The sequence below is a fragment of the Haliotis cracherodii genome, unplaced genomic scaffold (genome assembly GCF_022045235.1).
Source record: "Haliotis cracherodii isolate W230 unplaced genomic scaffold, xgHalCrac1.p SCAF_16, whole genome shotgun sequence".
NCBI lineage: Eukaryota > Metazoa > Mollusca > Gastropoda > Lepetellida > Haliotidae > Haliotis > Haliotis cracherodii.
This window is the reverse complement of record NW_027266271.1, coordinates 12,057,396-12,181,902: the sequence shown is the minus strand read 5'-3', so window position 1 is coordinate 12,181,902 and position 124,507 is coordinate 12,057,396. Positions and strand designations below refer to the sequence as shown.

Genomic DNA, 124,507 nt, shown 5'->3' with positions numbered 1-124,507 from the left:
AAAGCGTTCGCTCGTCACGCCGAAAACCCAGGTTCGATTCCCGACATGGGTACAATGTGTGAAGCCCATTTCTGGTGTTCCCCGACGTGATATTGCTGGAATATTTCTAAAAACGGCGTAAAACCAAACGCACTCACTCACTCACTTATTTTCAACATATTTTATAGTCTTAATGTCGTCTGTCAAAAGTATTCATGTTTTTTTTTGAAATAATCCAAATACAAACAGTTCGTCATGAAGTGATTGGTATGTATTGTAGTGCCCATTGACAGATTTTCTATGTTGATATTTAATGAGAAAATATAATGAAATATAAAAAGTATGATATAGCTTAAGGTGTGTGCACGTGTAAAAACTACATGTTGTAGTCAACCAAAGAAGATCTTCAACACTTCTTATTGCATATTGTTTTGAAATGCTTCGCCTTTTAAACATGTTCATTATTTTAATATCGTATTCAATTCTACATAGTACTTTACACAACATTTATCTATTTCACATGTACACGTCTACATTAGCTAAATAAAACAAAACGTTTGCTTCTTAAACATTTTTGTGTAATAAAACACATGTTATTTTAAAGGAAGAAACAAATATGTAGTTATCTGTTCAGGTAACTAATTTTAACAATTGTTTTATGAACAAAATAATATTTAAACCACATTAGCTACCTCTTGCTGAAATGTGTGACTCGGTCAATATCAAACATATATGTTAAATAAAAGCCAGACTGTACATATATTATGTAACACCAGATGTCATCAATTAATAGTCATGTTGTGAACAATCATTGTCAATGCTAGAGAATAAACAGTCTCGATTTTCCAAATGAAACATATCGGAGATTCCGTAAGCACTTAGAATTCTTGTCTGCCAGCTGGAACCATGTCAATATTCCATATCTAAAACGTAGATTCATGTGGAACGTATTAACTAAGAGTATTGATATCTGGAATGGTTTCTGCACACGAATTTGTTTTCATATTAAAAACTTTGCCTGTGTTTTTTTACCGCTTATTAACATCCCCACAGACACACCCCTGCTGGGAAAGGTACCGTCTATACTCTTTAAAAGGGGAGGGGTTACTTGGAAAAAACTGAAATTGAAAGAGATATTAGTTTCTAATTTCTTCAACTGGCACGATTCCTCGTCGTACCCACAACAGAGGTTCACTTAGCACCACCAGCCGTCGACTGAATGCAGCAGCATTAATTACCTGAAGACCATTAAGACGTCCACTCCTCTCACCCCAACACATTCGGTACCGTTTAGCCTGAACACTGAACTTGAGGTCATGGAGGAGGATTCATTGCTGTTTATATTGCACTACACTGATGGTAGGAGTGTTGGTTTGTTGTTTGATCAAGTTTAATACAGCCAAGACCTTAGTAAAGCTGTCAAATTGGTTTAAGGTAGACAAGTGCGGGATATGTCCAAACTTGATCAATGATGTCTTAGGCAATTCCTTCTTTTGACTTTTTTCAGGTGAACAATTGACTTGCCTTTGCATGTGTTTGTGACGGTGCCACCGGTGACCTCCGGAATATTTGTCTTCCAGAGACGTTCTTGACTTCCAACAATGAAAAAGATACTTGTCCTAAGCTAGATAATCCCGAGACAATATAAGTTTACCCTAGCCGATCAGTTTAGCGGAGTACACATGGAGAAGTCAGAATAAGATCAAAACTTCTCCATAATTACTTTCTGGTGAGCGATTCACCGATCACCGATCACCGATCACCGATCACCGATCACCGATCACACAGCAGCAGAATGACCTGACAAGGTCTTACGATTCTTGGCGATGACTACACTCGGTAGCAATGAGCTACTTTAGCGAGAAGTGCGGACTTCGGAGAAGACAATCACCGCTAGCTAACAGTGAAAGCTGTCTGACCACGTGAGTGAAGTTGGGAAAACACGAATAACAAACTAAACCCATGTTAGAGATCTAGGTATAAAAAGGGGTGGACATGAGCTACACAAAGGTATAAGTAAATATTTACAGCAAGATATGTACAATGAGTAAGGTGGCCAAAATGACGAGAAATACATGAGAAATATCTTTATAGCACTAGACAATGCCGCTACTGTATGGTAATGAGAGATAACATTTATCAAATCAACACGTGATAAGAGCATAAGAGTAATTTACAGACAACAAATTTCCCAGCGATAGCCTAATCAATTGCAAAGACCAAGAACTGAAGCCGAGCGGCTGACCCCGGGGCAGTAGTGAGAAGGGAGACACAAAGATCATTGGATGAAACAGGTTTTACGACACGGTGACAACATGCCTTTGTGAGGTGTGCATCGGTGGATCAGGTTACGCTCACCATTTCGCGAACACCTGGTTTTATCACCATTTGATGATTCATAAACGTCCAATTGACTTGCTTTTGCATGTGTTTGTGAGGTGTGCATCGGTGGATCAGGTTACGCTCAGCATTTCGCGAACACCTGGTTTTATCACCATTTGATGATTCATAAACGTCCAATTGACTTGCCTTTGCATGTGTTTGTGAGGTGTGCATCGGTGGATCAGGTTATGCTCACCATTTCGCGAACACCTGGTTTTATCACCATTTGATGACTCATAAACGTCCAATTGACTTGCTTTTGCATGTGTTTGTGAGGTGTGCATCGGTGGATCAGGTTACGCTCAGCATTTCGCGAACACCTGGTTTTATCACCATTTGATGATTCATTAACGTCCAATTGACTTGCTTTTGCATGTGTTTGTGAGGTGTGCATCGGTGGATCAGGTTACGCTCACTTTTACGCGAACAACTGGTTTCATCACCATTTGATGACTCATAATCGTACAAAGTGAACATTTGACTTGTTATTGCATGTGTTTGTGACGGGTGTCACCAGTGGAGCCGGATACGCTCACCCTTTCCTGAACACCTAGTATCATCACTATTTGCTCATGATATAGGCGGAAACGTACAATTAACCTGCTTTTGCATGTGTTTGTGACGTGTGTCATCGGTGGATCAGGATACGCTCACTTTTACGCGAACAACTGGTTTCATCACCATTTGAAGAATCATAATCGTACAAAGTGAACATTTGACTTGTTATTGCATGTGTTTGTGACGGGTGTCACCAGTGGAGCCGGATACGCTCACCCTTTCCTGAACACCTGGTATCATCACTATTTGCTCATGATATAGGCGGAAACGTACAATTAACCTGCTTTTGCATGTGTTTGTCACGTGTGTCATCGGTGGATCAGGATACGCTCACTTTTACGCGAACAACTGGTTTCATCACCATTTGATGACTCATAAACGTACAATGTGAACAACTGTATTTGCAGAAACGTAAATTGACCCTGCTTTTAGCAGAGACTTATTGTGGTTATGGAAGTTTTTTGTCGCTTTTATTAACAAGCAAGAAGATGTACCTTTTCAATTGAATGAAACCTTATTACGCCGCGTACTTTAGAGCCATACAGTGAAGCTGGTTCTGTTGGATTTTGCAACAAACTCTTACCATGTGACGGCTAGGTTATATTTACTGCAGCTACTTCTGGAGATGCCTTTCTGGCTGGCAAAGATAGTTCTGGTATACGTTTGATCATAGCCAGGCACTAAGATGTGTGTATTGTTAAAGCAGAAGTCCACTCAGACCAAACACAATTTAATCAGGTAATTTAAACGACTATTCATGTTGTCTTCTTACTTCAAATTTCATTGTCTTGTTTGCTTTTGCAATTACCATTTACTCTTATTACTTAGAGACAGTGTTTCAGTTTAACACAAAGTTCTAATCACGATGTCTAGACCAAGATTGGAGACGCTCGTTACATCGTGAATACATCACTGCCCATATATTGTTAGGCCTCTTCTTTTAATCACTTTACGTATGATAGCGTTATACCGAAATAAAAGATATTAAAAACATATGAATTATGTTTTATTTGAAGTGATCTCAAGTGGAATTCTTTTTTAAGTGTTGTATGAAAGGACTTCTTAAGATTCGTGTTTTATTTCTCATTTTTTAAATTTAGATAGGCAGAAAAGACATTACGAATGCATCATATCTGAATACAACGCCACTTTATCAAGATTGTCCGTTAAACTCTTTCAGCGAACATTTCAAGAATTCAATTATCATATATTCTACAAAGTTGGCATCAAGAGGTTGGCGAAAAATGTTTTAACAGAAATTTCTTTTAAGATATTATTTGCAGGCATTGCTGTATATATAGCCGTGTGGATATAGCGTACACTCTTCCCGACAACCTTAGCTTCCGCTTCGTGAACGGGGGCTCTTGTATGTAGTAGAGTAGTAGGTTAGCAGATTCTGTTTGGATGCCAAAGAACGCACAGTCTGCAACTGCACACGCACACAAACTGAAGACACAGGATCAAGTAGTATGAGTGAGTAGGGTATCCATGTTAAACTGCGGCATGGTATCTCAGTGGGCTAGCATCATAAAACCGGTACTAGTCCGAACTAGTGCAAGCAGAAAGCAAGCACACACACACGCACACACACACACGCACGCACGCACGCACACGCACACGCACAAACACACACGTGCATGCGCGTAGCTATTTAAGTGTAATAATCTTGAACGTGACAATCCCCATTTCCAACCGATTCACCTCATCTCACCTCACCTCACCTCACCTCACCTTCTAGAAATCTACAGAGACATGACAGCCCACCATAATTAAAATCGGTCGTAGGCTGTTCTCCTGCTGCATACTGGTTAACCAGCCACTTGTCACTTAAACCGCAAACTATCGGCCTGGATATACCGGCTGGATTTCGCAGTGACCAATGGTCTGTGGTCTGAGGCCTATTACACCTTGCCTATGCTGTTGATTGTGTTTCCAATATGGCCACGGCAGCACATGATATTTTTATTTCAACTAGTAATTCAATATTTCAAAATATTTACTCTAAAAACTATTTTCGTGTAACAATATACAGTGGTTTTTTTCACGTACTCACCCATGCACATATTCACAAACTTAAGTCCTAGCCGACCAGACGTCGATAAACGAAGAAATGACTTCAGTTGACATTTTTTCCCTCAGACAAGTCCTGCTATATTTATATCACTTAACCAACTCTGATCTACATGACATTCTGTCACAGAGGAAAATAAATGTTTTATTAACATCCTCTAGACCCACCACCCAGCAAAACCTGTAAGTGTGTTACAGAACATAGAGGTTTCTCATCAACAACAGACTCCTGAAGCGGCAAACGTTCAATCGACCACGACATGATGTACACACTTGGCAAATGTACATTTCAATCCTGTGAACTTTATTTTTTTTATTGACCACGACTATGGTTCCTATTTCAACAGTTTTGATGGAACCACTCTTGTGACCATCCTAGAGTGAAATTGTCTGTGGCCGTCCCATTAAGCGTCTATCATAACATAATGAGTCGGCACGAAATAATGGACTGGGTCAGCGTAACCTAGTCCAGATGAGTCTCGACTCCGACGCCATGGAAATTATTTAATATTTCATTTGATATAGATCATTCTAAGGCTGAAAGGAAATTATGTTTCAGTTGTAAATGGACGGTTTTACATAATATTATTAAGTGATACAAGAAGTGTTATTTTGTAACCTTCTACGCTTAGGAAATGAGACTGATATTGCGGTGATGAATTTAGGAGACTGATTGACGAAAGTGTACAGGCCATTGATTGCTTCAGATACTTTGTCTACGATACCGCTATTTATTGAACAGTATTTCAGACAATTTTGGTTTTAATGATAACAGATTTTCTTTTCAATATATATGTTAAATGCTTTGGGGCCGATGAGGGACGATGTTCTGTTTTTAATGATAATTGATGGGTTTTTTTCAATATATACGTTGATATGTAGTGGTTGGAATGGCATGATGGGTTTTAACGCCGTCAAGATTTAAGTGTTAGGAAAATATCGACGTGCCGTAGTAGGAGGCTCTGAAATGAACAAGAAAAGGGATGGTTTCATGCAAACGTCTTTATCAAAAGGGAATAAACATGCACAACATCACTACCATGGGTGACCAATGAGCATCGTAAATCTCCCTGACATTGTTACGAGGCTTCTGATGCATTGGGTCTGTCCAGAACGCGCCCTGGAATGGGTGTCGGAAACAGTGTGAGTGGGGTAATGGGACAAATCCTAGTGCACCAATGTCACCCAGCAACTTCAAAGTAAATTTGGTCCTGTGGAAATTAAGAAGCGATAGTGTGAATATTGATCTAATCTGTCAGGGATACGATGGCACGTTAGCGTAGCCAGGTCTCAGTTTAGAAATTGTCTTCTTATCAGTCGCTCTTATTTGCTGTGTTGATGTCTCAATCTTTCGTTTCCTCGCTATACTTCAGCGTTGCCCATCATACCACGCATTTCCTCGCTATACCACAGCGCCGCCAATCTTACCACGCATTTCCTCGCTATACCACAGCGTTGCCCACCCTACCACATATTTCCTCGCTATACCACAGCGTTGCCCTACCTACCACGCATATCTTTGCCATTCTATAACGTTGCCCATAAAGATGAACGTTGCCCATCTTACACATTTCCTCGCCCTACCCCAGCGTTGCCCATCATACACATTTCTCGCAATACCACATCGCTGCCCATCATACACATTTCCCCGCTATACCACAGCTCTGCCAATTATACCACGCATTTCCTCGTTATACCAAAACGCTGCCCATCATACTACGCATTTCCTCGCTATACCACAGCACTGCCAATTATACCACGCATGTCCTCGCTATACTACAACGTTGCTCGTCATACTACGCATTTCCTCGCTATACTAAAGCACTGCCCATCATGCGCATTTCCTCGCTATACCACAGCGTTGCCCATTATACCACGCATTTCCTCCTATACTACAGCGCTGCCCATCATGCACATGTCCTCGCTATACCACAGCGTTGCCCATTATACCACGCATTTCCTCCTATACAACAACGCCGCCCATCATACTACTCATTTCCTCGCTATACCATAGCGTTGCCCATCATACTGCGCATTTCTTCGCTATACCACAGCGCTGCCAATTAAACCACGCATTTCCTCGCTATACCACAGCGTTGCCAATTATACCACGCATTTCCTCGCTATACCACAGCGCTGCCAATTATACCACGCATTTCCTCGCTATACTACAACGTTGCCCATCATGCGCATTTACTCGCTATACCACAACGCTGCCCATTATACTACGGATTTCCTCGCTATACCACAGCGCTGCCAATTATACCACGCATTTCCTCGCTATACCACAGCGTTGCCTATTATACTACGGATTTTCCCGCTGCACTAAAAAGTTTTCCACCACAATTCATATTTCCGAGCTAGGCAATTATCGTTATATGGCTGTAATGTAGCGTTTCGACATATTGGAAATCGCGTTATATTCCTCTGATGTAGAGATCTATTGCTGAAAAATAGACTTCGCTCACAGCATAGCAAAGTGACGTCTCAATATGTGTGCGTTACACCACTACGTTCGCTCGCGTTATATGAGTGGCACACCCAAACAAGGGAGGACCTGCATGAAATACAGGACCAAAACGAAGAGTGTCTTCATAGTGTTACGTTTTGATTCCATAGATCAGTTCGTACAGAATTACAAACAGTAGTGAGTGAGCTTGGATTTATGCCGCTTTTTTGGCAATATTCCAGCAATATCACGGCGGGGGACACCAGAAATTGGCTTCACACATTGTACCCATGTCGGGAATCGAAACCTGATCTTCGGGGTGACGTGCGAACGCTTTAACCACTAGGCTACCCGACCGCCCCTACAAACAGTAAATATCAACACAAGATCAATGAACAATCAACACATTATATTGAAACAAATAATATTAGGTTTACACTCATAAAAGGCAATACAATTTGTCCAGTAGGTGGCAGTAGCAATTATAGCAGGCACTATTACGTAAGTGCACCCCTGAATGTCCAGAACGTGTGAAGTTTTTAATGAGGCACGTGCTCCGTTATTGCATCCAAGAAACAGCGTTGGAAGCAGTTGTTAATTCAATGTATTCAGATGGGTATCCTGTCTGCACTTTGCAAGTAGATAAGTCGCAAGTGGGGCCGAAGAAGAAGGCCTCGAATTGCCCTCGTATCGCTCGCTAGGTACAGCCAACTTTCTAGAGACTGGTACCTCACGAAAACGTCTTGAATCGACAACCGTAAACAAACTCCACACGGGGTGCATTCTGTATCGGGAGGGTAACGAAGGTGTCAAGCGCTGGTGTGGAGCTTAGACTGTAAACATTAAGGGAGGTTACTCCATGTTGAGAGTTCCCTTTGGGATATCACCACAGGCCACCAGCACATCTAACACTTTATAAGGGCCTCATTTCTGACACCTACAATCATGAAAAATATACTTACAATATATATTGCCACTTAAGAATGTATGGTATTTATTTAGTCGACAGTCATCAGCAAAGGCCGTTTCAATTTGAATGTGCAACGTGTGTATTTGACAAGAGTAAACCATCTTTCCATACCAGATAATGGGACATATAACGTTTTCAATGCGCTGCTAAACTCGGTAGAATTGTTTTTGAGAGAGAGCCTATATGTAAGCCCGGTTTTATGCACCTTCTTTGCACCCGGGGTAAATGTACCCAAATAGACAAAGGGTAAAACGTGGTTGTGTTTTTATGCGCTGGTATACTTGGGGTAGTTAATATCAGTCAATGTAGCTCATTTGGATCAAGACAATGGAGACTTTTGGACGCAGTGCTCGGAGAAGGCTACATTTGAAACAGGCATTGCTTTGGCAATAAGCTCGTCTTTTCTGCATGAAAGATTAATCTGTATCAAGAAAAGATGCAAAAATAGGTGGAACAATATCGTTTTGAAAACGCATCAACGTGTCAAGCCGTGTTTCAAGTCATCTGCCTACCATTGGAGCCACATTTGCGCCGTTCATCAGCTGTTAGACAAGCCTTGGCCTCAAAACATTGAGTTACAGCTGCTGTGTTCTCGTTTAGGTAACTTGTTTGGTATAGCCAGGTCTACAGTGCGTATCTGTATCCATGACGTCTGCGAAGCCATATATCATCAGATGTTCAATGAACTGGTCAGATTTCAACGTGGTGAAGCCTTGAGGGGGTCATTGATGGTTTATGTGAGAGAGTTAGTATGGCTTTACGCCACTTTTAGCAACAATCCAGCATTATCACGGTGGTGGACACAAGAAATGGGCTTGGATTTTAAAATAAATGGAACTTTACGAAATGTGGAGAAGCATTTGCTTCCATTATTGCCTTGTTGACTTTGTGAACAGAAATCATGAGTTGTAATCCATCATTATGCATGCTGTGTTTGATGATAAAGCCGCAAAGGCATTGTCCTCCTGGCTCCTGATTCCAGTCATCAATAGAGGACAGCTTACAGCAGAAGAGTCGTGCTTCAACTACCGTCTCAGCAGTCACCGTGTGGCGACTGAAAACCCATTTGGAAGGTTTCAAGGGAGATGGAGGCGTTTCCTCAAGAGGATTGACGTTGATGTCAATTTCGTATCATCTCTTGTGGCTACAGCTGTTGCACTACACAACCTGTGTGAAAACAAAAGTCAGTCCTACCTACCAGACTGGCATGCTGCAGTCCAAAATGCATACACAGTCAAACCAGGAGCATCTTCCCGAAACAAGGGAGTTAACTGACACTAAAAGTCCGGCAGTCGCCATGTTCTTTATGAACCGGATGTCGATTTCGTTGAGCGATTCTGATGGGACTATGGACTCGTTAGTCCATCCAAAATACAACTCCATAATTCCAGCCTAGTTCGGCAAGGGTGGAAACTGGACTTTCATAGTCAGTTAACTCCCTTGCCTCTTAAAGAGGAACCAGGAACCACTGTCAACGTAGGGATCCTACATGCTAGTGGCACCGATATCAGACTGTTTAGTTTTGCAGAGACCGCAATTAAAGGAGAACATAAACATCACTTGGACAATAAGATTGAAAATGACGAAGTATTCATATTTTTAAATAAAACGAGGTGTTGCAGGAAAGCGATGTACCCCTCGGGTAAACACATTTGCCCTTCCTCCAATTTTTATTTAGGATACTGTTTTTCAAAAGTAGACGGTATAGGTCGCTGGCCGAAATATATATGTATAAATAGAAAAATATTTATCATGTATCCTTTTTCAAAGCAATCTCATAAAGGTATCGTCCTTTGGGCACGCCAGAAACCTATGATCCTGGGTTAAAATAACGGTTCGTCACGATTATGTTTCTAGGTTTGTCAGTACCATGCCCGTGCTCGTGGGTTTCACTACAGTGGTAAACGCCTTAGACCTGCATTACTTCGGGCTTTCCTCCCACACCAACTGACATGCTGTGATATAATTGGAATATGGTTAAAAGCGACAATAAACCCAACTCACTACTCACTCTTGAAGGTACAGTCAGTGTGATGAAACCAGAATCGGATCAGATATTTTCAAACAAATTGTAGTTTGTGATGCAATCCGATTGAGTGAAAAACTTTTCATTACGTTTGGATACTTTCCTTGATAAATATCTTTTTTCCTCAATTCCAGATTTTTAAAACGTACCATGAAGTATGGCGTCATCCATTGTTCATGACGTCACAATCGGTTTTATACCTAATCAATGCATTGAGTGAGCTGATGTCTCCCCATGTGATCGAGAAACTCATTTATTTTTTTTCATTTATAAAAAGACTGTAGGTAATATAGAATATCCTTCAGGCAACCTTGAATTTCGGATTATCTGTCCCTGGGAAATAATGTTAAAAGTCAAACGACGTTCGGGAATAACAAACTTAAATCCCTTGGGACGGATATCACGTCATTCCTCGTAGCCCGTAAGTTATACTCTAAACAAGCGCTAAACGTAGGCCCATTTTAATATGGCGCGTCCCTACTTTTATCGGTCTACTGTGAATTGAATTTTTTATTACTAACATTCGTGAACAGACTCGCTGGGAAGAAAACATATCCACATTGTGTAACGTTAGGTCGATGACGCGTAAAGCAGGTAATAAAAGAACCGCCACAGATTAAATATACCAATGAAGTAGCGTCAAGAAACACCGCGATATTATTGGTTCATGTCCCATAAATATTTCTCGCCTCGTCGACTGTGTATGAACAAATTCTGGAATAGACGATAAAAGAGAAACATACCTTTATCATTTTTTATCTGAAGGAATATTTCAACACAATTTAATTTAGAAGGACCAACAGCATGGACATTCAACGGGTGAGTGTGCATTTGGGAGTTGAAAGAAGACAAGGGTTGTGGGATATGGCTGCCATCTAGATCGTCATGATTGAAGATGGTGAAGGATTATTCCTAATGCACATATGCGCCTTTAAATTAAAGATCATTAAATTCAGTTGAAGGTCATACGGAGAGAACCCTCGGTCTTCGTATGTCGAATCTAGGTTCGTTCTGATTATGATTATTGGGTTGTCAGCACCATACTCATGATCGTGACAACAACCTGCGTCACTTCGGGCGTTCCTCCAACATTGACCGCCGTGATATTGCTGGAATATTGCTAAAAGCGGCGTAAAACTCACTCACTCACTCACTCCAACATTGAGCTGACGAGCTGTGATATATCTGAAATACCAAAGAGATAGAAAAACTGTTGAAATGCAGCTCTAAAATCTGCGGAGCTGCAAAGCTCAATAAAAAACAGTACAAAGGGAGATATATTGCTGGGCCCAGAAAACGTACTGCCAAATTCCTGTCTCAAAGAGTAACCATAATTTTTAATACAATCGAGGAAGGTATTTTTCTTTTCAAAGAACGTATTTGAGACCAGTGCAATTAATACCATGTGGGTTTCCAAAAATTTGAGTTTGCTTGACTTCTTGCAGTCTCATATAGGGGACCAAGTTCAATTTTGTCAAAACATTTGATTTTTCAACGTTGTGCACCACTATCCCTCATGACAAACTAAAGGGAAGACTTCATTCCTTGATCCATTGGGCTTTTGTTACAAAACGTGATGATCGTTGATGCAGTTACATTTATATCTTCAGAGGTTCAGGGCAAGTTTTCAAGAATGAAAGCAAATGCGCATGCCATGAACAGAATCGAAATGCTGCGAAATGTGAAATCAAGATTAATATGTGAAACGCTGGACTTCCTAATTTAAAACATATATGTACAATATGTACAAGACATTTAGGCAAGAAGTAAGCATACCCACTGGCACTAATGGTGCTCCCCTTCTTGGTGATCGGATGTTTTATGCATATGAATCGGAATTTCTGATTTATTTGGTAAAACAAAACAAGTTAATTTGGAAAATAATTTAATACTTAAGCTTCAGGTTTATCGATGACCACATGTCGTATAATGACCATCAAACAGCCAGTTCCCTCAAACTGATTTACCCACCTGAACTAGAAATATAGGAAACAAGTGAGACTGTCTCATCTGATTTGATCTCATCCAGATTTGACGCATCGATGACAAAATGATATCTGATGCAATTCCTTGTTTTGAATTGTACCATATATTCCCGTGTTTTATCAAGTGAACAATCGAGTTGACTTTGCTTGTGTTTTTGACGGGTGCCACCGGTGGGACAGGATTCGCTAACCTTTTCGGGAACACCTGGTATCATCACTATTTGATAGTGATTCATAAACACTTGTTTAGGATAATGGTCGGAATCATGCAACCGACTCTGCTTTTAGAAGAGAAAAGTTCTATCGCTTTTATTTCACATTGCACGAGGGAACCTGACCGCAGTCGTTAATGTTCTCTCTGATTTTTGTGATTGTTAGTTCTTGTTCCAACAGGGCCATCTTGCTATATGGATGCAGTGGAGCGCTACATGACTGCAGTTCCAGTATCAGTACCTTCTCCAGTCTCCGGAATGTTTGGTGTGGAATATAACACGTGGATCCTGGTGCGTTAATAACTGACACAACGTGTAGAAGGCGTAAAAGCGATATGTTCTGTCCCGCTGTGTGAGATCCATCATACATTAGACCATCGAGGGAAGACAGCATTTAATTGACATATATGTCCATGATGCTCTGGAATCATGCCACGGAAGACATGCGTGCGACTGTCTCCATGGTGATGTAATTCCTTATGTGTCGCCATCTTCCTTAAGGTTGCCTCTTACCTCAAAAAACAGACACAGGTATCTGCACGAATCACAGAAACGTCGATATTGCGGTTACATCTGGAGATACCGTGGCATATCAATAGTGATGTGGCTATTTCGAATTGTTGAACACAAGGAATAAGAATGTGCTACCAAAAGAACAGACTTTTAAAAATAAAATAATCTTTGACGTCAAATTGTATGATGTAGAGGCGATGCTTTCCATGCAAAAGTCAAAGGATTTTTGTAGAAAGCAGATGGAATGAACGCTTTAAAGTGACATATACCCAGTTGCAGCAATTAGCAATACGGAACAACGCCATCAACTTTTCAAATCATGCTTTTTTAACAACCTTTACAGTTACATAATTCATAAATACAATTGGGTCCGTTATTCAAGATAACCAGTTTACATTTGCATACGCGTGCACAACTTTGTATAATTTGTACAGTAATTGATTCCAGTCTGACGATGTGAAGCAGCTATTGACGTCAATGGTACTCACTCTTACTTTTGATGACCTTGACCTCACGTGTCACTTCTTTTGGCATTAAAAATATTCAACATATCCAAAAATAATACCTAAACAATCAGACAACACTGTGTGTTGGGATCAAACGAAGAACAGTTTGCCTTAATGTAACCAGAGTTATTTATGTGAATAATTGTTACATCGGGGGAAGCAGTCACCATACCCCGAAGCCATAGGTCGTTGTTCATTCTACTCGGGGTGGCTGAAAGGTTCTGAGCCTTACAACGAAGGATGTGTAGTACACCCTAACAGTTTGAATGCATTGAGTACAATACTGCCCATGCTTACATGCTGCATTTGAACTAAATACAACGAGGCAGCATATTCCTGCAGGCATCAAAGTGATCAAAATGGACAAAATTGGCTACCGCGGTGTCATCGAGTATCTCTAACTCCGACAGCCATCCATGGAGACATGGTGTCACTTTAGGGGAGGAAGATCCTTTGACACTATTAAGAGGTGGGAAGAGAAGTTTAAGAGGGGAAGAAAGAGCCTTTAACAGACAGTAACTGCCACCACAAAGAAAAATGTTGATAGAATACATGGTATGATTATGGGTGATCCACGAAACACCACACGTCAAATATACTTTGCAGAAGGAATCTCACATGAAACAGTTGAGACGATTCTGAGGAAAGATGTGGATATGACAAATGTTTCAGCACCCTAGGTTCTAAAGATTCGTACCTTTGATCAAATACGCTCAAGGTTCATAATCTCTCGTGAGAAGATACAATGTTTTAAACAGATTTGTAACCATGGATGAGTCTTGGGTTTACTACTGACAGCCATCGACTAAAGAACTGTCAAAGCAGTGGAAACATCTGACGTATCCTCCTCCAATGAAGGCAAAGTCTCCTCAATGAGCTGGCAAAGTGATGGCTTCGGTTTTCTGGGACTCCAAAGAATCCCACGTGTGGACCAGATCGTGAAGGTCAGACAATTAATAGCCCATGTTATGCTAATCTGCTTTGGCCACCGAGTGAGAATATCAAGGCTAAACGTTGTGGAACACTCTCTAAATGTGTGTTGTTCCACCAGGACAAAGCATCTGTGCACAGGTCTGTTGTCGCCTTGGCTGCAATGCATGAGTGTGGCTTTGAACTCATTGAACATTCTCCGTAGTCACCAAATGTCACCGTCAGATATACACCTCTTCTCAAACTTGAAGAAATAACTGTCTGACAAACATTTTGTAAATGTTGAAGACGACATTCCTGCTGTGGGCCACCGTGAGAAAGCCTTCAACACCAGTGGGTTCCAAGCGTTCCAGCATCGTTGGCTCTTCGTTGGTTGGTTTGTTGGTTGGTTTAACGCCGCACTCAGCAATATTCCAGCTATATGACGGCGGTCGGTAAATAATCAAGTCTGGACCAGACAATTCAGTGATTCACGCAATTGGGATCGATGACATGCATCAACCAAGTCAACGAGCTTGACCACTCGATCCCGTTTACAAGCAAAAATCGTTGGCAGAAGGGTGTGGACCACGAAGGGGATTATGTTGAAAGCATACTTAGCAAGTTAAATCCATAGACCCAGCCCATCCAAGTTAGGCTCAGACCTTTTCAGCCACCCCTCTGAAACGCACTGGCTTGCATGTTCGGCCATGGTGGTGTCGCTCGAACTTTTCACATGAACGCAAAGCGACATTCACAGGCCGCATCGTAGGCGACGTGGTTGGTGTTTGAGACATATTATGTCTTCGATATACCAGAGGTTGGTTGGTTGGTTGTTTTACGTCGCACTCAGCAATATTCCAGCTATGTGACGGCGGTCTGTTAATAATAGAGTCTGGACCAAACACTCCTGTGCTTGACATCATGAGCATCGATCCACACAACCCGGATACGATGACATGCATCAACCAAGTCAGTGAGCCTGACCACCACATCCCTTTAGTCGCCTCTTATGACAATCATAGTCGCCTTTTACGGCAAGCATGGGTTGCTGAAGACCTATTCTACCCCGGATTTTCACAGGTCGATATTCCAGAGGTAAGATTGAGTAACGTGTGATCATTAGATACTTTCGTAAAGTTCGTGATTAAAATTTAACTCATTTCTGTTTAAACTCTCACAGTGTCGAGTTTCTCACTGCGCGTTTCTTTCCAATCTGAACAGTGGTGTCAGTTGTCTCGCATCCAGCATCACCCCTGGGATCCCCATCCACTGATGGGATGTGTCCATCCACCTGCGATGATGTTTAGAAAGCCTGAGTCTGGCCGTGCAACCATGTATACCAACGTTTGAAATCAATAATAGAATTACACCAATAAACCAATGCTTTTCGAACAGTGGCGTTAGATTCTTTGTAGATTAAAGAAACAAAATTAATGTGTTTCCGATCAAGCGCAAAATGAATGTTCGTTCATTTAACAAATAACGATACTTGACATATCTTCAAAGGCATGGTAATTCTTCATCAATCATCGGTGCAGCTTGCAAAAACTGTTTTGTTTCTTTTCGTCAGAGTTTACATGATATCGTAGTAATGCAAAATGCTAACTTTTACGGGCGCTTTTATAAGATGGCATATTTTTGCATGTGGGTCCATGACGACCCCATCGCCCCGAGGTACACGTTGATGTCACAACTTTGCAACTGTCGTGTCTCGTCATGACACGACATGGTGACAGTGATGTGTTATTCATGTTTGGTGTTTATCTGTGACGCTATATGAACACGTACAATACACAAAGTGCTTTCCTGTGACGCTATATGAACACATACATTACACAAGGTGCTTGCCTGTGGCGCTGTATGAACACATACATAACTTAAGGTGCTTGCCTGTGACGCTATATGAACACGTACATAACACAACGTGCTTGTCTATGACGCTGTAGGAACACATACATAACACAAGGTGCTTGTCTATGACGCTACATGAACACGTACATTACACAACGTGCTTGCCTGTGACGCTGTATGAACACGTACATGTACATAAAACAACTTGCTTGCCTGTGACGCTGTATGAACACATGCATTATACAACATGCTTGCGTGTGACGCTGTATGAACACGTACATAACACAACGTGCTTGTCTATGACGCTACATGAACACGTACATTACACAACGTGCTTGCCTGTGACGCTGTATGAACACATGCATTACACAACGTGCTTGCCTGTGACGCTGTATGAACACATACTTAATACAACGTGCTTGTCTATGACGCTACATGAACACGTACATTACACAACGTGCTTGCCTGTCACGCTGTATGAACACGTACATAACACAACGTGCTTGCCTGTCACGCTGTATGAACACATACATAACATGAGGTGGTTGTGACTATAAATGAGCATTTACATTACACAAGGTCTGTGAAGGGACATGAAGACTAACATAACACAAGATAATGCGGTTTGTAAAAGAACAATATGTCCACACAAGAAGGTTCTTCATGACACAGAGGTTCCATATGAACATCGTGTAAAGTATCAGTGAGAACACCACCATTACCACGTGGTATATGGTGAAATGTGCGATCAGATTAATACTTGAAATTGGGTTTTTCAAATTACTATTTTTTTCAATTATAATTACCTGTACAGAAAATAGGGTCGCAGATTCTTAGAAACATATATGTTGTTTAATCTATTTATCAACTCATTTAATCTATTGAATAAACAAATTAATGAGTGAGTGAGTCGGGTTTAACGCCGCTTTTAACATTATTCCAGTTATATCACGGCGTGTCAGCTTATTGTGGGAGGAAAGCCCGAAGTGATACAGGTCTCAGACATTTACCACTTTGGTGAAACCCAGAACCACAGGTTTGGTTCTGACTAACCTAGAAATATAATCGGGGTGAACCGGGATTCGAACCCACAATCATAGGTTTCTGGCGTGCCCAAGGGACGCAACTCTGCACAGCGAATCGCGGCGCCTTAGTCGACCGGGCTACCCGTGCCCCCAATAAACATATTACTATGTACCCACTCTCCTATAATAGATAGTGCGTCTGCACGGAGAGCGGAAAGTCGTGGGTTCGATCCCCGGCCACGTCGTACCGAAAGACAGGTACTTGTTGTTACTCTGCCAAAGGTTCGGCATAAAGGAGCAAAACCAAGGACTGGTCAGCTCGAAATCAGTATCTGCGTGGGGATTGATGTTAAACTGAGGCATGACATCTCAGTAGGCTAGCACTATGAACTCATTACTAGCAGCCACACACGCTATATAAGTCCAATAATCTTGAACGCGACGTTAAACCCCATTTCACCTCACCTATAATGACGGTTCATCAATTAGCTGTTAATTGTATGACGTAAATACTGTCACAACTGGCTTTACTTATATGTATCGTATTATAACTGGCATTTCACGTTCTCCCACCTGTCATTCGCCTGATGAAGGGGCAAGAGGTGGCCCTTAAACGTTGTATACATAACAAGGAGTTACACCCCGTGCCATGATCACATCCGACTAAAATCGTGTAAAAACTCCCATAAAAGAAGAGTAATTGTTATTTACTGGTTGTCGTCAAAGTGACCACCACGTGTATCTTCATCCAACTACTAGATGCAATAACCTACTCCAGTTACACCAGCTGTGACATTTAGGTGAAAGATAACTAGATTGCTTACCAAGCGAGTCGTCATGTGCCATGGTTTCTTTGAGGCAGCGCGTCAGTTTCTCATTACAACAAAAAGTAACATCAGTTCTTAATAAAGTTAACAGTGTTTGTGTCAATTCAGCAAAGCTTTTTTTCATCCCATGGGACTAACAGTTCTGTTTTAACAATTTCTTCTGAAACAACATTGTACAGTTTTAAAAGTTGATGTCGAGACGAGTTCTTCTGTAGCACAAACCGTCTATGCGCCAAAAGCAATCGTTACAAACGTTATTAACTGGTAATAGGTTTGAATGAGCTTTTAGACATTTTGTTGAATACGTCTTTTTTATCATGTGTATGTATCTTCACTCTTGGAGACGATTAATGTCAAAAGCACTCAGTGTAATATTGTTAAGCCTCTGGCGTAGGTTTGTCAATGTACAGATGAATTGTTATGAGATTTTGGACCGCCGTCTATGCAGGTTCATCCTCACGTAGAACAGCCTGTTTTCTGCTCATCATTGGTCTTTTGGAAGGTCCTGGTAGCTCGTTAAGTTGCCTAAAGTGTACAAGGTTTAAGCCTTGCTATTTATGCAGATGAAATTTAGAACGCGTCCTTCTTGGAGTGAGGGGGTATGGTTTAAAGCCGCCTTTAGCAATATTCCAGTAATTTCACGACAAGGGATACATACCATAAGTCGAATTCACACATTGTACCCGAGATTTCGGCGTGACGAGCAAAGGCTTTAACCACTAGGCTACCCCACCGCCCCTCCATTTTAGAATCGGAATCATTATAATGTTGTGTCGAGTGATCCGTCACATCCCATAGTATATTCGTTTATCACTCTTTATTGGCGATTTGTGTACAGTAAACTACGGTTATAACGAACTCAAAGGGACTACTAATTTTAGTTCGTTATAACCGTAGTTCGTTATAAGCATATATACAGATTAACCACAGCATAAAGTCGGGACTTAAAAGTTAGTTCGTTATATCCGTTAGTTCGTTATAAGCGTGTTCGTTATAACCGTAGTTCACTGTACATGCAATAAAACAATTCACCATTAACTTCAAATTTTAGTGCAAAGGTATCCAATAGCTGTCACAACCAACATGACTTTACTCCACTGCTTGAGTGAGTGAGTGAGTATGGTTTTACGCCGCTCTTGGCAATATTCCAGCAATATCACGGCGGGGGATACAGGAAATGGGCTTCACACATTGTACCCATGTCGGGAATCGAACCCGGGTCTTTGGCGTGATGAGCGAACGCTTTAACCACCACCGCCCTCCACTGCTTGAAAAGGCCCGTGAATATCTGGGTTAGAATTGATCTTGTCGAACGAGGCGACTCACGGAATCGGGTGATCAGACTCGGTGACGCGGTTGATGAATGTCATCGTATCCAAACTGCGTAGATTGATGCTCATGATGTCAATCACTGGATTGTTTGGTCCAGACTCGATTACTTACAGACCGTCGTCATATAGCTAGAGTATTGCCGGGTGCGTTCTTAAACAACAAACAAACTGCAAAAAAGTACTTTCCGCAATGATCTGAAACTTGAACGCTAATGATTTTTACATATAAATGAATAGAAACAGCTTGTGGTACAGACTATCCACATTGAGGAAATCAGTGAGTGAGTAGGTTTTTACGCCGCTTTAAGCCATATTCCAACAATACTAGGGCGCGGGACTTTGAGAGTAATGTTCACAAATTATGTCAATGTCGAATATATATTCATATTCCAATCGCGGCGTCACGGCGTCACGAGTGAACGATTTAAGCACGTGGCTACCCTAATGCTAATAAAATATATCTTAAGCTTTAGGCAATAAGTGTTATTATCAAGATGTACGAATCATGTTACTTTAACAATGGATATTTGATACGGTTAATTTAACTACGTGTGTACATACTTTAAGTTGTATTTATTTATGAAGCCTAGTTTTGTCGAATTAGTGTCTCTCATAAATCGCGAAGAGACTCATGATTGTATGCATACTTTATACATGTAAACAAATGAGACAAAGATTAAATGATTGATTGATTCAGCTTTTCTCTTAAACCCAGAGACCGAAGTCCAAAAACGTTCGTAAACACGGTATGCACCGCTATTGACAAAGTAAGTTTACAGGTTACAAAAAACAAATGTGAAAATATGTTTGTGTGACAATCACAATTATTGCGCCGTCCAGCAGACACTCGGTATAGTAAATAGTGTCCTGACATGATGGTCCACAACATGATGTTTTAGAGGCCGGCAAGTGTAAATGTATGGAATCATACAAGACGGCGACTGGTCAATCAAGTTATCAAGTTCTTCGATGAGTCAAGATGACGTAATCGAGAAAAAAACAAGCTCCTGAAGCAAGGTGACAGACATAGGTTTATAAATTTGTAGGGTTATCCTGCGTCCTCCCGAACAAGTCATTAGACTGTCAGGAAGATTGTGAATACGAGCCAATTAGGATAATAAACAAGGTCATATTGGGGGTTTTGTCAGATGACCGGCAATGATGAACACTTTCTTTACAGACGGTTATAATTGAATATACATTTTCCGTTTCATGGAGTGTTGATAATCAATAACAGCATTACGGCAAAGGCCCAAAAGCTTTTGGCACCATTTCTGGGTACAAATATGTGTTTGAATTACGTTAGTCCCCGGTTGAGTATTCAGAACATTTAATACGTTTTAGCTGCGTTAAACGACCATTTGAGCAAAAACGTGTCGAAATCTGAACCCAAATTGGCTTCTAGGCATCCTAGACTTGACGCGCAGCAGTCAAACGCCCGGAGTACTGGAAATCAAGTACTCTGTCCTCGAAAGATATATGCATATATGCTCAGCACCCGTCACAATCATCGTCCTTGAAACACAGGCGTATATGCTCTGCACTCGTCACAGGGTACATCGTCCTTGAAACACAGGCATATATGCTCAGCACCCGTCACAAGGTACATCGTCCTTGAAACACAGGCATATATGCTCAGCACCCGTCACAAGGTACATCGTCCTTGAAACACAGGTGTATATGCTCAGCACTCGTCACAGGGTACTGTTCCAAAACACCCGCGTATATGCTAAAACCTCGTCACGGCGTATATCGTCCTTGAAACATAGGCGTATTTGCTCAGTACCCGTCACGAGAGGGCACTGTCATCGAAACACAGGCGTATAAATATGCTCCACATTGAGTACTTCACATGGAGTACTTACATCGCGAGGGATATCGTGAGACACCCAGTAACGGACACCGTGGTACACTGCGAGGGATATCGTGAGACACTCAGTAACGGACACCGTGGTACACTGCGAGGGATATCGTGAGACACCCAGTAACAGACACCGTGGTACACAGCGAGGGATATCGTGAGACACCCAGTAACGGACACCGTGATACACAGCGAGGGATATCTTGAGACACTCAGTAACGGACACCGTGGTACACAGCGAGGGATATCGTGAGACACCCAGTAACGGACACCGTGGTACACAGCGAGGGATATCGTGAGACACCCAGTAACAGACACCGTGGTACACAGCGAGGGATATCGTGAGACACCCAGTAACAGACACCGTGGTACACAGCGAGGGATATCGTGAGACACCCAGTAACGGACACCGTGGTACACTGCGAGGGATATCGTGAGACACCCAGTAACGGACACCGTGATACACAGCGAGGGATATCTTGAGACACTCAGTAACGGACACCGTGGTACACAGCGAGGGATATCGTGAGACACCCAGTAACGGACACTGTGGTACATCGCGACGGATATCGTGAGACACCCAGTAACGGACACCGTGGTACACTGCGAGGGATATCGTGAGACACCCAGTAACAGACACCGTGGTACACAGCGAGGGATATCGTGAGACACCCAGTAACGGACACCGTGGTACACTGCGAGGGATATCGTGAGACACCCAGTAACGGACACCGTGATACACAGCGAGGGATATCTTGAGACACTCAGTAACGGACACCGTGGTACACAGCGAGGGATATCGTGAGACACCCAGTAACGGACACCGTGGTACACAGCGAGGGATATCGTGAGACACCCAGTAACAGACACCGTGGTACACAGCGAGGGATATCGTGAGACACCCAGTAACAGACACCGTGGTACACAGCGAGGGATATCGTGAGACACCCAGTAACGGACACCGTGGTACACTGCGAGGGATATCGTGAGACACCCAGTAACGGACACCGTGATACACAGCGAGGGATATCTTGAGACACTCAGTAACGGACACCGTGGTACACAGCGAGGGATATCGTGAGACACCCAGTAACGGACACTGTGGTACATCGCGAGGGATATCGTGAGACACCCAGTAACGGACACTGTGGTACACAGCGAGGGATATCTTGAGACACCCAGTAACGGACACTGTGGTACACAGCGAGGGATATCGTGAGACACTCTGTAACGGACACCGTGGTACACTGCGAGGGATATCGTGAGACACCCAGTAACGGACACCGTGATACACAGCGAGGGATATCTTGAGACACTCAGTAACGGACACCGTGGTACACAGCGAGGGATATCGTGAGACACCCAGTAACGGACACTGTGGTACACAGCGAGGGATATCGTGAGACACTCTGTAACGGACACCGTGGTACACTGCAAGGGATATCGTGAGACACTCAGTAACGGACACTGTGGTACACAGCGAGGGATATCGTGAGACACTCTGTAACGGACACTGTGGTACACAGTAAGGGATATCGCGAGACACTCAGTAACGGACACTGTGGTACACAGCGAGGGATATCGTGAGACACTCTGTAACGGACACTGTGGTACACAGCGAGGGATATCGTGAGACACCCAGTAACGGACACTGTGGTACACTGCGAGGGATATCGTGAGACACCCAGTAACGGACACTGTGGTACACAGCGAGGGATATCGTGAGACACCCAGTAACGGACACTGTGGTACACAGCGAGGGATATCGTGAGACACCCAGTAACAGACACCGTGGTACACAGCGAGGGATATCGTGAGACACCCAGTAACGGACACTGTGGTACACTGCGAGGGATATCGTGAGACACCCAGTAACAGACACCGTGGTACACAGCGAGGGATATCGTGAGACACTCTGTAACGGACACCGTGGTACACAGCGAGGGATATCGTGAGACACTCAGTAACGGACACCGTGGTCCACAGCGAGACATAACACGAGACACACTGTGGGGTGCACCGTAAAGACACAGGGTGATGGAAACCGTGGATGATTACACACTGGGAGACAGAGAGAAGCACATGATGATGGACACCGTGACGGATAACGTTAGGCACATATTGAAGGACACCTGACGGATACCGTGGAAGCACATGATGATAAATCATACCGTCAGGCACATGATGGCGGGCACCGTGACACATACCGTCAGGCACATGATGGCGGGCACCATGACACATACCGTCAACCACATGATGGCGGACACCGTGGCGCATACCGTAAGGCACATGATGATGACGCATACCTTTAGGCACATGCTGAAGGACACCGTAAGGCACATCGTGAAAGCTACAGGAAGGCACACACTGCCGGGCATCGTGACGTTGTTGTGAGGGACACCGTGACGGTGTTAGTGCTGTGTGCAGCAATATTTCAGCTACAGCACGATGTGTGTATGTGCGTGCGTGCGTGCGTGTGCTGCTTGTACTGGTCTGGACTATTGTTATAGTGCTAGCCCACTGAGATACCATGACGCAGTTTGTCAGGGATACCCCAATCAGACAAAATATACTGGCAGTGTAAGAACAAGTAACGTATCTTTTAACGTATTTTGGTATGACGCGGTTGGGGATCGAACCACCGACCTTTCGCTTTCCGGGCAGACGCTCTATCCACTCGACCAGGAAGCTGTCCACAACCCTAAGGATCGCGACGGGCCGATTGGTCAGAATTACGTATCTAATCATCGGAAAGAGGACCCGTAGGGTAAGGATACAGCTGGGGTAACTCCAACACAACTTACCCTGAGGATCGGAGAGGTACGAGAGATCAAGAGATCGAGAGCCGGAGACAATAAGACTACAAACTACTACAACATTGCCCAGAATCACCCTCTGTAACCAATGTTTGTGTGATGAACCGACTTATATGCCTCCGTACCATACCTGTAATATTGTTGCCATCTTCCCGAGGCAAGAGAGTTAACTGACTTTAAAAGCCCAGTTTCCACCCTTGAGGAACTAGGCTGGTATTATGGAGTTACATTTCGGCTGGACCAACGAGTCTATGCATAGTCCAATCACAATCGCGCACCGAAATCGAAATCCAGTTCGTAAACTGTCATGTAGAGTTCTGTTGATTGCAGGATTTGCAAAATATGTGCACCGCTAACTTGTTGTCAACAGATATGTTCCAAATCTTTTCAAGTTTTTAATCAAGGTGCTCACATGATTTGATGCAACTTTCGATGTAAGACCCGTTGATTGTCGATCAGATCGTCTTGTCTTGGCGCCGCCATTTTGTTTGAAGCAAATGCAAGTGAAACGAGAGGTGGAATCTGATTGGTCCACAGGAGAGGCATAGAAGGGACATAACTCGTAACAGCCACTGGTGGCGCTCCAATCGAGCAAAGGAATTCCAGCCTAGTTCGGCAAGGGTGGAAACTGGACTTTTCAAGTCGGTTAACTCTCTTGCCTTGGGAAGGTGTATTGTTGGCTACGGCATACAACAACTCACTCACGCGATTAATCAGAGGTAGAATCTAATTTCAATCACTAGTTTCCATAAGGATGTATTTGAAAAAAAACTGTTTAATCCTTATTATTTTCACAACGTATACCTTATTAATAAAGTGACGGGCTAACGAAAGTATTCACATGAAAACTGGATTTGACCAAAACATTAAAAAAGTTATCAACACGTTACTAGGCTGAAAACAGTCATCGAAACACGACAAAGTTAAGGTCCATCACCATCGAATAACCATTTCTTGTTTGTTTCATTTTCAACCACCATTAAAGTACAGAGTATGTTGTACGACAGTGGCAGGTTAGAGGGTGCCAACCCACTCCTCCCCTGAATCCCAAATACTGTCTAATATATCACTCTGAGTCTCATTGCTCATCCCTGAATCCCAAATACTAATACTCTCAAAGGCATTGAGAAAAGAGTGCGAAATTACTGAAAAAACATATCGAAACAATAAAAGATAAAAAGGAAATCTATTCGTTAACCATTAATTTTTTTTAATGTTGAATCTGCCCACCATAAAGTATTTTACGTACAACACTGATAAGTTCCTCAAAATAGAGTTCCTCCGAATCCCGCGTACCGAAAGACGTTTGGTTGCCACAGGTTACGAGGTAGTTGTGTCGTTTTCCAATTTACGTTTAACGTGCTGTTTAAGCTGGGAAATTGAAGTTTATTCCGTGTTTTTGTTATGACATTTCTAGTGTCGATTGTCTGTAGTATCATCTAAAGCAATAGGGCAGGAGGACTTGTAGCACTACACTAATCACCCGTTCCTGTGTTTCAAATCTCTAATCAGTGTAAAACATTTGATGTTTAACCTTAAAGAACCTATCTATACACACCCATGTTGGTTGACAGTGTCACGAGCTAAGTGACAGATGACTGATAAATGTATGTCCTCTGGTCTATTTCAGTGGTCAGATACTTCCCTCCGGGGATGAAGGAAGCACTTGAACTGTACGTGTTGTCTGTGCCAATGATTCCGAGAGAAGGCTGAACTTGACAGAACATTCTTTTATGGAAACCGTTAAAAGCCGAATATTTTACTGATCGCATTTACGTTTTGAGGCATACTGGCCGAAATTACAGGAAATGTTAGAGCTATGAACAAGGATATAAGTTTCTCCTGTATTTTAAGGTTTTTTTGTCATCCAAGCATAACCTAGTTACTTTATCACGAACATCGTTAGAGGTATACATGTTATTTTCTTTACCTAATGGATTATACACGTGTTTGAAAGTACATAAGAGTTAATTTCTTCCGTTCTGTCATGTGTCCCCGTAGCCGAGGTGCACTCTCACTGTATGCGGCTTGACCTCCGCTGGTGAGGTTCCGTGCCATCTAGGATTTTGTCCTGTTTCAATCTTGGCATATTCGCATATACAGCGACATATATTTTCAAACAGAATTTGAAATCGTTCACTTGAGTATAAGAATAACAAAAAAGTTTATAGTCCTAGTTTATATTAATGAAAATGTGGGTTTAAGATGATATAGGTGTTAATAACTGGCAACCATGTGTCCATTCGTTAATAATAATGGATCGTTTCAAGGAGTGCCACCGCAGATGTGTCTTTTAACGAAACAGTAATAGAACATACGACCCTCGGTGACTGTAATTCTAATGGACGATCCCCTTGAGTTTTTAACGGCGAGGGGCGGTCGGGTAGCCTAGTGGTTAAAGCGTTCGCTCGTCACGCCTAAGATCCGGGTTCGATTCCCGACATGGGTACAATGTGTGAAGCCCATTTCTGGGGATATTGCTGGAATATTGCTAAAAGCGGCGTAAAACCATACTCACTCACGGCGACTGGTTTAGACTGTCGGCAAGGTCGGACGCGTTGTCATTCTCTCTCACCTGTTTTGTTTTATGGGGTCAGTTAGCGTTAACATGCTATTTTATTTTGTTTTAATAGGAGTATTATATCACCTAGGTGAGTTTATATCACTGTCAGCATCAAATATTGGCTTATTTTGTTGCTATATTTGCAATTGTTTGATATTATCTCTGTAGCACGGACTTCGCGCCCCAGTGGCTGGAATCAGTTTTCGTTGGCTGAAATTTAGCGACCTCGTCGTCCGTCATAAATCGGTTTAATATGGATAGCGTTGATGACGGGGAAGGCGATGAAGATATTTCAAATATAACTGACTCTGAAGAAACGTCTACTGATGCGGAATTTGCGGAAAATTACATCACCATGGTATCAAAAAGCGCAAACATCAACACATGACTCATAGAGAAACGACCATTTCGGATGTTCCCATTAAATTTGTGGTGTTATTTCCGACAGTTGACCCAAGATTGGACTTCAAAAACTAACGTCCAATATCTGAAACACGTGGTTTACAGACCATTGGTGACGTTTAGATCATAAAATACACTGCAAAAAGGGGATCTTGTGATTCATTGTAATTAATTTGATCAAATGAAAGCGGCCTTGAATGTATTCACGATTTGTGACATCCGTGCCAGGGTTTTGTCCCAAGGAGCCAGACTCAAAGCAAGGGAGATATATATACTGTGACTGTGACGTTGACGTAAATGAAATTGTTGAGCAGCATCCAAGTCAAAAGGTAATACATGCCGAGCGTCTATTGCGAGGAAAGAAACAGGAAGTCACTTCCTCTGTTTAGTTGACAGTTGACACGCCTCATTGTCCTGATATCGTCAAAATGTATTTCAATCATACCGTGTTCGTGTCTGTGTTCCACCAGCAACAAGGTGCTATAAATGTCCACGATTCGGTCATCTCGATACTCTCGAAAAACTCGAGCATGCACAAGGTGTAGAGGGACCATGAGATTGAACATTGTAATGCTGACGGTGTCTCAATATGCCGTAACTGTGGTGTTTACTGAGGATGTGAGAAGTTTAGGGAAGCAGTATCTGTTCTGCGAGTTCGAGTTGCAAAACAAAGTATCGAATGTCACTCGCAATGTCAAGGCCGTTGTCCTTGCCGTTGGTTTGGTTTGTTGTTTAAGGCCGCACTCAGCAATATTCCAGCTATATGACGGCGGTCTGGAAATAATCGAGTCTGGACCAGACAATCCAGTGAATGATATCATGAGCATCAATCCACGCAATTGGGATACGATGACATGCATCAATCAAGTCAGAGAGCCTGACCACCCGATCCCGTTAGTCGGCTCTTACGGCAAGCATAGTCGCCTTTTACGACAAGCAAGGGTTGCTGACCTATTCAACCCCGGATCTTCACGGGTCCTGCTTCTTTGGCATCTACTCTAGCAGGCAACAGTGTGTTCGCTCCTCCACCTACTAAGACTCTATTGGAGATACATTCTACACCTTTACCCAAACCATGTTATGTTCCATCTGCTGTTCCCCCGTTGTTCCTGTCAAATACATGTTTGTTTGTTTGTTTTAGTGTTGCTTATATTCCAGCTAAAATGACGGCGGTATGTGAATAATCGAGTCTGGATCAGACAATCCAGTCATTGACATCATAAGCATCGATCCACGCAATTGAGATACGATGACGTGCATCAACCAGGTCAGCGAGCCTGACCTCCTGATCCCGTTAGTCGCCTCTTATGACAAGCATAGTCGCCTTTTCACGGCAAGCATGGGTCAAGCATGGGTTGCTGAAGACCTATCCTAACCCGGAAACAGTGAAAAATCCCAGTCAACTTCCATAGATCCAAAAGCTACTCCACCATGCTCCTATCCTTGGCCCTTACCCCTAGATTTTCATGACCAATTTGTTTGAGGTCATAGCTGGTTTCTTCAACAAGCTAGGAAGATAAAAATATCGGAATGTGTTAACGAATATCCTGATATATATCTCAACAGATATCTTATACAGATTACATGTTGAAGAAGGTGAGGTGAGGTGAAATTGGGTTTAACGTCACGTCCAAGATTATTGCACTTATATAGCGACGTGCATGTACGTGTATGTGTTTGTGTGGCTGCTTGTACTAGTCCGGACTGATGCCGATTTATAGTGCTAGCACACTGAGATACATGTACCATGCCGCAGTTTAACATGAATACCCCACTCAGACACAGTATACTGACTCCGAGCCGACCAGTCCTTGTTTTAGCCCCTTAATGCCGAGAGCCAGACAGGGTAACAACAAGTACCATCTTTTAACGTCTTTTGGTATAACGTGGCCGGGGATCGAAACGGACCTTCCGCTCTCCGGGCGGACGCTCTACCACTAGACCATGGAGGCGGTCTTGTTGAAAAGGAGTAATGGATAGAACTCTTATTTTCCTCACTATTTTGCAATGGAATGCTCAGAGTCTCATAGCTCATGGTGACAATCTGAAACAATTCATTTCAAATAATTCTAAGCTTCCAAATTCCATTTGTCTCCAGGAGGCATTCCTGTGGCAAGAGGGTAATTTAATATCAAGGGCGACACCAGTTTCCTACAGGATACAGTGATGGGCAATCCAAATGTAGCAAATCCTCGTAGAGGGGGCTGTGCAATATTTGTAAAATCTGATTTGTCTTTCACAGGTTGCCAAGAACTGTTTTTGAAGCCAATGCAATTAAGATTTACTTTGATGAAACGAAATCAATAACAGTGAATAATGTTTACACTGGAAAACGATTATATGAAATTAACAGTGGTTGGTCATGAACCCTGAAATTCATTTGCGGCGAATTTAAGAGTCACAAGTAATAAAACAACGGAAGTTTGTTGAAAACCTTTTGGATGAATATGACTTGGTGATTTTAAATGCTGGTGAAATGACTCGATTTGATCTGGGGAGATGGATGTTTTCTCCATTTGACCTTCCGATGATATCCTCCTCATTAGCATCTTAATGTAAATGGGATGTGTTCCGAGACGATGCACTTTGTAGTGATCACTTTAATTTCCAGTATTCACTCAAATTCAAGTCAGTCAGTTCCATGATGGAAATTTTAAAATGCAAACTGGTCCAATTTTTCTTTTCTTTGTGAGCAACATTTTACTTGTGAACTCAAAAACGAAGAAATGCTTCAAATTGAAACATCACTTCACATCTTAATGAAATTTCTCGGGCTACTACTGGAACATCGTCACGTAAGTAATCTTCTTTCATTCCCAAATTGTGGTGGAACGATGAATGTGAAACGGCAAGGAAACAAGCCTATGATAGGGTGTGCCATACTTCTCTTCCTTGTGATCTGGCTGTGTTCGGAAAGAAGCGTGTTGAGTTTCAACGTGTCGTTCTTGGGGCAAAACGCTGATGGTGGAGAACTTCATTTCAAGTATAAACATAACATACTCCTTTATCTTCTGTTCGGTCCAGTTTTAAAAATATCAACGATACTCCTATCCGGTGCCCAATACCCGTTTTAGACGTAGACGGTTAGAACAATTGCAATTGTTTAATATTATCTCTGTAGCAAGGACTTCGCGCCCCAGTGGCTGGAATCAGTTTTCGTTGGCTGTATTTTAGCGACCTCGTCGTCCGTCATAAATCGGTTAAATATGGATAGCGTTGATGACGGGGAAGGCGATGAAGATATTTCAAATATAATTGACTCTGAAGAAACGTCTACTGATGCGGAATTTGCGGAAAATTACATCACCATGGTATCAAAAAGCGCAAACATCAACACATGATTCATAGAGAAACGACCATTTCGGATGTTCCCATTAAATTTGTGGTGTTATTTCCGACAGTTGACCCGAGATTGGACTTCAAAAACTAACGTCCAATATCTTAAACACGTGGTTTACAGACCATTCGTGACGTTTAGATCATAAAATACACTGCAAAAAGGGGATCTTGTGATTCATTGTAATTAATTTGATCAAATGAAAGCGGCCTTGAATGTATTCACGATTTGTGACATTCGTGCCAAGGGTTTTGTCCCAAGGAGCCAGACTCAAAGCAAGGGCGTTGTATATAACGTTGACTGTGACATTGACGTAACATACTCCTTTATCTTCTGTTCGGTCCAGTTTTAAAAATATCAACGGTACTCCTATCCGGTGCCCAATACCCGTTTTAGACGTAGACGGTTAGAACAACTGAAAACAGTTGGTAGCTCTGCAAATGTCCGGAAGGATTTCAGAGAACTCAAAGAATCTGACCACGTTTTTACCTAACGTTTCTGCGGCCATGTCGGAGTGCAGCTCTGATGTAATCACCCCTTTCTGATACGATGAACTAAAAGGTGACACGTCTAAAACAAACAATTCTGGAGAATTTTCTGGAGAAGAATACGCTTCTGTCAAGAATTCAGTCAGGCTTTAGAAAGGGACGTTCATGTACAGATCATCATGTACGGCTCGAGGCAGAAGCACTAAACGTTTAATGCATCCACGAGTATATGTTGTGCGGTTTCCTTGATATCTAAAATGCGTATGATATGGTCTGGAGACAAGGACTTCTTTTCCCCTTGCAGAAGCTGGGGATAAAAGGTTCAAATGGATTCACTCGTATCTTTCTGAAAGGTCCATTCAAGTTCGCATTGGACACGACTTTTCGGGTATACATTTTATTGGTGTCCCACAAGGACGTGTTTTCAGTATTAGGATAAATGGCTTTTTCACATACATTCCATTAAATATAGATGCAGCACAGCTTTTGCATCATACCTATATTATGTTGTAAGTATGGTTTTAAGGTTTCTTAGGCCAAATCCGTTGCAATGGTGATAACCAGACGTAAGATTCCTTCAAATATAAGGTTACCACTTGGTGACCCCAAAATAGAAATTGTACATGAGCTTAAATTCTTTGGTGTTTATTTCGATTAGAGGCTATTGCTGGGTTCTTACATATCTCATGTTGTGAACAAATGTAATAAGGTCACAATTCTGTTGGTGTGCATTACCAAAACGAAGTGGGATGCTGATAAATCATCAATACTATTGCCATATTTTCATTGACTATGAATGTCAGGTAGTTACGTCTGCCTCAAAATGTCATCTTTCGAAACTTGACCGCATTCAGTCAAAGGCTTTGTGAATTTGTACATTTCCAAGTACCCCAGTTTCGTCTCTAGGCCTCCGTCGTGAAGTTGTCTCTCTCAAATATTTTCTTAAACTGAAAGCTAAATCCAACTCTTATCCAGATAATGATTAATGACTGTTGAGTATGTGATTTGCGACTGGTCACATGGCAAGGTCCCTTTCGGTTTGAGCGTTCAGAAACTAATACGGTGCAACCCAGTTGATTCCTCTGCACTTAAAGATTCTGCTTCTTGACTGCTCCTAGGCTTTGTTATGATGTCAATTCAACCATTTACACCGTGAAGATCCGGGTTAGAATAGGTCTTTAGCAATCCATGCTTGCCGTAAAAGGCGACTATGCTTGTCGTAAAATGCGACTAACGGGATCGGGTTGATGCATGTGATCGATCCCAATTGCGTTATGATATTAAGCACTGGATTGTCTGGTCCAGACTCGATTATTTACAGACCACTGGAATATTGCTGAGTGCAGCGTAAAACAACAAACAAAACCAAATCAACCATTAACAAGAATTAAGTCCAAAATGTTATATATTTCAGGTATCTCAGGACTTCAATGAACATTATTCCAACTTCACACACGTTTACTGATGCCTCAAAAGATTCGGCTGTGGTACGTTCTGCTGAGTCATACTGGAATTCGGATGTTTGCATTTCAAGTGTGTTCAGGCTAACTGAGCATCTCTTAGTATTTGCTGCTGAGCTATTCTTCAAGCATTAAGATGGGTTAATGAAAATGGCCATGAGGCGGTTATAAAACAGACTCCATGGCGGCCGTTAAAGCAATTGAATCTGGCATCAGTGGTTCAGGAACTGACATTGCTTGTGGAAAATTAAAGTTGGATAGATTTGTTGAACTCAAAGTACATTACGTGTGATATTGTGTGGATTCCAGTTCATGTTGGGCTGCATGGAAATGAGACAGCAGACTAATCTGGCTTGCAATATCCTGAGGTAACAATATCAGAAATACAGGCCCCAGCCAAAAGATTTCGACTATAGGACAATTCCTCCACGAAAGAAACGTCATAATGACTAGACTTCGTCTTGGTGACTGTAGGTTAAATGCTTACCGTAGTCATTATTAAAGAGGTCCCCCCCTATGTACTCACTGTGTCGAAATATTCCCAAGACAGTGAAGCATTATTAACTTAAATGTTTAGGCCACAATAATATCGGATTAAATTTAAGATGTGCAGCCTATTTTCTCTATTTACAATTTTGGTCCCCAACATATTTTATGGTTCAATTCAGCGGGCGATATTAGACTTTGTGACTGCTTTAGGGAAATTAATATGTTGTATGTGTACCTATGTTGTGTATTGACTATTAACCCATTGTAAAAGTTTTTCAATGTGTTGTCTGATCTGTTTTTTTTATGAAATGAGCTCTTACATTTCAGAAATTAAATAGTGATTACTTACTGTTTCAATTTAAAAACTAGACCACGAAGCACATTGGTTAATAATCTCATTTACATTACTCACTTTGCTCTTGTTTAAAGACAGTTGATGTGTTGGGCGCAAATATACCTTAAATGGTGCAGGTCACCCTAGGGGATGTGGGATAGCCCACTGGTTAAACGTTCGCTCGTAATGCCGAAAATCCATGTTCGATTCCCCACATGGGAAGAATGAGTGTAGCCCATTTCTGGTATTCCCCGCCGTCATATAGCTGGAATAGTGCTAAAAGCGGCATAAAACCATACTCGCTCACTCCACAAGTAGACCTAAATTCCAAATACCATGCCATACCACATGGGTTTCTAACGATTTTACATTCGCTTCTTTGAGTTTTCCATCATTACGTACTTAAGTGAGTACAACTTAATGTCTCTGTTAGCAACATTCCTTCAAAATAACGGCAGGGTACATCACTACTAGGCTGGTATAGATGAGGAATAGAACCCGGATCTTCGGTGCAACGAGCGAGCGTTTTAGCAACCTGGCTGCCCCACCGTCAATAGTTTGTCTCGCATGTCTCCATACATGTCAAGTATTATATTAAAACAAATAATTGATAGATATAGAAAATATATACAAAATACGTACGGTTCAGTTTTCAAGGATAAAACATTAAGTAAAAAATAATTCTACGTCTTTCTGAAATATAAGGGCAACATCGATCACTGTGTCATTTAGTTTGAGATTAAAAAGAGGCTCAGTACGAAATAAGAAAGTATATGACCTCACGCTTGATTTTCATATGAGCAATAAATTCGTCATATTGGCCCAGTACGTTTTATTGCATTATTCAATGTAGCAGTAAACGTCAATGATTATGTCGTTTAAGTCAATAAAACATTACATTACATGAATCTAATGATATTCTTGCTTTAAGAATGACACATCCGTCTTATTGGCTCAAGAAACTATCATTTAGATTAGGCGGTCAACGTTCGCTAATGGTTCAACGTTCTTATATTGGCGTGTAGTCCGATCTTCCAGAGTCAGAGGAGAAGTATCAGAGTCACAGAGCTGACTTTAATTACATTGCCAGAAGGCAGTAATAACATTTAATATCCGTTAAGCGTGACACTGACGTTAAGGAAATCCAAGCAGAAAATCAAGTTAAGTTCGTACACATCCATAAACTGTCCAATTCCTCTTTGGGTTCACAGAAGTCCTTTCAGAAGGCACATTCTAAGACATGTTATAAGGTATCTATTTCGTTTCATTAAATTAGGGTAGAGAATATGAAAAAAACAGTATCACTGGGAATTCTCTTTTCTCAAATTATATCATGATTTGGACATAAATGCTTATTGATATGAAAAAAAGGTCAAAGCAACCTCCAGTGAATTCGGAATTGAAGATTTTGCCACCGTTATAGTTGTCCCTATTACTTGTCATGAGACTACACGAGCGCAGAGGTTGTGGGGTAGCCTAATGGGTAAAGCGTTAGCTCGTCACGCAGATGGCCCCGGGTTCGATTCCCCACATGTGTACGATGAAGCCCATTTATGGTGTCCCATGCCGTGATAATGCTGGAATATTGCTAAAAGTGGCATAAAATCATACTCACTCACCTACTCATACATGTGCAAGGTTTGAAAATGATGTTCCTGAATTTGAGATAGAGTGAGTAAAATGTGGTTTACGCCGAACGTTATTCCTGTTACACTTCATCAGCACGTTATATAACGAATCGATTCGCAGCCAGACGAAGCAGTGGATGATAGCATGAGCACCGGTCTGGGCAGAGTACGATGACATACAAGCAGCCAGCCACACATGTGACCTTCCGATCTACCTCGCCCCTCTTAATTCCATCACGATTCTAAAATACGTAAAATCATGTCCATGTATTTAATACCATTAGTATCGACAGACAAAACGAACTTCATTCAAAAGTGTGTTTATTATAAACTTTATAAAAACAGATGTAAGACAAACATATACATTTTTTTTGCCAAACGAGGAACTAGACATGTTATTTCACAAAACAGTTCCTAATAACTAACAATAGCATAAAAGATAATTGTTTGTGGCAATGTGCTTGAACAAAATAATATCCTAGGTTTTGCTTTCAAAGCTCTGTCCAAAAAAAACATCTTTGAGTGTTTGATCAATTACATGGTTTACAGGTAAATTACTTACAGAACAGTCCTTTTTTCTTTTACATAAATCTATTTCACTACTAATAAAATGTTTACTTATCACGTCTTATTACTACGTTTCTTTTTTTTTAAATATAGTAGTATTAATTCGAGCACGTTTTTTTTTACCGAAAGATTAATTGATTAAAGAAAAGACCCTTATAGATTCAACATGTCAAAAAGTTCGAATTGGTGAAATTTTCAATATAAATGGCAATATAAACGAAAATATAGGTTAGACAAAGCTATGCCAGCATGGAGAAAGACATATCCAAGAGGTGCAATGGAAGACATATCCAAGAGGTGCAATGGAAGACATAGCCAAGAGGTGCAATGGAAGACATATCCAAGAGGTGCAATGGGAGACATATCCAGCAAGTGCAATGGAATGCTGCGCCATTCTTGACCACTCGTGTCATTCTGGGACAAGCGAATGACGGTGCGAGTGGTGACGAAAGAATCCTGGATCTCGGATTTAGAGCTTATTGGTAATATCCTTCTTCAGGTTAATAGCCTTGGTCTTGACAGACTGGGAGTGTTGCTGCTGAACGCTCTTTGTCCTTCTGTTTACTATGTACTGGCAATACTGGTCTGAAAGCAATTATACAAGAAACATGAATGCAAGGAGGGTTTCTCTCTGTTGTTCTTAACATATTATTCGTTGTTTATTCATAAATGTTCTGTAAATAATCGAGTCTTGACCAGACAATCCAGTGCTTGACATCACGAGCATCGATTCACGCAATTGGTTGGTTGGTTGGTTTGTTGTTTAACGCCGCAATCAGCAATATTCCAGCTATATGACGGCGGTCTGTAAATAATCGAGTCTGGACCAGACAATCCAGTGATTGACAGCATGAGCATCGATCCACGCAATTGGGATCGATGACATGTATCAACCAAGTCAGCGAGCCTGACCACCGGATCCCGTTAGTCGCCTTTTACAAGCATTGTCACCTTTTACGGCAAGTATGGGTTGCTGAAGACCTATTCTACCATGCATCAACCAAGTCAGCAAGCCTGACCACCGGATCCCTTTATTCGCCTTTTACGACAAGCATAGTCGCCTTTTACGGCAAGCATGGGTTGCTGATGACCTACTTTACCCCGGAATCTTCACGGGCCTTATTCATAAATGACATGAATGTACATATCATTTATTACAATTGAGATTATTCTATGTCCGTCGCTGTTTATCATCATACTTTTGAATAGACGCTGTTTTGTTTTGAAAGGCGCTGGGTCACACCCTAATTGGAAGAACAGCGGTCGAGTGAGTGAGTGAGTTGGGTTTAACGCCGCTTTTAACATTATTCCAGTTATATCACGGCGTGTCAGCTTAATGTGGGAGGAAAGCCCGAAGTGATGCAGGTCTCAGACGTTTACCACTTCGGTGAAACCCATGAGCACGGGTATGGTGCTGACAAACCTAGAAACATAATTGGGGCGAACCGGGATTCGAACCCACAATCATAGGTTTCTGGCGTGTCCAGGGGACGCAACTCTGCACAGCGAATCGCGGCGCCTTAGACGACTGGGCCACCCGTGCCCCCGAACAGCGGTCGAGTCTCCAAATTAAGACAGTGCTTGTATAACAGTAGAATGACCCCCTTTTAGAAAGCATATCATGAATAACCCCAAACTTCGGTGAAGAAATACAGGCGAGGCCCAGTTCCGGAAAGCAGCAATTGCGTCACGGCTATTGCAAGTCTATGCTAAAAAATAATCGTCTTTGCGTTATGATTGCTTTGTTTGAACCCATGTTTATCACTGACGTCGAGTCTCTAATTCATGCCAGGTGATTATAATGCCCGAAAAAATACAGCAGGTGATGTAGTATAAACTAAATACGATAAGATCCATCATATAAATTGCATTTTTACAGATGCGTAGGTGTATTATTCAGAAGAAGAAAAAACACTAACGCAAGATGGGCAGGTTCAACGTTATCTTGGGCAATAGAAAACTTGGCTGTTCCAATAAAATTCAGAGAGACAAAGCGTAGCCAGATACCACAGCTGCTGGTGCATAAATGATTCAAGCATATTCAACTTACAATCGTTATCGTTGACATCCATCTCGAAAACAAACGGTCCTCCATAAAGTTCGCCAGATGTGAGGATATTATCTCCTGAAAATTGAAAATAGAAATAAAACATTTAGGTGTACTCAAGTCCAATATGTGCCCAACATATTTTTCTGATAATTTAGGTTGTCTACTTAGCTGTATATGTGTGACCAACAGGTGGGTCGCAACGTCTGATTACTTCAAATATACTGCAAATGTCAATACCCCGCAGGGTTTCCAGGTTAGAACTTGACCCAGCAACCTACACTGGTCGTAAGAGACGACTTAATGGATCGGGACTTGGTTGATAGTTTGTCATCGTACTCCGATGGCACGGGTCATTGCTCATAATATCAATCACTAGATTGTCTGGTCCAGACACGATTATTCACAGGCCGTAGTCATATATCTAGAAAAAGGTGAGTGCGGCGTTAAACAACAAACAAAGCATATATCAGTAGCAAAGGATACCAAGTTGCCTCCCAAAAGACTTCAGACCCGTGAAGATCCGGGGTAGAATAGGTCTTCAGCAACCCTTGCTTGCCGTAAAAGGCGACTATGCTTGTCGTAAAAGGCGACTAACGGGATCGGGTGGTCAGGTTCGCTGACTTGTTTGATACATGTCATCGATCCCAATTGCATGGATCGATGCTCATGATGTCAATCACTGGATTGTCTGGTCCAGACTCGATTATTTACAGACCGCCGTCATATAGCTGGAATACTGCTGAGTGCGGCGTTAAACAACAGACCAACCAACCAACCAACCAGACACGATTATTCACAGGCCGTGGTCATATATCTAGAAAAAGGTGAGTGTGGCATAAAACAACAAACAACGCATATATCAGTAGCAAAGGATACCAAGTTGCCTCCCAAAAGACTTCAGACCCGTGAAGACCCATATAGCTGGAATATTGCTGAGTGCGGCGTTAACCAACCAACCAAAGACTAATATATTAGTACACATTGCAACAGACATGTAAAATATACATTATTTCCTTACCATTCCTGTCAGCCAGTTGGAAGACCGTCTTGAGGTCAGCCTGGTCCATCGTGTGCCCAGTAACGAAGGCGAATTCCTTGAGACTGACCACACCATCATCGTTGAGGTCATAGGCCGAGAACTTGTTGGGCATAGGCATGAGATGTCCGCGGTAATCGCTGCCCTGTTGATGCAGAACCATTAAGTGGACATGATGGACATGCGAGTGTTGATTGATACGTCCTGGCCTTACATGGGAGGAATTGTGTGATTGTGAACACTTTTGTTATGTACATTATATGATGTCATTGAGGTGTACTGTGTTATGTGTGACCTTTGGAAAATGGACAAACTTGAGGAACGTGCAGAAGCTTTGTAACCCAACGATTTGGAACCCATTTTCGTAATGGACTCACATGGAAGGGATTGAGAAATTGTGAAGTTTGTTGTTGTGGACACTATATAATGCCATAGTTGAGGTGAGGTGAAATGGGGTTTAACGTGGCGCCCAAGATTATTGCACTTATATAGCGACGTGCATGCACGTGTGTGTGTGACTGCTTGTAGAACACGGAGGCGGTCCATAATGTGTGATGGTATAATGTGTGATGTGTGTGACTTTGGAAAATGGACAAACTTTAAGAAGGTGCAGAAGCTTTGGAACCCATTTGTATTATGTCCAAAACAAAAGATTTCACTATTGGGCGATTCCTTCTTTGTAGATTGAGACCTTGTTAATCAACCCTGAACGTTATATCCACAACGTAACGGAAACCGAACCAACAACTGACATATGTTAAACACACATTTTAGTTTATTTTCTGTTTACGGATTTGCAGATAATATAACTTTAATTCTATTTGATCGACCGCTTTATCTCTGGTAGGAAAATATAGTGGTACAATTACACGTTAACATAACTGAGCTTATTTAATGATACTGGATCAATTGCATTGTCTCTGGCTACTACAAACTCCTTACAAAGTGGAGCAAAGCCTTGTCTGACAAACGTTATGTATGTTTGTACTTGTACTTACGTGCGTGCGTGCGTGCGTGCGTGCATGCATGCGTGCGTACTTGTTTGTGCATGAGTGCATGTGTTTGAGTGCATGCATGCATACAATTGCAAGCCCGTATTACCTTTCTGATTGAACGCTTTCCTCTGTTACAGAGGGGCACACAGACGAAGGGACAGAAGTACATGCCGACTTTGTCTTCACAGAGTCTGGGACATGCAGTTCTGCAGCCGATGTTCATGGTCTGATTGACAGCTTTAAGTCCAACATTAATCAGATCTTTGGCCATGTTCTTCCCCATGTTGGTAAACTCCCGTCCTAGGTCCTGCCACAAACTCCCGAGAAACGCAGATTGGCAACACACAAGTAGAGTTGCGCCAATCAGGATACTGTTATGGAGCTTCATCGTGCCTGGAAAACATAACCGTTAACATCGTGTCCTTATTTTTACAAAAAAATGTGAAGGTTTCGGAGAGTTTTGAAGATGTTGTTCGATATGGAAAACAATTAATATGTTACTAAAGCGGCACAAAACTCCATTAAAACTTACGATTACAATTTTGAAGCCAAATAGGTATATTGTGGCAAGAATAAGGACAAAGTCAAACAAGTAAAACAATATCTTTATGTTTCTTTATCTCGTGTGAGTGACTTCGGATTAACGCCCAAGAATCAAGAATTAGTCATGGCATACAAAAATATTATTCTGGCCAAAGTTTCTAGAATACACAATCATATCTTCAAAATTAACAAATCATATACAAAATGGAACAGACAAAACATCACACAACACCCCCTATATACTCACTTGGTTACTGGAGCGGTGTAACGACGTGTTCAGTGTATGAGTATGTCTGTCGTGAGGGTCCCCCACCGGTATATATACACACCAGGGGCAGGTGCCCGACACCATGCGGGGGTGGCAGGTCATTGTAGATGCACGAACAGAAGTTTTGTCGTCACTGACTCACAAGCAAGCATCTCAGGCCAAGATGAATATTTTCTGTTTACGGTAACTCGCGAATTCAATGTTTACTTCAGCTTATTATAAACATTTAGGTTATAACCGAATCAATTTTATCATGCTTCGACCGCTTTTGTATTATATAATCTTCCTTAGAAATGATATTGTTAAAAAAAATATTTCTAAACAACAATATTTGATACTCATGTGTTTAAATATACAACTGTCAATGTGTGTCCAATAGTATATCAGTGGACCCGTGAAGATCCGGGTTAGAACAGTTACCCATGCTTGTCGTAAGAGAAGTTGGTGCGTACAAGTAAACGTATAACTTTATGGATAACAACTTCTGGTTTATTTCTACAATTGATAACGGTGTAAGAATCTACATGGAACCGTCGCATTATGCAGTAAACCAGAAGTTGGTATCCATAAAGTTATACGTTTTCTTATGCACAGTGTCCGTTTCACGCTTCACGTGTACAACATTATATTATAGAACTGTCAAGACATAGTGCCCCTTTTCGAAAGAATATTATTCAGCGTTTGAAAACAATACATTTATTTTGCTCTGAAATGAGGACCTAAGCAACAAAATTAACCCACAACCTATTATTCAGGACATAAGTCACAGTATGTTCAGCGAACGATTTACCTTTGAGGTAAAATCTCAACAAAATATTTTTTCAGCATTTTCAGGAACAGATTATTTTTATATTAAACACATCTCAAGCCTCCCCTGCTCTCTCCACTTATTTGCATGGTGTTTTCCGTAAATAGCGCTATCGCTGTTCTTAAACAGGTGTGCTAAGTTGGTGAACTGGTAACTCGGAATGCTTGAACCTGTTTCTCTTCCATGTGGATAAGATACGCTGTAAATGGACAAACAGTGTTTCGCTGATAGACAGCCTGGGACATGAAACATTCAGTTTTGCACCATGGCCTAGCAATCTTCGGACGGTACGTCACACCTGTCTATTACCATCTACTTCAGCTGTCAGTTTTCGTCACGACGTGACATGGATGGCAAGGTCATGTGACAACTCTACACGCGGTGTGACATATGAGCATCTTCAAGGCCAATAAAAGGACAGGCTTCTACTGTTACGGTTATCGTTATGCCTCCCTCGGAAAAAGGCAGAGTTTAGGCTACCATCAGGAGGAGGATGTTTGTGCGAAGTAATGTCGATCTTTGAGATGATTGGTCAAACTGTGACGTAGCTACACCAATGGGAGCTTTGATATTTAAAAACTATTAATGCAGGTCATACGTTTATAAATACAACGCAGAAGATACCGTGATTCTTTTAAGACTAAAAATAGTGAACTAAAATATGAAAAAAATGCATCTACGAGTGAGTGAGTTTATCGCCGCTTTTAACATTATTCAAGTTTTATCACGGTGGGTCAGCTTAAAGTGAAAAGCCCGTAGAAAGAAATGCAGGTTTCAGACGATTACCACTTCAGTGAAACCCACGAGCATGGGTATGGTGCTGACAAACCTAGAAACAAAATCACGGCGAACCGGGATTCTAACCCACAATCAAAGGTTTCTGGGGCGCCCAAGGACGCAACTTTGCACAGCGAATCGCGACGGCTAAGACAAATGGACCATCCGTGCCCCCTGTATCTACGAAGGAATATAAGTACACACACAGAAAAAATTAAAAATATGAATGTTTAATAGAACTGAAACAAAACAAACAAATACTCCGATAAAGAAACGTTATACATCCTATATGTTCTCAACTCAACAACACTCTTTTCGTATGTATGTAGATAAATTCTTGTACACTATTTCATAAAGATCTGTACAAAGATAACCCACTGAATATTATTCATAAAATGTTCTTAATTATAATACACGATCAACGAATTGGATCATATGCACATTTCCCTTTAGTGCGTGGCTAGTGAAATGTATATAAATGTATGTAATGTATGCTAGTACCCGAGAAGACCCGGGTAATGAGCAGCTCATTCTTGTCGTAAGAGGCGAAGAACAGGATCGGGTGGACAGGCTCGTTGAGCAGGAACAATGTGTCTTCTCGACGATACAAGAAAAGTAAGCGTTCACATGCTAATGTTGAAGTGATTATCTTTTGATCAGAATATAGACACCCATATTTCGGTATTACTACCACCAAATTATATGGAGGGGGTCTTTAGGTGATTAACTGTTGTTTATTTTCTTTTTCCCCGTGAAGATTCAGGGTCAAAACTGGTCTTCAGTTACCCATGCATGCTTGTCGTAATAGACAACTAACGGGATAGGGTGGTCAGGCTCGCTGACTTGGTTGATGCATGTCATCGTATCCCATTTGCGTCGATTGATGCTCATGGCGTCAGTCACGAATATTAAGAGTCGTAATATAGCTGGAAGATTGCTGAGTTAGGCGTTAAAGAACAACTGAACAGACAAACAAATATACACTGAGACAAAATTGTTATGGATGAGCAACTTCTTTATTACAATTGGGCCCAATTGTAATAAAGAAGTTGCTCATCCAGCCCAATTGTAATAAAGAAGTTGCTCATCTTTAGCAATTTTGTCTTAGTTACCATTCCAACTTCTAAATGCCACTGAAAGAAGTTAAATATACACTGGGTGCCAAAATCACGATAAAATCATATGCACAGTTTCTTTTTGTGCCGAGTATGTGTCCGTTATTTAGAACAGCTTTTAGAGGAGATAGGGATACATGATTGTTATGTCTTTATGTACACTCGATGTAGTGGTCTATGGGAGATAACTCCGGACGGTTAAATGTGTTCATGGTATGGTCTAGGGGAGATAACTCCGGACAGCTTATGTTATAAAATGTACTCTTCAGTTAGGGAGTAAGAAAGGGGGGAGTTCCAATATGTCTGCCTGCATGTATGCCATGTGCTCTGTGTGAATTAAAACTCTTGTTCTACATTTCCTGAATCCATTTTAAAACAATGATGAATGTCAATGAACCACGAAGCAATTTGTGTTTGGTATTCGGGTATAGTTTTGTTGGAAACATCACCAAATGAGTTTAGCTGGTATATCCAATCACTATGAAATGTCAATTGTATATTTCTAAAGCATTCGTCACCACTCGCCCCTTTCGGTAACCTGCAAGAAGACTCGTCACCCTATCGATGAATGTTATGTGCGAAAATACGACAAACCAATCAGAATGCGCGTATGATTTCAAGTTCTTCGTCAAAGAATCCCTCAGAAACCATTTTTGGTTACATGTCTTACATCAAAAAATATACCAAAGACACAGTTAAACTTGGTCAATCATACTGTATAATCCCGCATGTCCCGATGTGCTTTAAATTGCATTTAAAATATATGTAACATATGGGGAAATATATATGTGAACCATTACGCAACGAGTTGTTTTAGGTATGCCCGTTTGCGCTAAGTGAGTGAGTTATTATTTAATGTTACATGGGCAATATTTCAGCCATATCGTGACGAGAAGTTACATTTATGATACATTTATGATACTTATCAAGGGTACAGCCACTAACAATCTAAGTTATGAATTTCGCACTACCAATTTTTAAAACAATACATTGAACACATCAAAATTTATGAAAAAGTTCTATTTCCTTTAAAAAACATAATATTAAACGAGGATTAACATCATTAAAAAGGTCGTTAATTGTTTTTACATTGAAATATTTATCCCTTGTGATAGAAAAATCAACACAGTCAAGCAAGACATGCTTGACCGTGATTCTTTCATCACAAGGGATACAAAACGGAGGATCCTCACCTTTTAGTAAATATTCATGAGTATATCTGCTGTGGCCAATACGACATCGTCGCATAATGACCTCTTCAAATCTGGACTGACAGCCCAAGAAGGTATAACCGATATTTGGTTTAATTTCATGTAATTTATTGATACCTACTTGGGCGTCCCACTTCTGTTGCATAAGATCTCGGATGTAAGATCGAATCATGGGTTTAAAATCAGTGTATGGGATCAGAAGTGGTGTCACAGATTTGTTGAGCGCTGCTTTAGCAGCACTATCGGCCATTGTGTTACCTTTGATACCAACATGGCTTGGTAACCAACAAAAGACGATGTCATATTGGCCAGTAGCAAGATAATTAAATAACTCAAGAATTTGGATTAAAAGTGGATGTTTTGATGACATATTTTTAATTGCCTGAAGGCATGAAAGAGAATCTGAAAACAGTATGAATTGTTTATGTTTAGATTGATTACTGATATATTTAAGTGCTGTAAAAATGGCGTTTGCTTCTGCAGTGAATATTGAACTGTTATCAGGTAAACGTGAAGAGATTGTTCTGGATCCAATGACAGTGGCACTAGCAACTGCGCCACCATCCTTGGATCCATCTGTAAATATAGATTTATAAGTGTCATAATTGTTTCTTAGTTGATGGTATTCTTGTTGGTAGATTAATTGGTTAGTATCAGATTTCTTTAATTTTGTTAATGTAAGGTCTACCTCTGGCCGTACCATTTGCCAAGGAGGTGTTGAAAACAGTTGAGTGGGAGCTATATCTTGCAGTTTAATATTGGAAGCAAACATGGCAGACTGGATTCTGATTCCGAGTGGTGGAACAAGAGATGACTTTTTATTGTAAATATCATGGTAAAGAGGATTAAAGACACAATTAAAAGCTGGATTGGACTGATTAGTTTGCGCTAAGACGGAACCTGGTCGCAAAAATGGCCATGAGAGGGGCACGAGTCGCTGTTCGGCTTGTCCCAGAATAACACGAGTTGGTCACGAATGTGTCTAGAGGTGCCCCTTCTGGGTCCACGTACATATATATCACGAGAAAAAAATTATGGCAAACAAATTAAATTTACAATAAAATATTGTTCCTAAAATGTTTAAGGATGTTTAATCACAGACATGTTTAAACCAAAATGAACAATAATGGTTTCAATTCATTCCATTTTACATGACTCTTACATCATACCACTCTCCTATCCATGCAGCCAGCATAGTACCTCTGCCACAGGCAAGCGCCATGTGACGATTAGGCTAATCTGTTAGCATTTCAGAAGAAGTGCGTTTGTTTACAAACAAGAGAAAGGCCCCGTCACGTGATATGCAAATTAGCCTGTGGCAGTTTGGTTATGCAACGCCACCACTGCGCCACAAGCTCCTTCCCCAGCGCATGACACCTCGAATGGGCTTTTGCTATCCGGAGCTTGACAGCCAAGTCGCTAGATGGCTGAGATAATGCCGATGCGACGTTAAATTTTAACTCACTCACTCACTCACTTGACAGCCAATCAAGCTTCTTTCCAGCGCGTGACACCTTCGTTACACTCTCCGTATAACATAGTATAGAAAGCTCCGCGAACGGGCTATCGCCGCGAGGAGATTGACAGCCAATCAAGCTCCTCACATCGATGGCCCGTTCGCGGAGTGTACCGAGAGTGTAACGAAGGTGTCACGCGCTGGGAAGGAGCTTGACAGCCAATATGAAAAGGGGAGATAACTCTCGTTTGCTGCCCTTGGCAGCGGAAGTGACAGAAGCAACTCCAAGCTGAATCTAAACGCCGTCATATCCAATTTCTTCTGAACTTTTGACTAATCTACATCCCTTTACTTCTTTTCTCAGATATATAGGCAATTTGATTGTATGCTCATCGCGATGGCCGGACCAGTGGGTGCCTGGCCAGTTATTCTTCATCAATCGCTGGAAAAGAGTGAAATCAGTCGGCTTCTGCGACAAAAGAACTTCAAAATTAGAAGTAAGTCAAGATGAAATCATTTAGTCGTGACAGGATCAAATCTCAGATTCACGCATATGATTTCGGATCTGTCCGCACTGTTTGTGGAACAACGGAGAGTCGTGGCTTTTCCCCTGAGTAGATCTACAGTAAACCTACTTGTGAGTAGGTACGACGGTCCGGTTTGACGCCGTGCTGTTCTCTCACAGTAACAAAGCTGACACGCCGTGTAAACTCATCTACCTCAACATAACTCACTTACTCAATATTTTCTTCTTTGTCCAGTGACTAATATTACACATATAATGATAACGTGAAGATGCCGTATTTCCTCTATTTGACCTTCAATACATGCCGGCCTGGTCTGTCTAAATAAAATAGAAACCTGTCTTCTATTAGACACCGGGTCTCCAATACTGTGATATGTTGGTGATTACTAATGACTGCTTCCTGTAAATGTATCTTTTGTATGACTGTAGAATTTGAAATGAGTAACCACTGTGCAATCATGAAACCGAAGAGACGCCGGGCTGTACGCCACGACCGGACTATATGTAATGCAGTTTAACATTGATACCCCACTCAGACAAATTATACTGACCCAGAGCCGATCAGTCCTTGTTTTTAATGCTGAGTACCAGCGAGGGTAACAGTTTAGTATCATCTCTTAACACCTTTTGGTATGGCGAGGCCACCGTCGAACATCCGACCTTCGGTCTCCAAGTAGACACGCTATCCACCAAGAACTGATGAAGGCTATCAGAGAGATATGCCTGGTAAAATTCACATATACTGGAATATTAGATATACACATTTTATAATACATATTACATACTCTTTACAGATTCTGAGAGCGTCACCAACAATAGCATCATCTTCCCCCTGTCTGGTGTTGCTTTTATGATCCTTCATCTCAAAGACGTCATCAGCGACGGCTGCATCAGAGCAGAGGTGTGGGAGAGGTTGGCCAGGCTTTCTGTTTTCTACCTAGCTGCTTCTAAATCCTAATGACGTATCATGTCATTTTGATTCGATCAACACATATTAGACTATAAATTTTTCGTGTACATAAAAATATAGACATACGTAGATATTGTGCAGAGTGAGTGAGTGAGTGAGTTGGTTTTAACGCCGCTTTTAACATTATTCCAGTTATATCGCGGCGTGTCAGCTTAATGTGGGAGGAAAGCCCGAAGTGATGCAGGTCTCAGACGTTTACCGCTTCGGTGAAACCCACGAGCACGGGTATGGTGCTGACAAACCTAGAAACATAATTGGGGCGAACCGGGATTCGAACCCACAATCATAGGTTTCTGGCGTGCCCAAGGGACGCAACTCTGCACAGCGAATCGCGGCGCCTTAGACGACTGGGCCACCCGTGCCCCCATATTGTGCAGAGGCCCATTGATATGACTTGTTATGCTTGTAGGGTTCCACTAATGAAGACATAAACATAGGTAAATAGAAAGAGATATATTATATGTACAATTCGTTTCATATGCTTGATAACAATAATTATTATTATTCATGGAAGGAGTCTATATCTATAATATACGTAAACGTACTGACATCACAACATATTATTTATATATACGATAAGTGTCTTTCAAATTGAAGATCCGAATGACAATGTTTTGGTTATATGTTTATACTCACTACGTATATACCACAGCAACCATCATTCAATAAGTATAATAGTTTCTCAAAAAAAATGATATTGTTTCCTATCATCAAGTATTGACAAGTTTATTCAAGTACACCGCCGTTGTTACATCCTGGCTGAAGCCCCGTGCCACGCTGAACAGGAACAGTGCGTCTTCTCAGCGATACAAGAGAAGTAAGTGTTAACGTTCATTGATGAGCATATTATCCCAGCTACGAAGTGGGGTCAGGCAGGGAGGTTTGGTCTCCCTCCTTTCAGCTTCAATGGAAGTGTTCGGGCTATTGATACAAGGATGCTTTGAATACATGACTGACTTCATGTTTTGACTGTTCGGGAGACCACACCGAAAATATTTATTTTGTAGAGTTATTGCCCTTGTTGAATCTTCGGGACATTGTGCACACGACCCCTAATACAATGGTGACAGGTTTTCTAGGAAACCAAGGATAAAAGGACGGGTATTAAAATTGTGGCAATTATGTGTTATGAAAATATACTAGTATTTGAAACACTTTTGATTTTTTTACTGTACCGCGGGCGCCATGCTTCTGCATAGAGGTACTGGTAACATGCACAAGACATGCATCTCATTGTTACCTATACTCCTTCAGTATTTGATGCTGAGTTTGCTGGCAGTGGCTCTTTTCACTAAACGTTTGCATTTCCCCAAATTTCCTTGTGAATATAATATGTATTTGCACATGTCCAACATCTGAGTAGATGTCAGCCTATTCTCTGTTTGGGAATTCATTACATCACATTTTTAAAAGGAACTGGATACACAGTAACATGAAATGTTGATGAATTGATGTTCTTGTCATGTCCAGAGACGGGTTTTTTTTACTTACACTTTTGATTAACAAATAGCAGTTGTATATGTTACACTGAAGACATGCTACATTTGTTGTACAAGAATGGTCTGGTTCTTATTCCAAATATCCATTATTCTACCCATGACATTTGTGCCACCATTAATTGATAACTTCTACATAGATTCTTTTCAAACTTAGTTAACACTTTCTATACCAATAGGAGAGGTGCAGTGCGAAGTTTGATTTCCATATTTTTGAGTTTCTTAAAAAATACATTTTTCAATTTTTTGACAAAGAATCTTTATACTTCGACACTTGTGCGATCTATAACTTGAGAACGATTACATTGATATTTTTCACACTTATAAGAGGAACACGTTCTGTACTAAAAGGAGAGGTGCAGTGCTAAGTTTTATTTTCATATTTGTATTTCATTCACTTTAACGTTTGTGCGACCTATAACTTGATGGTGGTACTGTTTCTATACCACTTTGGGATGTGCAGTGCAAAGTTTGCTTTCAATGAGTGGATTTTCTCCACTATCAAAACGTCTTCAGCTGATGTTAGAGTCGAGGTGGGGGTTAATAGTGAGCCCTGCTCAATTTTTGTCTTGTTCAAAGAATCGGTTCAAGGATGTGCGGTCTCATTGTTCTGGTTACCCAGAAAAGCTATTATCTGATAATAACCTAAAATGTGACAAGCGACTTTAAAAAAGGTAAATTTAAAGACATTTTTCTCACCTAAAGGCTGTTATAGATTTTCTTCATTTCCAGACATTTTCCTAGCAGTAACCATTGTGACAGTAGTGTCTTTTAATCAGTAACTTATATTCATCATAATTCTTGTAACTATTTATATTGTATTTTAGATATATGACGAGTTCTCTACAAATGATTCCAGTCCACACCCCTGCAGAGAGTATCCAAGCAATGTTAAACATTTCCAAGGTATTGTCTTACTAGTAGGTGGTCTCGTTGACGCGCTAGAAAACTATGATCGTGGGACGAAGCCCACATTGGCCCTGGTAATGTTTCTAGGTGCTCCGTGCTCGTGAGTTTCACAAAACTGGTAACCGTCTTAGACCTACATCACCCGAGGCTTTCCGCCCACATCAAGCTGACAGGCCCTGATACAACTCAAATTCATTTTAAAGCTTCGTTAAATCAAATTGAAGAAAACCTTACTCACTCACTGACAATGGGATAAGTCACACAGTTGAAGACGGTCTGTAAATAATCGAGTCTGGACAGAACAATCCAGTGACTGTCGCCATGAGCATCGATCTACGCCATTGGGATACGGTGGCATGTATCAAGTCAGCAAGCCTGACCACCCGATCCGGTTAGTCGCCTCTCACGACAAGCATGGGTCTCTGAAAACCAATTAACTCACACTATATGTGATGGCCACCTTTTCTAATTACACATATACAAACGTTAAAACTATCTATCATGCATGAATTCAAGTAAATTACAGTTAAACAATAATGTTCCGTGTTTACTGTTACAAAACAATTCCAATTAAAAAGTATCCAAAATAAACAATGCTGACACAAAGAAATTAATGACAATGTCTTCCAAGTTTGCATACATACTGTTAAGTTACATCTTTGATGTATAGTCGTATAATAAGGTTTGCGATAAAGTATTCTTTTACTCCACCCCAAGTCCTAGACGTTTGGCTGAAATATCCGAAATCCTACTTGATAAAATAAACATATTGTCATGAAATGTCACTGACGGATCTAGGGCATCGAATAACGCATAACCCACAATGGAATAGTGTAAAGCTGCTTGTCGTGAGATGCTACTAAATGCTTCGGATGGCCAGGCTATGTGACATGACTGATTTCTTGTCATCGTATCCCGATGGCGTTGGGCGTTATTATAACATCAATCACTGGTTTGTTTGGTGTAGGCCATCGTCATACGTTACGAGCTGCCAATCACCAAGACGTAGAGGACACCCTCTTCAAATGGTTTCAAGCCGTGAGAAGCGAAAACATTCTGCTTAGTGGTCCGTTACTGCAGACCAAAGCTGACGAACTTGCAGTGAAATCAGGCCATGAATATTTCAGTGTAACACTGCAATTACGTGTATTGTGTTTTGTCTTATCCAAGATGGCGGACGTTTCCGAGCGAAAACGTGTATAACGAACAACGGATATAACTGATAACTGATTTCTCTGGTCCCTTGTAGTTCGTTATATCCGTGTTCTACTGTAGCTAGAATGTTGATGCCTGCAGCGTGAGGGTAACCAACTGTTTAAACAAGTCGCTTGTTCCATGATCTTCTGACCATTACGGCCAACACCAAAGTTTATACAACTGATTGCAACTGCTTCATACCTTCATCAGTTAAATGTACTCTTAAATATGATTGGACATATTTACCTTTTCAGCAAGTTCGAATTTGAAGATTAAACAGCTATCAAATCGTAATTGGAAAACTTTACATTGAAGTCACACTAGGTTTATCTCCATTCTACCAATTAGGATATAAACCTTTTCAATTTAGAGGTATCGAACGCTGTTTGCAAACAGTTACCGAATTACTGAGATCTATTGTTTATGTGAAATACACTTTGCAAGAAATAAAAACATGTTATTTTTCAGTTACTGTGTAAGCCTATGGGAGAAGTCGTGACCAGGAGATTCCAAGATGTTCTCACGCATGCGATGTGTGGAGATGTCACTGGCGCCGCCCTGACACAGCTAGGCCTCACGGAACCCCGTATCCTTCAGCTTACACATGTATTGCGGGAGGGGGCTTTACAGAGGCGACAACTAGAACACTTCAGACTTTGGACAGTTCTTCGGTTCTATCAAGACTCACAAACAGACACATAAATGCTAAGCTTCAGTGAAAGCGATCTCCTCACTTCTTCATATAATGGACAGGTTGAACTAACATGAAATTCATCTTGGTACAAATGGCAGATTTTACGACACCGTATGGTTCGGACTCGATCCAGATGGCGCCACCCCCAATGTAAATATTGCAAGAGCACTCCTGTAACATCCGGGCATATTCGTGGTAGCATAGTGCTAAGCTCAATATTCAGTTGTAAAACATCTTATATGTCCTCAGGATAATATGTTTTCTGAGTATCCATATTCGGTGTAAGAATCTACATAACTGCATTCACAGTCCAAATAACTTTCGTACTTTAATGTTTTAGTATTTACACCCTGGAGATGCACATGTGTCTGTCCACAGATGTTTCTGTTTTTTTCGATTTCTGTCCATAAGGACATGTTGCCTAATAACAGCCATCTTCTGTGATTCTCTAATGGGTACCCATCAACGGCATGACAGTTTGAGACATGTCTGAGAAAAGCCAGAAGCCACTTTGGCGAAACCCACGAGCATTGGTTTGGCGCTGATAAACCGACAAACATAATCGAGGAGAAACGGCAATAGGAACGCACGCACGCACGCACGCACACACACACACACACACACACACACACACTACATGGATGTATTTGCACCTAAATATTACACTTCCTTATCCTCATCAGAGATTCAATTTATCCAGGATGGAATCGGTAACCTGGCACAGCTGGCGTCCGCCTCTCGAGAAGATCTCCTCAACTGTAGCCTCGATACTGTCACTGCAGACCGAATACTGGACATATTTCATAATTAGAACTCACGTTGCTGTGTGATCGATAATGAGCTGTGTTTATCTTACGTTTATTCAAAGGGTAGCCCTGAGAGGTTGGATTCATGACCGTCGAATCTCACTTAATCTGTCTGCTAACTCATACTGTATGATGGGTTTCAATCCAGCTGTCAGAAATGTCCATTATTGCACAGATACAATGAACACGTTTGTTACAAAGCAAGTATTGCAACACCCATATCAAGACTTGAAATTATCATGGAGTAGAGCCACTCTTTTATACTGTCTAAGTTGTAGAGAACAAACGTCTTCTGTGGATAAGACGTTTGTGTGGGGCTTTTTTGTCTGACGCACTCAGCCATATTCAAGCTGACAACGGTCTGTAAATAATCGAGTCTGGACCAGACAATCTAGTGATTAATATCATGAGCATCGATCTACGCAATTGGGATCAATGACATGCATCAACCAAGTCAGCGAGCCTGACCACCCGATCCCGTTAGTCGCCTCTTACAAGCATAGTCGCCTTTTACGGCAAGCATGGGTTGCTGAAGACCTATTTTTCCCCGATCTTCACGGGTCACACAGCTATATGAAACAATTAACATAATTTCATGAATATAGATCGTAACCCGTTAGCCTACTCGCAGCAACATTCCATGCAGCAATATGACGTCAGTATGTACATAATCGAGTCTGGACCAGTGATTGATATCATGAGCATCGATCCAGGCAATAGGGATAAGATTACATGTAATCAAACAAGTCAGCGAGACTGACCACCTGATCCACTAATAGTCGCCTCTCATCACAAGCGTTCGTTGCTTGGGACGTATGTCCAAGCCCGGAATCCCCAAGGTTCGGATGCTGTCGTATGTTCGTGATTAAAGGAGAATAATGATACACGATTTACAATAAAACAGAAAGGGACCTGACCATGGCATATATGCACTTTGATACAGATGAGAACTCGAGAGAGAGATGCATTACATGTTAAATTGCAATAGGATCATCACTACGTTTGTCTGATTGTTGCAAGTTTCTCAATAATTCTTTTTTACTTTAATCTTCGTTACTAATCACTCAGGAACACAAAACCTACCCATCAACATCTTCCATTTGGAAGTCTTCCACTCAACAACTGTCAGCAACTGTTACATAAAGAGCTTTAAACATCCCACATGGACAAGGCGTCATGTCGTCATTTGGACCTTTCTTTCAGGTGTACAGAAAACGCATTACCACTCTTATGAGCTTTCAAGTTATTTTTCTTAAAATGCTTCTAAGGACAGCATTTCATCGGATTATTATATTTATTTCCTAGTTGACGGGTTAAAGCTAATACGGCACCACTTCTATACCGCACCAAATAATAGCGCGACAACGGACCCGTGCCATCCTCATTCCTCCCCCAGGGAGACTATACTCCCTGCCTCAACGTTTTTAGAGTTTTGTAGACATAATTACCAAGCGTTAAGTAATAAGTATGTCATAATTTTCAATAGATCTTATCGCCACACATCTTGGATATCAGCGGCCCGTGAAGATCCGCGTAGGAATAGGTCTTCAGCAACTCATGCTTGCCGTAAAAGGCGACTATGCTTGACGTAAGAGTGAGTGAGTATTGTTTTACGCCGCTTTTAGCAATATTCCAGCAATATCACGGCGGGGGACACCAGAAATGGGCTTCACACAGTGTACCCATGTCGGGAATCGAACCCGGGTCTTCGGCGTGACGAGCGAACGCTTTAACCACTAGGCTACCCGACCGCCCCGCTTGACGTAAGAGATGAACAGGATCTGGAGGACAGGCTGGCTGACTTGGTTGATGCATGTCATCGTATCCCAATTACATGGATCGATGCTCACGGTGTCAATCACTGGATTGTCTGACTCGAATATTTACAGACCGCCGTCATATATATTCAAGGGAGCCATTGACTAGATCATTCATGGTCAAAGCGCATTTGAGAAATTGTTTATTGGAAAATGCGTTATACAAATTATTAATTTAAAAAAAATAATAATTCAATTTAATTTGCCAGAAAAAGGCACCAACATCTGCATGGAAACGTTGCACTGAAAGAATAGAGAAGATAACCCTGTCTCCATGTGTATTGTCTGTGCAGTATAAGTGCTGTCGTTTGTTTTCTCTACTTTTCTTTCCGTACGCTAAATAGTGTAAACGGTGCCGTTTTGGCTGTTGTAGAAGAAATAGTGACGTTGTATCCAGGTTCTGTTTCCATAATACAGGATCTCTGTAGGAAACGTGATGTACAACGTGTGTATCTGTATAATTTGGAACAAATATTATGAATGACCTCGACCTGACTCAATTTACGGTCATGACATGACATTACTGATCGAAAGTGTGACAGATTGAAAAAAACATCGTCGATGGGAAGAAAGATTTTGAAATCACCTTAAAGCCCTTCGATTGATTTAAGCGAAGGCCACTTCAAGGAATAGGGTCAAAATGACCTAAACAGAAATAAAGCCAACAAAATAAGCTATGGAGATGTCTATTTATAGGTTTATCTAATACTGTTGGTTCCTAAGAACCAATGACGGTCGTATATGGATCGTGTTCTCACACTCGGTGACAACGTACCCGACATCGTGGATAGCTGCTCTTATTCAAAATATCAATCACTGGATTATCTGGTCCAGACTCGATCATATATTGTTCCAATATGAAAGGTGCAGTGCGAAGTTTGATTTCAATATTTGGAATTTTTCAAAACGATTTTACATAAACATTTGTACGACCTCTAACTTGAAAACTACTTCTTGGATGCTTTTCAAATTTAAGAAACACTTTCTATACAATAGAAGAGGTGAACTGCAAAGTGTATTTTCTGAAAACATATTGTTTTCATGATCTGAACCAAGAAATAAATTTACTTAAACATTTGTGCGACTTAAAACTACTTCATAGATTCTTTTCCAGATAGAGGTACGGTGTCTATACCAAAAGGAGAGGTGCAGTGCAAAGTTTGATTTCAATAAGTGGGTATTCAGAAACAATATTGCCTTTTTCATGTTTTGAACTTAAAAATATTTTTATATCACCGACATAAAAGTGTTTTGTTGGGTTTTTTTTGGCTTTGTCCTGCAAATTCTTTTGCATCTTTTAGTTGAAAACTACAACATGGAGTGTTTTCACATTTGGAAAAAGGTTCTATATTATTAAGACGCGTGTTGGAAACAGTGTCAGAACATTCAAAAGAATCTCAGCATTTTGGGGGACAACCAATTTCCACAAGGCACCATTGAATCATGCCATTACTATTAGATTATTGTGCTTTTCAAGAGAAACTGGCACAAAACGTTAAGGCATCAACATATCACCAATATCAAAATTGTTCTTCAGCTGATGGAGATCAGGGTACCTGTGAGCCCTGTTCATTTTTTGCCATGTTTACTTATTCATACTCATAAGATTAACTTTTCAAATTATCATTGATACATACTGTCTACTTCACAGCATACTCAATGAATTAAAAAAGATATTAGTTGAAAATACTTTATTATGCTCAAATCATTAAAATATAATGTTGATCAAAATGAAAATACACATTAAAGAATAAGAATGTTCATGAAAGAAACAATGAGGAAAAACAAGTCATATTGCCAGGAAAGCATGACTGACCAGGAATGTGTATATGTGTGTATACATGCGGGGTTACAGAGTGAGGGTTTACCGTATTTCCTCTAAAAGAAGCCGATCATTTGCTCCATTCAAACAATGGAAGTCAGACCTCTACTAGACGCAGGGAGGTAAATAATAACCCTTTCCTGCAAAATTACCCTTTGTATGACTGTAAAACTGTAGGATTCTGTAAGGAAGTGAGTAGCCACTGTGCCAAAACAATACAGAATAGACGACCTGCCTCTAAAAGACACGGGTCAATGGCTTGCGCAAAATTGATAGACGCCTCACGTCTAAGAGAGGAAATACGGTACGTTATTACCCTGTCAGTACAACTTTATCACAAGACAAAAAGGCTAATCCATGTCGGGAAACAAACACTGTATTTACATGACTAACAAATGCCCAAATGATGCTACATTCAACATCACAATATCAATGTTCAGACATTTTACCACTGTTAAATCAGTGAGTACACAAGAATCAGCCATTATTGTTTTTGAGTGTGATTATGGCTTTATACTACTTTTAGCAACATCAAATCAATACAATGTGGACATGAGAAATAGGCTTCACACGTTGTTATCATGTTGGAGTAACACTTTAACAATGAGGCTACCCAATCGCTGCTATACTTTGAATACACAATGCTATTTAGAAAGTGGTCAAATTTAACAAATGTTATATTTGGGATAACAGTTTCGTAATAATACGAATAATACGTTTCGTTTCAAAATACAGATTCTCGTTCTTTTTTGGGGTTGAGTCCTGTCCGGGATTTGAAACCCACACTTGCCAGAGTGAGGCACCTAATCGCCAGCACACAAAGTCAGCGATCTAGCCCTAACCCACTCGGCCACCGAGGCTTCCACAAAAATGAAAGTCCGACAACTCGTAGTCTAGATCACGTACTTTGAGTACCCCTCTGACAAGTGTAAATTGGCATGGTTCCCATGGCCGAAAGCTATGAATACACAATGCCATTTAGAAAGTGGTCAAATGTAACAAATGTTATATTTGGGATAACACTTTCTTAGTAAAGTACAGATTCTCGTACTTTTGGGGGGATTCCGGGATTTGAACAAACACTTGCAAGAGTGAGTATGTGATCAAAGTACGTGATCTAGACTATAAGTTGTTACCTGACTCATCTGAGTCAATTCTGTGAGTAAGGTGGTATGCTATTGTACCACTACCAGCAACATTCCAGCAATAAATTTGGGTATTCGGCAAGACAAGCCAAAGCTTAAACCATAACTAACATATGTCTACCACAGCATTACACAACATGCTTTGTATGCAACATAGAAAAAGTCTGTGTCAACCTACAATTGAGATATGTGTAGATCCATCATGTTACTGGGAAATGCATGAAATTTGTTATTCAAAACCCAACATTTACTGATATGCAACAGGACTCCCTTTCAGGTTTCTTACAAATTGAACCTGGTGACCAACTTAATATTCCTTGCAAATTCAGAAAATGTGCTTTTAGACTTAAACCATATCAAAAACTGAATATCATTTCTCGTTAATTTGTCCAACTTTTAATATGATATAATAATCTCATGTTGGAGAATGAAACACTGTGGCAAATGTCTAATAAATGTCATGTTAATGTCATAACAGCTCAATTATGTCCTGTTCATTGATTCTCATCTCGGTTTGATAGTCAATGACCATGATGCTCTGAAGCCATAACTTCTCTGTAACAATGGTAACATAAGCAGGGCCTGTCCTAGGAAAACATAAATTGAAACAAAATCGAACTAAATCAAACTAAAAAAAACCTTGACCCAAATTTGGAACAGATTTTCATCTGCTGATTAACTTACTGGGTATCAAATGTACAAATGTTCTACTTGTGGGATGGTTGGGTGGGGTGGGGGGGAGCCACCAATAGGGGCAGGGCATGACTATCGTGATGTATTACCCTAAACAAATGTGTGTCAATTTTTCACAGTCCTTTAATGTCTAGCTCTGTAATTATTCTGTCCCAGGAATCAATGCTTCTGGTATGAATGACTATCGTTCACATTCACAAACAAAACATCATGTTTCAAATATTAATATTATTACACAAATGAATGATAACTGTCATTTTATGTCAGAAAATACTGAATTGCATTGAACATAAAAACATATCACTTCCAAATCTTGCCTGCTTCAGAAACATCGAGTACAGATTGTCATGTCACTCTAGTCAAAATCACATTCTATCAACATTTAAAAATGAACATCTACTTCATCTTTCATAACTACATTATCCACATATATCTGATATACAGGACTAAAAATATAAATGACAGGAGTTAACCTTTTGACAGCCATTGTATGTTTCGATTGCTTGTATGATACAGAGGGACTTTTCAGAGAATCAAGTCTTTGGTATCAGCAGTGTACACGTTAAATATTTTTAAAGCACAGGTAAATACTTCATCCAATGGTCCATATTTTGGTTAGATGGGGTACATTTATATGATGTAAAGTATACAGTATCTCGTGCTTCGTGAAACTTGTACATTTAAACATGACAGGCCTCAATCTCATTAAAATCAGATCTTAGTTTTCACTAAGGCTAAACAAAGATCTGAGGACATCCCATTATGGGTCACGTCAGAACGACCTCTCACGAACTTTGACCGATCAATGAAATGACCGACAAGAAATCGACATAAGCCAATCAGAAGGCAGCTTTCTCGAGCTTATGACACTAGTTTCAAACTTCCGACTACGCTTCGAAACATAGTTTGACGTATTCTCCGTTAAAAATTGTATAACTGATAAAAGGAACATTCTGGAATGGCTTACAGATGGCCTAGATTGTATGGATATAATCATAAAACCTGTAACTGTCGTTCGAAATACCCTCTGTTAAATATTTCGAGGTTGCATGATCAGAAAACACATTCCGTCTGTCACTTTCATGATCTGGTAAGCGAGGCTGTGTTTGGTTGGATGAAAGGTCGTTCTGACGTGACCCGTAATGGGATGTCCTCAGATCTTTGTTCAGCGATAGCGAAAACAAAGATCTGATTTTATCGAGATTGGACAGGCCTTAAACAACAAACACTTGACTGCATGAACCGGACAGCTGAGAACATGAAATCATGCAATATGCTTTGAATGTGAATAGTGGAGTTTGTCCCTGCAGTGTATGCTTTGAGAAACTCAACTATTTGCCTGGTCACTAAGATAGATAGTTAACTGGTACTTTAACAGGATATATACGTCCAAGTCACCATCCGAAGAAGGGAAATAACTCAGGGCTTCTACACTTTTCTGCCAATCGCCCTAAATGAGTGAGTTGGGTTTAACACCAATTTGAACATTATTCCAGTTATATCACGGCGTTTCAGCTTGATGTAGGACAAAATCCCGAAGTGATGCAGAATTCAGATGTTTACCACTTTGGTGAAACCCATGAGCACAGGTATGGTGCTGACAAACCCAGATACGTAATCAGGTCAAACCCATGATCAAAGGTATCTTGTGTGACCAAGGGATGCAACTCCGCACAGAATATCGCAGCACCCTAGATGACTACACTACAATACAGATGTCATACAGAACTATTGAATACTTAATTCACATGATGACAAACTTGAATTGAAGCCCTTAATGTAGAGATTAAAGATTTAAAATGAGTTGTTTTCTCCAAATTCTTCATTAATGTTTCTTGGGACAGCATTATTTTATCATATTAATCCCTTAATATATAAATCATTTCAACAAATCCGGTCCCTAAACTTTAAATTGACACATGCTTTTAGTGTGCAGGGCTCCATTAATAACTTAGGCCATTGAGTATTTACTCATGTTATCATTCACAGTGGGTATTGGATAATTTTCTTTGGGAATTCAATACTTTTTAACTTGGGTATTTTAAAACCAATGGGTAGACAGTTTTAAGATAATTCTGCTTAAAAGACCATTACAGATAACTTCTAATGCTGCCCCAAGTGTGTCGCATAAACTCACAACACCAATACAAATCTCAATAACAATAAGTGAGACATGATGCATTATTCACTGCAGAAGAGTTAATAAAGAGGTGATGTCTGCATTTGATCAGCAAACAAAGATATGTAAAGACATTCAAGTACACAAGCTGAAAAGGATACATTGGGGAATGATACAGTGTTGACAACTATCAGGCTTTTTTATTATTTCATGCATACTTATATGTAACTCCAAATTAATTGGTAATGGTGATTTTTTTGCTTATTTTATCTGGAGTTCTGAGCTTGATTCATGTATCATTCTAACCCTAAATGTACATATTATTGTTTTTCTTAAACACAAAGCTTGTCTGGCGATATAAGTGAAGCAAATTCCAATAAATATTTGGTCAATTTGTCAAGTCTTCATGATGATTGCACTCTTTTTCTCAAACTAACTATACACTACATCTAGTTCATCTTGTCATGTCCGAGTTAAGATGCTTCTTCATCACTCTGATCATCACCAGATTGTTCTTTGGCACTCTGCGTCTGTCCATTTCCTCGGGAGTCTGAGACAAAGTCCCATTCCTTATCACCTTCAGATGAGCCGGAATCCCCTCCAGGAGACAATGGAGCATCTTTTGCCGTCTGCTCACAAGCAACTTGGATCTCTCCCTCCAATTGGTTCCCAGAATTGGATGAAACATTTTCAGCAGGATCAGTCTCACCAATTTCTTCTTCATCAGATGCTTGTTTCTTAGAATCATCAGCCTCCTTATCAGAGTTGGTTTTTTTCTCATGTGGAATGTCTGTCAGGGAATCACTCTGTCCTTCATCACTACCAATCCTCAAATATTCATCTTCCGTGGAGTCGCCCATAGCCATATTATCACTTTTCCCAGAATCCGGAGCCTCTGCCAGTTCAATGCTGGACTCATTGGAGGAAGACTTTTCAATATCTGGGTTCACAATATCATAATCGCTATTACCACTGTCAGTCTTTTCACTACTCTCAACTAAATCGTCATGGGAATTATCATGATAGTCATCAACGGTCTGAGTCTTTTCACTACTCTCCACAAAATCACCATTGGAATTATTGGCATCAGGATCGACATCATCGGTGTCTTTGCTTTCAAGTTTGTTTCCCTCAGAACCAGGTTCAGTTTCCTGATTTACATTTTTGTCTGCTGTATCAACCATCTCTGCATGTTCCAATCTACCCTTCTCAATGCCTAAAGGATCACCCAGCATTTCCTCTGCCGCTGAAGCAGACTCATCACCAGCATCTTCATCCTCACAAGTATCTAAGGAACCATCCAAATCCACGCAACTGAAGCTAGGGAAAGCTAGAGCAGGTGCCCTCTCTCGGTAGTCAGCCTCCACCTCCGTGGAGCTCTCCTTGTCAGTGGATTCCTGTCTTTGCTGGCCGGGAGCTTCTAGAGAAGGATCAGCACCTTGATGACTGGGACTCTGCATCTCAGACATTTCTGTACTGTCTGTTTTCCCACTCTGATGAACTGGAGTGTCCATTGGTCGAATCTGGACATCTGTGAGTGACCCGGTCAGTGGAATCATGCTGTGGTTGTCCTCCTTCGCTGTAAACTGACCGGATGACCCTGACAGAAGGCTCTTGTTGTCCTGTTGCTGGATGCTCTGAAGGTGACGGGTTGAGGTTATTAAATCGCTGGAATCCGAAAAAGTTTGTCAATAATTGAGTAGAAACAAGTTGTAGAGAACAATGAACAAGTTACTGTTACAGGATATCTGCCCTTAGGCATAATTCCCAAGCCTTGGGTAAAAGAACTTATAGTACTGTATTAATTCACATAGGTGAGATGGTAATGTGAGAAAAAACATGCTTAATGACATCATGTAGGCTGAACATTCCAACCAGCAGACTTGTATGGGATCTCAAAAAACTAATTGACCAATCTGAGGCAAATCTTGAAAGAAAACACAACTGAAAAGCAGTGTGTTCTTCCATATTCTGCTGCCTAGAAATAAGTAAAATGTAAGAACAACCGAATCATTTATTGTTGCTATCAAAAGTAAATAAATCTCCAAAAACGAACTCAGACGAATCAATAGAGGAAATAAAAACGTATATTTGAAATTGGATTTTTTTTAGTTCTATTTCATCAACCTGCCAACCTAACCCTTTGGGCCAAAAATCCATACCCTACCTCATTAAATATCAAAATGTTTTGCATTTGTTTTCATAATAAAGTAAATGGACAAATGTTTCAGTCAATTTGAAAAATAACTGAAATATTTAGGCATTTTGTAAATAGTCTAAATCAAAATTGCAGTCATTGACACATTGACTAACATACATCCACTCTACTCACAGTTCCCCAGAGGAGTCGACGGAATGGATCCCCTCCCCTGCCATGTCTGCCATTTGGATCTCTCGGACCTGCCTCGGTCCTGGTGGCTGCCTCATGGACAGCAGCAGAGACAGCCTCTGGTGCAGCGTCTGCCGCTCAGACTTCACCTTCGCACTGCAACATAGCAACATCTGACAATCATGACAATAGCAACTTCGTCCTGGTGTTTTGAAAACAACAAGAGTTTGCCACTAACGTGGCCAAATACCCCGACCCTGCTGCAGAATTATGACATAATTAAATCTAAACAAACCCTAACCTTTTTTAACCGAGGTGTAACTTGTAAAATTGTAAAAAAAACATAAGAGTTGGGAACCTCAGTCCATCTTGTTGCCATGGAAACGTAAAAAATAAAAAAATTCTAAAATTGCTAAATAGCAAAAGGCATCAGTTCAGCATGTACTTGACAGACTTGCAAAGTTTCATGAAAAAATATTAAACTGTTTCTGAGGAAACGAAACATGACGGACGGACGGACAGAGCCCGTTTCAATATCACCCGCCAACTTCGTTGGGCAGGGGATAATTACTGTAGTCCACAAAAAAATTTTAATGTTCCATTCTGAAGTATAAATTGACAAATTGTTTAAGGAACATATTTCCTCTTGCGTTGTGAATGGATACAGAAAACATTCGGCATGTTCAAGATCGCCTCTAACATGGTAGACATTCTACATGGATGTATGAGTTTCAAGGCTGATATGCTTGAGAGTAAATAGATAAAGTCACAACAGTCTAGACAGATCACACAACAATGTTAAAACCAATGCTCTGCTAACAAAGGGAGACAAATCTTGACAATCTTTTATTGTTGATTGACATTTAAACCAATATTGTAACAGTGTATTTTGCGATTGTGAATGTTTTACAAAAAGATGGACAAGAACGTATAGATGAAGATAAGACTTATCTCCCTGTGTTAACGAAGCAAACAACACATCTTATAATTTTGATAAACCTTACATTGGAAACCTTTCCCAATGCCTCTTAATGCTTCAGCAACTCTTTCAATATTGAGAATCACACAAATTGATTATTATTTCTGATCAGATGGATAAATTATTTACCAAAACAGCATATAGCATGCCTGTAAAACATCTTCATCAAACTCCTTTTCACACTTGTGTACATGATCCCAACATAAAGTATCAAATAAGAAATTGTAATTCTGGTATTCCAATGTCATGCCAGATGTTGATTCACTGATGGTAACCGATGTACAAAGGTATCTTACAGCTGTTCCTGGAGCTCCAGCACAACATTCTCCAGCATCAGCCGGTCTCGCTGCCCCTCCGCCTCCACATACTGCAGCCTCATCTCAATCCGCTGGTTGTCAGCGGAGATCTCCTCCACTTGCCGCTCTCGGAGACGCACCAGCTCCTCCAGGTAACCCTGATACACAGGTGAGAGTTAGACAACGAAATACTTCCTGTTTGTCATCCCGAAACAAGGTCAGCATAAAAGGAACTGAAACGGATGTACGTAAATAATAGTTAAATGGTCTACCTTTTGTTCACAGGCACTCTTGAACTTATGTTCCAGGTTCTTGTACTTGTTCCGCCAGCTGGCGTCGTCCACCACATCCTCGCTCATGATGCTGCTGCTGATGCTGGAGTTGGACAGCTCTCTCATTTCCTCAAGGTCACTAGAAACACTCTCGGCACTGGAGTACAGGGGACATTACTCAAAAACATGGCTCAACTTCTTCAACATTTCTCAAACTGAACCATTAATTGTTCCTCTTTTACCATCTTTCCGAGGCAAGAACGTCCATTAGCCTTTTTATCAGTCTTGAATCCACCATTGCCACATCAAGCACACTTCACTGTGCTAAATATGATTGCCTGTCTTTGTTTACACGAATGTCTTTTTCATCTTTTAAACCCCCAATAATTGTTAATGTTTTTGTGTCTGGGATGAAATCGTGAATGTTTTTTATTATCTGATCGACGTAGTTGTCCCCTTTGGTAGTAGCCATCTTTGAGAAGCTAAACAAGATAAGAACAGTGATCTGATTGGATCTTCATTACAAGGGGCACAACTTGAGGTGGCGCCAGGGTCGAGCCAAGGAAAAGTGTCCTTGATGTGGCAAGGATAGGAACTAGGCTTTGATATAGGCTAGTGGACATGCTTGCCTCAGGAAGATGCTCTTTTACATACAAACACTGTTACCTTTTGAGAATAGCCTTAATATAACCTGTAAGGAAACCAATTATAGAACTCTACACAATACAGCCAAACGAAGGATGTTTGAATAGATGGACAATGAACAGAGAAATAATGTATCAAACTGTGTGATATACAACAAGAGTCATCAGGAGATGACATATCCCCCTGGTCTGGTGCAATTCGGAAATGGCGTTTAGCTACTTATACCACACTTTTGGTACATGGCTAATGGATACCTTCAGTGCAGTGAAGAAAATAATAATGCTGTTCAGTATTTTTCAAAATCCCAAATCATCACCAGTTCCCCATTAGACTGATCAATATAGCAAGTTTCAACAACAAGTATTTAACGATTTTGGAAAACGGAAAACAGCTGGCTGACGAACACGCATCGTGATTGCAATATCCCCCCATTTTGAAAAACGACGTTTACCACTTGCTGATACTCATGGGTATGTTGCTAAAAAAACTAGAAACATAATCGGGGCAAACTGGGATTCGAACCTACAATCATAGGTTTCTAGCATGCCAAAGATACGGAACTCAACACAGGGAATTCCAGCACCTGAAACAACTAGGCAACAGTTCCAGGAACATTACCTCTGGTGGAACTGCAGGAATGGTGTGAAGTCTATGACCAGAGGTCCCAGCAGGTCCATGTTTTCCCCCTTCAGACAGAAGCTAAAACCACATCACAAACAAATACACATCAAACACGTGTAGTAACCATGGCTACATATCACAAACAAATACACATCAAACACGTGTAGTAACCATGGCTACATATCACAAACAAATACACATCAAACACGTGTAGTAACCATGGCTACATATCACAAACAAATACACATCAAACACGTGTAGTAACCATGGCTACATATCACAAACAAATACACATCAAACACGTGTAGTAACCATGGCTACATATCACAAACAAATACACATCAAACACGTGTAGTTACCATGGCTACATATCAGAGTCAAATACACATCAAACACGTGTAGTTACCATGGCTACATATCAGAGTCAAATACACATCAAACACGTGTAGTTACCATGGCTACATATCAGAGTCAAATACACATCAAACACGTGTAGTTATCATGGCTACATATCAGAGTCAAATACACATCAAACACGTGTAGTTATCATGGCTACATATCAGAGTCAAATACACATCAAACACGTGTAGTTATCATGGCTACATATCAGAGTCAAATACACATCAAACATGTGTAGTTATCATGGCTACATATCAGAGTCAAATACACATCAAACACGTGTAGTTATCATGGCTACATATCAGAGTCAAATACACATCAAACACGTGTAGTTACCATGGCTACATATCAGAGTCAAATACACATCAAACACGTGTAGTTATCATGGCTACATATCAGAGTCAAATACACATCAAACACGTGTAGTTATCATGGCTACATATCAGAGTCAAATACACATCAAACACGTGTAGTTATCATGGCTACATATCAGAGTCAAATACACATCAAACACGTGTATTTATCATGGCTACATATCAGAGTCAAATACACATCAAACACGTGTAGTTATCATGGCTACATATCAGAGTCAAATACACATCAAACACGTGTATTTATCATGGCTACATATCAGAGTCAAATAAACATTAAACATGTGTAGTTGTCAGGTACTTCTAATTTTGTCTTAATAGTGGCCCAAGAACACCCATGCAGTATGACAATCTAGAGGGCCCTTCTCACCTGAAGTCTATAGTATTGAGGCCCAAGAACGCCCCATGCAGTATGACAATCTAGAGGGCCCTTCTCTCACCTGAAGTCTATAGTATTGAGGCCCAAGAACGCCCCATGCAGTATGACAATCTAGAGGGCCCTTCTCACCTGAAGTCTATAGTATTGAGGCCCAAGAACACCCCACACAGCATGTTGGCATCTTCAGACAGCATTATGGCTCCATCTAGGTAGTGCTTCCTAAAAATAGAGCAAATGATTTGTCTGTCAGTGTATTATCTGCAATTCATATACAATTATCCTCTAAGATTAAGTGTGAGCAGTGGGGTTTAACGCCAATGTGAAGAGTAATCCAGTTATATCACGGGATGTCAGCTTCATCATGTTCATAAGGGAGGAAAGAGATGCAGATTTCAGATGTTTTACCATGTTCATGAAACCCGCAAGCACGGGAATGGTGCTGACAATTCTAAAAACATAATCAGGGCAAACTGGGTTTCGAACCCGAGACTATAGGTTTGTGTCATGCCCAAGGGACACAACTCTGCACACTGAATTGTGTCGCCTTACACAACTTAGCCTGCACTGCTGTGGTCACAATTTACCTTATCATTACATATGGAAAGTGTTAAAATTACCATATGAAAATTGCAATTGTTGCAATGTACATTAATTTCATCTTCCCAAGGCAATGGAGTTAACTGACTATAATAGATAACAGTCCAGTTTCCACCCTTGCCGAACAAGGCTGGAGTTATATTTTCGCTGGACTAACGAGTCTATGCATAGTCAAATGATGAACACCAACCATGACTACATCAGGTTTCCCCTCGAGATTTTCTACACATTATCTCATTACAATCAGATCTTAATTGCCCTTTCCAACACAAAGATCGGAGGACATCCCATTACAGGCCATCACCTTTCACCTGGCCAATCAGAGTGCCACTTACAAGATCACACAAGTGAAAGTCCAAGTGTGTTTTCTAATCCTTCAACCTTGAAAAGGCTAACACAGGGCATTCTGAACAAGTCTTAAGGGCGGTAAGCCTGATTTTGAATTCTAGACATTGTCTATCTATTGGATAGACATTTGAAATGGAAGACTTTCCATAGCCCATTGAAACCATTGCCGTGTAATCTTGGCCATCTCTTAAACATAAAGCTGATTGGCTAATGTTGCTCCATCAACCGATGCCATGTCTGTACGATCAAAATGCTATTGTCTGATGTTCCCAATAGGTTTAGATAGTAGTTTATCGATGTATGGGTGTTATTGTAGACAAGCATGGCCTTAAATCAATTTTATATATGATAAATTGGGCTGTTCACTCAAACACTGTATGCATACACAGTTTCTAAAGTAAACATTGACTACCTAAAGAATGATACTGTAAATCTGGATATTAATGCGTCTCCAAATTAATACGACTGCTGACTCCTTTCCAAAAATGTAAATTTATATCAATGTGACTCCCCCCACCCACAGGACCATGTAACTAATAACAGTAACAAAAAGCTCGCAGATGAGGCCAAAGGCTGAGTATCAAACACAAATAGCACCATTTATCAGCACTGAGTAAAGCACTTCCGTAATAACAAAAAACAACACACAGTTTATATGATTACTCTGTTGACTGGCATTAAGGAAGTTCAAAGGCAATAAAATAATTGAACCAACAACAGTTCACTGATTGGTATGCGGAGAAGGTGTCAACAAGCTTGACACGAGTGGGTAGAACTTTTGACCACAGCAATCTTGTGACAGCAGTGATAACTAGTCTGTAATTCCTATTCTTTGACTGACATTGTTATATACTTGTTACAACTGCTGCTCAATAAACCGTGTTTGTGTTTATATTCACGTTCGTTTTTCTGCTATTTCCTTTCTCCCATCACTCGATGAGAGAAACATGATATCTGCCTGACACATGAAATATCCTCTATACCCCAACATATTTCCTTATTGTAAATATCATGTATTATGAAATAAAAATATATAAATCCTTCAGCAAAAGGCTCACATAATCACGATAATAAATCTTTCTTCAGTAAACTACATTTATAACGAACGCTATCAACAAACTGAACAATAAAACAATCTCATTAAGATCAGATCTAGGTTCTTGCTCCCGCTAAACAAAGATCTGAGGACATCCCACTACAGGTCACGTCAGAACGACCTTTTGCGAACATTGACCTACCACTGAAATGAGTAACAAGAAGTAAACAGCAGTCAATTAGAAAGCAGCTTTCTCGAGCTTCATGGCACTCGTTTCAACCTGGCGATTTCCATTTCAGACTACGCTTTCAAAACATGTTGACACAGCTATCGATTAAGATTCTGAAAACTGAACAAACAAACATTCTGGAACATATGGTTTAGATTGCATAGCAGCGCATCCCACGTACTGTGCAACATCTCCACTGTTCAAATGTTTATCCCACGGAAGCCAGAGATAGCCAATTACTTTGACAGAATTAGTCCTATGGGCCGTGACTGTCGTTCGGAATACCCTGTGTTACCGTTTTCGAGGTTGCATGATTAGAAAACACATTCCGACTGTCACTTTCACAATCTGGTAAGCAATGCTTTGATTGGTTGGATGAAAAGTCGTTCTGATGTGACCCGTAATGTTATGTCCTCAAATCTTTGTTTTGCCATAGCGAGAACTAAGATCTGATTTTAATAAGATTGACCAATAAAACTAAAATTTTCTTTTAGTCTCTGACATTTGTTTTAAACACACTGTATATATGCTTATAGAGAACTATGGTTATTAGTGGTCCCTAAGGGTTTGTTATAACCATAGTTTACTGTATTTACAATACAGAAATACTCAGCTAATAGTCTCTATTTATATCTTATCTTAAACTCCGTAACACATTTACACTAATCCTAGTACTAAACCTCAGTTATCACTTTGTACCCATTTGAACCCTCTTATCTTGAATACAATGCATGTTGATGTAATCTCTAGTTCTTATCTATGTCCTAAATAACCATAGAATCCTGTTACAGTTATCTTGAAGGGCTTCTAGACAGATTATGGGCTAGCTCTCAAGGGCTAACGTTTTTGTCCATTAGGGGCCAATAATGTGTTCTAGAAAATATTAGTAAAAACTAATTTGTCCTCAGGTTGTACATAAAAAACTGGTTCACTAGGCATGCTGGATGTTCTCAAAAGATTGGTCTAAAAAAGTTGTTTTCATATAGAGTGAGTGAGTGAGTGAGTTTGGTTTTACGCCGCTTTTAGCAATATTTCAGCAATATCACGGCGGGGGACACCAGAAATGGGCTTCACATATTGTACCCATGTTTTCATAGAAAAAGATTGAGTGGTTTTACGCCAATATTCAAGAAATATCATGGCGGGAGACACCAAACAAGGGGCTTCATACACAGTACCCATGTAAGGAATCGACCCCAGGCCTTTGACGCGACGAGCAAACACTTTAACCACTAGGTAACCTCTCTGTTCCCTCTTTCAGACAAGGACATTATGTGTCTTTAAGCGCTGACTCCTGAATGAATTTTATTTATTTTTAATCAACACCTTCCCCTTCCCCACTGTGCAGTACAATCATGGCACTCATTAATAGTATAATAGTAGGTCTCAAAGGAGGTGACACAATGTATCATTCATGACCAAATCGTGTTATTCCGGGACAAGCCAAATAGGGTGTCGTGTCCCTCTCAGGCCATTTTTGCGACCGGGTTCCGCCTTATCGCAAATGGCCATACCTAAAACAATTGCGAGCGCACACACGAACGAACACACACACACACACATATCACTATATGGGTGGAATAACATGTTGAACGCAACATAATACCCCATTTCCCCTCACCTCACCTCACCTCACCTCACCCTTGCTGTCAGACTGACCTTGTGATGTGCTGCTGCTTGGTTGCAGCACCTAAATACTCAGACAACTTCTTCTCCATTAGTGCACACCGAATGAAGGCTCGGCCCTGTAAGAGAGGTGAAAGAGAAATGTTCAGCTGTGAAGCACATATTAACAAGCATGAAATACTCACATCCCCCCGCCAATATGACATGTCGGGTGTGTGCAATGCATTAGCCTTTTTGTAAAGAAATGTGGTACGGTTTTCAAGATCTGCTCCGGAAACGAGGACTACCACCATTTTCAGTCTAAATCAAAGTCGTTGCCATGGAAACTCGAAAAATAACTTTTAAAAAAAATCCCAAACTATCAAAAGGCACCAGTTCACCACTAGACCTATCAATTTGCAAAATATGGTGAAGAAAAATGGTACGGTTTTCAAGATCTGCTCCAGAAACGAGGACTACCACCATTTTCAGTCTAAATCAAAGTCGTTGCCATGGAAACTCGAAAAATAACTTTTTTTAAAATCCCAAACTATCACAAGGCACCAGTTCACCACTAGATCTATCTATGTGCCAAGTTTGGTGAAGAAATATGGTACGGTTTTCAAGATCTGCTCCGGAAACGAGGACTACCACCATTTTCAGTCTAAATCAAAGTCGTTGCCATGGAAACTCGAAAAATAACTTTTTTAAAAATCCCAAACTATCAAAAGGCACCAGTTCACCACTAAATCTATCTATGTGCCAAGTTTGGTGAAGAAATATGGTACGTTTTTCAAGATCTGCTCCGGAAAGGAGGACTACCGCCATTTTCAGTCTAAATCAAAGTCGTTGCCATGGAAACTCGAAAAATAATTTTTTTTTAAATCCCAAACTATCAAAAGGCACCAGTTCACCACTAGATCTATCTATGTGCCAAGTTTGGTGAAGAAATATGGTATGGTTTTCAAGATCTGCTCCGGAAACGAAATGTGACGGACGGACAGACGGGCGGACGGCACCCATTCCTATATCCCCCTTCCACTTCGTGGCGGGGGATAAAAACCCTGTATGTACAAGTTATTGACTCCGGGTGGCTGTTGATGGGGTACAATGACATACAGTCAGCAAGACCTCTGCAGACAGGTGGCAGTGACAGGTTGTCACCTATACAAGATTTGTTCATAGTGAGCAGACTGTGTGACATCCAATTTCATGTATTATTGGTGCAGACTTCATAAACTCCGTAACAGTGCCAGCAATACATTGCTGACCCTATCTCAGCAGAATGTGACTTCATATTCTCTAAAGTTTCTACACAGTCATCTATCCTAAACAAATGGCAACTTCATATATTCTCTATAGCATCTAAACAATTATGGGAGGGGGGGGGCACTGGTTGCCCAGTTGTCACAATTCGCTGTGCAGAGTTGCATCCCTGGGGCACGCCTGAAACCTTTGACAATTGGTTCGAATCCTGGTTCGCCTCGATTGTGGTTCTAGGTCATGCTCGTGGGTTTCACCGATGTGGTAAACATCAAAGACCTGCATCACTTCGGGCTTTCCTCCCACATTAACATGATTAAGCTGACATGCTGCGATATAACTGTAATACTGTTAGAAGTGGCAATAAACACAACTCACTCACTCACTATACAATCCCATGAATAGATGGCAACTTAATATTCTAGATGGAATCTAAGTGACCTCATCTTAACATACCGCCATTTTCAGTCTAAATCAAAGTCATTGCCATGGAAACTCGAAAAATAACTTTTTTAAAAATCCCAAACTATCAAAAGGCACCAGTTCACCACTAGATCTATCTATGTGCCAAGTTTGGTGAAGAAATATGGTACGGCTTTCAAGATCTGCTCCGGAAACGAGGACTACCACCATTTTCAGTCTAAATCAAAGTCGTTGCCATGGAAACTCGAAAAATAACTTTTTTAAAAATCCCAAACTATCAAAAGGCACCAGTTCACCACTAGATCTATCTATGTGCCAAGTTTGGTGAAGAAATATTGTACGGTTTTCAAGATCTGCTCCGGAAACGAAATGTGACGGACGGACGGACGGCACCCATTCCTATATCCCCCTTCCACTTTGTGGCGGGGGATAAAAACCCTGTATGTACAAGTTATTGACTCCGGGTGGCTGTTGATGGGGTACAATGACATACAGTCAGCAAGACCTCTGCAGACAGGTGGCAGTGACAGGTTGTCACCTATACAAGATTTGTTCATAGTGAGCAGACTGTGTGACATCCAATTTCATGTATTATTGGTGCAGACTTCATAAACTCCGTGACAGTGCCAGCAATACATTGCTGACCCTATCTCAGCAGAATGTGACTTCATATTCTCTAAAGCTTCTACACAGTCATCTATCCTAAACAAATGGCAACTTCATATATTCTCTATGGCATCTAAACAATTATGGGAGGGGGGGCCACTGGTTGCCCAGTTGTCACAATTCGCTGTGCAGAGTTGCATCCCTGGGGCACGCCTGAAACCTTTGACAATTGGTTCAAATCCTGGTTCGCCTCGATTGTGGTTCTAGGTCATGCTCGTGGGTTTCACCGATGTGGTAAACATCAAAGACCTGCATCACTTCGGGCTTTCCTCCCACATTAACATGATTAAGCTGACATGCTGCGATATAACTGTAATACTGTTAGAAGTGGCAATAAACACAACTCACTCACTCACTATACAATCCCATGAATAGATGGCAACTTAATATTCTAGATGGAATCTAAGTGACCTCATCTTAACAGTTGCAGACTTAATATTCTCTATAGCATCTATACAACGATGACCTCACCTTAGCAGATGGAGACTTAATATTCTCTATAGCATCTATACAACGATGACCTCACCTTAGCAGATGGAGACTTAATAATCTCTATAGCATCTATACAACGATGACCTCACCTTAGCAGATGGAGACTTAATATTCTCTATAGCATCTATACAACGATGACCTCACCTTAGCAGATGGAGACTTAATATTCTCTACAGCATCTACACAACGATGACCTCACCTTAGTAGATGGAGACTTAATATTCTCTACAGCATCTATACAACGATGACCTCACCTTAGCAGATGGAGACTTAATATTCTCTATAGCATCCATACAACGATGACCTCACCTTAGCAGATGGAGACTTAATATTCTCTATGGCATCTATGCTTGCTATACAGCTCTGGGGCACGTGTCGACACGCTGCACGAACATACTCCCAAAAGGAGCGATTGTCCCCACCTCGGTACCATGTTCTGTGAGCTGTAAATAAATAATATAGTACCTATTGGAAACAACTGACTGAAAATGAGATCATCTAAAAACCAAATTTCATATTCAATAATTGTAAAGGAAGAGGACATACACATGGTCACCCGGGTATGTGAGGTGAGGTGAGGTGAGGTGAGGTGAGGTGAGGTGAGGTGAAATGGGGTTTAACGTCGCCTCCAAGATTATTGCACTTATATAGCAACATGCATGCTCGTGATTGTGTGTGTGTGTGTGGCTGCTTGTACTAGTCCGGACTGATGCCGATTTATAGTGCTAGTCCACTGAGATGCCATGCTGCAGTTTAACATGAATACCCCCCCTCAGACACAGCATACTGACTCCGAGGCGACCAGTCCTTGTTTTAGCCCCTTAATGCCGAGCGCCAGACAGGGTAACAAGAAGTACCATCTTTTAACGTCTTTTAGTATGACGCGGCCAGGGATCTAACCCCGGATCTTCTGCTCTCCGGGAAGGTGGTCCCCAGGTATGTACCAGGGTGTGTGGAGTCATCCCACAGTTGACATCCTTATTTCAGCTGGAGTGTGGGGGTTGACCTACTCCCATTAGGTCTGTGGTACAAATCCCAGCAAAGGACTCAGAAATACATACATATATATATATGTAGGTGCTTTGAGAACTTGCTATTATTTACAATGAGATAAGGAGGATTTGAGAAAAACTACAAGCATGATTATATGTCTTACAAAATGTGACAGTTTTTGGACAACATACGCCTGATTCTGTGTAGGAGCACTTGTTCAAGAACTGCACAGAAGTTGATGAATTCCTCACACTCATCATCAATGTTGCTGAAACAGGCCTTGTCTATAAGGCTCTTCACACAGAATCTGAAAAATGATAAGCATGTTAAGTGGACAGGACACTGAGCAGCATAATCGAAATCAGTTAGGATGTCTGTTGGTATGCTTCACTGCAGAACTTGTCACATATCAGGAGTTATCCACTGCCCAGAATCAGAAACAAAGAGTCAAACCCTCAAACTTTAAAGATATGGCAGAGTGTATCAGACAAAAGGTGTATTACTTCCCACTTACAATGACAAAAGTGATTGGGAGTGACACAGCAACACTGACTTATAACCTAGCTGCATCATGTTCTATATCATGTGTATGATCTCATCGATGTAATAGGCCTGTGAAGATCTGGGGTAGAATAGGTGAGGTGAAATGGGGTTTAACGTCGCGCCCAAGATTATTGCATTTATATAGCGACGTGCATGTACGTGTGTGTTTGTGTGGCTGCTTGTACTAGTCCGGACTGATGCCGATTTATAGTGCTAGCCCACTGAGATACCATGCCGCAGTTTAACATGAATACCCCACTCAGACACAGTATACTGACTCCGAGCTGACCAGTCCTTGTTTCAGCCCCTAAATGCCGAGCGCCAGACAGGGTAACAACAAGTACCATCTTTTAACGTCTTTTGGTATGACGCGGCCAGGGATCGAACCCCGGACCTTCCGCTCTCCGGGCGGACGCTCTACCACTAGACCACGGAGGCGGTCTCTGGGGTAGAATAGCTCTTCAGCAACCCATGCTTGCCGTAAAAGGTAACTATGCTTGGTTGATGCATGTCATCGATCCCAATTACGTTGATCGATGCTCATGTTGTCAATCACTGGGTTGTTTGGTCCAGACTCAATTACTTACAGACCGCCATCATATAGCTGGAATATTGCTGAGTACGGCGTTAAACAACAAACAAAAAAATAAACAAAACATCAATGTAATAGCATTGTACATTAGAAATTGACGGAAATATGTAACTGTTTATGATCTTATCCATGAAATTTTGAAATGTACTTTTCGTATGGTACTATGGTATGTTTAAATGTAGATATTTCGCTTTGCCCACTTTCACCATAATTTTGCTTCTTTAGTATGTCGTAATGGGCATTTTTAAACTTTTTAGATGTAGCAAAGAGGACATTTACCAATAAGGTGCAGTCGAGAGTGTCACAATTCACATAAGTATTTCAGCAAATTTACACCTGAATGAAGAAATATAGTTTACTGTACCCCTATGTGCAGTGTAATAAATTACAGATTTGCCTTGAAGGGTGAGGGGAGTAATTTGAACAGCATCATGACATCAGCCCATTATGATGTAACTCTAAAATTGTACTTTATCACAGGATAAATTACTGTCGGCACCTTTGATCTCTCAGTGAAACATCTTAGAACATATGGTGCATGGCATGCCTATCTATGTATTGATTCAGGTTTTAATTTTGACATGAATTTTCAAAATGTAATATCTATAAAGGTTTGCATTAATGGCACCTGATAAAAACTGGGGCTATTACCTTACCGCCCATCATTAAACAAAATGCTAAAAGCATAAAACTATCAGAACAATTAAGCCTTAATTAACCAGTCATTTGACCAAAACACAAAATGGTTGATAGCAACAGCCTCTTTGTCAGCCAGCATGCATATTTCTACTAAATATTAAATAATGGTGCAAGTTAACATTTAAAAAAGTGTTGCAATACATATTTTATCACACCTCAAGTATTGTGACATCTATCACTCTGATTATCAATTAGCCTATGATTAATTTCCACAAGTAATATTGAAATAGTCAACAGGTCAATTTGGACTCATGTTTTACATTATATGACATGATTTGTGAATTAATTAATTAGCAGCCACAGATTTTCAGTAGTCCTCACAGGTTTTAATCATGTGAGTCAACCAGACATACTCATCAACTACTGACCAGAAATGATACGATGCGTTTTCAATATTCTTCCTAGGATTCCGCCTTTCTGATCAGTCATTTCTGGTCAACACATTCAGAAATTAGAAATACAGTCTGTACTACACCGATCAGTACACATACATGACCTAATTTTAAGATTCTTTTATCTCAGTATAAAGCCTACACACCATCATTGAGCCAAAGGCGTATATATCTACATACATCTTTGAGTGAGCTGTTACAGCTCTTTACAGAAGATAAACCCATGAGAATAAATCTTTAGTTGTTGGCATGACGTTAAAACAGCTAAAATAAATCAAATAAATATGCATGCTTCAATCACAATGACACTTGTGAACAATGACAAATATTGAACAAAACTAGTGAGTTTCAAATCCGAAACGAATTAGAAAATCTACATGATAAAAAAATAATGTCAGCATGTAAGGATATTGGACAATTAAGATCATGCTGTCAACAACATGATACAACATAACTTATGGACTACCAAAGAAATACGAAGTAGACATACATGCTGATTAGCAAAAACCTATTCTGGTCCTGAGATTAATGTCACTTGGAATTAATTTGACAATTCATCAGGAAGTGATATTTAATGAGCTAGCATGACCCCATTCAGTTAGATGTTCGTTTCCTTTGTTCTCTTGACGTTTAGCTGATATAGAATACGTCATCACTGACATGAAGGATTACATCGAGGTATAACTGTGAGCTCTCTAAATCAACTACAAAATTTGAGCGACAACATTTTCGATGTTGATGTTCACAAATGACAGGTCACCATTACCTGCAAACAGAAACGACATTTCGTCTTGCAACTTGGATCTGTCGGTTGGAAAGCTTGGTGCTCGTGTTTCTGTTGTCATCCATCGTTCCCACCCTCATCTATCAATTGTTTACAGGTGGCGGGCGGAAAATGTAAACATGACGCTCTGTGCTCATGTGATCTTTGCCCATAGGTTATGTTTGACCTTAACCTTTGACCATCGACAAATTTAGGTTTTAAACTAAACATTTTTGTTTTGTGGGTAGTAATCTTTTTAACAAAAAAAATAATTTCAAAGATATAATAAAAATAAATAGCAAATGGTTTTAGGATTCAATCAACGGGTCGACTGGGAAACTGTCTATAGTATATTGTTGGCTAAAGAGAAATACATTGATGCGCGTACTAACAGGGAAACCAGTAAATGCATAATCGGCAGCGGCTGACTAGGCTCCTGTCTTCTGGGCACAGTGTAACAACAGTGGAACCGGTTAACAATCGTTCAGCCCAATGAATAGACTGGTTACTCAATGAAGCTCCAAACAGAGAATTGAGATCCAGAGTTTCCAGTTGTTTCAGGAACGATAACTCTATTCTGCAATCTTTGTTTACATGTGGACATGATACCAGGTTGTGAAAGAGAGAAGCTGGAAAGAGACAATATAGATGCTGGAAAGTTGAATTTAGGGTTTCATATGAATGCTAAACACCAGGATTTTTTGTTCTTTTCAGTTTGACAATTATTTAAGCTAGGATGGAAATAACATTCCTTGGGACAGCATCAGCCTACCCAACACCATCAAGAGGAGTGTCCTGCGTTGTTCTCAAGCATGGTATTTATATGACATTTACATGATACTCAGTCATCTATTTATGATATCTATTTCTATAACAAATGTTATATTTGGGATAACACTTTCTAAGTAAAGTACAAATTATAGTAGAGAGCAGTTGCCAAAATTCGTGGCTAACCTTGATTCATGGATTGAAGTAATTATTGTGATATCACGTAAATTAAATCCTGTATGGGAATATTTGATGTACACACTTCCGGTAACCTTGCTGACCAAAAATGTTCTGAATTGCAGCATTACACGTGAGCACAGTTAAACGAAATGTCCATCATTTATGTTCCCCAAAAGTCAAATAAAAAATATACTGTAAGCACCAGCCTTCCCACATCTTGTCAATTGCTTGTCTAATTATTTTACATTCACTGTACTGGGATGTGGTACCTAGCACTACATTTCTACTGCGTAATCCACTAATCAAGCTGACATCACATTTTGTGTGCACATGAAATTATGAGTGAGTGAGTGAGTATGTTTTTTAACGCTGCTTTTAGCAATATCACGGTGGGGGACACCAGAAAAGGGATTCACACATTGTACCCATGTCGGGAATCGAACCCAGGTCTTCAGGGTGAAGAGCGAACGCTTTAACCACTAGGCTGCCGGACCGCCCTACTTGAAATTATGAATGGATGGTGAATGCAAATGGCTTGGGTATTCCAGAGACCATATACCAGGTATTCAAACTATTCAGAAACGAATGGAATCTTCAGAATTTTCGTATAGTTGAATAGATGAATTAAATGATCAGTAACTACACAAAATGAAATTGTAATTTGAACTACAACTTCAGTGCACTTTCCTTACTTTGGGGGGTTGGGGGGGGAGGGATGGTCCCTTCTGGGATTTGAACCCACTCTTTCAGAGTGAGGCACCTATTCAACAGCACACAAAGTCACCGATAGGTCACATACTTTGTGTACCCCTCTGGTAAGTGTAAATTGCACAGCTTCCATGGCAAAAAACATCATACATTCATGGGCTTCCTCATTTTTCCTTCTTTGAAACTTTAGACTCTTAGGCCTATATAAAGTGTAAAAGATGGCTATAGGTTCCTTAGACCGTAATTTTGAGATGTCTAAAAAGACCATACCCGAGGTTCTGTGTCATATCGTATTTTCAGTTACCATGGTTACTCTCACGTTGTTTTGTTACCCGGTTTTGTGTATAGCATCATTATATATTTGTGGTTCAAAACATCACATGAATTTTACCATCATAAACACAAAATAATATTGAAGTCAATCCTTAACAATAAATAAGTTATCAATAATAACTTCACAGACTGCTTACATTATCATTAAAATGATGAACATAAAGATTTGTAGACAGCAATATGAAATCAGAGACATAGATCAGTGCGGTTATCATGATAATGCAACACAAACCCTGCCCACTCAATTATCAACCAATCAAACATAAACACACAAAATTGCTTTTTTAATAACCCATGAAAATCCTGGTCTTCAGCAACCCACGTTTGCCCCGTAAAAAGACAACAAAACTTGTGAGAGGCGACTAACAGGATCAGGCGGTCAGACTTGCTGACTTGGTTGATGCACGTCATCATATCCCATTTACATGGATGAATGCTCATGATGTCAATCACTGTATTGTGTGGACCAGACTTGATTATTTACAGACCTCCATCATATAGCTGGAAAATTGCTGAGAGCAGTGTTAAACAACAAACAAAGCTTACTTAGCCAATCAAATGCCATGGAATTACTTGCAATTTATTTATCTGAATATTATTATTTTCATCAAGTATATATAATGTTTTCCATATAGATAACTACAGCTGACAAATTTCTGTGAAGACAAATGTGTGTCCAAACTGTTTCTGTGTTTTCCCCCAGATAACTGGTGCTGGATGTTTGACTGTGGAGAAGGATCCCAAATTCAGCTGATGAAGAGTCCTCTGAAACCAGGGAAAATCAGCAAAATATTCATATCTCATCTCCACGGAGATCACGTAAGTCTTTCTTTCCTGAAGATCTGAATGTCTCTGTCACAAGAGCTCTGTCATACATAGTGTTTAGTGATAATCTTGAAAGTTGTTGGATTCTTGTCATCTCTCATCAGGGCTCTATTTAGCTATATAAAACATGCACCAGTGTATTCTATTATTGAAAAGTGCAACCTAATATTTATGGCTACATGCACCAAGTGCACGTAAAAAAGAAAATCAAATTTGTATCTGACTAACATTTTCCACACAACAATGATTTGTGAACACACTGAATACTGCTAAGGTTTACTACATCACCATGATCACTACATCCCTGTGTTGTGTATAATTTGTCATGTTTTTGTCAATCTCATTAAAATCAGATCTTAGTTCTCGCTATCCCATTACGGGTCACATCAGAGCGACCTTTCATCTGACCAAACAAAGCATCGCTTACCAGATCATGAAAGTGACAGTCGGAAGGTGTTTTCTAATCATGCAACCTCGGAAACATTAACACCTTGTATTCCGAACGACACTTACAGCCCGTATGACTGATTCCGTTAAAATCATCTTCTATCTCTTGCTTAAGTTGGATATACATGTGGAGGTGTTGCACAGTACGTGGGAAGCACTGCCATACAATCTCATCCATATATTAACTTTCCAGAATGTTTGTTGGTTCAGTTTTCAAAAAAATTTGAACCTGGTGCAAGTTAAGGTTGTAAAGAAACAAAGATCCGAGGCAGCCATGATTAAGATACCATCAGCAACAAATAATGATAATAATAATAATAATAATAATAATATGATAATGACCTTGACAAGATTTTCAAGGTGTCCCTGATAAGCTACTAATCCGAACTCCCTATACTTGATTATACAGTGTATGATATCTCTGTTATCATGGATATATGTTGTCAAAAGGACAACGTTGGTTAGAATTTGTACTTTATGTAGAAAGTGTAGTCCCAAATATAACCTTTCTTCCATTTGACAACTTTCTAAAAGTCATTGTGTATTCATAACATATTGGCCATGGGAGCAGTGCCAATTTACACTCATCAGAGGGGTACACAAAGTATGTGATCTAGACCATACCAGTTGTTGGACTTTCATGTTTGTGGAAGCCTTGGTGACAGAGTGGGTTATATAGCTGACTTTGTGTGCTGGCGATTAGGTGCCTCACTCAGAGAGTGTGGGTTCAGCCCAGGATGGGCCTCAAACCCTCACAAGTACTAGAATTTGTTACTTTACTGAGAAAGTGTTATCCCAAATAAAACATTTCTTATAAAAAATTGTAATTGTCTTGTGATGGAAACTGATACAAGGGAGGTAATCCAGCATGTAATTTGTTCACTCATGTCAATACATGTTACGATGAGACCCATGAAGATCCTTGTTAGTAGAGGTCTTCAGCAACCCCTGGCTGTTGTAACAGGCGACTACGTTTGTCATAAGAGGCACCTAACATGATCGAGTGGTCAGACTCACTGACTTGGTTGATGCATGTCATTGTATCCCAACTACGTAGATCAATGCTCATGATTTCAATCACTGGATTGTCTGGTCCAGACTCAATTACTTACAGACCGCCATCATATAGCTGGAATATTGCTGAGTACGGCGTTAAACAACAAACAAAAAAATAAACAAAACATCAATGTAATAGCATTGTACATTAGAAATTGACGGAAATATGTAACTGTTTATGATCTTATCCATGAAATTTTGAAATGTACTTTTCGTATGGTACTATGGTATTTACAGACCGGAATATGGAATAGTGCTGAGTGTGGCATTAAACAACAAACAAACAAACAAACAAACAAAACACAATTAGATATAGGGATCACTTTGTTTTTGTTGTACAGTATTTTTGTTAACTAAGACAAAATTGTTATGGATGAGCAACTTCTTTATTACAATAAATTGTAATAAAGAAGTTGCTCATCCATAACAATTTTGTCTTAGTTACCATTCCAACTTCTAAATGCCACCCAAAGAAGTATTTTTGTTGTACAGTGTTTTTGTTGTACAGTGTTTTTGTTGTACAGTGTTTTGGGCTCCCAGGCCTCATGTGCACCATCAGCCAGAACAACGCTAGGACGGAGCCAGTGGAGCTCTATGGACCGCTGGGACTGAGGAAGTTCCTCCGTGTATCCCTGGAGCTGTCTCGCTCACAGCTCGGGTTTGACTACATCGTTCATGAGCTGCAGGTGCTTGACAGCCAGCTGCCTGCTGATTGGATGGTAAGTTCAGGCCATTTGACTTGTGCTGTAGGATGTTTAGAACTTAATAAACATTTTGAAGTTAATACTTATGAATAAAAATGTAAAAAAGTATAATCATAATAACTCTACAGTTGTGTCTCTTAATAATTACAAAAACTGTTAACAAAATTACAAAATTAGCGCAACAAAGCAACAAAAGCCCCAACCATTTTTATTATCGGCTAATGAGGTAACAGTAATCCTTTAATGGGGGTGGCCTAATTGTTTTTCTGTATATGGGTATGTGGAAACATAAACGCAAAAGTTATTTCTTTTTTAACCAATCAAATGCTACGGAATCACTTGCAATTTAATTCGTTTTGTTTCGACAAGGTTAAATGATAAAACCAGATTGAATTCTGCTTCCTCCATGTTGATTATTTTGTCTGCTGTAAACCAGTAGTGTGTTGTTCAAGGTTGTGTATCATTCATTAGAACTCTTTCAGATAAATTGACTAAACATGAATGTAACTAAAATTATATGTTGTCCTCAATAGATGAAACCAACCATAAAAAAGTCTGACTTCTTCAATACTGCTGTGTTACATCTTTGATAGGCATTTAGAAGTTGGAGTACTCAGTAAGGATAAGATTTATGGATGAATTGTAATAAAGACATTGTTTATCCATAAATCTTATCCATACATGCTCTGTGTTATCTTATAGGTTTGAACAGTACAGGGCAGAGACCATATAATAGATATGGTCTCTGGTACAGGGCATAGGTTGTCTGAGGCACTGCCATTTGCTGTACAGAGTTGGGGGGCACGGGTGGGCCAGTCGTCTAAGGCACACCTATTTGCTGTACAGAGTTGTGTCCCTTGGGTACGCACAAAACCTATGATCGCGGGTTCGAATCCCGGTTCGCCCTGATTATGTTTCTAGGTTTATCAGCACCATACCCGTGCTCGTGGGTTTCACCAAAGTGGTTAACGTCTGAGACCTGCATCACTTCGGGCTTTCCTTCCACATTAAGCTGACACGGCGTGATATAAATGGAATACTGTTAAAAGCGGCGTTAAACCCAACTAACTCACTCACTGTACAGAGTTACATCCCTTAGGCATCACAGGATGCTCTGATCATGGGTTCATGTCCTTGGTTTACACTGATCCTTGGTTTGTCAGTACCATACCATTGCTTGTAGGTTTCAGTGAAGTGGTGAACACCTTACACCTACATAATACTCGGGCTTTCCTCCCGCATTATGCTAACGTTGACATACATGATGTAATGGAAATACTCTTTAAAGAGGCCTGAACACCTACTCACTCACTCACTGACTCACTCACTAACTCACTCACTCAGTCACCCACTCACTCATCAGTGTGGGGTCGATGCCAGTGATTCCTGTTGATATATTGTACTTTATTTTCCTCTGTGGCAGGAATGGACAGTAGACCACGCCGCTGATGAAAAACTCCATCCAAACGAGAAGGCAGGTAGACTTATCTCCCCTGATGAAAATGGTGTGTGGCAACTGTGAGTGATTTGATTGGTTTCACAATGTTAGACACACAGACATTGGTAGACACATGGTGGTAGTGGTGGAAACAGGGTAGTAATAGGCACATGGTAGACTCATGGTTATTGTAGACAGGGTAGTGGTACAAACCATTCAGTGGTAGACACAGGTCAGTGGAAGACAAATGGTAGATGTATGGTAGTGATGGACACTTGGTAGACAGAGGGTAATGGAAGACAAATGGTAGACACAGGCTCTCTACTTGGTAGTGGTGGACACTTGGCAGACGCAGGGTAATCGTAGACCAAGGGCAGTGGAAGACAGATGGTAGACAGGCTCGCTACTTGGTAGTGGTGGACATATGGTAGTGGTGGACACTTGGTAGACACAGGGTAATGGTTGATATACACCATGATAGACACATTGTAGTGGTAGACACAGAGTAGACATATAGTGATGTATGACATAAAGTAAACATATGGTAGCTAGACATATATTAAACCCATAGTGGAAGACACATGGTAGACAAATGGTAGTGCTAGACACAAGGTAGACATATGGTAGTGCTATACATATTGTATAGTGGTCAACAAAATACCTTACTCAAACAATAAATGCCTGTTTCTTATATGTATATGCTAAATCCGATTGCATAATACGATTAGAACAGGTCTAAACTGACCAAGGGGCAGTAGGGTAGCCTAGTGGTAAAAGTGTTCCCTCGTCACACTGAAGACCCGGGTTCGAATCCCCACATGGGTACAAGGTGTGTAGCCATTTTCTGGTGTCTGCCGTCGTAATATTGCTGGAATATTGCTAAAAGTTGCATAAAACCATACTCACTCACAAAAGTAACCAATCTGAAACACAAACTGGCTAATAGTATCAATATCTGGCTAGTTTGGCCACGTTCAACATAGAGAATTTCATCCAGTATTAAGCATTGTATTTGTATCAAGCATCGCATCCCATGATGAGGTAAGCCTGATGTGACAGCTGCTGATTGTAACTCTTTGTCCTGTAGGTTCAATGATGGGAAGTTCCATGTGCAGGGTGTTCAACTCCAACATCGGGTGCCATCGTTCGGGTTCGCCATACGGGAGGCACCTCAACCAGGAAGGTAGGACCACTCATGCTGACCTGTCATGTTCCTATGCATAGCGACCGCCTCCGTGGTCTAGTGGTAGAGCGGAGTTTGATCCCCGACTGCGTCATACCAAAAGACGTTAAAAAATAGTACTTGTTATTACCCTGTCTGGCGGTCGGCATTAAGGGGCTAAAACAAGGACTGGTTAGCTCGGAGTCAGACAACTGTGTCTGAGTGGGGTATTCATGTTAAAATGCGGCATGGTATCTCAGTGAGCTAGCACTATAAATCGGCATCAGTCCGGTCTAGCACAAGCAGCCACACACTCACATGTGCATGCACGTCGCTATACAAGTGCAATAATCTTGAACGCGACGTTAAACACCATTTCACCTCACCTCACCTCCTATGCATAACAGCTCTATAGACCTAAATAAGTTGATCAGATTTGTTCACCAGAACATATGAGACCGGAATGTGAACACAAGTGTAGTTTGAAAGCAAGAATGTAATTTGTTTACCATATGTTTCTCAAGGAAATGCACTCAGTTAATTTTGGAAATATTCAAGAGATGAGCAGTATGGTTTGTGTGTGTTTACAGCAAGCTCAGCACACACATGCAGCTCAAGACTTATCTCGGGGCACGGGTCGCCAGTCGTCTAAGGCGCTGCAATTCACTGTGTAGAGTTGCGTCCATTGGGTACGCCCGAAACCTATTGATTGTGGGTTCTAATCCTGGTTCGCCCTGATTATGTTTCTAGTTTTGTCAGCACCATACCCGTGCTCGTGGGTTTCACCTAAGTGGTAAACGTCTGAGACCTGCATCACTTCGGGCTTTCCTCCCTCATTAAGCTGACACACCGCGATATAACTGTAGTACTGTTAAAAGCGGTGTTAAACCCAACTCACTCACTCACTCACTCACTCACTCACTCACCTCACTCACTCACTCACTCACTCACTCACTCACTCACTCACTCACTCACTCACTCACTCACTCACTCGCCTCACTCGCCTCACTCACCTCACTCACTCACTCACTCACTCACTCACTCAAGACTAATCTCAAAATGTTATACATGTATGTTTTTATTCTGCTTAGGCAAGGGGGCGGTCAGGTAGCCTAGTGGTTAAAGTGTTCGCTCGTCACGCTGAAGACCCGGGTTCGATTCCCGACATGGGTACAATGTTTGAAGCCCATTTCGAACTAATTTTTATCTGATTACAAATAAGATAATCATGAAAAATGAAGAATTTGGTTTCTGAATACCGGTAGTTGCCCCATACGTCAGGAAATATTTAACATTTTCAAAGTTTTATTTTTCCCTCCCCATCCAACCAATTTGGTGCCATACATATCCATAATGCAAACATTGTTTTTTTTCATCTGGTCTATTATTTTGTTTTCCCCTCTCCGTCCAGAGAATTTGGTCCAAAGAATCCATAATACAAGAAAACAGATTGGTTTGGCCTTAATACTGCATTTGCCTGTTCACCATAAAGAAATTGTGTAAAAAATATTCCAAGCGTCTTTTTGAGCATCTGTACCTTTCGCTGTCATCTTCATTTCATAGAAATATATTATGGAAATGCTTCGGTTTCAGATTTGATGTGCAGGCTGCTAAGTCTCTGGGGATTCCACCTGGGCCCCTGTATTCTAAACTCAAGTCAGGAGAAGCAGTTGTCCTGGAAGATGGGACTAAGGTATTGAGGGTTTGACACTGCTTATAACAGAATACCAGTCATAATATCATAATATTCAGAGCTGCAGATAAGCAGCGTATTTGCATAAAATACCCCCCCTCCCAAATATTCAAAACCCAATTTCTTTCAATTAACTTTCCGAAAATGCAATTACAAGCTAATTTACTTTCCGAGTTAAGCCTATATATTTACAATAGTTAACTACATCTAAAACATTATTTCATTTTTTTAAAATCTTAAAATGTTCACTAATTTGGGGAAATACAGTCATGCAAATACAGCTCTGAGATTCAACAGTCATGCAGTCATACACCTACGCTTATCCTAAGTGAATCATATCAACTAAATGAATCGGGTGGTTGGTGTGTGTGGCTGCTTGTACTAGTCCGACTCATGCCGATTTTAAAGTGCTAGCCTACTGAGATACCTTGTCACAGATTAACATGAATACCCCACTCAGATATACTATACTGAGTTTGAGCCGACTAGTCCTTGTAACAACAACTACGAATGGCTTGACACCGCCGGGGATCGAGCTCCCAACCTTCTGCTCTCTGGGTGGATGCTCTACCACTAGACCACGAATGCGCTCGGGATTAAGGGGATAAAACAAGGATTGATCAGCTCAGAGTCACTATACTATGTCTGAGTGGGGTATCCATGTTTAAAATGTGTGGCCTGGTATCTCTGTGGGCTAGCACTATTCAAAATGACATATTCCAGACTAGTACAAGCAGCCACACGCTCTCACACACCCGCACATGCATGCACATCGCTATATAAGTGTAATAACCTTGAACGTGCTGTTAACCCAGTTTCACCTCAACTTCACATGTTATCGTGGCCACGCTGTCTGTGCAGGTGGATGCGAGTGAGGTGGTCGGCCCATCCAGACCTGGCCGTCACATCCTGGTGATGGGAGACACCAGTGACTCCTCCGAGGTGGTCAAGGTGGGGAGAGGAGCAGATGTCCTCATACATGAAGCAACACTGGAGAACGCCCTGTGGGAGAAGTGCTTGGAGAATGGTCATTCCACACCAGGTGAACCTTCACATATCACTTCCGCCATCTTTTTCTTTCAGACCAAGATTCTTCATAAGGCCGCTCACCACAAATAGCAGCCAAGTTGTTGATGTACCATAAAACAACATTCACTCATCTTCTACACATATAATTGTGCCAACCCTTCTGGAATGCAGGATGGTACCCTCACAAACTGATACAGTACCCATCTTCTTGAGGCAAGGGAGTTAACTGACTGTAAAAGTCCAGTTTCCACCCTTGCCCAACTAGGTTGCAATTGTGGAATTATATTTTGGCTGGACTAACAAGTCTGTGCACAGCCCAATAGAATCATGTAACAAAATCGACACGATTCGTAAATAACATAGATTTCAACATGCAGATTTCGGTTGACTGCAGGATTTGCAAAGGATGTGTACCGTCAACTGGGCGTTGACAAATATTTTCCAAATCTTTTCATTTTTTAATCAAGGTGCTCCCCTCATTTGATGCACTTTGCGAGGTAAGACCTATTTTATTGCAATATAGATCTTGATCATCGATCAGATTGTTTTGACTGGGCGCTGCCATTTTATTTGAAGCAAATGCAATTGATTTGAGGGGTGGAATCTGATTGTTCAGTAGGAGGGGCATAGAAGGGACTTAACTCATAATAGATCTGGTGGCGCTACCATCGAGCCCGGAAAAATTCCAGAATTGTTCAGCAAGGGTGGAAACTGGACATTTACAGTCAGTTTACTCCCTTGTCTCAGGAAGATGATACCATGGAAATCATTGCCTTGACATGATTGACTTAGAGAAAATACCTACATGAAACACTACCCAGCATGCCCAGTGTGCTGCCAGTGTCACATAAGTTATCACGTAATGCTTTGAAACAGTATGGGAACATGTGCACATAATCTTGAGTGAGTGAGTGATTGAGTGAGTATGGTTTTACGCTGCTTTTAGCAATATTCCAGCAATATCACAGCGGGGGACACCAGAAATGGGATTCACACATTGTACCCATATCGGGAATCGAACCCGGGTCTTCGGCGTGACGAGCGAACGCTTTAACCACTAGGCTACCCGACCGCCCCTCCAGCTTAACAAATACCTCACCCAAACACATCCCAGCCGTAACCATGGCTCCCCTGACTAACAATGGACTGTACACTGTGTGTTATCCCAAGCTCTTTTTTACCCCCTACTAAGCATAAAGCTACTGTTCATTATGGTTTCTACTAGGCTAGGCTACCCGACCACCCCTACATAATCTTGAAGTGTCCCCAGTTTGATGATGTGAAGCCCAAGGAAGGATGACAAATTACACATAGCACAGGCTTTAGTCACAGGCCTATAGTATGGTAAATAATGCCTGGAGGTATTATGTTCAATTATCAATGTTATATGGTCCAGTAAGGCTAAGTTGGATACAAAAGGAAAGTTTTTGAAATGCACTAAGTGCATGTAGACATAAATATTAGGTTGCATTTTTCAATAATAGGTTGCACTGGTGCATGCTTTTTTATAGTTAAATCAAGCCCTGCTACCTGTGTTTAGAATCCAAAGCTGATATATTCCAGGTTATCTATTCAGCACATCAAGCACCCTCACATGTTGATAACATGGAATTCATTGCCTTCAAAAAATGCTTGATTTAGAGAAAATGTCCACATAAAACACAATTACTTTTAAAAAATAAACTGGTAGTGTATACCGATCGGTTCAAAGGTATTCAGTCTGCTCTCTGGTCTAGATGGGAATTGAGCTTCAGAACAACTGCCCTGGTGGTAAGGATGATGTGTGATATATTCAAAGTGCATAGTCCACAGTGGTCTTAATGTAAGCACTACTCTGATACACAAGTGGCCATATCTGTTTTGTTTTGCGATAATGTCATCACTTGTTTTCTGTGTCTCCTAGCAATGGCGGCGGAGTTGGCACAGCAGCTGGATGTGGGACAACTTATACTCACCCACTTCAGTCAGAGATACAGGCCGCTATCATATGATGCTCAGGTTCGTACTCACAGTCCTGGCAAACTGGTACTATAAATACCGTTACTGAAACCTGGATATGTCAAACTGGATGTCTCATATTCCTGACTGTTTCAATCTGAAATTTTAGTCCCAAAAATTTCATTGATTGTGTGCAATTCTGCCCAAATAGAATGGATTGCTGGTCGTGGTTTCAGTCACTGGTTTTTCTGGTTCAGGCTCTTTTTCCATTCACTTTCTCACTAGGGCTGGGACGAGGCACCAATTGTGCGATCCGATACATATCCCACCTATCTGTTCAAAGTTCCAAAAAGAATGCACTTCTCATGTTGTAACTTCTGATCTCATTGATATCCAATTAAAGCGTTCTGTTCGCACAACAAAATACACACAGTGGTAGAATAACATGCCCAGAAACGTTCCAAGCATCTCTGAAGACATGGTGGGGGCAACATGCACGCTTTTAATGGGAAACATGCATTGTTGGGTGATGAAAGTTCCGAAGAAAGTGAAACGTAGCAACAACCGTCTGACAGTTCTTTGAGTGACCAAGGCTGAACCGAGTCCAGATTAGGCACAAATGTTTGTCATCAAGTAATGCTTATGGTTGAAAACACAGCAGCATGATTGTCAAGAAATGTACAGATTCATCCTACTACGATTTAGTGTCTTATTGCACGTAGTGCACAGATAAACAGTGAACAGGGTCGCCCAAGAAGCGGACGTCAATATGTAAAGTTTTAACGTAAAGACATGGTTATGACCTTTTCTCACTTGCACCAATGCCACAAAAAAGCATCAGTTAGAACCCACCGCAAGCACAGTGCGGCGGTTGCCGTCTGTTGTCAAGGGCTAACGTCCATACTTTAGGATATGCGTTCCTCTTGAAATTGAGTATATATGTCCAGTTAATGAAGTTAACAAGTTTCAGTGGGTTTCATTTCTCCATTATTCCAGGAAGGGGAGGACTCGGTGAAGAAGCTGCTTGAAGAGGCTGAGAATGTCCTGGGGAAGGGCAAGGTCATCTGTGCTGAAGACATGTTCTCCTACACAGTACCGATGAAGAAGACTTGATACATTCCTGATATGATGAACTCTGTCTTGGAGTGACCAGTATCGACAGGTTCTCCCCACTGGGAAGCCTGAGACTATAAGTGATGAAGCATTCTGTCTGTAGATGGTGTGTGACGACTCAGGCCTGTATGACTGAAGTTTGCTGATGTTTGCTCTGTTGCTGATGTTTAAAACGGTGTCAGTCATGACCTCGGCCTGTATTGAAACAATTTAGGGTTCTTAGTTTCAAACAACTATAGGTTTCCCTTCCGAGGCATAACTTTCAATTTAATGAATATTTTTGTGTGAAACTACTATGTACAATAACCACATGCTCAACTATTACCTTTTCATATTTTTATCTTTTTTAAACATTTATCCTATCTCAGACTATGCATTTCATCCTTCTTCTCGCATCCTGGTGTGGAAACATCCTAAAACATGTTTCCACCTTAACAAAATACCTCACCAAAACACATCACAGCTGTAACCATGGCTCCCTCACTAACAATGGACTGTACACTGTGTGTTATCCTTAGCCTCCTCATTCTCTTTCATACTCCCTACTAAACATAGATTCCGGGGTAGTATAGGTCATCAACAACCCATGCTTGCCGTGAAAGGTGACTAACGGGATCGGGTGGTCAGGCTCGCTGACTTGGTTGATGCATGTCATTGATCCCAATTGCATGAATCGATGCTCATGATATTAATCACTGGATTGTCTGGTCCAGACTTGATTATTTACAGACCGCCGTCATATAGCTGGGACATTACTGAGTGCAGCGTTAAACAACAAACCAACCAACCAAACCAACCTTTGGTGTATGTAGCAAGTTACTTTACATGTAAATTATCATGAGAAGGTTATCACTAAATGCAATAGCACATGTATGCTCCTCACTTAAATTATCAGTGAATAAAACTACACTACACATGGACTCCATGTAATTTCACAAATCAATTATGTGTAGTGTACAAAATGCCCTGTTTTCTCTGAACATGGTACACACTTTTTGTGAAAATTTCACAACTAGATGAATACATATTTGAGTTTGGTCCGAACAGTTTTAATGAGCCTTTCACAAAACATTTATTTTGGTATGCCATTGTAACATATGGAAGCCTTTCAGGGCCATTTGTTTGGTGTCTTCTTTTTTTTAATTTAGAGATAATAAGTTGAGATTTCAACTTATTATCTTGAAAATATAACTTAGTATGCATCTTGAAATTTCAACATGGAATCTTGAATTTTCAACTTAGTACCTTGACATTTGAAGCCAGTATCTTGACATTTCAGCTTAGTATCTTGAAATTTCAAAGGAAGAGAATTTATTGATGTCAACGTCTTTATTATGAGGACATCCATAAATTCTCTTCCTTATGTGTCTCACTTCTAAATGCCTTCCAAAAACTTTCAATTTCAAGAAGAAAAAAGGTTGGGGGGGGGGGAGGGAAATGGCCAAAAAAGGCTTCCGTAGTAACAAGTTTGTGGCCCAGTATTCAAATTGTGCTGAAGCACAAACTAGGATGATTTGATAATGTGATTTGATATAATGACATGTGAAGAAAATAGACAACAAAATTCAAACACGATTTATTTGAAAAGTACAGAAAATTACATTCCTGTGAATACTCTGTGTGGATGTGTTTGCTACCCAATTGGATTTGAACCCAACCTGTTAAAAAAACAACAGGAAAATATGAAATGGTTAAAAAATGAAGTGAATCAATAAAACATGATGTTGATCAAGGACTTGGTGTATGGGTCGCCTGGTGGTCACAACACGGCATTAATAAATATGACCTCAGACCAATACTTGTACAGCAGGTAACCACAACGGGGTCTTCATACTTGTCCAGCACCTATTATGGACATAAAATCACCCTAGCGTGGTGATTGGTTAGACTGGTGACAATGCTTGTCGTAGGAGGCGACTAACGGGATCGGGTGGTCAGACTCGCTGACTTGGTTGATGCATGTCATCGATCCCAACTGCGTGGATCGATGCTCATGATATTAATCACTGGATTGTCTGGTCAAGACTCGATTATTTACAGACCGCCGTCCTATAGCTGGAATATTGCTGAGTGCGGCGTTAAACAACAAACCAACCAACCAACCATATCGTCATCGCCTGAGGACACATTTTATTGAACGATTCTGGTCTAAATTCGGGCGTTATTTCGTAGTTGTTTCTGTGAGTTTCACTGTGTAGTGTTCGGGGTTGATAATGTTATATTGTGTTTGGAAGGGCGATACAGGATGTTACTGATGTATTAAGAAGCTGATAATAAAACCTATGTTTGGGAAACAAGGAATAAAGAGGGTATTTGGTTTCATCTACGGACGTTACTCTATTTCACAGCGAACAAGGAATAAACAGGGTATTTGGTTTCCTCTACGGACGTTACTCTATATCACAGCGAAAACAAGGGATAAACAGGGTATTTGGTTTCATCTATGGACGTTACTCTATATCACAGCGAAAACAAGGAATCAACAGGGTATTTGGTTTCCTCTACGCACGTTATTCTATATCACAGCGAAAACAAGGAATAAACAGGGTATTTGGTTTCATCTACAGACGTTACTCTATATCACAGCGAAAACAAGGAATAAACAGGGTATTTGGTTTAATCTATGGACGTTACTCTATATCACAGCGAAAACAAGGAATAAACAGGGTATTTGGTTTCCTCTACGGACGTTACTCTATATCACAGCGAAAACAAGGAATAAACAGGGTATTTGGTTTCATCTACGGACGTTATTCTATGTCACGGCGAAAACAAGGGATAAACAGGGTATTTGGTTTCATCTACGGACGTTACTCTATATCACAGCGAAAACAAGGAATAAACAGGGTATTTGGTTTCATCTACGGACGTTACTCTATATCACAGCGAAAACAAGGGATAAACAGGGTATTTGGTTTCATCTACGGACGTTACTCTATATCACAGCGAAAACAAGGAATAAACAGGGTTTTTGGTTTCCTCTACGGACGTTACTCTATATCACAGCGAAAACAAGGAATAAACAGGGTATTTGGTTTCATCTACGGACGTTACTCTATATCACAGCGAAAACAAGGAATAAACAGGGTATTTGGTTTTATCTACGGACGTTACTCTATAGCACAGCGAAAACAAGGAATAAACAGGGTTTTTGGTTTCCTCTACGGACGTTACTCTATATCACAGCGAAAACAAGGAATAAACAGGGTATTTGGTTTCCTCTACGGACGTTACTCTATAGCACAGCGAAAACAAGGAATAAACAGGGTATTTGGTTTAATCTATGGACGTTACTCTATATCACAGCGAAAACAAGGAATAAACAGGGTATTTGGTTTCCTCTACGGACGTTACTCTATATCACAGCGAAAACAAGGACTAAACAGGGTATTTGGTTTCATCTACGGACGTTATTCTATGTCACGGCGAAAACAAGGGATAAACAGGGTATTTGGTTTCATCTACGGACGTTACTCTATATCACAGCGAAAACAAGGAATAAACAGGGTATTTGGTTTCATCTACGGACGTTACTCTATATCACAGCGAAAACAAGGGATAAACAGGGTATTTGGTTTCATCTACGGACGTTACTCTATATCACAGCGAAAACAAGGAATAAACAGGGTTTTTGGTTTCCTCTACGGACGTTACTCTATATCACAGCGAAAACAAGGAATAAACAGGGTATTTGGTTTCATCTACGGACGTTACTCTATATCACAGCGAAAACAAGGAATAAACAGGGTATTTGGTTTTATCTACGGACGTTACTCTATAGCACAGCGAAAACAAGGAATAAACAGGGTTTTTGGTTTCCTCTACGGACGTTACTCTATATCACAGCGAAAACAAGGAATAAACAGGGTATTTGGTTTCCTCTACGGACGTTACTCTATATCACAGCGAAAACAAGGAATAAACAGGGTTTTTGGTTTCCTCTACGGATGTTACTCTATATCACAGCGAAAACAAGGAATAAACAGGGTTTTTGGTTTCCTCTACGGACGTTACTCTATATCACAGCGAAAACAAGGAATAAACAGGGTTTTTGGTTTCCTCTACGGACGTTACTCTATATCACAGCGAAAACAAGGAATAAACAGGGTTTTTGGTTTCCTCTACGGACGTTACTCTATATCACAGCGAAAACAAGGAATAAACAGGGTATTTGGTTTCCTCTACGGACGTTACTTACTCTGTCTCACAGAGGAAGTACATTCGGTCTGTGCAGGGAGCGTCGTTCCACTGGTAGTTATCTGAAGGCATGAGCGCCAAGCAGTCCTCAGTGACGGAGGCGCCACTGCCGACGTTGTTTGGCTCCCCGGGTTTCCAGTTGCTGTACTGTATATGGTTCATGGTGTTGGTCCACAACCACTCCTGGTTCACCAGGAGGTCGGACCCACCAAGCCAAATGTCCTGCGTCAGGTGGCCTACACGTGTTACAACCAGACAGAGAGTTGGGATTAACACGGCTTTGAACAGTATCTGAGTAATTTTACAGGTTTGGATCCATGCAATTGGTTAGGTTTAACGTCTCTTTGAACAATACCTCAGTACTTTTACTGCGTTGGAAGCATACAGAGGGTTTGGTTCAACGCCTCTTTGAACAGTACCATAGTAATTTTACGGCGTTGGCTCCATACAGAGGGTTTGGTTTAAAAGGCCTCTTTGAACAGTACCACAGTAATTTTACGGCGTTGCAACCGTGCAGGGAGTTTGGTTTAACGCCGCTTGAACAGTATCTAAGTATCTGTTACAGCATTTTAACAATACAGTTTGCTTTTAGGCAATTGTTAACCCGGGTTCGATTCCCGTCATGGGTACAATGTGTGAAGCCCATTTCTGGTGTCCCCCGCCGTGATATTGCTGGAATATTGCTAAAAGCGGCGTAAAACAACACTCACTCACTAATCCAAGGGAAAGAAAGTAATGATTGATAGTTTGAGCTTGTGTTACGTCAACGATCCACAGGTACGAAAACCTTGCGTTACCCTCTAATAAACACTATTTGTTGGTTTTTCTTGTTTAAGAAAGTAAAGCGTTGGAAAAAATCAAATTTAGATGTGAGTTTATTATAAGAGGTAAACTCAGTAATATGTTCCGATTTGATAAGGGGCGGTCAGGTAGCCTAGGGGTTAAAGCCTTCACCCGTCAGGCCAAAGACCCGGTTTGGATTCCCGACATGTGTACAATGTGTGAAGCCCATTTCATGTGTCCCCCGCCGTGATATTGCTGGAAACCCGCTAAAAGCGGCGTAAAACCATACTCACTCACTCCAATTTGGTAAAACACTCTACTTAAAGCCTCTAAAGGTTCGTGCAGGATGTAGCGTATTACTATTGTGCAGTCCATTGATGTAGTTCTCCACAAAATCCTGTTCCTGTTGGTCCGTTATCATGGAAAGTTTCGCACCAAAGGTTTTGCAGAATACCTGTGGGAAAACACCGCCATGTTCATTATCAGGTATAGATATACACTGGCGAAGTTCCAAATACACCAAATATAACAAATGTCATATTTGGGAGAACAAAACGTAAAGTAAAGACGGAAGCCTCGGTGTCTGAGTGGATGAGATCGCTGACTTTGCTGGCGATTAGGAGACTCACTCTGGCAGTGTGGGTTCGAATCCCGTATGGGACTCAACCCCCCAAAACCAAAAAGTACGAGATTCTGTACTTTACTCAGAAAGTGGTATCCTAAATATGACATTTGTCACATTTAACCGCTTTCGAAATGACATTGTGTATTCAAACCAAATATTATGATGTTTAACCTATTACGGCGAAACTGGTTAATGAACAAGATATATATTTGGTTTTATAAAATTGTTACTTCATCCTTTGTGTTTCGAAAACGGAAATAATGATATCCATTTACATGGATAGGGGCAACATCACCGACATGTCATGGATCAAATATAACGTGCATTCATAGTACTGGTGTAAGAGTAGAGGCAGTGCAGGTTATAGATTTCACCTTGGATCGGAGACTCAATACACCTGCGTGTCCTTGAACACAGTATGTAGCCATCATCAATCACGTACAGTGAAACCTACACAGGCCGGACCCTGTTACACCGGACACCCGTCCAACAGACTATCCCATATTGAAACGCGATCATATAACCAAAGGTACAAGGCTCCAATGACTCGTAAATCCAGACTATTTCACTGACACGCCACCGTCTGGATTAACGGGGTCCCTCCCCGGTTATACATGTAGAAACCATAAATAGGATTTTTGGAGTGGTTTGACACATTGCCTGTCATTGAAATAGGATCTTTTGTCATACGGTACTCCACTGCAACCAGGGTGATATATTAACGACATCTTACCACAGACTTGGGCCACGTGGCAGCCAGGGGGATATATTAACGACATCTCCTTACCACAGACTCGGGCCACGTGGCAGCCAGGAGGATATATTAACGACATCTCCTTACCACAGCCTCGGGCCACGTGGCAGCCAGGGGGAACATCTTGTAGCAGGACTCGCTGTGTGAGGCGTACCCGAGGGGACAGCTCCCCTGACCTGGGGGGATACATGTAAATATAGGTACTACCTCCAGAAAACCGGAAGTCCTAGAAAATATTCTGGATGCTCACGTGTAATCCTTGCTTAATTCTATTATCTGGTGAACAATGACAAAATCGTAAGTGCAATATCGATTTTTTCCACAGCGACGTTTATTTTTTAGGATGTTTTCTTTCACGATCCATAAACTGAAAGCCTAAACGGATTAACCATTTCGTTTTTCAACAATTATAGACCTGTATATTGAGACATTGTAGCACTAAGATAGCTTTGTGAACATTGTACTACGGACTGAGACATTGTAGCACTAAGATAGCTTTGTGAACATTGTACTACGGACTGAGACATTGTAGCACTAAGATCGCTTTGTGAACACTGTGCTTCCGACTGAGACACTGTGGCATTAAGATCACTTGGTGAACACTGCGCTATACAGTGAGACATTGCAACACTAAGGTCGCTTTGTGAACACAGTGCACCAGACTGAGACATTGTAGCACTAAGATCACTGTCAACATTGTACTACGGACTGAGCGGTTGTAGCACTAAGATCGCTTTGTGAACACTGTGCTGCCAACTGGGACACCGTGGCATTAAGCTCACTTGGTGAACACTGCACTATACACTGAGACATTGCAACACTAAGGTCGCTTTGTGAACACAGTGCAACAGACTGACAACAAAGCACTAAGATCGCTTTGTTGGAGTGACTGTTGTTTAATACTAGTCAGAAATATTCCAGCCATATATTGAGACTTGTAAATAATCGAGTCTACATCAGACAAACCAGTGATTGAAAGCATGAACAACATTCACTTCCGGATCTAGCCAAGTCACCAAGTCTGACAACTGGCTCCTCTTCAGTCGGCATATGGGATCGTGGGGACATATTCTTCCCTGGAATCTCCACTAAGTCCAGATTAACGCTACGATCGATTTGTTGAACGAGCTCTGATGCTATCTAGGCACATAACTTGAGCACTGATCTCAGAGAAAATTGGTATCAATCGATACATCAGATTAAGACCATATAGTAAAACTTAGAGTTGTTTCATTATAATAACAATATTGACCCACCTGCTACGAGGACAAAGGCTGACACGAAGGACAAATACTTGAGAACCTTCTCCATGATCGTATACTATCTCCCTGCTCCTGAGAACACAACATGTGGGAGATAGGCCTCCACAACAGTTTGTTGTAAATTGTTACACATAAAATTAAGCACCACGTGACATAATCTTTTGTTCGTTTTGTTTCTTGTTTAACGCCGGACTCAATATTCAAGCTATATGACGTCGGTCTGTAAATAATCGAGTCCGGACCTTGCAATCCAGTGATTGACATCGTGAGCATCGATCCATAAAAGATATGTTGTGTACAAATGGTTTTACATATGTGTGGTTAAATCCTTTGTCTGTAAATCCTCTGATATTTGTCTCTTTGTTTAAACAAAGACTTATAGATAATTACTAGTCTACCATGAATTTGGAATTTACTCGATTCTGATTGGTCAATCAGAGGCTATTAAATCACAATAAACCCCCCTCTGATTGAAACAGCTGGTTTGACGGCCGCATCACCGCGGAAGCTAATATTCATAGAATAGTACTATTTTCAGTCAGTGTCGGTAGGCATATTTAAATAACTATATCTACAATTACAGGTTACAAAATGCACAGATGCCGTTACTACAATATTCAAAGGATGTGTGGCAATACATTTCGTGCAGAAAACAACGACAGAAAGCAACAAAGGGAATGTATTTACGTTTTGGAGACAACAGAGGGCTTGAAATTTTGGCGCTTTTCTATATACGACTGTGACGTCATATATTTAACAATTGAAACCTCACGCTGCGCGTTCGGTTCCAAATTCAATTTAGCGGGGTTAAATCTACAGGTAACCTAGCTCTACATTGAAAACACAGTATGTTTATCTCCTAAGTATAAACAAAAATGGAACTCAGATCTCAATAATAGTAGAAAGTTGATGTTGTACAGAAGTCTAAAAGTAACTTTTGGTTATGAACTATATCTCAATATTTTACCACGGGGTCTACGGAAATATGATTATGATTAGAATATCGAGTTACAAGATAAAAATAGAAATTGGACGATATCACAACATTATCAAAGCTCTTAGATACTGTGATTATTGTCAAGCTAGAAGTGTTAATGTACTTGAAGATGAGTATCATTTTCTATTAATATATGTCCCAAATAAACTGACGTCCAAAAGAAACTTTACCAGAGTTTGAAATCACTCTTGCTCAAAAACAACAAAACATACATGCATGAAGTAAAGTGTATTGAGAAGATCAATGTATCAACATAATCAACACTGAAAATGACAATCATACCGCGACCGAGAATGACGTCAGAGCCCCCCAAATTTGGGTGTGGTACAAAACTCAAGCTTTCAGAATCATGGACAATAGGCAGAGTACATAAACAATCGCTCACGTTCAATAACAAGTCATTAGTAGCGTGTGTGACCACCAAATGCCTCAATACACGCAAAAACTCTTCGACGCACAGAAAAAGTCAGTCGTCTGATGAGGTCACGTGGGATTTGACGCCATTCTTCTTGGAGGGCCAAGATCAGTTCTTGACGGTTGGCTGGAGAGTGTGGTCGTTGTCGAACACGACGATCCATCAAGTCCCAGAGGTGTTCTATGGGGAACATGTCGGGTGAGCGTGCAGGAGCGGCATGACGTTGACGTTGTTGGCTGCGAGGAAGTTAGTGACAATTCTGGCTGTATGGGCTCTAGCGTTGTTATGCTGATAAAAGACACCACGTGGCTGCTGTTGGAGAAATGGTAGGACAACTGGACGAAGAATGTTTTCCATGTAACGCTGATCTGTCATGTGACCAGCGGTGTCCTCTCCTGCCCACAGATCCCTCCCCACACCATGACACTCCCTCCACCATATGGTACGACCTCCTGCACGCAACACGCCGCCGTTCGTTCACCCCTTCGGCGGTAAACACGTTGTCTTCCATCAGCCCTAAACATACAGAACCGACTTTCGTCAGTGAAGACAACCGTCTGCCAGTAACGTCGTTGCCAACGTCGTCCGGGCCCATCTCAATCGCAGACGACGATGTTGCGCTGTCCTCTTTATGGTCTAAAAGCCCTGATTCCATGAGCCCTGAGTCTCCTGGTCACTGTCTGTCGACTAACCCTGTGACCTAAGGCATTTGTCGCCGATGACGTCACTGTCAGGAAGCGAATTCGGAGGTGCAAGGTACGCAAGAACCGGTCATCATGGGGCGTGGTCACCCTGGGTCTGCCTGTTCTTGGCCTGTCAGCGGTCCGCCCTGTCTGTCTGTAACGTTGCATCAAGTTGGTAACGGCAACACGGGACCAACCGAAGGTTCGTGCAATATGGGCGCGGGTGGCTCCCATCTGTACCATACCCAAGGCTCGTTCACGTTGTTCGACTGTGAGTCGTGGCATTTCTTTTGTGTGTTTTTTTATCACTGTGGATGTCTGACTTGCCGTTGCAATCGTTTTAGACCCTTACCCGCACGTGCATTTGCAGTTGTCCGTGGTGCACGTGTTTTTCACTTTTTCGCGTGTTATCTCGCAAACATGTAACAGACGATAAACATGTTCTGCATACACTATTGTTGTATTTAGGTTTATGTGTTTTAGATAGACTTCATCGAAAAATAATTTATACTTTGTCTGAAATTAATATTTTCAGTTGGTAAAGTTTCTTTTGGACGTCAGTTTATAAAGATAACAGAGTAAAATACCGCTAGTAGATAACTCAGTATGATAACTTATGTCCTAGGTAAAAACTAAACATCATCTTACTGAAGTGTAAATACAAGCGACAAAACCCTTCATATTCACAAGAAATATCTGCCCACAACAGAGTCGATTGTACGATTCCGACTATATTATGAATCACTATCAAATAGTGATGATACCAGGTGTTCGCGAAAAGATGAGCGTTTGGAAATATAGTGCACTTATGGAGGAACCTCATGACAACAAGTACACTTTTGCGACGGGGATTTCCAACACAGGACTTAGTCATGGTGCCTGTGAAAGGTTCCAGTGAGATGAACAATGGTATTGATACATTGTGACAACCATACCTTACCATCTCATCCAGATATGTAGTCCCCATCGACCACCTACTCCGATTTACATATTTGTACATAATGTTAATTTTAAACCCCTGACTACATATAGTCCCGATTTGAGTCTTCTTGATACGAATATGTCTCCTCCTGATCTAACGGCAGCTGACTGGCGGATGATAATATTATAATGCAAATGCGAATTTCACTATTGCGGGAATGTACAAACGAAACAAAACTTGTTCACTGCCACTAATTCATAACAGAAATGTTTTCAAACATAAATCATTTGTCAACGCTCGGCTGTGTCCGTGCCCGTTCAGCTTGGTCCCAACTGCAAATGGCACACTACACTACCGATGAACCACTATGACATGAACAGCAATGGTGATAAAGACACTTTTCCCAGGTGTTCTGGTTCTCACAGGTGTAATCAAAGGTAATGAAAACAACATTTTCTTCATTGAAATCAAAGTTTAGGTTGCTCTTCTTAAATCTTTACCTGTCAGGTATGAATACAACATGTAATATGTGTTATATAGTTTTTATCTAATTATCAAATGCTTCGATATATAATATTGATGTGATGGTTTTATTCTGAAACTTTAAACATGTTTACATGCCATTTTATTTTCTTCACAGGTGTTCTGTGGTAAGTATTAATATAGCATTTGTTCATAAGCCGGCTAGGTCGATATATTTTACCTACTTACATTCCTTTAGTAAACCGTAATTTTAAAAGTGCAATCATAATAAACAGAATCATTTGGCTTCTGTTTATAAAACGCTTACATCACTGACACTAATTTTCTGACCACTTCCACGACACCCACAACGACAGCCACAACGACAGCCACACGATACCTATTGTCAGTTCTATGTTCTACTTCCCGTTTGGAAGCTGTTTCATACAAGCGTCAGATTAAGGGCATATTTTCCATCTCGGTATAACAGATCATTCACATTCAGAACCTTTTTCTGTGATAACGTTACTGACATGTATCATAATCCTATTTCATATAAAGTATTACGCTAACAATGTGTGTCAGTGGTGTTGTCTGACATAGTCTGCATTTTGCAGTAGCCATGCATTCTATTCATACACTTGTATAGCAGTGTATGGACCCGGCCCAGTCTCACAGAACGCTATATTGTTTGCAGTTATTAATTGGTTTCCTTAACATTAGACAATAGGGAAATTGATGTATTTCTGAGTGCGCCGGCATTCCATGCATGACTGAGGCTCTGGTCAGGCGCTGAAGTTTACTGTGTGAATGAGTTGTGAGGGGAAATGGGTTTTATATAGCGGCGTTTGTGTGTGTGTGTGTGTGTGTGTGTGTGTGTGTGTGTCTGTCTGTCTCTCTTTCTGTCTGTTTGTCTGTGTGTCTCTGTCTGTGGACCCGTTTGTTCCAGCCCAGACGGATGGCTGTTTTATAGAGCTAGCCCACTGAGATACCATGTCGCAGTTTAACATGGCTATAAGAAAATGTATACTGCTTTATAGTCAATTTGACATTAGTCTTTCATTGTCGGGAAAATATAAGCTTAAAAAATTGTTCTATTCATAACAACCCAAAAACTTTGCTTGTTTTTAGCATATGCGTGGTATAATTCTCCACTTGGTGTTTCCACTTGGTTTATCACTAATACACATTAGTGTTATCACCCTTGCGGGTTTTATAGAGTATTCGAGGCCCAGACAGGGTTTTTTAACCGACGACATTACCTAATTATATGTGTTTTCACATTTGCGTCTTTTATTGGTTTGGTTTGATTTGTTATTTAACGCCGCACACAGCAATATTCCAGCTTTATGACGGCGGTCTTGAAATAATCGAGGCTGGACCAGATAATCCAGTGATTGACGTTATGAGCATCGATCTACGGTGTTGGGATGCGATGACATGCATCAACCAACTCTGTTAGCCTGCCCACCCGATCCCGTTAGTCGCCCATTTAGCCATCCCGTTAGACGCATGGGTTGCAGAAGACCAATCCTAACTCGGAGAAATCTCAACTCAAAGCCTATCTTCCCGAGGCAAGGGAGTTAAAAGTCCAGTTTCCAGTAATCTAGTGATTGACGTCATGAGCATCGATCCGCGCAATTGGGATACGATGACATGCATCAATCAAATCAGCGAGCCCAACCACCCGATCCCGTTAGTCGCCTCTTACGGCTTTCATTAAGCATTCGAAGTCCGGAATGTGTATCAACATTGTATAATACTACAGTTATTAGTCATTTTCTGATCATGGAGCTAAATCGAAGTGATGATAAATATTAATCGAATTTAATATCTAATTAACGTGGTATACATTTTGACAAACAAAATGGCACATGTTTCAAATTGGTATTGAAAAGAAAATGCTTTTCAATGAAGTATCCATGCACAGTGAATGCTCCAAGTTTTTTCCCGGGCTTCGAATCAGATTTAATCTCATTTTCAACCAATCAGATTTCAGCACACACTCCCATTCGTTTCACAATGCTCAAATGATGCAACTTAACTGAAACAGACGAAACTTTGTCACAGACATGGTTATTGAAGAAATGTTTGTCAAAATAACGCTGAGTCTTATCAAATACTAAACTGACTCGGAATGGTAAAATCTCCCGTCATCTTTTCCAAAGCGGTTTTATTAAGACGTGACTTCGTGTATGTGTTTGTCAAATGTTTCTATCAACGTGAACGCTATGTGACCGTGTTTTCCTTCCCCAGCCATGGCTACCCCTCCTTCTGGGTAGATGTAGGGGTGGACGTCGGCTACGCCGCCCTCATCACCGTCTGCCTCCTCATCATGGCCTGTGTCCTCGCCATCGCAGCCTGCTATATCTGTTCCGCACAACGAGCATCAGGCCGGGTCGTGCACTTCAACACTGCTAACCAAGGTAGTCTATCTCCTTTACTCAAATATAAGCGACAAAAACTGTTTCCATAATTATGAATAATCTCTACTTCTTGTGTGTTTGTTGTTGAACGCCGCACTCATATTCCAGCTATATGACGGCGATCTGTAAATAATCGAGTCTGGACTAGATAATCCAGTGATTGACGTTAGGAGCATCGATCTACGGTGTTGGGATGCGATGACATGCATCAACCAACTCTGTTAGCCTGCCCACCCGATCCCGATCGGGTTCGCTCGGCTTATTCCGTTAATCACATGATACCACGGTGGGCATGCTTGCAACGAAACGCGACTATGCTTGTCGTAAGTTGCGACTAATGGGATCGGGTCATCTTTCCGTGGCAAGGGAGTTAACTGACTGTAAAAGTCAAGTGTCTAGTACGAGTTTTGCCCCTTCTATGTTCTTGCTTTTGGCCAATCAGATTCCACCTCATATCCCTTGCATCTGCGTCAAACAAAATGGCGGCACCCAGCCAAGACGATCCGATCGATAATCAAAATCTGTATTGTGATAAAACGGGTGTTGATTCGCGAAGTGTTTTAAATAAGGTGAGCACCTTGATTTAAAAAACGATTTGGACAATATCTGTTTACGCCGAGTTGTCTGTGCACATGCTTTGCAAATCCTGCAATCGACGGCAGTTTACGAACCGGATGTCGATTTCGTTTGATTGGACTATGCATAGACTCGTTGGTCCAGCCAAAACTTAACTCTATAACTCGGCAAGGGTGGAAACTGATTTATAGTCAGTTCACTCTCTTGCCTCGGGAAGATTGGATCGGGTGGTCTGACTTCGCTGACTTGGTAGATACATGTCATCGTATCACAAATGCATGGATCGATGTTCATGATGTCAATCACTGGTCCAGACTCGACTATTTACAGACCGCCGGCATATGGCTGGAATATTGCTGAGTGCGACGAAAAATAACAAACAAACAAACAAACAATCCACGGTGGGCAAAAGGATCCCGTCGTATCATACATGGTGGTTAGGATCACATCTGCTGTCAAATTTTCTTGTTATGTGATGGTCACATGAACTAGAGAAACTAGCAAATCGAGATCCAATATGATGAGGATTCAGGTGTAGATTACCCCCTTAAATGTTATTTTTTAAGATAAAAGTGAACGCCACTCTCAATTGTATTATGTATTATTTAAGAGTGAAAAGCGATTGTCAAACATGATTTATCTCGGATATTATTTTCGTTCAAACCTCGTATCAACTGGTCATGTTGTCTTCATTATAGTACTGGTTCAGACTCTCTCCCGACCTCCATGGACACTGACAGCGACCACTGACCCCGAACTCTCCATCCATGGATTTGCCTTCGCTGGTGAAGGCATCACGATTGTCGACAGCAACACCCTAGAACGTAAACGTTCACGACGCCCTGTAACAGTTGGCGCCAAGTGGTCACGTGGGGTGTCACATGGTAAGCACATGTACGAGGTCATCTGGCCGGAAGTCCACAGAGGAGTCACAGCATCAGTTGGTGTGGGTACTGCCACGACGCCATTGTTCATCAAGGGGAAGGTCACTTTGGTTGGCATGACAGCAGCTTCGTGGGGATTTGACATCGCCAAAAAGACGATATTTCACAACTCAGCCCCGGGGAGGAGGTGTCCACCAAACGAAGAAGACATCATCCCTGAGAGATTTTTCATGTATGTTGACATGGACCGTGGGGAGCTGGGCTTCGGGTCCAGCAACGAGTACTGGGGAGTGATGGCGGAAAACATCCATAACTTGAACCAACCCCTGTATGTGATGGTAGGAGCCAATGTATCCAGGGCTCGACTGCAAGTGTTCTACAGAGGTTCTGGTAGGCCATGCCATTGGAAGTCTTGTCATAGCTAACCCCTATTGTTGCTGTCAGATCCAATGAAGATCGGGTCACTTTAGTGAGTGATTGAGTATGCAAGTGAAATAAAGTACGCGTCCTTCTTAGAGTGAGTGAGTATGGTTTAACGTCATCTTTAGCAATATTCCAGCAACATCACGGCGGGGGACACCAGAAATGGGCTTCACACATTGTATAAATGTGGGAAATCGAGCTCGGGTCTTCGGCGGGACGAGCGAACACTTTAACCACCAGGCTACCCCACCGCCCCAGGGACATTTTAAGAATCGGAACGTGTTTGTGTCAATTCCATTAAAATCTGATCTTTAACTTTGACCCGTGAAGATCCGGGGTAGAATAGGTCTTCAGCAACCCATGCTTGTCATAAAAGGCGACTACGCTTGTCGTAAGAGGCGACTAACGGGATCGGGTGGTCAGACTCGCTGACTTGGTTGATACTTGTCATCGATCCCAATTGCGTGGATCGATGCACATGATGTCAATCACTGGATTGTCTGGTCCAGACTCGATTATTTACAGACCGCCGACACATAGCTGGAATATTGCTGAGTGCGGCGTTAAACAACAAACAAACAAACCCTCATATACCTCTCTGTGGACCTCAATGGACGGTGCGAACCTTGTCCCCACACTCTAAATGAAGGATGCGTTGGTTCTTGAACCAGTCACATGTCAAAAACCAGTTTCATTTGTGTATCGCCACAATTCGAAACTGTCGATTTTAACAAACGAAGACCCACGTAGGACACAAATATGTCTTCGATGGTACCCCAATTTGAATGTTGATTCCACAGAGCTAAAATACAACAGGGCGTGCAAGATACCTACAACGATATAATTGCGCGACCTTCATTATGAACATTCGGTAAAGGCCGTCTAAGTTCGTTTGCTACAGTTATTTTAGTGTGAATGCTTTCGCTCACCCCACTTGGAATTTAGAAGCCCCGACGTCCATCGGTTGATCGCCTTTGGATATGTCCTCATATCCCTCAGAGGTATCGTATCGGAGAACCAGATCTGCTTTGATGAGATTGGTAGCTGTGTATGTCGGGATACCGATCTTGATTCTGATGCTGATGCTCGTGAAGTCAATCGCTGGATTGTCTGGTCCAGACTCGATTATTGACAGACAGCCGTTATATAGTTGGAATATAGCCGAGTACGGCGTTAAATAACAAACAAACAAACACATTTTGATAGGGATCCTGAGATAATTTTATTAAAATGTACGTATACTTACACAACATATCAATTCAGAGCAAAACGGAATAGTAATAATATCCTCACTATAATTTGAGTAATACAACAAAAGTCAGGAATATAATGCTTTCCCGTTTCTTTCTTTTCATAGCCATATCGAGTGCCATGCGTAATACAGCTGCGGCAGCAATGACGACACCCACACGTTCTGCTTGTTCCACCGCCGACCGCGCGAAGCCCGAAGAACTAGATATGCACAAGCGAGCCACGTATCAGTCAATCGCATCGCGTGAGTAATGACGTCACAACGTCTTCCTCTGTTCATTCAAAACATAACACCAGTGTTGTTATGATACCGCTTAAGTTGTGATAAATATGAACACAGATGGATATAAATCATATGATCCTTGAAGGGTTTTTTTTACTGATAAGCACCAGAATATCTGACGAAATTCAAACTTGGCATATCGTTTTGTGTCAATAAGATAATTAAATGCGCTATCGTGTGACCGAAATATCTGGTGCATCACTTGATTATCTGAATGTTTTCAGGCCGCCGTCGTGTGGTATGAGTACTGCTGTACGGCGTCAGGCAACAATCGAAAACACTCCTTTATGTAAATTGTTTGAGTGAGGTGAGGTGAGGTGAAATTGGGTTTAACGTCGCGTCCAAGATAATTGCACTTATATAGCGCGCGTGCGTGCGTGTGTGTGTGTGTTTGTGTGGCTGCTTGTACTAGTCCGGACTGATGCCGATTTATAGTGCTAGCTCACTGAGATACCATGCCGCAGTTTAACACGAATACCCCACTCAGACACAGTATACTGACTCCGAGCCGACCAGTCCTTGTATTAGCCCCTTAATGCCGAGCGCCAGACAGGGTAACAACAAGTACCATCTATTAACGTCTTTTGGTATGACGAGGCCGGGGATCGAACCCCGAACCTTCCGCTCTCCGGGCGGACGCTCTACCACTAGGCCACGGAGGCGGTCCAAATTGTGTGAGTGGCGGTTGCCACCGGTAGGGTAGGACCTGCTTACACTTTTCGCGAACACCTGGTGTCATCGCTGATTTTCAGTGATCCATCCATATACTTTTCTCGATAGTTTGCCTTTTACGCCAAATGTCATCTGTTTTGGCGGATAATCGAGACTGGATAACCTCTGGCGTTGACGTTTCATGTTATAGTGCCAATATCCTGAGGCGTATTTCGAGTAATGCTAAACACTCACCAAGTTATACTAATGTTTAAAACAACCGCCTTCTGAAACTACTAATAAAAGAAAATTGAGATTATGTGATGAAATAAACTTCCCGAGGCGAGGGAGTTAGCTGACTTTCTTCGGGAAGATGATATGACATATGAGATTTGACTTATTTTTTCAATTCCGTGTCCACAGGACGTGCACAAGCTTGGACCCACGACCCAGCCACTGAGGACGCTGCATCAGAAGATGCCTCGTTCCAGCTCCCACTCTCTCCGCCTCCTCCCTATACTAGATTCTGATGTGCTGAAAACCCGTGTCTACATCTGTGAACGTTTTCTGTGAATTTACTTCTGCTGAATTGTTAATATTTAACGGTACTTTTAACTGACGATCCATTGCTGCAACCACTCTTGATATAGGTTCAGTACAACGTATGGGTGCTACAATGATTTGTGAAGATAGGCACACATTTCGGAGCAGATCGGTGTGAGAAAGGTTTTATGCCGCGTTTAGCACGATACCAACAATATCACGGCGGGGGGTAACAGAAATGGGCTTAATACATTGTACCCTTATGGGGAATAGAGCCAGAACCCAAGGCGTGACGAGCGATCACTTTAACGCCAAAGTTACCCCAATGCCCCAACACAATGACACACAGTCACAATGACAAGATGAAACATACATAAAATCCATGCGACTGACCCATCATTGCAGTTGGTGAACGCTGCTTGACTAAATGCTGCTGTTTGACTGTTTTAATACTGTATTTCTCATAATGTCCAAAATATAAAAATATATGCGACAAAAACCCTTTGAACATTCATAAGAAAATTCGTGTATTTTTCCGGCGGTTTTACAAACGTTATCAAAACTGGGCTGAAAACAGTCGCAGAAACGTTGCAAACAGAAAGTTCAAAAGGTTCAAAGCACAGCTGTGGTACCCGTATCAAATACATCACCATCCAATAACTATTTCTTGTTCGTTTCATATATATCCACCATCAAACATGGATGCATACATTCTTTTACTCGGTAATTTATGGGCATGTGATTATGGATAACTATCAAATAGTGATGATTCCAGATGTTCACGAAACGGTAAGCTTATCCTGCGTATCTGAGTATCCTACCAGTCATAAACACACGCAAAGGCAAGCCAATGATCAAGTCGATCAGGGGCGGGTGGTGGTGTTATGCAGTTGTAGCCGTAAAATATTAACCTCCCCCTACACATACCAATCACCTCACACCCAACCCCACCCACGCCCAATCACCCACCCCACCCACCCCACCCCAGCTTTTTCACTGCCATGAACCTATATTGACACTTGTCACTTTCAGACATTTTGACCTCATATATATTATATAAGGACATGACTCCTTTAGGCCGGGCTCTGCCATCATGCATGAGAGCGGAGCTTGAAATTAAGACAACCGTTTCCAAGCAACCTATGTTGCTTACCAATGCAGCGCCCGCTGTACTGCAACTACCGTTGCCAAGCAACCCTTACCAATGCAGCACCCGCTGCCCTGCAACTACAAGTAACCAATGTTGCTATGCAGCTAGCTCTGCCCGCAACTACCATTGCCAAATAATGAGCGAGGTCTACTATTGTTGGCAAGCTGACCATTTGCTGTAAAGCGGACACTAAGCAATCTGCTGTAAAGCAGAATGGATAAATTGGTTCCTGCTGTAAAGCGGGCATCCCTATCCTATATAGTTTATAATCTGGGATGTATCCCAAGATGCCAAATGTAACTTGTAAAGCAGTCCACCGACAGCAGTCATGACGAAATCAGTATATACAAACTTCATGCTCCAGTAAAATTCCACAAAATTGACAACTGCAAAGCTTGAATAACTAGAAATTAAGGACAACAGGGTTTGCACCAAACTACAGATGAATGCCAGAATATAAAATATGTGTTGTGTGGCTGAAAGCTGCAGACCAAGTGCCGATGCCACGCTACAAGATGACATAGTGAATAAAAACAAACGCTCCTATACCGGACGTGCCAAGAGTGGATCTAAGCCAGAGACGATGGCACCATGCAAACCAGCACGTAGACGCATAGAATGGAGGTATTTATCAGTAATAATAATAGCAACGGTGCCAAGCCTGACATAAAGGTTTTTCGACAAAAGAATTTGAGAATGACATTAGTGAGTGAGTGAGTGAGTTTGGTTTAACGCCGCTTTTAACAGTATTCCAGTTTTATCACGGCGTGTCAGCTTAATGTGGGAGGAAAGCCTGAAGTGATGCAGGTCTCACACTTTTACCACTTCGGTGAAACCCACGAGCACGGGTATGGTGCTGACAAACCTAGAAACATAATCAATGTCACAGGAACTTTTGTTGTTCAGTATATAAGAAAAAAGGAGATCGTTCTGACTCAAACTCTTACCGTCCAATTACTATTCTCAGATGTTTCGGGAAACTATTTACGAGTATACTTACTGAAAGACTTACTTAATTTATTAAAAACAATATAATTTTAAGTGAAGCACAAGCCGGATTTCGTAAGGACCATTCAACCATGGATAATGTATTCGTTTCACACATGCTGATCAATACACTTACACAATGACATGAATTACAAAAATCAAGGTGTTAAAGTGGAAAGTTTTTGAAAGTTATTAAAAATATGTACCAAAATATTAAATCATGCGTTTGCTCAAAAAACAATCTGTCTGATTATTTTGTAACTGATTCCGGCGTACGACAAGGTGAAAACTTATCACCACTTCTATTCTCGCTAACTTAAACGACTTGGAAAATTACCTATCCGTGGATAACTGTAACGATGTAAAGCTTGACATACCAGAAAAACATTTTGATATACTTTTACAATTTCTTATTATCCTGTACGCTGATGACACAGTCCTATTTGCTGACAACGCACCCAAACCCTTGATTCATGATCATTTCACAAATATTGCAAAAAAATGGAAATTAGAGGTAATCACCTGCAAAACTAAAATACATATATTTTGATCAGGTACCAAAACTTGAAGTTTCATTTTGACTCTGTTGATTTCGAAATTATATGTCTATCTTGGTATTTTATTCAATCGAAACCATCGTTTTTGTATGTGCAATTAAAAACCTCGCTGATAGAGCTACAAAAGCCATGATTTGTTTATTAAAAAGAGCACGGAATTTAATTTTCCCTGTTGATTGTCTTCTCAAAGCCTTTGATATTGTAATCTTGCCTATTCTAACCTTTGGTTGTGAGTGAGTGAGTGAGTGAGTGAGTGGGTGAGTGGGTGAGTGAGTTGGGTTTAACGCTGCTTTTAACAATATTCCAGTTACATCGCGGCGTGTCAGCTTAATGTGGGAGGAAAGCCCGAAGTGATGCAGGTCTCAGACGTTTACCACTTCGGTGAAACCCACGAGCACGGGTATGGTGCCGACAAACCTAGAAATATAATCGGGGCGAACCGGGATTCGAACCCACAATCATAGGTTTCTGGCGTGCCACACCCACAATCACAATCACACCCACATTGCAGTCCATCTAAAAACTCCCTCAATCTGTATTTGGTGACTTGGATCGCATAAAACATAACAAACCATCTTCATCTTACACTCAGGAATCACACATTCTGCTCATTTTTTTAACAGGCTTAATGAATAGGCAGTCACTCTATCACATGCTTCTCAACAGAATGTCCTCAACCATGCCTCAAAACTTGCAAAAACATCTCTCAATATATACTTCGCTAATAAGTTATTCAGCAATATAAGGAAGTTCTCGTAAAAATAAAAGACAGCAGACTAAACATGATGCCAACTTAGAATCAATTAGACGGTGATGGTTCCTCAAGGAGTATTTGGTTGGAGAGGGTAAATCGTGTATGGGATGTTGAGGGTAATTTACAAAGGTTTCCTGGGATGGTTATTTCACAAGCACCGATGCATTTAAAATGGCCAAATTTCATGTATGATAATGAACCAGAGAAAGTGTTCACGTTCACATTATTTGATAATCTGGAGAAATGCGAGGTGCATATTTTGCCCTGCGTAATTCTAATAATAATGTATTGTTTATTGCTGGACTATGAAAAATGGAAAAGAAGATATATTGTTTTGGTATATGTTTTAATTTATCTTATACGGATCATGACGTTATACCTATGATTTTATACCTAGTGTCTCGTAGGCCATACCTGGTCGGATGTTATAGTTTATGTCTGTGTACGTGTTGAAGTATGATGTGTATATAACATGTGACACTATAATAAACATTGTTCTCTCATTTTCTCTCTCTCTCTATATATATATATATTCTGGGGCGATCGGGAAGCGTCGTGGTTAAAGCGTTCGCTCGTCACGTTCGATTCCCGATATGGGTACAATGTGTGAAGCCCATTTCTGGTGTCCCCCGCCGGGATATTGCTGGAATATTGCTAAAAGCAGCGTGAAACAACACTCACTCACTCACTCACTATATATTCTTGGGTAGTGGTGGCCAATATGTATGGATGGCTAGACAAGGGTGAGAAGCCGTAGTAGCGGGAGCATATCATTATACATTTCCCACTCCGCCGTGAACTAGCAGACGAAGTGAGCATAGCGAGCGAATGAATTCCACCTACTGTAGAGCAGGCTGGAATTTGGTTACCAGGTTTCCCCTGTGTTATTGGAAAGGCGACTATTGGGATCGGGTGGTCAGACTCGCTGACTTGGTTGATGCATGTCATCGATCCCAATTCTGTAGATCGATGCTCATGATATTAATCACTGGATTGTCTTGTCCAGACTCGATTATTTACAGACCGCCGTCATATAGCTAGAATAATGCTGATTGCGGCGTAAAACAACAACCAAATGTATAATTAGACAACCAGCAGCCGTGTGATTGAGAGCTTCTCACCCCTACAACAGGCTACCTCGATAGAATTGCCGGCCATCCACACAGCACGATATTAGGTGATAGAACATAGCGCAAAGCGAGAAAATAGCAAAAGTTATAGGAACGCCTGTGCTCACATATTGCTGTTAATTTAGCAGTATTTAACTTAGTTAGCAGTTAATGCATTGGAAATGTTCTGCACAAAGGAGTTCATCGCACGTAATGCTCCGAACCACATCCTGGCATACGCTGATCCCATATACTTCGCTAATTCTATTTGCCAGTCTTCTGTTGAACTCTTTACGAGAAAGTTCAAGTTTCCTAATGTTCACAGCTGACGGCCACGCAACACATGGCAACATGAACGACCATACCAACCTGATGTTCGGCAGACGAAGCGTCGGACGTTTGGCACATGTCGTTTGAACCTAGACGAATAACGAGCCATTTTGGAGTGTTTGTTAAGAGTGTATTGTAAACTTTAAATAAAAGAAAGATTTTATGGAAGCTTCACCATTTTATGTTACAGGTTATTGTGGAGGAGTTGTTTCCTTTTAGTTGTATGTGTGTACGATCTACCATAATGCTTAATTATATTTTAGTCCAAACCATTTATCGCAGCAGTTGTGGCAGCACCTACTCTGAAGGAATGCGAGGTGTACTGTGTTACGCCATAGCTGACATGCGATAGCGACTTGTTCAGAATCGCCTGACATTGATAGCGCGTTAATGAACAGCCATCAAAATTGACAAACAGCTGCTTAGTAGTGCATGTTCTGGACGTGAGATACCTAGCGATCGCGCTAACCAGACAAAGCTCTGATTCAATAGGAGAAAAGTAAAGCACTGTACCACTACTGAACGAAAATTTCATGTGCATTGTTAATCCGCGACCTGAAAGTGAAACATCGTTAATTTGCAGCGAAGCTTTTGATTAAAAAACGCTAACCATAAAGAAACACAATAAAGGCTAAGGTAAATGCTGATTTAAACACCAGAACTTCATGAGAAGTGCTGCAAATAACGGGCAAAGCATTGACGATTTGCTGAAGAATGGGAAAAGTGATGGGCTTTTATATATGCCGGTTAACTTTAATCTTGTGCATGCCGATGATGGCTTTTCTAACCAAGAAATGTTTGCAATGGTTGATAAAGTTATTAAGCCTATGTCAGGTGGATATGGCTGAAATGTAGGCACTTACAGTACGAGGTGATTTACCTTGAATTGACATGTAGCCTATAAACTGCAGAAGCTGGAGTGGAATATGATGTTATGCTGCAAGGAGAGTACGACTAAATACCTAACTAGTGACATGACATTATTGTTTTGGGATGATTGCCTGTTGATTATGTGTATGACTGCTTTGTTGTCACATGTGAACACTACCTTTTTGTTTGCTCGAACCTTTTCCCCACAATGAGCCGAGGTTTTGTTTATAAGACTGAGTGAGTTAAAAAATTTAGTCACATCGTCAATATTTCAGCTATATGGAGACTATCAAGGGTTAATCATAATGAATACATTGAACCTTATATATATATAAAAAAAAAACGCCAACGAAGGACAGTAAAATAACTAGACTTATCACAGTAAAAGATATAAACTAGTGTCCAAAAGAAACGATACCACCTGTTTGCAACGACATAAAGAAAAACTAAACAATGCAGAAGTTTAGGATTGGTGTTATGCTTTTGAGAAATCCTTTCACAACATCTGTACAAAAATTTCATTTCAATAAAATCTGTACAACCAATATGACAAGCCTTTAAAGATGGGTGGGGTCGAAAAATGAACATTTCGTTAGAGCACTGATCACAGAAACAGCGGGAAATGTCACACCACACGTCTCAAAGTCAAGTCAGTAGCGGGTATGTCCACCGTGAGCATCAATACATTTGGATGATGTCAGTGTTCAATATATGTCGAGATCATTGATATCATAACTACACGAATTGTAGTTTTTAAATATGCATTCGACGTTTGTAAATAAAAGTGACAAACCCTTTCCCTGTTCTCGGTTTTTTATTAATACTTTTTTATGACTTTTTTTATTGTAATGAAATGTGCTCAAATTCATTTATTCTATTAACTTCCTCTGTTTCTATGTTATATGTTGTTGCTGTCATTGAAGCTGAAATGTGGTGTTTGTCATACTTTTGGAAAGACTGGTAATAAATGTCGGCTTGGAGTCAAACCTGTGTTCACGTCGCTAGATAAGTGCAATAATCTTGAACGCGACGTTAAACCCCATTTCACCTCACCTCACTTTGTTGCTTCAGACACAGTCTATGACTCTATGCTGAAGTAAACTAGTGTCCAAAAGAAACGATACCACCTGTTTGCAACGACATAAAAGAAAAACTAAACAATGCAGAAGTTTAGGATTGGTGTTATGCTTTTGAGAAATCCTTTCACAACATCTGTACAAAAATTTCATTTCAATAAAATCTGTACAACCAATATGACAAGCCTTTAAAGATGGGTGGGGTCGAAAAATGAACATTTCGTTAGAGCACTGATCACAGAAACAGCGGGAAATGTCACACCACACGTCTCAAAGTCAAGTCAGTAGCGGGTATGTCCACCGTGAGCATCAATACATGCCAGAACATGCCTACGGACTGATGACGTCAAACGTCTGATGACGTTGGGACTGATGCGTTGCCATTCCTCGAGGAGACATCGTTCCAAGTCCTGGACTTTGACTGGAGGCACACGGCGACGTCGGATTTGCCGATCGAGGTGGTCCCATAAGTGCTCGATGGGATTCATGTCCGGTGAACATGCGGGCCATGGCAAAACCTGTACGTTGGCGTTGGCAAGGAAGTTCTGTGTCAATCTTGCTGTGTGTGGCCTTGCATTGTCATGTTGGAAAAGGAGTCCACGAGGCTGTTGCTGAATAAAGGGCACCACAACAGGCCGTAGGATGTCATCAAGATAACGCTGTGCATTCAGGTTTCCACGAATTACGACAAGCATCGTTTTGACGTCACCACATATGCCACCCCAAACCATTAACCCTCCACCTCCAAACGGCCGGACCTGTTGGATACAGTTAGGCGCCAAACGTTCACCAAATCGTCGGTATACAAGCTGCCGTCCATCGTTTCTGAAGATGAGGAATCTGCTCTCATCAGAGAACATAACACGTGCCCAGTCCCGCCGTTGCCAACGTCGAACTCGCCTGGCCCAGATCAGTCTGTTGTTCCGGTGTCGAGGCGTCAGGAGCGGTCCGCGGTAGGGATGACGTGGCCGGATACCATACTGCCGTAGTCCCCTGTAGACGACTGATCCTGTGTCCCAGTGCTGTAGCCGCCGTGGACGTCGCTGTTACGGTGCGGTTCCTCAGGTGTAATACCCGGATGTAACAATCTTCACGGGGCGTGGTTACTCGTGGTCTTCTACTCCTGGGCCTGTCTGACGTCTGACCTGTCTGACGTAACCGCTGCATCAACCTGGTGATAGTGATGCGTGCCCAGCCCAACCTTCTGGCGACGTCGACGTGTGACGCTCCTTGTTGGACCATTCCAACGGCTCTCTCTCTCTCGATGGCTGTCAAACGTGGCATATCTTGTGTTCTTTTTGTGGCTGTGATATCAACGTGTCTGATCAGCCTTTTTATACAGTTTTTATGCACGTGCAGAACATGCTAGAGAGGGAAATGTCACTTTCACGAAATTTACGTTTTTTCCCGGAAGTGATCACGTGTTCCCGGTATTTTTTATCGACTTTGCTGTGTTTGGGATGTGTAATACGAACTGGCATGTTTTCATACTAGACAATATACTTAGTAAAAACCAATTTTGAAAATAAGTTGGTATCGTTTCTTTTGGACACTAGTTTAGTATGGAATCACAAAGAGACAGCACTATACAGAACAATACAAGATAAAAACGGGCTATAAATCGCCAGCCACCGAAGGTAGATCACCACACTGGGGACCATGGGGACTTAAAATACCTTTGCTACCTGCATGGACCCCAGCATGATATACATCATTCCTTCAGTAGGTGGCGATTGTACGCAATGCAAGCCACAATTAAAAGTACAAATATTCTACGTTAAAAGAAGTAGTAGGCAGAAATAGTCTTTAAAATATATGGACTTACGATATCCTCTTAGGGGAACAATAATTTTACACTAAGTCAACCCCCTTTGAGGATACAGCCAGTAACAAACTCAAATATAAATTCATTCAGACATTTATTTTATTCAAAATATATTATCGAAATGTATTATCCAATTCTATATTATTAAAAAGGTCCTCGAGAGATGATGATTTGAAATATGTATCCCTTGTGATGGCAATATCAGTACAGTCATGCTTGACCGTGATTCTCTCATCACAAGGGATACACAACGGATCGAGGATCCTCACCTTGCAATAAATGTTTATGTAGTGTCATGTGCCTTTTCTAAATCGAAAAAGATAGACACTACATGTTGTTTGTTTATAATGGCATTCTTAACGAATGACACCAAGCGAACTAAATGGTCAATGATACTGCGATTTTTACGTAACCACATTGAATATTGGTTATTAAATCAATTGATTCCAAGTACCATGTTAATCTATCATTGACCATGGTCCATGGTTTTGCAAAGACATCTGGTAAATGAAATAGGTCGATAATTAGAAGGATAAGTGTGATCACGTCCAGATTTAGGAACAATTATAGCTTCTCGCCATGAAGAAGGAAATTCTCCTGACGTCCAAATTGTCGCATTTATTGTACATCCCTTTAAACGTTGATAATATATTTTATTAAACAAAATTGTTGTTTGTTTAACTCCGCACTCAGCACTTTTTCCAGCTATATGACGGCGGTCTTGGAATAATCGAGAATGGACCGGACAAGCCAGGGGTTGACATCATGAGCATTGACCTACGCAATTGGAATACACTGACATGTATCAACAAGCCTGATCAACCTAATAGTCGGTCTTAAGACAAGCAAATTCTAACCCGGATCTTCACGGGTCTTTGTATATGGCAATCATTGATTGGCACAGTATTGCTTCACTTTATGTCACGGCCTAAAGACACTTCGGTTCCTTGGTTTTATCATAAGATAGATTATATACACCGTAGAAATGACATATTTAATGCCTTCCGTAACTGGAAACAAAAATCAATTATACGAGCACACCAGCTTGTTTTAGTTCGTTCATAATGCTTTATTTGTTTCCATATTCGTACAAAGGACTTACTAACAGTATTTAAATATATATTTATCCACAAGGTGACATGTTGAGTAGCAATATCTATGCATTCAGAATATACAGTTGAGTAACCACAAGTTGAAAATTGTTGAATAACAGAGCTTCCACTTATTCAGTCTATACATGTCAATATCCACATATTATAGGCACTCTCGAAGAGCAACCTCCTCGTGGTGAGTGCTGGGTAGCGCTAATAGCTCTTCCCCCGGGTGGACTCGGGGTAGAATTTGTCCACCGCACCGCTGCCCGCTGGCCGCTGGCCGTAAAAGGCGACCGAATTGGGCAACCTGTTTGCCGTGGGTTGCGCCCCTGTGTCGGTGGAGGAAGGGATTCTGGTGGTTGAGGACTCTGGTTCCAGGAACAGTGTTCCTTTGCCCAGCACACCACTTTGACCCTAACTTCACCTAGACGGGTGGTATAATGGGCCCGGTTCTATCAATCGGCTGGTCATGCCATGCCCTGTGTATGGAAAACATTCATGTTAATTATGTTCTGTATTTTTGAATGCTGTAAATGAATGTTCTTATTGAAAATTATATGTACAAATTTGCCTAGAGTCCCATGCCAGAAGGCGGTGGGCCAATCTGGTAATGTTGACCTCCAAACTCAATATGTATCCAATTTCTTGTCATGGGCAGAACCAGCCTGGCATTTTTTTTGGTATACAGATATTGCTGTTTGTGTCATATTCTCTGGAGTATAACAGCCCTGTAGCCCTGGTGTATGCATCTTGGAGATCCGGTGCTTTGCCACCCCTTTCTATTATGATACTCCGTGGTGGGTGGGGAGCAGGGTTGCTGAATGACTTCAACATAATCATGGCTAACTCACACTCTGGTTAAAAAAGACGTCATTTGGACTCAAGTTCTTCTGATGAAGCTGATACTCTCCCTGATTCCTGGGCTCGATTCCTTGTGATCGAAGCCACAGATCATGAACCACTAAAACTAAATCCCTTTGCTGTATCCAAAGCAATTCATGGATATTGTGGAGAAGTAAAAAATGTCACACGACTGCGTACTGGATCTCTTCTGGTTGAATGCTTGAGGAAACAGCAATCTCTAAATTTATTATCAATCAAACATTTGCTAATGTTGAGGTTGCTGTTTCTAAGCATAGAACATTGAACTCTTGTCGTGGCATTGTTCGCGACAGGACACGTTCACTTTCAGACATATCAGAAGATGAGATTGTTTCGGAACTCAACCATCAAGGAGTACAATCTGTCAAACGTTTTACCCCTAAGGATGACAACTCAAATATCATTCAAACAAACACCTATTTGTTCACCTTTGCCCGTCCATCGGTTCCACAATCAATAAAAGCAGGTTATGTCAACATCGGAGTGGATGTGTATGTCCCCAATCCACTCCGATGCTATAAGTGTCAAAAGTTTGGTCACGGTTCGAAAACATGTAGACGCCCCATGGTTTGTCATCGTTGTGGTGGCAACCATGAGAGTATGGATTGTACTCAGGATCTAAAGTGTTCAAACTGTTAAGGCCAACACATGACCTCTTCCAAATCCTGCCCTGTATATCAAACAGAAACCCAAATACTAAAACTGAAATGTGAACAAAAAATCTCTTTTGCAGAGGCTAGGGAGCTTGTTGCCAGTCAGTCAACATCTCCTTCAACTCTGAATTATTCTGCTGCAGTGACCAAATCTGCTCAAAATTTCTCATCTGTACTGTGTCAGACTGATTTGACATGGGTCAATTCAAATCGACCTGTTCCAAGTGCTTCTGTCATTAACACTGCTATCACTGAACGTAAATCCACATCACCACCATATGGTGTTCAGGCTGAAATTCTCCTGAAGCATCTCCTGAAAGTGCTACTGAAACTTCTCCTGAAGCATTTCCTGAAACATCTCCTGAAGAACCATCTTCTCTGGAACGAAAATCATCTAAAAACAAAGAAAAAAGTTAAATGGAAATCAATCACCCAGTACCCCCTCTTCTTCGGAAGTAACTACTCACAACTCCTTTAGTGCTTAAGACATGGAGGGGACTCCATCGTCAGACAGTAGCGGTAGGAGTTCTACAAGGAGTTAATACAATGGAACTGTAGAGGACTTAAGAATAATTATAATGATTTACAACTTTTAATTCAGGATATTAAACCATCGGCGATATGTCTACAATGAACTTATTACAAAGACACTGAACAATTCGATATAAGAGGCTATACCTCCTACAATGTCTTTTCACCTCCATGTGCAAAAGCCACTGGAGGTTCTTCAATATTCATGAAAAACGGCGTTGTCCACAGTCCTGTTCATCTTGCTGCTCCTCTTCAAGCTGTTGCCGTCCGTGTAACCTTACACATAGTTTTTACTTTGTGTTCGCTCTATATTCCACCATCTTCTTCCCTTCGACAGTCTGAACTTCAGGCTCTTTATGATCAACTCCCCAAGCCCTGTATTATTATGGGTGATTTAAATGGGCACAATCCACTCTGGGGTAGTGTTCAGACAAATAACAAGGGTAAACTTTTGGAAGATTTCAACGACTTGTGTAAACATAATGATGGTTCAAACACATATCTACATCCCGGTACAGGTACCTACTCTGCTCTTGATTTATCACTCACTCACTCTGATTTATTAAACGAATTTGAATGGTCCGTCCACGAAGACTTCTGTGGCAGTGATCATTTCCCAACCATTTTAAAACCTGTCTTACCTTCAGATGTTCCTCCTTCAACAAGATGGAACTTCACTAAGGCCAACTGGCCTTTATTTGAAATGCTCGCATCCAACCTGATCTATTTATTGACGCGACTGATCCTGTACAATTATTTTCTGATGAATTAAACAAAATCCCAGATGAATGTATTCCTAAGTCCTCTACAAATCCACACACCCGTAAACCATGGTTCAACAATGACTGCAAACAAGCTAGGAAGGCACGGAAAAAGGCTGAACACTATTTCCGTCGCCATCCCATGGTCCATAATTTGAATAAATATAAAATCTTAAATGCTAATGTCGCCGGATATATTTAGGGTAAGTTGCCAAGAGTTATCTCTGTTTCATTTTACGGACGCTTCATCTCTCAATCTTACTCCTGGTTGTCTTACCAGCAGTATCTCGTGCTGATACCTGGGGTGTGACGTGGACACTTTCAAATGCCACTTTATGTCACGCCATTGCCGAGAGAAGACATTCTTTCTTCCTCGACTCATCAATTCATGTTGATGTGATTTATATATTTTTACAGGTATGTACCCTTGTCTATCTACTTTCTTTATGGAAATCTAGTCAATAGAATAGGTAACGCGATTGTAGAAACTAAATCATTAATGTTGAATATCATACTCGGTCAAAAGGCATCGCGTTGCACGAGATTACTAATTCAAACACTAAGTTTAAAGCACCATCCTGAAAGTAAGATTGTGAGTGAAAGATCTGGTTAAGTTCCATTTGTTTATCATGTATATATATTATATTTTTACATAAAAGATCATAAAATGTTACTTTGTTCATAATGTGGTGACGTCACACATAACGTGTGCCACCGAAAACATTTATTGCTGCATTTATAGTATATAAAGTAACAGCGTTTGAATATTATATTGTGCCATGCTATGCAAAGTAATCAAATGCACTTTATGTCACGCCATTGCCGAGGGAAGACATTCTTTCTTCCTCGACTCATCAATTCATGTTGATGTGATTTATATATTTTTACAGGTAATAAATCCTTTTATACCTCCTCAGTTCCCTCAATTACATCGTTGGCAGAACCCGCGACACTAAAGCCAGGCGTACGTTTAAACGAAATAAACGGCAATCTTGCCAACATTATGTTTCCAAAATAAACTCACGAACGCCCATGTCCAAGGTATGGAACATGATAGAGAAAATTAAAGGTAAGGGTTCTAAATGTAGCGTCCACGATCTTAAGAATGGGGATGACCTTATAACTAATAAATCGGATCTTGCAAATAAACTCGGTGAAACGTTCGCAAAACATTCTTCTTCCTCAAATTATGTCCCTCAATTCCAAAAAATTCAAAAACAGCAAGAAAAGAAAACTATAAATTTTAAATCAGATAATGTGGAAGATTATAATGAAATATTTTCGATCCATGAACTTCATACAGCTCTTGGACAAGCTCATGATACTGCTACAGGAGCTGATAATGTACACTATCAACTCCTGAAGCACTTACCAGAACCGTGTTTAGAAACCCTTTTGTTGATATTTGATGATATATGGACATCAGGTAAGTTTCCTTCTTCCTGGCGTGATGCCAAAGTAATACCCATACCGAAACCTGGACGGGATCACAGTGATCCCTCAAATTATAGACCAATTTCATTTACCAGTTGCGTTTGCAAAACCATGGAACGCATGGTCAACAATAGATTAACACGATGGTACTTGGAATCAAATAATTTAATTACAAATATTCAGTGTGGCTTTCGAAAGAATCGAAGTACCGTTGACCATTTAGTACGGTTAGAATCATTTGTGAAAAATGCAATCATTAATAACCAGCATACAGTGTCTATCTTTTTCGATTTAGAAAAAGCGTATGACACAACGTGGAAACACGGGATTTTAAAGGATTTACATGATTTTGGATTGAGAGGCCGTTTGCCTGAATTTATATCTAAGTTTCTAACTGACAGACAATTTCAGGTCCGCGTGGGTTCTACCCTGTCTGATCATTATTATCAGGATCAGGGTGTCCGCGAGGCAGTATTTTGTCTGTCACCTTATTCAGTATAAAAATAAATAGTCTTTCAAAGGTTTTAAGTGATTCAGTAGATGGATAACTTTTCGTGGATGATTTTAATGTTTCTTGTCGTGGAAAAAATATGCATACTATAGACAGGCAGTTGCAAATCTGCCTCAATAAAATTCATAAATGGTCCCTTGAAAATGAGTTTAAATTTTCCAAATCAAAAACTAACTGTATCCATTTCTGCAGAAAATATAAGCCGCATAAGGACCCTGAACTATTTTTAGATGGCACCCCTATCAAAGTTGTAAAAGAGGCCAAGTTCTTTGGCCTTATTTTTGACAGTCATTTAACTTTCCTTCAACATATTAATTACCTTAAAGCCAAATGCCTGAAGGCACTCGATTTGTTGAAAGTAGTTTCAAATTCTAAGTGGGGAGGGGATCAAACAACCCTCTTACACTTGTACAGATCATTGATCCGTTCAAAACTCGATTATGGCTCCATCGGCTATGGTGGAGCCTGCAAAAGTAATTTACAAAAACTGGATACTATCCATCATCAGGGCCTGAGGCTTTGCCTTGGGGCCTTCAGGACGTCTCCAATTCACAGTCTGTATGTAGAAGCGGATGAACCTTCTCTTAAACAACGCCGTCTAAATTTATCTCTAAAATATGTCACTAAATTATATTCTAACAGTTCACAGCAGAAGCAAACGCCATTTTCACAGCACTAAAATATATCAGTAATCAATCTAAACATACACAATTCATTATTTTCTCTGATTCACTTTCGTGCCTTCGGGCGATCAAAAATATGTCATCCAAACATCCACTTTTCATCCAAATTCTCGAATTTATTCATGATCTTGCTACTGGCCAATATGACATCGTCTTTTTTTGGTTACCGAGCCATGTTGGTATTACAGGTAACACAATGGCCGATGATGCTGCTAAAGCAGCACTCAACAAATCTGTGACACCACTTCTCATCCCCTACACAACCTGTAATTAGATCTTACATTCGTGATCTGGTGCAAAAGAAGTGGGACACCCAAGTAGGTATCAATAAATTACATCAAATTAAACCAACTATCGGTTACACCTACTTGGGTTGTCAGTCCAGACTTGAAGAGGTCATAATACGACGATGTCGTATTGGCCATAGCAGGTATACACATGAGTATTTGTTAAAGGGCGAGGATCCTCCATTTTGTATCCCTTGTGATGAGAGAATCACGGTCAAGCATGTCCTGCTTGACTGCATTGATTTTGCCACCACAAGGCATAACTATTTCAAAGTTTCATTCTTCAATGATCTTTTTAATCTTAGCTCTCATTTAATCATCGTTTTTTTAAAGGAAATTGAATTGTTACATAAATTTTGAATAATATCTTGAAGTAGTGAAAAATTATTGTCCCCCGAGAGGATATGTAAGACCACGTCTTTCAAAGTATATTTATTTGTACCACACTTTTAATCGTAGCATATGTGTTATTTTAATGTACGCTAACTTTATCAACAATCGCCAACAGCTGAAGAGATGATGTAAATCCGGCTGAGGTCCATGCAGGTAGCAAAAG

General features: G+C 40.9%; 5 protein-coding genes across 6 annotated transcripts; 2 read left to right on the top strand and 3 right to left on the bottom strand.

Annotated features, from left to right (window-relative positions):
* Positions 1–36,010: 36,010 nt before the first annotated feature.
* LOC139463585 (EF-hand calcium-binding domain-containing protein 1-like) lies at positions 36,011–40,010 on the bottom strand. The gene is made up of 4 exons (XM_071244856.1): positions 39,729–40,010; positions 38,610–38,772; positions 37,592–37,666; positions 36,011–36,126 (listed from the first exon to the last, which is right to left on the bottom strand). The coding sequence occupies exons 1-4, from the start codon at positions 40,008–40,010 to the stop codon at positions 36,011–36,013; spliced, it is 636 nt and encodes a 211-aa protein (XP_071100957.1).
* A 6,187-nt stretch (positions 40,011–46,197) lies between these two features.
* On the top strand, positions 46,198–52,403 carry LOC139464159 (protein SPO16 homolog). The gene is given in 6 exon segments (XM_071245687.1): positions 46,198–46,297; positions 47,121–47,295; positions 48,012–48,113; positions 49,620–49,698; positions 51,367–51,484; positions 52,276–52,403. Coding segments are annotated over 6 exon segments (702 nt in total).
* A 3,502-nt stretch (positions 52,404–55,905) lies between these two features.
* On the bottom strand, positions 55,906–77,090 carry LOC139463830 (RUN domain-containing protein 3B-like). Of its 2 annotated transcripts, none has more exons than XM_071245199.1 (10): positions 76,930–77,090; positions 74,129–74,244; positions 73,254–73,387; positions 70,155–70,240; positions 66,415–66,504; positions 65,134–65,214; positions 63,871–64,027; positions 63,599–63,756; positions 62,327–62,479; positions 55,906–61,662 (listed from the first exon to the last, which is right to left on the bottom strand). In XM_071245199.1, the coding sequence occupies exons 1-10, from the start codon at positions 77,025–77,027 to the stop codon at positions 60,468–60,470; spliced, it is 2,268 nt and encodes a 755-aa protein (XP_071101300.1). In that variant the 5' UTR covers positions 77,028–77,090; the 3' UTR covers positions 55,906–60,467. The 2 variants fall into 2 exon arrangements, with proteins under 2 accessions (XP_071101300.1, XP_071101301.1); XM_071245200.1 differs by having other exon boundaries at positions 63,871–64,009.
* Positions 77,091–77,435: 345 nt separating this feature from the next.
* Positions 77,436–92,626, top strand: LOC139463827 (zinc phosphodiesterase ELAC protein 1-like). The gene is made up of 9 exons (XM_071245197.1): positions 77,436–77,741; positions 79,619–79,734; positions 81,768–81,962; positions 83,371–83,465; positions 84,473–84,568; positions 86,141–86,240; positions 87,102–87,282; positions 89,173–89,267; positions 90,204–92,626. Exons 1-9 carry the CDS (start codon positions 77,663–77,665, stop codon positions 90,318–90,320), a joined length of 1,074 nt encoding a protein of 357 aa, XP_071101298.1. The 5' UTR covers positions 77,436–77,662; the 3' UTR covers positions 90,321–92,626.
* Positions 91,881–98,042, bottom strand: LOC139463829 (perlucin-like). The gene is made up of 5 exons (XM_071245198.1): positions 97,936–98,042; positions 96,767–96,855; positions 95,661–95,754; positions 94,519–94,753; positions 91,881–91,978 (listed from the first exon to the last, which is right to left on the bottom strand). Exons 1-5 carry the CDS (start codon positions 97,988–97,990, stop codon positions 91,954–91,956), a joined length of 498 nt encoding a protein of 165 aa, XP_071101299.1. The 5' UTR covers positions 97,991–98,042; the 3' UTR covers positions 91,881–91,953.
* Between the last annotated feature and the right edge of the window lie 26,465 nt (positions 98,043–124,507).

Coding starts and splice junctions, on each gene's coding strand:
- LOC139463585 (XM_071244856.1), bottom strand. CDS start 40,010: ATGAAGCTCCATAACAGTATCCTGATTGGCGCAACTCTACTTGTGTGT. Junction 38,773..39,728: donor GAAAGCGTTCAATCAGAAAG/GTAATACGGGCT, acceptor CTGCATCAACAG/GGCAGCGATTACCGCGGACA. Junction 37,667..38,609: donor CCAACTGGCTGACAGGAATG/GTAAGGAAATAA, acceptor TTCAATTTTCAG/GAGATAATATCCTCACATCT.
- LOC139463829 (XM_071245198.1), bottom strand. CDS start 97,990: ATGGAGAAGGTTCTCAAGTATTTGTCCTTCGTGTCAGCCTTTGTCCTC. Junction 95,755..96,766: donor CCACGTGGCCCGAGGCTGTG/GTAAGGAGATGT, acceptor GTTTTCCCACAG/GTATTCTGCAAAACCTTTGG. Junction 91,979..94,518: donor TACTTCCTCTGTGAGACAGA/GTAAGTAACGTC, acceptor TTTTTTTAACAG/GTTGGGTTCAAATCCAATTG.
- LOC139463827 (XM_071245197.1), top strand. CDS start 77,663: ATGGAAATAACATTCCTTGGGACAGCATCAGCCTACCCAACACCATCA. Junction 87,283..89,172: donor GAATGGTCATTCCACACCAG/GTGAACCTTCAC, acceptor TGTGTCTCCTAG/CAATGGCGGCGGAGTTGGCA. Junction 89,268..90,203: donor CGCTATCATATGATGCTCAG/GTTCGTACTCAC, acceptor CCATTATTCCAG/GAAGGGGAGGACTCGGTGAA.
- LOC139463830 (XM_071245199.1), bottom strand. CDS start 77,027: ATGAGGGTGGGAACGATGGATGACAACAGAAACACGAGCACCAAGCTT. Junction 70,241..73,253: donor TTAAGTCTCCATCTGCTAAG/GTGAGGTCATCG, acceptor CCTCTCTTACAG/GGCCGAGCCTTCATTCGGTG. Junction 63,757..63,870: donor AGAGTGCCTGTGAACAAAAG/GTAGACCATTTA, acceptor CCTGTGTATCAG/GGTTACCTGGAGGAGCTGGT.